Source organism: Neopsephotus bourkii, unplaced genomic scaffold (assembly GCF_033783945.1).
Source record: "Neopsephotus bourkii isolate Nb327-2 ecotype Australia unplaced genomic scaffold, CSIRO-AGI_Nbou_v1 NB_1053, whole genome shotgun sequence".
Lineage (NCBI taxonomy): Eukaryota > Metazoa > Chordata > Aves > Psittaciformes > Psittacidae > Neopsephotus > Neopsephotus bourkii.
In genome coordinates, this window is record NW_026901542.1 from 1,984,311 (window position 1) to 2,128,489 (window position 144,179).

The 144,179-nt window shown below is 40.5% G+C and overlaps 3 protein-coding genes across 7 annotated transcripts in view; 1 reads left to right on the top strand and 2 right to left on the bottom strand.

Annotated features, from left to right (window-relative positions):
- Nucleotides 1–422: 422 nt before the first annotated feature.
- Nucleotides 423–15,215, bottom strand: ZCRB1 (zinc finger CCHC-type and RNA binding motif containing 1). Of its 2 annotated transcripts, XM_061361183.1 has the most exons (8): nucleotides 15,079–15,189; nucleotides 10,377–10,464; nucleotides 10,175–10,203; nucleotides 4,243–4,354; nucleotides 4,048–4,155; nucleotides 2,501–2,610; nucleotides 2,329–2,404; nucleotides 423–1,066 (listed from the first exon to the last, which is right to left on the bottom strand). In XM_061361183.1, the coding sequence occupies exons 2-8, from the start codon at nucleotides 10,458–10,460 to the stop codon at nucleotides 935–937; spliced, it is 651 nt and encodes a 216-aa protein (XP_061217167.1). In that variant the 5' UTR covers nucleotides 10,461–10,464; nucleotides 15,079–15,189; the 3' UTR covers nucleotides 423–934. The 2 variants fall into 2 exon arrangements, with proteins under 2 accessions (XP_061217167.1, XP_061217168.1); XM_061361184.1 differs by lacking the exons at nucleotides 10,175–10,203; nucleotides 10,377–10,464 and having other exon boundaries at nucleotides 15,079–15,215.
- Nucleotides 15,216–15,353: 138 nt separating this feature from the next.
- On the top strand, nucleotides 15,354–86,130 carry PPHLN1 (periphilin 1). Of its 2 annotated transcripts, none has more exons than XM_061361181.1 (10): nucleotides 15,354–16,353; nucleotides 20,597–20,644; nucleotides 21,907–21,998; nucleotides 25,421–25,600; nucleotides 26,546–26,607; nucleotides 44,376–44,632; nucleotides 47,018–47,100; nucleotides 51,300–51,416; nucleotides 53,963–54,103; nucleotides 85,306–86,130. In XM_061361181.1, coding segments are annotated over exons 2-10 (1,143 nt in total). In that variant the 5' UTR covers nucleotides 15,354–16,353; nucleotides 20,597–20,643; the 3' UTR covers nucleotides 85,516–86,130. The 2 variants fall into 2 exon arrangements, with proteins under 2 accessions (XP_061217165.1, XP_061217166.1); XM_061361182.1 differs by having other exon boundaries at nucleotides 25,421–25,591.
- Nucleotides 86,131–95,035: 8,905 nt separating this feature from the next.
- PRICKLE1 (prickle planar cell polarity protein 1) overlaps nucleotides 95,036–144,179 on the bottom strand; it is a 63,045-nt gene continuing 13,901 nt past the window's right edge. Inside the window, exons 1-8 of one of the 3 annotated variants that reach the window (XM_061361180.1) lie at nucleotides 108,917–109,028; nucleotides 103,114–103,293; nucleotides 100,748–100,861; nucleotides 99,776–99,913; nucleotides 99,210–99,413; nucleotides 98,471–98,657; nucleotides 97,475–98,338; nucleotides 95,036–96,273 (exon numbers count right to left, since the gene is read on the bottom strand). In XM_061361180.1, the coding sequence (XP_061217164.1) occupies nucleotides 95,417–96,273; nucleotides 97,475–98,338; nucleotides 98,471–98,657; nucleotides 99,210–99,413; nucleotides 99,776–99,913; nucleotides 100,748–100,861; nucleotides 103,114–103,245 (2,496 nt within the window). In that variant the 5' untranslated portion in view covers nucleotides 103,246–103,293; nucleotides 108,917–109,028 and the 3' untranslated portion in view covers nucleotides 95,036–95,416. Of the gene's footprint in view, nucleotides 96,274–97,474; nucleotides 98,339–98,470; nucleotides 98,658–99,209; nucleotides 99,414–99,775; nucleotides 99,914–100,747; nucleotides 100,862–103,113; nucleotides 103,294–108,504; nucleotides 108,660–108,916; nucleotides 109,029–144,179 lie in introns of those variants that run through there. The other 2 variants (XM_061361179.1, XM_061361178.1) reach the window with 2 other exon arrangements.

A 144,179-nucleotide genomic window follows, 5' to 3' on the forward strand; every position in this document is an offset into this window, starting at 1 on the left:
ATATTTAAAACCATGTGCATAACCATAATTATCATGTTAAGCACCCAAACTGCAGTCAGGAGAAAGAATGCAGTGTAAGCCCTTATCACAGCAAGAGACTTTCAAGATCATATTTGAGCACATTAGCATATATGCACATTCCTATCTTTAAAACATATGGCTATTCTCATTTTTAATGAAAAACCAACAGAACTATCACTCTTAAAAAAATATTAGGTATGTTTCAAGACTGAACTAATTGCCATATCACTTTCAACTTGCATCTCCGCCTATGAAGCCTATATTGTATACAGTCCATATAATACTATGAAGTGTGAAGCAAGTTCCTAAAACTGTGTTTAAGGCAGAAGTTTAACATCTTAGTATCTTTTTGTAAGCAGACAGATGTATTGTTTAGTCTAAAATGAGTTCACAGGCTGAACTGATGTGACATTAATTTATTATATTACTGCATAAAGAGTTAAAAGACCAGTACAATGCTTAAGGCTGAAAATCAACCCTGTGCCCAGGAACTAGTGCAAGATTCATATGCTACTAAAGCACTACTTCCAAACATACAATAAACAGACCAGTACCTAAAGATTCTGTGGTGGTGATAACAGTGATGCTAAGAGGAACTCCTCTTAGGAAAAAAATCTCAGGAAATTCTCTTATGAAAGATTTCAGTTGCAGGTTGGGTCTAGATACTAACTGCAAAAAGCATTCTCCCAGATATTTTTCTGGTTTTAACTGTAGAAACACATAATTATCTTAAGAGGCTGCCTTGAAAGGTGAAGTTTTGAAAAAGAGAGAGACTAAAAGACGGGAAATTTGGGGGATAGGGTTCAGTAAGTTCCTTCAACATCAAGACAAACCTGTATTACAGAAAACTCTGTAGAACTTTACAAAATGTACACTATATATATATTACATATGCATATAAACCAGCATTATTTCAATCACTAAGTTCTTCCTCATCACTGAAATAAGCACTTTTCTTAATCCGTGGACGTTTTGATTCATCTGAAATTGAAGATTCCCCTGCAGTCTGTGTCCATCTTTGTTGTTCTTCCTCAATTTTGGCTTGCTACAATGAAAGAAGGAAAATATTAGGTAGGATTAAGAAAAAGTACAATGCATTATATAAATAATGATGCTAATTATAATTTAATTTATTGAATTAAAGCATTCAAAGAGTTTATCTCCATTTCCAGGTAAACTGCGTAATGAATGCACTAGAAAACATTCATGGAAGTAGTTCTCATCTGCAAACAGTAGGTACTTTGCACCAGTGCAGGTCACATGGAGCACCCTCCATTTTTAAAGAGAGGAACTTCCCCCATGGCAAACATACAGAACTATAGAGCAGCTGAGATCTGAAGCAAAGAATCCATCACATTTTAAACAGGCATGATTGAATCAGCTTTGTTCCACTAGCAAGTCTTCTGTTAACTTTTGCAACCATTCATGCAGGAAATGAACGTCTTCAGGGATGTAAAGGTTTATTCAACTAGATGCTTCCTATTTTTACTGGGAAATATGCTATTCTAGTTAAAATCTTTGGGTGCCAAGAGAAATGAGAAAGTTTCTTGGCTTGTTTATATTTATAGGTTTTACTTCCATCATGGAGTCTTCCTATTGTGGGAGGGTAACTATGCACATCTGCATTGGGGATTTTTTTGGACTATGTCATCTAAATGCGCTGCACTTATTACAGTCATATTCAGGACAAAGCTATCTTAAAAACTCTTGAAGGTTTTTTTGGAGGGACAAGGGCACACAAGGGGGCAGCTCAGAACCAGGGAGCCAAGAAATTTTAAGATCAGGTCAGGCTTGCTCTGTGTAGAGAAGCAAAAGCTTGTAAAGACTCTCTATCTACATAACAAAAAAATGCATTATGTTTTAAGAAAAGAAGTCCATTAGAGACCACAATGGACTGCACAAGGCAAAGGAAATGCTCCAGAAATAGATGTTGTTGAAGGACAAGGCAGTGAGTGAAGACAGAGAATATACTTAGTCATTTATACATGACTGTTTTTCTGGATGCTCAGTTAAACAGAGTGAAGTGGGATTTGTGGACCAAAAACCTAATAGAACATCACAGCGGAGATGCAGAAGGAAACTAAGCAGCAAAAGAGCTTGAAGGACAAAAAAGAAAAGAAACCTGCAACCCACAAACACATCAATAGTGAAAACAGTAAAGGGAAAAGAAAAAAACAAACCACCGAGTGCCCTGGGTTACAGAGCAGGCAGTCCTAGGGCTGTATCTCAGAGCTTTGCAAAGCAACTCAAAAAACAAGTAGATTTGCATCTAAATAATAATAAATATCCACTGCTTCAATTTTGTACCTGAAAAGCTATGGCTTGGCTGAGACTATCTAGAGCAGGGTCTTCTCCTTCCTCTTCACTTTCTTCTTCCTCCTCACTTTGTTGTGCAAAGAGAAAAATATATAGATCTTTAAATGTTCAGTATGAAAAAGCTTCCTAAAAAAAGTAGTAACGTGTCAATAAATATACATACACTTCTTCTGGCTCAACTATCTTCTTTCTTTTCTTCTTTTCTTTTTTTTTTGGTGGCTCCCGCTCTCCTAGCATATTTTTAGGACATGCGTAACTCAAGTGTCCTGCTTCCTTGGAGAAAAAGAAATATTGCTTAACAGAAACCATTACAAACAACTATCTGTTAAAACATATCATGAGGAAAGTTAATGTAAGGCAGTTCACAGGGGAAAAAAAATGGAAGCAATTAGTAAGATAAATGGAATGCTGAACTAGCACACAGAAGACAAACTCTTCTCTATAAACTTGCCATGGAAACGAAGAGATTAGTGGCGATATGCATGTTTAACTGCAAATTGGGAACAAGCTATAAGCAAAGTAGATTTTTTTTTTTGCTATTGCAATAGCCAAATACACTACAGCACCACTTATGTTCAAGTCAAGATATAAACCTCAGCATTAACAGTTTAAGAAACAGGAGCAAGTCAACATTTCTGCTCTAAAAGATGTTATGAATATAAATCAAGGTTGTATTTGACATGAAATATTACCCAAATCTGAATCTCCTATGCTATTAAGTTTAGGGAAAGTGAGAACTTGCCTAAAACTTAAAATATGCTACTTCTGTAGAAAACCAGTTGTTTTCAGTATTTATTTTACTGCCAGTGATACCACGAATTTCCAAAAGTATAACAAAAGCAGGTATTTTGAAGGAGGTTTTCCTTCTCAAACAGCATCATACTGATACTCAGATCAGGATGCTGACCAACTTGTTAAGCAGCAATAACATATACAATCTTCCCCCCCCCAAATCTCAAATAAAAGACAAAAGGGGTACTATCATTCTCAAAAATGGTAAAATTGCTCCCTTAGTTGGTAATATGTACAGCAAAAAAAAATTTAATTTAACAGCATGGGCAGGATTTAACAGCAATGGTCAAACTGAAGAAACAAACCAAGAGCCTGCGCTGGTTTTGGTACAGTTCATTTTCTTCACAGTACTTACTATAGGGTTATGTTTTGCATTTGTGCTGGAAATGGTGTTCATAACACAGGGATGGTTTAGTTATTGCTGAGCAGTGCTTACGTAGTCAAGGCCTTTTCTGCTTCTCAGCCCACCCCACCAGCAAGTAGGCTGGGGATGCACAAGAAGGTGGGAGGGGATGCAGCCAGGAAAGCTGACCCCAACTGACCAAAGGGAGATTCCATACTATATGATGTCATGCTCAGCAATAAAATTAGGGGGAGGTTTGGTGGAGGGGATCTGACTGGGCATTGATTGGCTGGCAATGAGCAACATACCATTTGCATTACTTACTTTTCTTGGGGTTAATTTTTCTCTGTTATTTTATTTTCATTGCGATTTATTATTACTACTATTTTATTTCAATTATTAATCTGTTCTTCTCTTAACCCACAAGTCTTCTCACTTTTACCCTTCCAATTCTCTTCCCCCCCATCCTGCTGGGGGGTAGAAATGAACAAGTGTAGTGTTTATTTGCTGGCTGGGGTTAAACCACAACAGGGTCAAAGGACGGAATATATTACTTAATTTTTGGTTTTACTCACCCCACACTCGTAACATTTAGACTTATCAAAGTAGTTACGCCTGCGAATGAATTCTGCTGCTCTTCCATTATCAATGGCAATACTTGCTTTTATTACTCTTCCAAACAACTATAGCAAATTAGGAAAAAAAATACCAGTAAATGTTTTGGAGCTGTAAACCCAACCCTCCTGCCAGAACAACTGTCCACAATTTACCTGTTTGTTATTAAGTGCCCGAGAACAGTTCTGTGCAGATTCTTTATCCAAAAACAAAATAAAGGCAACTCCTTTACTCTTCCTGGTGTCTTTCTCTTTCATAATAGTAACTCTGAAAACATATAATCACATTATTGATACACTGAAATTACTTCAGAGACATTTGTTCCTTGAAGATACAGGTGGGATCTTAGCTTCGTTATATAGCAAAAAGCATATTTAACAATAGAAAGGCTCACTTAAATAGACATTCAAAGGAACAGCTAAACTAGCCATGTGGCCAGCAGGGCCAACAGTGTCCTGGGGTGCATCCAGAAGAGTGTGGCCAGCAAGCTGAGAGAAGTGATCCTTCCCCTCTACTCAACCCTGATGAGGCCACATCTGGAGTAGTGCCCAGTTCTGGGCTCCTCAGCACAAGAAAAACAAGAAGCCACTAGAAAGGGTCTAGCAGAGGGCCACAGGATGATCAGGAATTTGGAGCTTTGATTATGAGGAGAGACTGCAGGAGCTGAAAAGGCTTAGTCCAGAAAAGAGAAGACAGAGGGGATCTCATTAACACATATAAGTATCTTGAAGGTGAGTGCCAGGAGGATGGTGCCAGACTCTTTTCAGTGGTGCCCACTGACAGGACAAGGAGCAGTAGCCATAAACTAAAACACAAGAAGTTTCACCTCATCATGAGGAGGAACTTCTTTACATTGAGGGTGGCAGAGCACTGGAACAGGCTGCCCAGGGAGGTGAGGAGTTTCCCTCTCTGGAGACATATAAAACCTGCCTGAACACATTCCTGTGTAACCTGCTCTAGGTGGCCCTGCCTTGCCAGGGGGGTTGGACTGGATGATCCCCAGAGGTCTCTTCCAACCCTAATGATTCTGTGATTCTATACAGATAGAGTGCAGATGATTTTCAAAAATTTATTCCCTTGGATGACTTTAAAAACAGAGAACATACTCTATAGACTTGCAGATGACCTAACTGTAGGGAACTACACATACTGAAGGTGAAATTGAGGGGTAACGTTACCACTCTTACCACTGCTGAAAAACAGTGTCTGGAACTGCATCCAAACTGAGGAATTTATGTACAGGTTAGTCTAATCAGTTAAACAGGCTCACGATAGGAAATGATAAATACATACAGTATTGTTCTATGAATACCTCTAAGTGGAATCCAAGCAGATTGTAGATGCGTGTGTTATTTTATGTAACATACAAAGTCAAATCTTCACCCTAACATTGGAATCAACAGCTTCAGTAGCAGACCAAGAAACTCAAGAAAGCTCTTAACCCAGTAAAAACAGCAGCCAAAGAATGACAAGAGGTGAAGGAGTAAAAGGGTAGGAATTCTTTCAGTCTTAATAGCAACTGTATTTAGCCCTAGGAAACACATAACAAACAAAAAAAAGTACAGGTTAAAAAAGCAGGGAATAAGCCCACCATGGATAGAATAAGGTTCATCCATAAGGCAACCCAAAATTGTAAGTAGTAATGGAGCAATTTAAAAAAACCCAAACAAACGAACTCTACTCCAATGCAGAAGGCCTACCAGGGAACCTGCATACATAACAGATGACCTACATAGTAAAAAGTGTATTAAATAAAAGCTCAATACAGAAAGCCCAAATTTCCCCCAAACACATACACAGAAAGGCAGAGCTTAGTACAGGCTTTTCACCAAACCTTCTTGGACAAGGATGTATTTAATTGAACGTACTGAGTTGAAGAGTCAGTAAAACTGACTTTACAACAATACTATTAATCCTTTCTTCAAGTTACTCCACCAAGATTTCCGAATGAGTCCTAATATGGCCATCATATTTGAAAAATCATGGCAGTCAGGTGAAGTTCCCGATGACTGGAAAAAGGGAAATATAACCCCCATTTTCAAGAAGGGGAAAACAAGATGACCCGAGGAATTACAGACCAGTCAGTCTCACCTCTGTGCCTGGCAAAATCTTGGAGCAGATTCTCCTGGAAGGCATGCTAAGGCACATGAAAAACAACAAGGTGCTTGGTGACAGCCAGCATGGCTTCACTAAGGGGAAATCCTGCCTGACCAATTTGGTGGCCTTCTATGATGGGGCTACAGAACTGATGGACACGGGTTGATGTCATCTACCTGGACTTGTGTAAAGCGTTCGACACTGTCCCACACGACATCCTTGTCTCTAAATTGGAGAGACATCAATTTGATGGATGGACCACTCGGTGGATAAAGAACTGGCTGGATGGCCGCACACAAAGAGTTGTGGTCAATGGCTCAATGTCCAGCTGGAGACCAGTAACGAGTGGTGTCCCTCAGGGATCGGTGTTGGGACCGGTCTTGTTTAACATCTTCGTCGCTGACATGGACAGTGGGATTGAGTGCGCCCTCAGCAAGTCTGCCGATGACACCAAGCTGTGTGGTTCGGTTGATACGCTGGAGGGAAGGAATGGCATCCAGAGGGACCTTGACACGCTTGTGAGGTGGGCTGATGCCAACCTCATGAAGTTTAACCATGCCAAGTGCAAGGATCTACACCTGAAATCCCAGGCACAGCTACAGGTTGGGCAGAGAGGAGATTCAGAGCAGCCCTGGGAAGAAGGACTTGGGGGTGCTGGTCAATGAGAAAATGAAAATGAGCCAGCTTCAGTGTGCACTTGCAGCCCAGAAAGCCAACCATATCCTGGGCTGCATCAAAAGGAGCGTGACCAGCAGGTCAAAGGGGGTAACCCTGCCACTCAGCTCTGCTCTCATGAGACCTCACTTGGAGTATTGTGTGCGGTTCTGGTGTCCTCAACATAAAAAGGACATGGAGCTGTTGGAACAAGCCCAGAGGAGGGCCACGAGGATGATCAGGGGGCTGGAGCACCTCCTGTATGAAGACAGGCTGAGAAAGTTGGGGCTGTTCAGCCTGGAGAAGAGAAGGCTGCGTGGAGACCTCATAGCAGCCTTTCAGAATCTGAAGGGGGCCTACAGGGATGCTGGGGATGGACTCTTCATTAGGGACTGTAGTGACAGGACATGGGGTAACGGGTTAAAACTTAAACAGTTTTAGAGACTGGATATAAGGAATAAGCTCTTTACTGTTAGGGTGGTGAGGCACTGGAATGGGTTGCCCAAGGAAGTTGTGAATTCTCCATTCCTGGCGGTGTTTAAGGCCGGGTTGAACAGAGCCCTGGGTGACATGGTTTAGTGTGAAGTGTCTCTGCCCATGGTAGGGGGGTTGAAACTGGATGATCTTAAGGTCCTTTCCAATCCTAACTTCTCTAATATTCTGTTTGCCCTATACTATTTAAGTGACTATGTAAAGAAAAAACAGATTGTGCTCTCATAGCTTATTACATGCCCCTTGTGTAGGACAGAGTTGTAGCAAGTGGTTAATACCCTTCTCTGGGACCAAAGAGAACATCAGTTTCAACTCCTCGTTTACCACAGATTTTTGGGATAAGTTTGAGCCAAGTTCCCACCACGACTAGTGGTTGTTGATGTGGGTCTAAACTCTGTTGATACTCTTATATTGGGGAAAAGAAACATGTTTTGATTTTAAGGATCAAAACAGAACTCAGATTAGTCAGCCTGAGAGAGCATGATGATTTGTGAGTCACTTTAACTGACTAAATCACAAATATGACCTTGCTGCTGTGCACTTAAAAACACACACAAGCAGAGAAGTTCATGCTTAGGTTGAAGTGTTGACGAAAGCATCAGTAAATTCACTTGATTCTTCAGAGGCATCTGAACTATTTTGTTGGTATCCTTCTGTGTTCTGGGATAGAGTAGAAAAGCCATTTACTGAAAGTAGTCATTGTCTTCTCTTGTGATGCTTTCAACATGAGTGACAGACACTGCATTAAGCATACTGGATTCAAGCAAAACATACTCATGACATGGGTTAGTGCAAGGTGTCCCTACCCATGGCAGGGGGGTTGGAACTAGAAGATCTTAAGGTCTTTTCCAACCCTAACTATTCTATGATTCTAAGCATGACAAATCTTTAAGAAGTAATTTTTTGGAGCCCTAGAAAATCTGATTTCTCAGTGAACAAAGCAAGCTAAAATCATCATAGCCAGGGTATACTGGGGTGAGAAATGGGGAGTACAGAGAAAAAGTCCAGAGTGATTTTCCTGAGCCAACAAAAAAAACCAAAAGACATCTATTAAAGTTTATTTAATTAAGTTAAAGCTGACCTTGATGGCACCACAAAGCTTTCTGTAAAGTGTTTTAAAGTCCCTGAACAGAGACTCTACAGAAATCAAGCTAATGTTTGAAAAGATTTTTCTTGGGAATTAACGACTAGTCACAAATAGGAAAAAATGATCTTTGTTAGCCTCAGTTTCATAGTGAAATGGGATACCAGTAGAATCCCACAGTACTGACACTGTTCATAGTCAGGTCAGATTGCAAACGGGTGAACAGGAAACAAATTTTGCTAGATAAGAAACCCCATGGCAGTATTTTACACATGATATTCTGCAGGTTTCTGCATTTGGCTTAACTTCTGGCAGTGACTAGACAAAATCAAGTAAGTATCAGTAAGTGATTTCTTTGCAAAACAATATATAGGTGTGGGAAACCAATTACTGGGCAGCAAGAATTGCAAGTTCTAAACGAGCTACTTTCACACAGGTCGCAGTGAAGGAAAACACCATTTCTATTATTTATGACAGTAAAAAAAAGGCAAATAAAATACTAGAAAGTATTAAAAAGAAAATGCTGCTATAACACTTTTGAAATAAGCAACGCATCATACAGCCAACACTTAATACAATTCTGATTCTCCTATCAAAGAAGCTCAAAAGCCAGGACAGTAGCAGACTCGTACCCCCAAACACACAGAGTATAGGTATATTACCAAATGGTAACAGGGAGATCAGCACTGTCACATTTATGTAGAACAAGCTCATCAGTGGACAAACACCAGTATTACTCATGCTTCTGTCACAATTTTTCTAGATTGGTAGTTCAGTGATCAACTAAAACAGGTCACACACGCCACCTTGGAAACAAGTGTCCAGTTGTACTGGTCACTGCCTGTGTGCCAGAGCCCTACATAAAGGTTTTCCTCTCAGTCAATTTTTCCAAAAACCCTACAACTTCAGAAAAAGTTGTTTTTTTCTTGCTGTTTGTCACCTGAAACACACCCCTGAGAGCTGAAAAACTTTGAATTTAGCTCTGCCTCTCACAAAGGCATATACTATTGTAGAGGCATCTACAGAGACATCATCAGCTACTAGAAGAGTAGATATTTGCTGGTGCAGGGTTAAAAACTGAAGCCTTGAGTCTGGTTATTATGAACAGTTAAAAAATAAAAAAAAATATCAAGAAACAGAGCAAACCAGCAAATTCTTTATTGTGACAATCATGTCTATCACTTGAATACAGAGACAGGTATTCCCAAGTACTGTTCATGAATACCTCACATATTAAAAACCGTTACTATGCAGCCTTACACCTAATCTTCAGTGTAATACTGAGCAGTCACAAGAACAAGTCCTTCTAGAACTGCAAACAGAGGAACTGTATATGGTAATTGTGGGAACTGTCTGTGGGGATCGTGATGTCTAGTTCACACAAGTAGAATCTCCCACTTTTACTCTAATCCACTTGTGTCCCAGGCAGTGTTTGGGGGAAAGGAAATAACACTTACAGGAAAAGTAGCGTTTTAACTATTTAGAAGAAAAGAGCATTGGTATAAAACAACATTCCTCTTGCTCGTAAGAGGTGGGTAGCAAACCTGTCCCAACACAAATATTCTTCCATCATACATGTAAGTGCAGGAACTTCCACTTGTTAAATTAAATCTATACTTCATTAAAAATTGATAGCACTTCAATACAGTTCCACATTTATTCCTACATTAAAAAAAAGCAAAAGGCTATCAGGTGAAGCAAAGACATTAAATACTTAAAATGAAAGCTACAAAAATAGCAGGCCATGTCAGGTCACTTACTTGACAACTTTCCCATACTTTGAAAATATCTGAAATGAAAAAAAAAATAAAAAGGTTTAGCAATAGATAATTGCTTTTCCTCAGTAATAAATTTATCAAGACAAACTTTTCTAAGTAAAAGCTATATATCAGTATTGTATTTACACTCAAAATTGTTGTCAACAACTTTAATCTGATCAATGCAGCTCTTAAAAAAACTTACCCTGTACAGATCATTGTTCGTCAAAGCAAAGGGTAAATTGGACACATACACGGTGCTTTTGCTTGGTGCCAACCCACCGCTCATTTTCCTGATGAAAAGAGAAAGAGAGGATTTAAACTATATTCAACAGAGAAAGCAACTAAAAAAAAAAAAAAAAAGAAGCAGTTGCAAAACTTCAAGTTGTTTTTCAAACCTAGTCCAGACAGTCATCCATTATAAAGTTGCAGGAAAGCATAGTTTTTATTCCCCTTTCATTGTTTTACATGAAATTAGTACATTCCTTCCTCCTCTCCTGGATCCAAAGTACATTTTTGCTGCATGTGAGTCAATTTGTAAGTAACGAAAAAACAGACACGTCTGCACTTAAAATAAATCTCTGCTGATTTGTGCAGTAAATAAAGGGTTAGATCCATTTACCAAACATTATGGCAAATATAGGAAATAATTGACCTTTGTTCAAGTACCTTCATGATCTGATTCTTTATACAAGTTTCGGTTCAGCTGCATTTAAGAAAGAATAAATCACAACTGGTTACGGGAGAGGGGGAAGCTTCCCTGAAGCAGAGACCTAATTATTGAGGGTGGGAGTGGGGAAGATGCTACATTGACTTTAAAATGTATCTAAGATGCTAAAGCAGCACACATTTCCTCTTGTATCTCTTGCTCAGGAACTGCAAGTGTCCAGAGCTGATCCCAGCATGTCCCCTAGAGACGTTCCCCCCACCACCTCCTCCTCCTGATCAAGCAGCTGCTCTGTATCAAGGAACGAGGGAAATCACAAAGCCATTTTAATTTCTTTCAATGTCTTTCAACCTCTTGAAAGGTTGTGTGTCTGGAAACAATGAATCAATTCAAAACACTCTTGTAACTGCATACACATCATCTAATGCTAGGTGAAGAGTAACTGAGGTAACTTGAAAAAGAACAGCCTATGTTTTTCCTTGTGTTTGGACATTTCCCAAAATTCTAAGTGGTGCTAAAGTCTGTGCAAAATATTTATTTTCCCTTTCATCCATTTTGTAGTCATGGCTCAATTCAAGAAGCAAAATTCAAGATCAGACTAAAGCACAGTCCTTGGGAGAAGAGCAGACCAAACACGTTCCCTATGCAGTCCAATTATCTCCTTATCCAGTTCCCTACAGCCTTATTCCTGCTTCTTGGCATCTCTAGCCAATTCCTGAGCATCAAGCCATTTCTTCAGCAAGACCACCTCATTTAAAAAAATAAGACAAAAGCTGATGAAGAGATAAAAGAAACTAATGTATTAAAAATCAACATCTGTCACAGTACAGTTTCTTACAGGGATGTTTCGATAGTGAGTCTGAACAGACTGCCTGGCCAAGTGCCAACAAAATAACTAGTATCACACTCTAATCTGGCTGCGGTCATTTTCTGGTATTTCATGATTCAGTCATCTGAAGACTTGATATTCCCAGTAGGCACTGATTATCCAAATGTTTTGCTTCTCTTTCCTGATATGCTTCTGTATTGCAATTCATTTGAGTGGCAGTTTCCAAGTGACTCAATTCTGAGGTTTTCCATGTGCAGAGATTGTTTTTTTTTGCATGAGCAGAAATGGCAACATAAAGGTTAAGCAAATGAAAATAGAATAAATTTGCAGTAAAAGGCCACGCATTGCATCTGGTGTTAACGCAGAGTGGATTCATTATTCCAGATTCCGTGCTGCTTGGCATTAGTATCCTTGACAAGCCTAACCAGACTGACTTGGCAGCGTGCCATGCGAATAGATGGCCTGAAGTGCAGTTATCCAGATGTACAGTGGATACAAAAGATTCAGTAAGAGCTACCTTAGCTCTGCATTGTGGTATATTGCAAATGCTAATATATTGCAACAGCAGAGGAGAAAATAGCAGAGGTCAACCTCATGTGTCAGTAGACAGCAATTTTAACTCTGCCTAAAAGACAAGAGAAGCTAGAGCACCTTGTAACAGGAGATGAAGCAAGAACCTTACTAATGAACAGATGCCAGTGAGAATGGCATGATTGGAGAGCAGTCAGCTTACATATTCCACATCATCACAGTGCAACCCTCTGAAGAGACTATATGTCACATGAAGATTACTACAGGTCTAACAGCTTAGTTGATAGGAAATTAAAGCTACAGAACTGCCATTTTCAGCTGCACATTACTTTCTTCAGAAGCAAGCTGAGAGCGTGGCACCCTGGAGTGCTGGCTGCCAGACAGCTGAGGCAGAGCTTTGTTTCTAGTACCCTGGACAAATGTAAGTGAAACAGTCCTGCCGTCTTCAACTGCCCAAATATTCTTAGCAATTCTTATTGTTTAGGACTACTGTGCCAGGATTTCTTACTTGTAATGTCCAACTTGCCAAGCAGACACAATTTTAATAAAAAAGGAAGTACAATAACTGTAAGACTATCACCATGGTCATGTTTGAGATGGCAAAGGATTACATTTAGCACTCCAGGAAAGAATATTTCCACAGACCTGCAGGAGGACTTTCTCTTCCAAATGCTAAGGGGTCATTGGGATAGTTCATAAAGACCTTATTTAACCCAGCAGATACTGACAGTTTTGCCCAATGGTAACATTTGGGTCATTCACCTGTCTACTTAAAAGCCTGATCTTCCTTACTAGCTCTTCTGCAGAACATTCAAAAATAATATTCTACCAAAAGCAATCTCTCAAACAGCTTGAGCATGTAGACATGCAGATTTCCGGTTAACTGTTGTGAATACAGTAGTATAAATGTAATTTTAGATTCAACCACTGGAACAATGCTTCCCACCACCAGAAAACTTAAAACATCACACGCTAATTTTTACTCTGCTATAACCAACCCATCAGTCTTTTAAACCACCATGAAGCCCATCTGGGGATACCAAGTGCCAACACCATATGAACAATAGCTCCTCCTTCCCTTTATGATGGGGATGCCAGCCTTGCTAGGCCAGCTTCATATTGACTGGTCTGTTTTCCAGCTGGGAGGCAGGCAAAGGGGGGAATAAAACCTGCTAGTTTCAGCTTTAAGCTAACTGTCCAGATGGGACACATCTCTTTTGCAGCCTCATCATTACAAGGCTCAGAGACCTCATACTTGAGGGACTTTCTAACTTCATAGAACTGCCCAATACAATTTTAACATTTTCATCACATTCTTTCTGCTTGATCACCAGTCTCTCTGCTCTTAGGTTTTCACCTCCCAGGCTGAAAAAAAAACAACCCTTCCCTCCACCCAAAAAAACCCCATCTGAGCTTTCTACTTGCTGCAGGGGCCTCCCCTGAGAGTCATGCACAACCTGGCTTCTACACCTTGCTAAAACTCTCCAACAAATCAAAACATTTCTGTTTTGTAGTGAATGCTATTATGGGGCCTCTCTGATCTTCAGGGTATACCTGGTTGCTTAACTTTAAAGCATGAGCTGGAAGCTTATATATTAGCTTCATGGGATTGAGCACAACTCCCATCGATGTAATAGCCTCTCTATAGTATTAATGTTTTCTTCATTTATCATTTTCACATATTAATTTCAGGATAGAGTTGTCTCTCATTACAAAGACTTCTTGAAGTCATCTTTTTCTGTCTTTTCCAACAACTCAAAGAACCCATTTTTTAACAAGAGCCATCTGTCAGTAATGATTTAGACTCCTGGAAAATATTTTGGGTACATGAGTATGTTTTGCTTGAATCCAATATGCTTAATGCAGTGTCTGTCACTCATGTTGAAAGCATCACAAGAGAAGACAATGACTACTTTCAGTAAATGGCTTTTCTACTCTGTCCCACAACACAGAAGGATACCAACAAAATAGTTCAGATGCCTCTGAAGCATCAAGTGAATTTACTGATGCTTTCGTCAACACTCCAACCTAAGCATGAACTTCTGTTTGTGTGTGTTTTTAAGTGCACAGCAGCAAGGTCATATTTGTGATTTAGTCAGTTAAAGTGACTCACAAATCATCATGCTTTCTCAGGCTGACTAATCTGAGTTCTGTTTTGATCCTTAAAATCAAAACATGTTTCTTTTCCCCAATATAAGAATATCAACAGAGTTTAGACCCACATCAACAACCATTAGTTGTGGTGGGAACTTGGCTCAAACTTATACCAAAAATCTGTGGTAAACGAGGAGTTGAAACTGATGGTCTCTTTGGTCCCAGAGAAGGGTATTAACCACTTGCTACAACTCTGTCCTACACAAGGGGCATGTAGTAAGCTATGAGAGCACAATCTGTTTTTTCTTTACATAGTGACTTAAATAGTACAGGGCAAATAGAATCAATAGAACAGTTAGGATTGGAAAGGACCTTAAGATCATCCAGTTTCAACCCCCCTGCCATGGGGAGAGACACTTCACACTAAACCATGTCACCCAGGGCTCTGTTCAGCCTGGCCTTGAACACCACCAGGAATGGAGAATTCACAACTTCCTTGGGCAACCCGTTCCAGTGCCTCACCACCCGAACAGTAAAGAACTTCTTCCTTATATCTAACCGGAACTTCCCCTCTTAAATTTGAAGCCATTACCCCTTGTCCTATTGCTGCAGTCCCTGATGAAGAGCCCCTCTCCAGTATCCTCATAGGCCCGCGCAGAACGCCACAACCGCACAACCTCCCCGGCTGCAAACAACCGCTCCAGCCACCCACCAGGCCTCTCTCCGGCCATCACCGAACCACGGCGAGAGCTTCCCCCCCGTTCCCCTCAAGGGGCCGCGGCCTACCCGTCACGGCGGGGCTCACCCCGCACGGGCACCCATGGTGCGACGCGATACCGGCCGAAACGACAGCAGCACACGACGCACCCTCCCACACCACGGCCGCTCCGACCGCCCCCTCAGCACGACGGCACTCTTCCGCTGACGGGTCACGCCGAGCGCAACACCCACCCAATAGATGATAGCGATGGGGGAAGGAATGAGGACGCTTCCGATGACGTCAGGGGAGCGCCGGAAGCGGCGGTAGAGGTGCGGCGGTAGCGAAGGGAGCTGCGTGCCGCGCCGCGCCGCGCCAGGGAGAGGCGGGTGAGCGGGGTGCCGGGGTCGCGGTCCGTGCTCGGTGCTTCGGAGCTGCTGCCTGACCTCCCTCTTTCGTGGAGTGAACGTGACGCTTTGCTGTGCTCAACGTGGGCCCCCGGTCCGTGGCAGCGGTTTGCCGCCCGGCTGCCCTGTGAGGCGTTGCGGGGCGCCCGGGGGCCTGTTCCTCCCCGTTCCCCGCTGTCGCGCTGCGGACACGTGCTCGGGTGGTCGCGGAAGCGTCGGTAAGGCCGCTCCTGGGGCTGGGGGGACGGCCCCGAGGGGACTTCGGGAGCTGCGTCCGGCTGCCCACCCTGGTTCCTTATTCCTCTGTGTCTCTGGGGAGGCTGGGTACGTGGAAGTGGCGGGATGGGGTGGGGGGAGGAACCGGGAAGGAAAAGCGCCCATGGGTGGGGTTGCTGAGTGCCAACGGGAATGGCTTTTGTAAACGTTATCTTTTCACCCCTTTTTAAACCCACAAGTGATCTCAGTTTGCAGTTTAATTTGTGGTTTTGTTTTGAAGGGAAGGATGATCCCACTTGTGTGTACGCCTGAGAGTTAATTTAAACTTTAACAACGGGTAACGAATGTTTGGAGGCTGCATAAACCACGTTGTAAATGCTTCCAGTGAGGTGTCTTGTGGGTATGAGGGTGCAGCATCAGTGTCTTTATGCTTCTAGAAGGATAAACAAGACATAAGTGTGTCACTCAGCTGATTTCCTTAGAACTACTGGAATAAGTCTTTACACTTAGCTTAACAACAGGGTGTCTGTAGTAGATTTAAAGCCTGTATTAGTATTTAAACACTATCCGTGTGCTTTCCATGGTTCTTCATTCTCATCCACGTTTCTCTTTGCCCTGCATTAGTGTTTTCATGGGTAGTCTTAATAATTCTTTATCTGAGGTGTCTGGGACTTCAAGGAAACAAAGTCTCTGTCAGAAGGACACAAAAGGACGTGGAAACTGACCGAATCTGTGCAAGCAGTGAGTAGAGTTCAATACTATTATTTGGGTGAAATATTCAGGGTTGGTTGGTACTTCCAAGAGTAAATGTAGAAAACATTGCAGTTTTGACCTGTTGTGGCAGCAGTATGGTGAACTGACACATTTTGTTGCAAAAATGTTTGTGCTGCAAGATGGAAAGTCACGTTGGAGGCAGTGATCCATGCAGTTGTTTTCATTGATGTTGCTAGTGTAGCAGTCCTGTTGCAGCCTGGTAGAATATTCTTTTGGTAGCACTGACACTTAGGAAGGATGGGACGTTGGGAATTGCAGGTGTTCAGGTAAAGATAAGCAGTAATACATCAGTCATTGTATTAATATAACCCTCAACTCATTGCCTCCATTTCTTTTGCTCCCAGTGATATATTAGAAGGATGTGGTAAGAACACTGAACCAGAGGGATTGTAAATCCTCATCAGAGTGCTGCTGCTGATTTCACTCAGTTTACACATTTCTGGCTTTTTTCCCCTTTTGAGGTGGGAGCTGACTTTTGTGGTCAGTGCTTCTTTAAATATTCTTTTCCTTTTTTCCTTTTTTTTTCGTTTGTCTTATTTTAAGTCAAATTATTGTGAACGGGTCAGGAAAGATTGGGAAAAAGCCTCTTCCTTCAAGCTATTTCATATCTAGGCTGAATACACTAGATTTGTTGCAGTCATGCTTCTAATTGCTTTTGAAAATCTTACAGCCTAACGTTTGTTATTAGAAAGAGATGGATTCTCTTTGTATTCCTGTTTTTTTTTCAGTGCCACCCTCAGAGTGTTTTATATACTGTTATGGTGGATTTCTCCCTCTGCTCTTACACTTCTGCTTTTTCATCTTATCAGTAGAGAAGTATGTCTGTTCAGTGTTTTCTGCATGTCCCAAGTATGGGGGAAGGAAAGTTACCTTTTTGTTCCTCCAGACTCAGTTGTGTGTCTTGCTTCCTGTCTGGGTAAGAGATACTGGGATATCTTTGAAGCATTATTATCTTTGAAGCATTATTAAACAGAGATTCTAATTGTTGGACGAAAAGGTGGTATTTTCTGCCTTTGTCCTCAAAGCAGTACCTGTTGCAAAATTGTCCATGATATGTCTAAGAAGTTGCAATTCTCTGAGCATTTCTCCTAACCCTTACTCATACAAAAGAATCTGAGCTTTTCAAAGCGGAGGAGAGGCAGAGCTGGCCCGCATTTGTCAAAGTAACAGTATAAAGCCAGATATGTCCCAGTAGCATCAGAGGTATGGCAGCTGCCTGCCACTGCATTTAGAGCACAGCATCGGTTTTGTGCTTTGCTCACACGTGGCAAGATGTGAACATCTGGATTAGAAAGCTGAATGTTTTTGAAACAAAAATGTGGATCTGCAGAAGGCTGATAGCACACACTGGAAAATTGTGAATCCTGGAGAAGTAGCTATTTCTAGCCAGGATGAAAACTGATGTCTTGAGTGAGTGTAAACAGGCAAGAATTGTGAACAAATATTGAAGAGTACTGTAGGGCTTTTGCAAATGTGTCAGATTTTTCTTTAGCATATATTATTTAGGAAACAAAAATAAAAAACGATTGATAGATAGAGAAGATCCAGTTGTGCAAAAAAATCTGAAGTTTGAGTGACCCATGTAATCTCCTTGATGGAGAAACCAGTTTTGTATTACATCGGTTACAGAGCACAGAACAGGATATATTGCTGAGATAATCAGAGCAAAGCCATTCTTGGCAGCTGGCCACAGCAGAGTAGTTTGTGCTATGTTAATAGATTGGCTTCTGCATACACTGGGGTGTCTTTATTTGAGGAAAATAAAGACCTTGCTTTAGGGAAAACCATCTGATCAAAAATAGGAAGAGGTTGTTTAAATTAATGTAGCAAGTGATTATATGTCACTATATTAAAGAAATATCAACTATCTTTGCTGTTTATACTAATAGAAAATAGTCAATATGAGTGACGGTGGTGTTAGGTGTGAAACAAAAATGTAGCGTTTTTTAATCTTTATTGTAGAACAACTTTTTACTGTGGGAACAGATGGATGTGAATGCAGCATAGTAAACGTGAGCCTTGATCTCTTGAAACCTTGTTAGTGGAATCTTCTCATATTAATCCCAGGAGTTCAGGTTTTTTGTTGTTGTTATTAAGGCTGGGTTAGGTCACGTCATTTAAGAAATTGTTTGTTTGTTTGTTTTTTTCATTAGAAACAGATTAAATATGCTCAAGATCCTGGGAAATTAATTTTCATCTGTTTTTTTTCTTTTTGGTATTTTCAAATGCATCCTTACTTTATGTCATTGATCCCTGTCTGTTTAGTTTCCTCCTACTTTTTTTCCTTACCAGCATTTTGAGCAATGTACTCTGGTTAATCTTCATTTCGCTTCTCTCAGTGCAAAGTATTCTCACTTGGATTTTTTTTTTTTCCACCTCTATGCTTACTACTTATCTATGCAATTGTGATTCTTTTTCCTCAGTCTGTTGACTTTTCCTGATAGTGTATCTCTACTTTGTGTCCAGCTTATGCTTTTGTTTTGTCAAAATACTGGTGATAATTCGTGCTAGTTTCAGTGAGGTGAGTCAACAGTGATAAAACTGGGAGTATTTGCAATGCTTTTTTCCAGCCTTGCTGCCTGATAACATAACAGAGAGTGTACGTGAATGTCAGTGCCTGGTGCCTGCTGCTGGTGGTGTGCGTTGGGATGCTGGGAGGTGGCTTGCCTGACAGAGCAGCAGGATGTGGAAGCTTGCATTCACTTCAGCAGCACTTACCTGAAGCATGTTGCCTTTTGACTGTTGTGTTCAATTAACTATTTCAAGTAGCTGCTGCAGTCAGCAGGCCATGGACACTACTGTATATATCAAAAATGACAAAAAAAACCTCCACTTGAAAACCTTATCTAAATTCAGCTTTCGATACTTGCTGTTGGTCTAAGAACTGAGTGAGGCTGGCCCTCAGGTACCAGTGTCTGGGGGCATATGAGAGACAGGTGGGCTCCAGGGGAGGCTGGTGCTCTCCAGCCCTGAGCTGGAATGGACAGAAGGAATGGTCCACCTTGGGGCAAGGCTTGGGCATGAGGGACCAGTGGCAAAGGTTTTGAGAAGGAGCACATGATGCTGTTGCCAGCATAATGATTTGTCTTGCTTCAGCTAATTCTGTCCCCTGCCCCTGGTACATGTAACACACAGGAGTTTCCAGGTGCTGTTCTAGGTACAAAGAAAAGAGGACTGTGGGGACAGTGGGAGCGGATAGAGTGATATGGGTGATATCACCCCATGTCCCACATCGCTTCTGGTGATAAGAGAAGGAGGGCATAAAGTTGGCCTAAGAACAGTTAATGCACGTGTGGCCCTTGATGTGAATTTTTAAGGCTTCACAAAAGCTAAACAAAAAAAAGTTGAGTTTACTGTGAAAGTGGCAGGAAGGTGCTTCTGATGGATATGCCTGACCAACAAATACAGCAATATGACCAGTGGTTTCAGAATTACTGGAGAGGGCAGGGACAGCAGACCCTCTAGCTCTTATCCTACCAAAACCAGGATCAACCAAACTCAACTGGTTTAGTCAGTTTTTGATTTATAGACCTGAGGCTACATCATACTAGTGTGGTGTCTTGGTTATGGAACATACTTAGGTCAAGACTGTTATAAAATGGAACAATGTTTTAAGAGGGTTCTCTGGCTCATTTGTACCTCTGGTAGGGTCAAAATCTCTGATCATGAAGGCTTAGAACAGTTGAGAAAAGAGCTACTTCATCAGGCTTTACTGTTACCAAAGGAAAAGCTTCTCTTAAGACTTTTCATTAGCCTCTCATCACATGCAGCTGAGTCTTATTTTTTTTGTCCTTAATGATATTCAAAGATAGCTAAATTAATATCAAGTGAATATATTAAGTATTTTTCTGAGTGTTTTTAAGAAAGCAGTTATAGTAGTTTCTGAAAGCTTTTGCTAACAAATGGAAGGAAAACTGAGACTTGAGGTAGTGACTAAAAGATGATAAAAGGGAGAGAAAACTGGAATTTATTAGGAAAGTATTGTATCTATAACAGTTTATCATGGCGAGATTTTTGGCATTGTGAGTTCAGCTGAGTAGTTCATATTCTTTGTTAGTTGAGTGTAGCGAGTTACTGTGTACTAATTCAGACAGATCGTGGGGGGCAGTTGAAAGATTTCGATTTCAAATGCCTGGTTTACTTACAAGAAAAAATGCAGTTATGAATATATATGCATATTTTGCTAACTCCCGTTTCTTATTGTTTGTAGGTAATTGAATGGATATTCAGAAGTAGAGTTGCTAAAACTGAGAGAAAAGTAAGTATGTGAGGGTTTTGGTTTGGTTTGATTTTTGGGTTTTTTTGCCCCCTAACAAAAATATGTATCTGAGGCAGTGCAACTTCTGTTGACAGTGAATAAACCCTTGTGTCATGTTGATTCTTCACATCTGTAATAATATTTTTATATAACCTCATAAGTCAATATTCAGTGGGGGTTTTTCTGTGAAAGTAGATAATGTTATTTCTCTTTCTGAATGTGCACTGCTGTTTCTTTTTCTTACTGATCATTTTTAATGTCTAGAACTACCTTTGTGAAGGGAAACTTCAAAAAATATAGTTCTAGCAATTTCTTTCCTATTTTCAGTGATGTATGGTATATAATTTGTCACCTTTTTAATAATCAGAAAGATTTCAGGTTTCCCAGGGAGGTTGTGAATGCTCCATCCCTGGTGGTGTTCAAGACCAGGTTGGACAAAACCTTGGGTGACATGGTCTAGTGTTAGGTAGGGGGTTGGAACCACGGCAGGGGGGTTGGAACTAGATGATCTTAAGGTCCTTTCCAAGCCTAACTATTCTATGATTCAAGTTTGTGTTGTCTAACAGAGCATGAATAGAATCTCTTATGGCAATGGTTCTTTTCCACCTGTATTTAGTTACTTATCTAAGTAACCTTTTTCTGGAAAGAGGAATTTTTGTGTTCTGCTGGCTCGCAATTTAAAACAGGAAAAATCTCCATGTGAAGGATGCATTTCATTTATGTATTTAAAACATGGAGCTCTGTACTAACTGGATGGTGTGTTGTCTTTTAACCTCTGTCCAGATGGTTGAGAATGATGAAATAATTTGAAGTTATTATATTATATAAAAATGTAGATATTCTTCAATCTAATAAATAGGAGTTGAACTCTTTCTAAAAAGAAGTCCTCTATTTTTAGCAGAGCAATATCAAAATTGCTATAAGGTATGTGTGTATGAATTTATATGTACACCTGGTATTTGCAATGTGCATATATTTCAATAGAGCTGTTTATAGTACCTAAGTCCTGTAATTATCCTGATTATACCACACTAATTTCCAGTTTTTTGGTTGTTCTTGAACGTACTGTGAGTTCATTAGTTTCTGTAAATAGATAGACTCACTTTTAAAAGTGTTAATTAGAAAAATAAGTTTATGTACAGGGCTTGTGAATAATACATTATACTGGGAGAAGTCCAGGAACCTTTATTTCTATGCTTACTATCCTCTCTTCTGCTCATTATGAGTCTGGTTTTGGCTAGTTGGATTTTTATTGTCTTTAGTGTCATATCGAAGAGATGAAATGTGGTCTGAAGGGCGATATGACTATGAAAGAGTTCCAAGAGAACGTCCACCTCCAAGGATGCATCCTAATGTAAGTCTGTAGCATTTTTCTTCAGCATTATACTATATCTTTATGCCATGGCTTGTACCATAAGGGCTTGATTTATGTATGTATTTAAGTTCCTAGTATACCCCAAGATCCGTCCTTTTTTCATTCATTTAAGCCAACAATCTAGCAAATGCATTTACACAGAGGTAATAGGTTGCCTACAAAATTAAACTTGTCTGTTTGGTTTTGGGGATTATTTTTTTTTCCAAATCTGTTGAAAATGTTTTAGAATATATGTATTGATTTTTTTGTATGTGTAATTATTTCTGTTATTAAACACAGGATTTTTAATAACTTCTGGAGGACCAAAGGCCATATGATGTTGTATTTTTCCCTAGACTTTTTGTTTATGTTAATACATCTTTGAAGTGCTGTGAGATGGTAGAATGCCTACGTTCAGTATTGTTGTCACTGATGCAGTTTTTATTATGATGCTTAAAGTATAAAAGAAAATGTTTATAATAAATGTTACAAATATACCCTTGCTAAAGAAACTGTGTTTTAGAGCATCGTAAGGGAAGTGCTTATCAAGAACAGAGTTGATGGAAATGTACTTTATAGGCATGGAGACTTTTACTGTATGTTATGCTTGTGAAGGCAACTACAGAAGCTGTGCTTGCTGTGCTATAGAATAACTTTAGAATGCTTTTAGAAAATCCCAGGGTTTAGTGTGCCAGGGTTGAATGATGTATTTTTTTGAGCTATTACACCTTAAATAGATCATTAAGAATACTTTTTGGCATTTCCGTTTGCATGCTGTGCAATGTACATTTGGCAAAGTAAAATTTCAGATACCTCTGCCTGTTTTCTGGCTTTTCTTTTAAATTTGAATGTTGGAATAATAGCACAGCTGATTTAGCATACTTTCTGGGTTCCCTCTACCATGCATTCAGCTTGCTGTTTTGGAAGCATGCCAGTGTTGGTAACTTGGTAACTAATTATGTAGTGTTCTCTATTGAGTAGTGTATTAGTGTTTAGCTGCTCCGTGATGTATTTAACTCTCTTTAGAGGCAGCAACAACATTTCTGCATTTTCAGCAAACTGGAAATCAGATAAGTTTGCATAGGGGATTTAGCTGCTTTTCCAAAATATTTCTCATTGGCAATAGGACATAAAGAAAGGCAGAATATATTTTTACAGATTTTTTTTTTTAACCAATGTTTGACTTGACTAACACATTGATAATTTGATTTAACCACTGCAACAGTGACATTCCTAAGTTCTTGCAGTCTTTCAAGCTGTCCAGAGAATAATGATGGCATATATGTTATGAAAATTCACAATTTAAAAGATGTTATAAGCTCATTTTGATGGGAGAATTGACTCTCTAGTTCAGTGCTAACTTTATAGTACATGCGTTTGGAACTGGGGATGGAGGGACTATTTGAATACACTCATTTATCACAATCAATGCCATCCATCTGCACCAGAACTATACCCTCAGTAGATGGGCAAACAAGGATGTGGTGTCACTCTGCTTTATTGAAAGGTGGACATGAAATTCCTTCTCATACAGCTCTGCTGATTCAAAATATTTGGCAGGCAATTTCTGTCCTTGTAAGCCTGTACCATTTTATCTGTGTCCATGTATAGATCTCTGACTTAATTTTGACTAGACAAGTAAAGTGGAATTAATTTATTCAGTGTGTGAATGCGCTCAGCATTTGCTGATAGGTTAATATGTTGGACCTGGGGCATTACAATGGTACAGAATGGTATCTCTTACTTGAGAGAGCAAGAGAGTTGTCCTAATCTAATCTGGGTGCTAATTATATATCGAGTACAGATTATACTTGAAACACATGCTTTCAGATCCTGCTAAATAGCATGAAATTGCAAGCACTTAGCACAAGTGGGTACACCTTGAGGTTTCATGTAAGTAGCCTTCTGTATGTCAGTATAGTTATGTGATGGGGACTTCTGGGTAACGTTTAAGCGTGGAGCATCTTAATTTTAGCTTCAGAGAACGTCTTTTTTGTAAGACACCAAACTAAGAAAAAATATTCACATGGAGGATGCTCAGTGAGGCAAGGGTAGATGAAGCAGTGTGGCTGCATATGAATGTGTCTGTAATCTCTACTTTGCATCAGAACGTCTGTAGACTGGCTTTGGATTGCCCTCTAGTGAATTTGTTGGGATGGTCTCTGAACTCAGAGCTAGCTAATTTTTGCATGATGCTATTTAGTAGTTTGTGAATTTCATGTATTTTTCTACAAAAACCTTTGGTGCATTAGAGTTTGAATTTCACTGTTAAAAAAAGAAAAAACAGTTTAAGTATCTTTCCCCCATCCAAATTGCACATGTTAATTCATGTATCTGCATTTATAGCTTGAGTTTTTAAGGCCCATAGAAAAATTATCTTGCTAGAGGAAAAAGACGTTAAACATAAGGTCTTACATTCATGGTTTTGTTTACGTTTTATTTGCAGTTGGCTTGTATAATATTTGGTTCTAGAAAATTGAATTTGTTTCTTTTGCAGCTGTGCAATTTGTGTTTAATTAAATTTACAGAAGCGAAGTTCAGGTTAGGTATAAGGAAGAAGTACTTTAAGGGTGGTGAGGCACTGGAAGAGGTTGCCCAAAGAAGTGGTAAATACTCCATCCCCGGCAGTGTTCAAGGCCAGGTTGGAGAGAGCCTTGCACAACATGGTCTAGTGTGAGGCATCCCTGTCCATGGCAGAGGAGTTGGAACTAGATGATCGTTCCAACACTAAGCATTGTATGATTTCTGTAATTGGTAAATGGTGTATGACATCTTATTTGAAGGAAATGCAATAAATTAATTTAGCATTCTAGCAAAAAGCTATACAAGACTTGCATTAAAAGAAAAACTGAGTGTTAAAACATTGTCACTTGAACCAGATTGCCTACTGCATTGCATTGAGAAAGTGCTTATCTGCTCAGATTAGCACGTAGATGTGAAGCAAGGACTGTCTTCTCTATAATCTCCATAGCATGGAGGATGTTACTGACATTAAGAAAATTGTTAGTACTTTTAACGGGTGTTTTGTTTGGCAGGCATTACAGTTGTACTTTCTGTTGAATTCCTAAGTTAATGTAAAAGGCTCTGAGGAACATATGTAGCTAATGATTAGACAAATAAATTAGCTGATGCTACTGCTTTAAATTTTGAAAAGAGACTTAAACCATGTTAAAAATTTTCCCTCTGTAATGAAACTTCTAATGCTTTGGGATTACATCTGAATGCTCTCCAATTAGATCTAATAAATTATTCCACCACCAGACTGGCATGATTTTTAACGTTGCTTGCTCCCCTGTGCTATTTCAGCTTCAAGATTATTAGAGTGCCATATTTGGAAATAATATTTTGGTTTTACTTTTGCATATTTACTACAGATTTCCAGCCGTTAAAAGCAGTATGATTTTGTTTGGTTTGTGATTTAGGATAATTACCATAGAGTAGTAAACGTTGGGCCCAAGAAACCACCACTGCTTGAAAGACCTGGAGAAGGGAATTACAGTCGGTATAATGATTACGGTCACGCTGAGTACAGAGACTATGAAGAGGATCGCAGTTTTGGCCATGACCGAAGAAGTGGCCCTCCACATCGAGGTGTACGTAAGGTGATTCTTCTTGCATGTTTATGATATTTGTCTTCTTGTTAATGCTTGAATATTGAACAGTTAAAATACTGTTTCAGACAGAGCATTGATGTTACTGCTGTTCCCATAAACTGTAATAGAATTAATAGGAAAAACATCCGGGTTTTGATACTTGGTGCTTTTTTGCAGTTACCATGCTTTAAAATTCTTGTGATTGTATGGTAATACCTGTTTGTTGCTTCTTGTGATTCCTAGCTGCTTTATTGACTTAAAAAAGAGCCCTTGTGTCACTCTATGGGAAGCTCAGAGCCTGAACTGGAAAAACAAAAGCGTCCAGAAGTCCTCTCAGTAATGCAGTGCAAAGTTACCTGGACGAATAAAAGAATGACTGGAAAGTCTTTCTATTTAACAAGTCCTAGCACATGCAGCTTGCTGAATATTGTGTACCTGTCCTTCTAATTCACACAGTTGTTCACTTGTAATAATTCTGGCATGATGCTGAACGCATTTTTTTATCCCCATTAGCTACAGTTAAGTACAAAATTTATGATCCCTTTGACAGGTCATTTCTGTTGCTTTGTCCAATCCAGCTCTTTGAAATTCTGTAATTTCAAACTGTTAGTGATAATTTATATTTCAGTAAGGAAATTTTTATTTAAAAATATGTTTATGTTTCTACGTATTCCTATGTCTATATATTTATTATATTCCTACGTATGCAGTTGGAAATTTTTGTAGTTTTTGTTTTGTACAGCATTGCAAAGTTGTTCTCTTCAAGTATCGATAAAGAAAGAAAATAGGAGGAATGGGGTAGAGAGGAATTTTATTGTGAATGACTAATACTTTCTTTTAGCTCATGAAATGCTTTGGTTTTGCAGTAAATAAGTACCATTTGGCAACCAGTTGTACCTGACATCTGATATTAAGATCCATGTCACACAGTTGTTTTGCATGTATATTTTCCAGGATGAATCAGGATACAGGTGGCCAAGAGATGATCATCCTGAATACAGGCACCCTGAATACAGGTATTTTACAAGACTTTACAGTACTGTTGTGCATAGAGCGGGACTATTTAGGTAATTTTTCTTTGTTATCAAAACAGCTTGTAGAGCAGAAGAGTAAAATGGCAGGGATGTGGGAAAGGTCATCTGTTGAAGTAAAAGCTGATAGTGGAAAAGTGGTTTCTAGTTGTATTGTTTGAACTGCAGATTAAATAAATGGTATGACACAAAAGTCTGTATTTTAGTATTTGTTTAGTAAGGATAGGGTAGGAGGATAGGATAAGGAGGCATAATGATAGCAACTTTGGTTTGTTATTCTGGGTGTTTAAATAATGTGGTGCATCTCCCTGATCAGGCACACTTTTTACATGACTTCAGAGAATTTTTTGGTCTAATATTTGCTTCTGTGACTGCAGCACCTTTGGGCTCCAGTACAGTGGAAGGATACCTGCACCTTCTTAAATGGTGGTGGAGTGGATAATGGGATTGTGAAGTTTGTCATAGCTTTGTTCTGACCTCATTTTCTCAGCTGGACTGATGAGCAGATATTTCCATCCTACATTTTATTAATTCCTGTGAGCACTTCTTAGTCTGTACCTCATGTTTTCATCTATGAAATGTAAGGAATGGTATTAAACAGTAGGGCTCTAACGTAAGCATGCCTGCAATGATTATTTGATGTGATAGATGAAGTGCACAGAAGTGTTACGCTCAAAATTTATGGATAAGGATGAAACTTAAATATTCAAACAAGAGTTTGTTGTTAATATAACTAAAATATTAACAGCTTAATCTACAAGTGGCTGTACTTTTGTATGCTGTATCCTGTGTTTCCACTTCTCAAGGTGTCTGCTATTATACCAGGTCTGTGCGATGTGTCCCTGCCCATGGCAGGGGTGTTGGAACTTGATGATCTTAAGGTCCTTTCCAACCCTAACTATTTTATGATTCTGTGATTCTATTTCTATACGCTGCCTCATGGTGTTAGTCATAAATATCTCATTCTACATAGAATAACTCCTTGTTTATGTAAAACTGGTTGTACCATACAGAGATCAACAAAAGTAAACCAGGTTAGTTACAGACACCTTGTCAGTTAGAAAAATTACTGTTAAGCCTGCACCAAGTTAAAAAATAAAAGATTTCACGCAGGTCAGGAAAAGCTTGGACAGCAAACATAACTTATGCTTGCTTAGATCCTCAGTCTTGAGGCCTTGCAGACTCAATATGAAGCTGGTAGTAGCAATGACAATACAGCACTAAGCAATTGCAGCAGATCCCTATTCCTTTGGATGTGATGATTTAGACATAACAAGGTTATTACATAACCTCACCATAAAAAAAAATCCTTCATACACCATAAGGGTCTCTGTGCACTAGGCTTCTCTCAAAATTGCATTCTTGGGGCTGGAAACACTAGTAAAGGTTTTTGAAAAGTAGTGTCAAAATTCTTTCATCTTTCCTTCCAGTTCAGAAGAATCAGAATTAGTTAAAACTATGGGGGGGGGGGGAGATGGCGAAGACAGTTAATGCCAGGCCGTTTCTTTTACACAGAACAAGAGTGGCACCCAGTGGTCAGAAAGATTGCCTTAAATGCATTCTGATTTTTTCCATTTAAAATGTGAGGATAAAATGTCAGCTTGTTTTCCTGAAGGCTTTAAAAATGTATTGTGTGACCAGTGATAGTCCTGTCTGAGTCTTTATATTTCAGAATATGTAAATATTCTGAAACTGCAATAACCGCAGTAACACTGTGAAAGAACCTGTAAAGGTACTTGGTTCAGTTAAGAGTATGGGAATGTATTTGCAATTGAATGAAGACCTCCTGATTTCTTATACAAATATTCGTTAGTAGGTCAGAAGTCTGATTGTACCGAAGAGTACAGGAATAGTGAATAGCCTTGGATGTAAAATCCAGCAATCAAACTGCTAAGCACTTGTAGCATTACATGCTTTGTAATAAGCTTAATTATGATTTTGTGCATATTGCTCACTGTTGAGCTGTGTAAGGGATCTCAACAGAGGAAACTGAAGTATAGTACTTGGTACATGTTGTCTCTGGTGGTGAAAATACTGATTACTTTCTATTTCAAAGACATTTGCAGTATAAAACATGAGATTAAAAATGATTACATGTACAAATGCTTTCTCTTTGGATATGATGAAAGTTATTTGGGTTAATTTTTTTGGAGTATATATAAAATTATTTTTTTTAAGTGGTAAAAGGAGATATAAGATTATTTTAACCAGAAGAACATTTTAAAAAATTGCATGGAACATGGCTACAACATAGTGCAAAGTTAGATTTGTGAAGCTAAAGACACTCAGGAGATTTGTAAAGTTAATTGAGTTTTCATAGCCAGTACCATGACTATAAATTCTAAAAAGAATAGCTCTTTTATTGACATAAATAATCAGTTTTCTTGAGTATTTTCAAAAACCCATTCAGCAGCTAAATGTGCTGTAAGAAGTTGTTCTCAATATGATGTTCAGCAGCTCCTCTTTAGCATTAATCCTTCACACTCTCCTGCTTCGATTTTTGGCAACTTAACTGTCAAAAAGTAGTTTCTCATATCTTACTCTTTCCATTTTTGTTTCCCCTGTCATTCTTTGGAGTGCTGAATAAGCATCACTTGAGATTCTCCCAGAGCTGCTTATCTGAAATATCAAAACCCCTTAAATGATACAGAATTGGGGATGTGTGAACGTTTCCTATGTTGAATAAAGCAGCTGTTAGGGATTTTTAAACATTGTGCATTTTTGTTAGTTTGGTCTTGTTTTATGTTGCTGTTGTTTCTTTTGTGGATTTTTTTTTTTTAAGCTGCTAGTCTTTTCCTTAAAAATACTTACTTAGCAGTTCTGTAGCTGTGGCTTGAGTTGCGATGTGTCCACTGACCAGCAGCAGTTCTCTGAGAGTGACAGGAGGATTATTGAAGATCTACCACTTAGCTTAGTTGTCTTTTTTTTCTTGCCTTCTTTCGGCTAAACAAATGCTGTTTAACATCTTAAAGCCAGGTTGGAGAGGGCCTTGAACAGCCTGCTCTAGTGGGAGGTATCCCTGCACATGGCAGGGGAATTGGAACTAGGTGATCTTAAGGTCCTTTCCAACCCAAACTGTTCTGTGATTCTTAGGGAGCTGTGCTCTAGTTTCCAAGCTGCTATTCTTTGCCAGTAGTCTGTCACTGAGCCGAGTATTACTGACCCTTCTGCTCTTTTCTGGACCATTCAGTTCTTGTGAATTGTTAGCCCTATTTGATGCTATGCTCAGGGAACAGCTCTCATCGTGACCATGACTTCTGGATGGTAATATACTTTATTTGTAAAAAAAGGAAATAATTCAGAGGATGTGCTGGGCATAGATCTCAAAATGAGTTGCCAGCCCTTTTTCTCTCATTCTGATGTAAGGGATTCTGATGTTAATTGTGTAGCCTGTGTAACAGTTAATAGCGTGGCTTGAAGTGCTTCTTGCTTTGAGCGTATTTGGCATACATAAGGAATTGTACATCAAAGCAGAACCTCGTAGTTTAGAGAACAGAGGATTTCCTGCACACATTATGACAGTTTTGATGCTTTGGTTACTGATGCCATGAGAATTGTGAAACTTGGAAATTATGAGAGGAGTAGAGATCAAATAACACATTCTTTGTACGTTTATCTTTTACTAATGCTGATCACTTCCAGGGATGTGTTACTCTTTGTCTTTAGTGATATATCAAGCTTACTTATTCAAAGCACTCAAATTATGTTATGCATATCAGATTTTTTGAAGAGTTGTGAAGACCTAGGCTGTTATATGTTGAAGAGCTCCAATGTTGTGGTACTTCTCTATGGGCCTCATAGCAGTGGATTTTTCATACAAGTTCATTTTCATAAAGTAGGATGAACTTCTCAGTGTGAAATGCTTTAGAAGATTGTTAGCTGCTGTTCACTTTGGTCATGCCAAATTTTAATCCTTTTGCGTGCACAGAGCATTACTTCATTCTATTTTTTTTTTCAGCCAGACTGAGTTCGTAAGATGTGAAATATGTGAAACTTGGCAACTTGAGATGAGCAAGACTCATCTTCAAAGAGAAGTTACAAAATAACACACTTGTAAATCCCAGCTATACAGACATTAAATTTGATCCTTACATTTATCCGAGGTCCAGATTGCTGTAAAATAAAGCTTGCCGTGTTTGTAGACCAAGTTCTCTGCATCAGTAGTAATGTTTGTTCATATAGCATAGACTCCTAAGAAGTGGCTCATGTAGGACGTTTCTTATTTCTTCTCTCAAGTTGTTGTTAAAAATGAGTTTTTTAATGAAGGAAACTTACTGCTACTATGTGTGGTGTTTTTATTGGTGGTGGTTGGTTTTTTCCCCATGCCCTTTGTGAAATTAAGAAGTAGTCTTAGCCAAGTCTTTAATACCGCATTTGTGTATATAAACAGATCTGCTCGTCTGTGGAGTGCACAGGAAATATTTTGTAAGAAGTAGAAATAAAAAGTAATTTTGATTCTAGAAATAAAAATGGAAATTTAGTTTTAAGCAATTGGTGATCTGTGAACAACTAAGGTTGGTCAGTAAGTTATATTTTGTTTTGGAAATCTTTTAAAGCACATTTTATATGGCATTCTGAACATAATCTCGCAGTTACATCTTTAGGGTCATAAAGCTAAATATACCCCAGTTTTTGTAGATGCATAAACTTTCACAGTGAGATTGTGTTTACCAAAGGCCATGGAGAAAACTGGTAGCAAGGTGAGGGATTAAAGCCCAGCATTTGTGGCTTTCTGATCCCTGCTTGAAGTACCCTTCCATTTGGTGATTAACCCTTGCAGGTGCAATATGTGATGACAGGATGTTTCTAGATGAGTGGTCTGAAGATTGTAAATTTAGAAGAAAATTGCTATTTGGAGAGAATGGTTATTTTGAACCAAAACCATTGATGAAAGAGTCTCCAGATAGTCAGTGACCCTTAACTTCTTCTTTCAGTAAAGCAGGATTTAATATTGAGTGTTCAGATGTGTCATAGGCCAAGGCAGTTATCTTTACACTGCAGTCACCTTTGAATTACAGGGGGTAGCTTGTTTCTTGGGTTTTTTTCCTCCCTGTATGCATTCTTTAATGAATGAAACAGTGAACCTGTTTAAATATTTTATGCTCATATAAGGCAGCATATTATATTGTGGGAGGTCTTCAGGCTTTGGATTTAAACGCTCTTACAATGTAAACTGGTCTTTGTCTTGCTTACAGAAGAGAAACATAGCCAAAGGGATTTATGAGATGGTGCTAAAAATGTACACAAGTCTGCTGTTCTGTTGCAATATTTCACAGGTCTTAAGGGACACCATACAAGAACCTCATTCTTTATTAAAAAACCTATGTGGAGGGAAATAAATATGGCAGTGACCCAAAGTAAATGGTCTTGCTTTTGACAGAGATTGATAAGCAGAGTTCTAATCATATTCATTAGCGCATGCCTTTTCCTTTTAATAAATAAATAAAATCACTGGGAGAACATTGAACCTCTCAGGTATTCACACGAACTGCTAAAGTAACTTGTTTATTCATATACGAAATTACTGATTCCTTATAGTAGGTCATTGTGGTAGATTCATTATACCTGTCTACAACTCCAGGCAAGGACTTGTCTACTGAAATCTTTAGTTCAGAAGACCCATTGTATTAGTCTGCTAGGTAAATTAGTTTACCTTGGCTTATGATAATTTGGGGGGGGGTAAAGGGAAGACTTAAAACTTTTTGGAACAAGATAATAGGTAATAGATAACTTAAAAGTTGAGTATAGCTTACACTAGTATTTAATGACTTCTTAATACGCTTCATGTCTTATGCAGCGGTCTTACTGGTTCAGTAGTTGTGACTTTTTTTTGAGAGCTGTTTTTCTGCTCCCCACCTCTAGCTTTTTTGTGCTTGGGACACCCAATTTGCTTGTAAACTGAGATTTATGGTTTATAATTTGAGTTTTGTTACTTGGACAAAATTGCATATGTCTAATAGTATTATGAATGCTTTGGGTTCCTTTAGACCATGGCTTTTTATTTTCAATGGAGTCTTAAGAGCTCAAATCTCATGCAGATACCACTTAGCATTTTAAAACTACCTTGTGCTGAAGACTGTATAGTTACAAACAGGTCAGAAGTGTCCAGTGTTGCAGGTCAGTGCAGTTGACAGTAAAAAGGTTTCAATTCAGGTAAATCTGAGTTTGTTGCCATGATGAATCTCTTTCCTCTGTTTAACTTAGAACCCAGAGGCTTAAAATGTGTGAGCACTGGCGGTTTTCTTACCAAGAATATTATGTCAGACTGAATTTCTGCTGTTACTAATGTTGGTGGGACCTGCTTTTTGTGCATCTAGAATTATACAAAAGCTTCATTCAAAGCAAGACTCCTGTCATTACACTTCTGAAATGTTTGTCACTGGAGAGAATGGGGAGAAAAAGAGACATTGGTGCCTAAGCTTTCAATTGCAGATTTTTTTTAAACTGTTTTTGGCCCCCACACTATAATGTAAAAATATGGGGAGGAGGTAAAAATTCTTATTTTCAACTGTATTTTTTTTGCATATTTTAGCTAACTGTGGGTTTATTCTGTAAGATGAATGTTGCTTTCACTGGCAGGTAGTTGTAGTTGTTAAATGATTGCTTTTAATTTTAAAATATTTTAATTTGCATAGCGATTGATTGTGACCTTTATTGAAGGCCTGTTTTCTTGTTTCTTTGCAGAATTTCTCATTGCAATTCTAAACCATGTTTGCTTTCAAAAATTACTTGCTGTTAATTTTGTTCATTCTGCAGGGTCTTGCAGAACTCTGATTTGATTGCAGTTTCCATCTCTGGTTGAGGGGAAGGAGTTTAAGGTCATAAATTTATGTACTGTGTATGGATGTATTGATCATTTGATTTCTTTTTCTCTTGTTCGTTTCTCCTGATGAGCTTCTGAGGTCAGTGCCAGTATTTCTGCCATTCAGCCAGGACCCTGGAACCTCCTGCAGGAGTCTGACCTGGTGGGAAGCTCCTTTGGCTGTTGTTGGTTACAGAGGGTTCTGGCTGTCCTGTTTCATTTTGAAATGATGTCGTGAAGGTTTTGTTATTCTAATCAAAACATGTTAAAGTTTCTTATATATGGAAATTGTCGAATTACCAGAACTTCCCACTACCTGATTTTTTTTTTTTCCTGCTGAGCCTGTAAATATACAGCATCATGCAGTAGAGCTTACCCTGTGTATGAAATATAGAATGGTTCTAAACCTTGATTTTAACTCCTGGTGAGAGCCATAAGAAAAGACTGGGTGTGCTTGTTTTTGAAAAGTATGACTGCAAATAGGTAATTTCAGTCTGATTCTGTGTGTATGATACTGTGCTTATACTTAAGTCTTCTGAAATATTTCAGTGATGTTTATGTTCTCTATGTTGTGACTCTAAAGGATTGACTAAAGACAGGTAGTTAGAATCTTCTTAAAGAATGTTTTGATCATCTTAAAAACGGAGTTTGAATTACTGTTGAATAAGAAACAGCTAGGTAGTAAATTGTTTTTTAAGTATTTATTTGACTAGAATTACAGTGAAGACAGCAGATTTGGTAACTAAAAACCTAGAAGTTCTCATCATCGCAGTTCTCAACTGTTCTCATGTCTTTATTCAAGTTGCTTTTGATCCAAAGCTATGTTGTTTTAAGGTCTTGTGGCTGTTAGTGTATATAACTGTTTCCCACTTGAGTTTTTGTGAGGTTGTAAATTGTTAAATGAGATTGATGTAATCATTATATTTTCTACAGTGGTTATTGTGCAAGACATGTTTAGTACAGCTGTTAGTAAGTTAAGGTATACGTGTAAGGAAAAATTCAGTAGTGTGTGCAAACTCAAAGTTTGTAGTAACACCGGTTTGTTGCTTAAAACTGAATCACATTTTGAGGAAAGATGTTTACATAATGCTAATAAACTGTAAGGAAATTCTCTGTTTACAATGTATGATAGGGCAGCATGCCTGAAGATAAGATTACGTACCTTTACACTGTCAGATCTTGGCTAACACCTCTCTTTAAAGAAGACTTTAAAAAGCAAGCTTATCTGGTCCCATCTTATAGCTAACATTATCATCAGGATATAGATGGTATCCAACTAGCAAGCTAATGCTGTATTGGGAAATAATGAGGCAAACTCCCATGGGTATCACTTGGTTAATCTGGAAAAGTTTCCTAACAAATATGTTGAAAACCAGCTAGCTACTGAGAGACAGTGGGGAGGGAAAGAGAGGGGAGTCTCCCTTCGATCCAGACAACTACTGTTAAGATGGCATCTAACTAAGTCATCTCAACCACCAGCCAATGAATTGGCTTAATGAATGTAGTCATGGCTTTCTCAGGCTGGGGAATATTGTCACAGAGGAGTTGTACATAATTTCCCTTAGGAAAATAAATTCTTCATGGAACCTAATTCTTCTTGAAACCTAAGTTCCAAGGACTTGTTTGTTGTATTTTGAATACACTAAATATTTCAGGGAATTTAATTCCCGTTGCGGGAGGCTGGGAATACTAGGATACAGTAGAGAGGGACAAATTTGGTGTTATTTTCAGTATAGGCATCCTTTTGTTAAGCATTTTGCCACAAAGGGAAGATTTTTGATATGCCATTTCTACCTCCTGCTGCATTTGAGTGTACTGTGATCTACATCTGAGGAAAAGTTAATCAATACAGCAATTGCATAATTCATGCCATTGGTGTTATTTTTGAAAGGTGATGCTATTTTTGCATGCTAACAAATGATTATTAATGTTAGTCTTGACATTTATTCCTGATACATATTTGCATACCCTTACAAAGGTTCTGTCCCTTGTATACAAATCTTTATAGTATTAGTTTGTGACTTGGTAACAAATGCGTTTGTCTAAGCGGAACTGAATATTGATGCCATGACATGTAACAGTGTTGTCAGTATACTATGGAAATGCCTTTCTCTTCTGAAATCTGACTTACAACAGTTCCGTGTGTTAAATGAAGTCTTGCCTTACCTAGTCTAGTATGCCTAATTATTTTTTGGAAATAATGTTTAAGAGTGTGTTTGTGCAATTTGGAAGCAGAATGGAAAACATTCTGGTGTGTTGACTTACAGAATAGTTTGGGTTGGAAGGGACCTTTTAAAAGTCATCTAGTCCAACCCCTGTGCAATGAGCAGGGACGTCTTCAACTAGATCAGGTTGCCCAGAAATACATCCAGCATGGCTTTGAATGTTTGCGGGAATGGGGAATCTGCCACCTCTCTGGGCAGCCTGCTCCAGTGTTTCACCACCATCATCATAAAAAAACCTTATTCCTTATATTGAGCCTGAATCTCTCCTTAGTTTAAAAACGCTACCCTAGTCCTATTGCACCAGGCCCTACTAAATGTCTTGTCCATATTTTTCTTATAAGCCTCATTTAAGTATCAGAAGTTGCAATAAGTTCTCCCTAGAGTCTTCCCTTCTCCAGGGTAAACAACCCTGACTCTCTCAGTCTGTCCTCATAGAAGAGGTGCTCCAGTCCTCTGAGCGTTTTCCTGCCCCTCTGCTGGACGTGCTTCAACAGGTCCATGTTTTTCTTGTACTGAGGGCTCCAGCACTGAAAGCAGTACTCCAGGTAGGGTCTCACCAGGGGGAGTAGAGGGGCAAACCAACTCAGGTTTGATGAGGTAGTAAGCTTAGTATGTATTCTACAACTTTCTCTTGCTAGTTGCATTTTTTTGGAAGAATTTTGTACAAGGATTATCTAAGATTATGTTAACGGAGGAGATTGAAGTGACAAGGAATGCATCATCTTCTTCAAAAAATCTTCAGTTACTGTTTTATTCCTTACTAAAATTTCTCTGTTAAATAGTGTTCTGTTTAAAAATGTATCTTTGAATCTGCCTTTATTGCTTACAGCCAGAATATTGTGCTTTCAATGTTGCTTAGATACGTATGTATATTATTTTTAGGGAAAAAATATTACTTCTTCGAGTCTTAATGATGGTGACTTTACTGTAAAATTCTGTCAAGGGACCTATTTTTTTAATAATAAATAAATGTTATTAATACAGTAAGGGGATAGATATTACTACAGTAAAAATTTCCACAGCAGTTTAAACCTAGCTAAGCTAGTTTCAAGTCTTTCCCTCTCCCTGTTACTGTTTCAGGTGTTTGTACTCTTCAGTGAGCTGCTCCTGCTGGCTGACCCACCACAATCAGTTAAACCTACCAGTTTGGTTGCCTTGAGAGAAAATATCAATGCCAGATAAATGCCATTGCCATGGAGAAGGAATATGGATTCAAGGAAGGTTGAGAGGGTTAGGTTTGTAGAAGCATCAGTTAAAATCAGTTGATTTCTGGTGGAGCTATGCCTTGAAGTTACCTGTTATTAAATCACTGAAATATCTGAAGGCATATATTACTTGCAAAAGGATTTTTAATAAAAAAATTACGTTAGTAGCACGGCTTATCTCTGTGTTAAATAGATTCAGGAAAGTGCTATTTGTAATATCTAGGAAATGGCATTAAAAAAAAAGGCAAGCAATATTAGTGTATATTATAGTGATTGTAAACTGTAATTGAAGTGAAGGGAAAAAGCAAACTGGAAAAAAAAAGATAAAGCTACATGGCTGAATAATTTATAAGAGGAAATGGGAAATGTCTGTCTTGGCTTTCTGATTTTGAGCAAACTACATACTTGACAGGAAGGAATGAGCTCAAATAAAGGAAAAAAAAAACCATGGGGTTTTTTTCTTTCTTCATATATATATAATGTCCTGAGAAATCCAGAAGGAGAGGTAATTTGCTAACTTTTATTTAAATGTGGAAGTTTGTGTAACTATTACAGAACATTGGGGCATAAGCAAATGAAACCTATTGACCTAATTGCTTCATACCTCACTTTAAGAATCAAAATATAGCTATTTGTGGAGAGTTTTTCTGATACAGAGAAAGATGGAGTGTTTTTCTGATTGATAGATCTCATTAAGGGATTTGGAAAAAGAAGAAAACTAAACACGATAAGGGTATTGTGTGCCAATATAAGATACTAGTGCTTACAAACCTGTTCCACAACTCACTCTTTCATTTTGCAGACTTTTATTGATAGTGTTAAAAAGTCAGTGACAAGGGTTGATCGAATCAGTGTATGCTACTACTACAGTACACTACTTGTTGCTTTCTCTTAGTGTAAGTGAACTAACAGCATTTTGCGGCACACAGATGAGAAGCCTGAAGAGCACATTTAGCAGATATTTCATGGTTTCTGGGATCTTCTATTTAAAAATTTGAAGGATAGCCTTTGAGAAAAAGCGTTTTAGCTTGCTGAGCATAAGAGTGAACCTAAAAATACAGTGCAAAAATACTCCTTTTTTCATTAGACAAATACTTGCCTACATTGAATTGCTTGGCAAGCACTGACTGTGAAGTAAAAATCAAACCCAAAAGCCCCAAATAAAATGTACAAACAGCCCCCCAAACCCAACAAAATAACCCCACCAAATCCCCCACCTTTCGTCCTCCACCTTCTTTTGTTTAGCCATTTGGCAATATAAAGTTGTGTGACTCTATAAACAGCACGTATTTTTCTCTGCAATCTCATTTAATTTTCCAGACTGATTTAGAGAGTCTTTTAGTAAATAAAATTCTTTACAAATTTTTGCTGAACTGTTCACTTGTGTTTCATAGTATGTTACTGTCCACAAATGCTTGTTCTCGGTAACCTTTACGTCTGCTTTGGGTGGTACGTGGGAATTCTTTTCATCTCCTACCCCATCAACCCCACATTCTGTGGTACCAACAGGGAAACTTAAAAAAGTTCTTTCCCATGTGCTGGTCTCAGTGTCTGAGGCAGGATGACAGTAGATGTGCAAGCACCTATTTAGGAAGGTCTGTCCTGTTAGAACTTTCTCTAGGACAGTAGGGATGATGAGTTATCTCTGGTCCGTTATGGTATCGGGGCAGAGGGGTATGGGTATTTGAAGGGTATGCAAAGATGCAGTGTTTTGCTTCCTGTCTTCCTTCTAATTTTAAGCTTGTATATTGAGATACAAGATTTGAACGGTTTCCATCTTGAATTAGGTCTGGTTAGGAACTGATTCAGTTGCTACTACGTTGAGAATCCTATTCTTCCAGCTAGTTATCTGAACTGCTTGACTTCTGAGATGATATGCTGCTCAGCAAGTTGAGCGTTTCAAGTCTGTCCTAACAGCAGTGTGTGTCAGTAAATACTTTATCAGTGAAATTCTCTGCTGTTGTAATTGTTGTAGCTCTTAACAGAAATTGTAACTTAGTCCATCACTTTAAGCAAATATGTATTCTGGAGCTTGAGACCTATGATTTATTTTCTGTTGTAGAGAAATTGGAGGGGCTTGTTTTCAAAAAGAATCCAAGATCACATGCATTTGAATGTAATTATTTTGTCTAATTTGCTCTTCATATTTCTAATTAACATATTTTGTGTTTATTCTTCATACCGTTGTAGCAAGCTGGTTTTGCTTAATTCTTTGGAACTTAATTCTGTGTTTCCCTGGACTCTAACTCTTTATTTGTTTCTTGTTCTTTTGTCCTTACCTGTATGCTTGACCTTAGTTTCTCTGTGTCAGATAATAAAGAGTTTGAGTTTAAATATACTTTTATTTTGCAGGTTTATATTCCTGCAAGTCCAATAAAGTATATTACTGATGACAGTAGGAAAGAAGGTACTCTTTACTAAGGATAAAGAGCAGTGTAATCTGATTTCTACTTTCAGTTGAATTGCATAGCTTCCATTAAAGGACATAGAGGCATTCCTTTCTAATGTATGATATGCAAGTTGTCTTAGATTTTATTCCCTGATCTCTCATAACATCCCGAGGTGGATGGGGAGGTGAATTTAGTAGCTTTTATACTGAGTGAGCTGGACAAATGGCATCAGTGGGGAGTTTTGGTGTTTGCGGCTGTTGACTTAAGCAGTACTACGTGCAGCATAAATATCATGAGGCATTTATATATTTTTAATTTTTATTGTATATTTGGTATGTCTTGTTACCCTTCTCTACATGAGTTACCACTATTTTGCAATGCCTATTTCCTTTTGCCTTCATGCAGAAAGCTCTTAATAAGATTGCATTGTCTAGCCCTAATTGCATTAATTTCATTTAAAACAAGTGCAGATACCATTTACCAGTACTGCAGTTACTTGCTTAGTCATAAAATGTTGAAAACCAGTTGTAAGAAATCTGTCATCATTTCAAACGTTCAAATGAATGCCAGTGGAACTAGATGCAATTAGTTTTATCTGCAGTGGTGTAACTCACTCTATTGTTTTAGCTTATGATAAATCATCATAAAGATCTTTGAACAATAGCGAGATTATAGTAAGTCTGTGAAGCAGAACTAAAGCGTAAATTGTTGGTTTGTTGCACAGATGTACTGGGTACTTTTGGAAAGAAAGGGAATGAGTTCTGGGAGAGAGGATGGTGGCTGTAATCTTCCACCGCCTACATTTACTTTGAAGATATTAAAAGTAGAGGTGTTTCTTGACTCTTTGTATTTGCTTTTCAGATGTTTTAAGGCAGCAAATCACTTGAGAAACTTGGAGGTCGGGGTGTAGTATACTTTATTAAAGTTTTCCCCATCATCTGAGTCATGTTGGTAGCTCTGCCAGCCCCTGCAGTGTCCTGACAGGGCAGGCAAGAGGCTTTTTTGTTTTTCTTTCACTCATCCTCCTCCTTCGCTTTGCCTGTGTATTATGAGACAGGGAAAGTGTATTGAGTTAAGAAGCATGGTTCAAATCTTCTCCTTTTCCTCTCTTTGCACTGAAATCTGGTATCTCAGGAGGTACTTATAATTTCCTCAAATTATTTATAAAATTGTGTGAGTTACTTTTAGGCAAGGCTAGTAATCAAGCCCAAGCCTATAAATGGAATGTCTAACCCCTTTGACAACAGTAATTTCAGATGGAAGGGGTCACAAACTTATTTCTCTGTTGACTGTTTATCTAGGTGATAAACTGTGCTCACTTGTGAGTTACTGAAAGAGCCTACAGTTTCTGCTCCACAGCGATATGCTGTAGAGTTGCTAATCTGTTCAGTGCAGTATCAGAAGTGTGAGTTATGTCCTCTGTGGCTGGACCACATCGTAGATTAATGTTTTAACTGAAAAGATGGGTGTCTGTATTAGGATGTAGAAGTCCAAGAGAATAGTAAGCATATAGTATTGTACCCAGTTGCCCAGTTGCATGAATTCACTGAGAATAAACTGAGATTTCTCTTGCACACAGAATTTCTTCCCAAATTGCATGTGATGTGCTTTCATGTTCCCAAGTACATCTCCATTCTCAGACATTTCACATCTGCCAAGTAATTTAATTTTGCCTTTATGTACTCTTAAAATGCAAACTGGTACACCAGTTTGTGTTAGTCTTTGTTTCACGTAGCTTAAGCTGTACCCCTCCCTTTTGTAAATGAGAAGGCTTCCATTAACTCTCAGTTTCCCCCCAACATTGCTACTGAATGGTTTGCAGGCCTTAAAATGGCAGGGAGGGGTAAGAGCAGTACTTGATGAGGTAATGGTAGCTTAAGAAAGATGGTGTCTCTGATCCTTTGGCAACTGTAAATCTGCTCTGTGTTGTATTCCCTTGATCTCCTGCTATGCAGAAGGCTGTACCTTTGTTCTGTATTTGTGTTTTTCCCTCCAAGAACTTGGAACTTGGTTAACGGTGGTAACTGTTGGGCTTGTGTTTTTCCCTCAGCTGCCCTTTGTGGATGGTCTGTCAGGGTATGGCTGGTTAGTTATAAAATTTCAGGAGCTCATCCAAGATTATCAGCTTCAGTGAGAATTTAATGGTCAAGATTCATGGAGGTTAAACATTCTAATGCTTCCTGTTGCAATACTGCTGAGAGAACTACACTGCGCTTTCAGGACTATGTGAAAAATATGAATACAAAATACAAAGAGAAGTATGAAAGCAATTAATCCTGTATTTTTTATTAAGGGCAGTAGTTTTATTTTAAAGTTAGAGCTGAGCACAAAATTTTGCATCTCTCTTAAATATTGTCCCTGCTCAATAAACCTTTTGAGTATGTGTTGGAATCTGAAGCATGTGCTTAACTGCTTTGCTGAATTGGGGCCTTCATTACCAAATTGCAGGTGTATGTTAGCTTAAGTATTTAAGGGAAAAAAAAAAGTAAAACAATGCTTATTTTGTTCTGTTCAGTGTCGTTTGTTATATTAATGGAAAGCATCAGAAATGCTGTGCTGTTGCTATGCTGTCTGAGAAAGATTTAATATAGTTAATGGCGTGAGTGTTTAGTAAGAGATACGGCCCAGTTAGGAACTAACATGGAGCGATGAAATGAAAATTTGAAAAATGAAAGTTAGAATCTACTGTTTTGTGCATAATGTTATTGTAGAATGAGGCTTTAAAATGTTTTCCTGTTTTAAAGTGTGTTTCAATGGTATTTTGTAAATTCTTATGTGGATATTAGAGCATTTATTATGTGTGCAGTGGCTGGGGCTCTGTAACCGTTTCCATAATGAACTTCTCTGTGTACTAGGGCTTCATAACTCGGTCATGAAAACGTGTTTTGGGTGTAAAAGTGGTGTACTGGTCTGCCAGAAAGCTTGTGCTTTAAAAATAAATAGGATTATTTAAAAAGAGATGTTTAGAAGGAAATTGAAGAAAAAATGGGCTGTACATAACTCATTCTGGGTAAATATTTGATCAATATGTTCTTTAATAAATAAGAAAAACCCTACTTAGCTAGACAAACTAGTTCAGTGGTGAGCTAATCTTCTGATTATTTTTAAAGTCTGAACTTTTCCTCTGTTGCTACATAAAATGTTTATACATGTAATGCAGATAAAGCGGTAGTTCCCTATTTTCAGCTGTGTCTCATAGGTTAGCGAGCTCGCCTGGCTTCTTTAGATTTCTTTCTGCTCAATTTAAGGGGACAAAGAGGTTTGAGTATTTTGTCATTAAATGTGTTTTCTCAGACTCTGATAATTTCAGTTGTTCTTTCTGGAAAGTGTCATGTTAATCTACACGTTTCCTAAAAAGTAGTGTCCAAAGGTGAGCACATTGCTCTTAGGCCTTTGAAGAAAGCAGGAGGATTATCCTTCTGTGTATTCTGGGGTGATTCATTATTTGATGTAAGCATACAATGGCTACCGTATAAAGGCTATTAAATAGAGTATTATTTAGCAAGTCCTTAATTGTTTCTTTTGCTGGCTTGTTTGGGAAGAATAATGTGTCACAATAAATAGAAGAAGGAAAGATGTTTAGAAAGGAAATGAATATTGATTTTTAGCACCCCTGTTAAGTATAAATCCGTGTAACATTGTCTTGTATCAGTTTTGGTATGTAGTTCTGTAAAATATGCTTTTCTGTAAGATAACATACTTGTAAAAAGCCTAGGGTCTGTTAACAGTGAAATAACTGTTTAGCTGTAAAACCTGGCTTTGTTTCAGGCAGTTGTGCTTTCCATGCAAACAGTAAATCAGCACTGTGTAAAACACATCAGTGTAATAGTGTCTGTATTACTGTGGTGCTACCTGTATAGTTTCAGCAGTACAAAACACTTTTGACATGCTAGAGTCCGTTGTTACCCGTCATAAATGTGGGCCTGCAACATGTTATGGGAATTGTACACTAGAGGGCTTTTTTCCTTTTCTCCACCAACATGAAATTAGCTATAGCAACATTGTGCTAAATGAGACCACCAGATCTTTGCTCATCGTCGAGACATTCCCTTATATAAAATATTGGACTATGGTGAGAAATAGGAGAGAAAGGCAGTGAAGTAAGGTACATTCTGGCTTACTGTAAATGCCATATAGCAGTGCTGTGGAAGAGCTGAGAATTACTTGCTTCTCTTGGCAATGTGTCTTCTGACCAAGGCACATGTCACAAGTCTAGACTCAGTAGGTGTTTGCTTGCATGTTAGTTTTGAGATTCTTTAGGAAAAGTTCAATTTTATGCTGTTTTTCTGACCTTCGCATACATATGTAAATTAATATAATTTGCAGGTAACCAGGACATTTGGGGTATAGTCTGGAGTAACAATATATACATGTAGTAAAAAGTGTTGGTGTTGACTAGATTATGATTTCAAATCAGTTGCGTTTCATATAATAACTGAGTCTGTGACGTTTTAAAGTAAAGTTCAATATGAGTATTGTGTGTTGTGAAAGACATAGGCTCTTTAGTAGGTGTAAATTTTCATGTTTTCATTCATGGTTTGACCTTGGGTGGATACATAGGCATGAGGATAGATATTCTGCAGTTTTCTTTTTGTCCTTGCTGGATATAAATTGTAATCCCTCAATGGTATTTCCCATAGCAAGGTGTGTTAAACCATACTCCCTTGAAAATAAGGGTAAGGGAAAAACAGAGTTGAAAAACAGCCAAAGAGTGTAAGCAATTATTTGTGTATGCATTTTTAGTTATTGTAAATGAAGGTTTAATTTCCAGGTGAAATTGAGTGAATCTGAAGAAATAAAATGTGATAGTCCCAATTTCTTGAATGTCTTTTTCTCACGTTTTAGCTGTATTATTGAGAAACGGAAAGGAATTAGCTTATAGCAATGAAGCAGGTGAATGAAGTCTGAAAATAATTACATACATATACAAGTTTTTCCTATTTTCCTACTTGTTTTTCATTCATTGCCTGTTATTCTAACAACACTGAAGATTTCAGACATGTTCTGCAGATGACAGCTAATCTATTAGTATTTAACCAAATAGAAAATGTTGGCATTGTATTATCCAGTGCTGTTCCACAAACATTGGAAGGATAACCAAGTGACTTTTATTTTTCTGTTGTCTTTGAAGGGATGTCAGATATGGCTTCAGAAGAAAAAGCATCTATCCTTCTCATTACATGAGAGAACGATCCCCTCATAGGAGGGACTCTCCTCTCTTCAGGGAATCACCAGGGAGCCGAAGGGATTCTCCACACAGCAGATCTGGCTCCAGTGTCAGCAGCAGGAGCTACTCTCCTGAAAGAAGCAAATCCTATTCTTTCCACCAGTCCCAGCATAGCAGAAATATGTCATCTTTACATAAAAGAAACACTACTTCTCAGCAAGGTAATGCTGGATTAATGATGAGAACTGGTTAGTGAGGTGCAACTGCAACTCACTGCATAAGCCCTTTTTCTCATACAGAATTAGAGATGTGTGCACATCTGTGATACTTTACATGCTGTATTTCTAATGAGAAAACTAGACAGTTTGTACCAATTGTGGTGTCTGCTTTTTGGTTGTTTCACTGCAGTCTCTGTTCCCTTATCTATTTTATGTGGGGGTTGTAAGTGTTGTTTCAGTAGCAGCTCTAGACTGACTGTAGGAGTTTGAGCAGTATGGCTTTTTCTGGTATCTTATGTCATTTTCTGTTTAGCCTCAACTGCTTCTCTTCCTTATGTGCTTTATTGAATTCCCTTACAAGAAATTGCTGTCATCTATAGCAAACGAAGACTTCCTGCAGCCAGGGGAAAAGAAGGATTACAAAATTGGAGAAATTAAAATACATATACTGCTGCTTGTTGCATTTTCTGAAAGTGTTCTCAGACCTGTAATATTAGGGGCTTGAGGGGGTTTTAACAATTTCATCTCCTGTCAGATTCTCTCAAATCTTGCTTTCCTCAAAAAAATGTGAAACACAGTGAAGTCTGTACTGTGTATGTTCTGTCTTTTAAAAGCTTGGCTGTTAATCTTTCCCTGAAGCCTAATGAATCATCTGTTTTGAAAATATTTAAGGTTTTCCTGTTTAAATAATTAGGGGGGAAAAAAAAAGTCAAAATTGCCCTTTTTTAGTATACTACAATCTTAGCCACTGCTGTTTGTACAGTGTATGTAAATTAATCTGATTTGATTTCCCTCTCTGCAAATGCTTTCTAGTGAACTATCCAAACCCACTGTTCATTTTGGCAGCTTTTGAAAAGTTTAATTAGATATTTTTTCTGTTCACTGATAGGCATACTGTGAGTGTCCAGAGCAGCATACCGGACCATTATGTAGCACTTACTGCCAGAAGAGATCTTGTGGAGTTTAGTTAACATTGTGTAAATACTGAGGAATCATTTCACTCCTTGTAGAATATAAATTATCCTTCTAGCTCATCACTGCAACTCTTTTAACATTTTGGAGCAATACTCAGTGAATGCCAATTCCTTAAAGTGTAGGAGAGGAAGAGAAAAATAAGATATTCAACTAAATTTGTAGAAGTGTTACAGATACACAGATCATAATTATCAGGAACAGGAAAAAAGTGTTTCAGGAAACCATATAAAATTTCAGGGTTTTCCTAAAATTTTGTATTAAGTCTATGCTATACATGTAGTATGAAAATGCAGGGAAAGAGTAGAAAACCAATTTTCAAATACTCTTTAAACATTTCCTATTGTTAACAGGTATGAACTTTGCATGGACCTTCCGTGTTTTGTGTACGTAGTGGTATTTTTAAATACATAGCACAATGCAGTCATATTTTATGGCACTGAGTAAAAAAAGGAAAGTATTGCAGCATTTTGAGGTGCCATATTTGCTCTTTATTTATTTGACTCATTAAATTAAAGCCACATTCGTTCATAGTTCTATTAAAATTATTTATATTTATATAATATTTAATATTAATATAAGATACATTATAATTTATATCTTTTTCTTAAAGTATTTGATAAACTTTTTATCCCATTCTTAATTGTATTGATACTAATTTGATAGAAGTCAACGGAAGTCTGCATTGTTTTCCATTTGGGAGCCATTAACCATTTTCCCCAGTAAGTGTGAATAGTCTAGTTAAGTTAGGCCTACTGACAGCATATGTGCTTTTTGTGTTTACCTTTTGCACATCCCTTCAATGTAATCCATGGACCACAGGTTGAAAACTAGTAGTTCACACTGCAACCAGTTCTGCTGCTGCAGGCTGTGGCCAGTCTGTGCAAGGGTATGCACAGACTGATTAACACAGTGAATTTGAATTGTCATTTTTTCAATTTTGACTCTTATAAGAAAAACACTGATAATACAAAGAGCATCTAGTCTGTGGCTGATACAATATAGGACTGTTTGCCATGGCAGGACTTGTCACCACACTGTGGCCTGCTAAACCAGTTCCTACCAACCTGGTTTCCTGGAGTGATTGACTGGTATCTAATATTTCACCTGTTTATATCATTGCAGGAATATTAAAAAGTAAAACCACATCATCTTGCCAAGTCATGTTGATACAGCCTTTCAGTTAATGTTGGAAAAAGTTCACCGGGTTCTTCTAAATACATTAAATAGTATAGTTATATCTCTTCTCTCTTTGTAAGGAGAATAAAGTGTTATCAGTATTTGTCATACGGTGAAGCTTGTCGATTTCATGTCTGATCTGAGCAAATTTCACTGCAGTTTTTCTAAGCCAGTAATTATATTTGCAACATACGTTTTAATATGATTTCACAGTTGTTATTTTTTTCTTAATTGTAGGTAAAGAGAAGGCATCAGGTCAATCACTGAAAACATCAAGGGATGCATCACCTTCAGGCTCCGTAGCAGTATCCTCATCAAAGGTGAATTTTCTTTTCAAGTATTTCTCACCATGGTTTCAGATTATACCCTGGTTTGGGATTTTTTTTCCTCAGTTGGAAGGAGATAATGTGTGTAGCTGTTAAGGAAAGGAGCATCCTGAATTGCTCTGCAGAGGGTAGGTTTCCCTTATCTGACAGGAAGGTGTTGATAGTGCTGTCTGTCTAATGATGCCACTGACGGACCTTTTTGTACTGTATTCACTGTCTCATTTTAAGAGAAAGGGAGTTTTGTAGGTGTTTAAAATTGTCTTTTTCCAAAGTCTGGAGTGTGCTAGAAAAGGAATGTCAAGGACAAAAATGGGGAAGCAGTCTTAGGAGCAACAAATGAATTGGACAAACCTATACTTTCACTGAACTCCATCATTCAGTGATTCTTAAGCTGTTACTGGAATTGGAAACAGTGTGGGAAGCTAATGTGAATAGCAGAATTGACTTAGAAGCAGGGTTGTTTGAGGATGTGGCAGGAATGATAGCATTTACTTGGGAAGGGAGCTACATTGCAAGGTAGTTTGATAAATGTAATTTTATGTTCTAAATGATGCTGTTTAATTTCCCATCAAATCTGTGGGCTGAGCACCAACTATGTGATCTTGCTAATTAGTTAAACGGACAGGCTTATAAACACTGATGAACAAGTAGCATTCAAGACTGTTGTGGCAGCAAAAACATTTTCACATCATAGACTGCTTGCCTGTAAATTATATCTGAGGTTAAAATGAACACTTCCATTGGAGTATTTTCTCTACATAGTTGAGTAATACTTTACTGAGAAAGAAACAGTGCATTATATTGGTTTAAGTAAATAAGGCCCTATTAGAGTCACAGAATCATAGATGGGACTTTTGGAGACCATCTAGTCCAATGCCCAAAAGAAAGTAGTATTCGCTCTAAGTATCATGATGTACCAGCCTGGTTCTTGACGTCTTTTTAATAAAAGCAGTGGATTGCTTAAACAAAAAAGAAATCAGAAGAAAGAAAGGTACTTTTTGTTGTGAGAAGGTGAGACTGAAGGAAATAATTAGGTGGGGAAAAGAACAGGCTTTGGTTGTGCTGTCATTCCAAATACTTATCCCTTATGCAGCTCTTTTAGAACTGCTGTGCTAGGCATTAGCTAATTGCCAATGTCCTTAAGGGGGGAGGCAAGCGATATATTTTCAGTGATGTAAATAGGGAAAGCAAGATAAAAGCTGTTACTCAGAAGTTGCGATGGTTTGGATTATAAAATAAACTTTATAATTAGTTCACCTATTTTGTTTACAGACTCAGCATGCTACAGCTTAATACCAAATCCTTGCTTAATACAAACCTTTGAGAACAAGGAGGTATTGCAAAATCTCTTGCACTTGTATTAATGTGCAGTGTGTGCTTAAACTGTGAAGTATTCTTTAAATGTTTTGCTTTCTGCTTCAGTCAAGTCTGATCTATTCTATATTGTGGGATTTTGCCAGCACTTTGCATGTATCTGCTGGCAGTGGCTGTCCACTTGATGTAAGCTACACAAAATGAAACTCTCTGTTTGATGGAAATCATTTCCTCATACAACATAAATATTTATTGGGTATGCATCAGCTGCAGAAATGGAAGCACTTCAGTGACCTTTTATTGCTTTTCTCTTGAAGTCTCCAAATCTGCCTGTAATGTACTGGCCTGTGTCAGGGGAGACTTTTGGGGTGATGGCTGAATTACACTAACCAGTTCAGTTACATTAGTGGTTCAGTTATACCAACAGAAGTAGTCTTGGCAAAACATGAGCATCTCTAGTGCCAGAATCTTATAATCTTCTTAGACTTGAGAAATGAGTTATATATATTATAGATTAAAGGAGATAACTTCCAATGCTCCAAGTTATAATTTAGCTTTGAAATACTTACAAAGCTATATGCCTCTGTAGCAATATCTCTTTTGACTGTAGTAGCTATATGCAAATCTGAAAAGATATTCTTATCTGTCTTATAATTAATTTTTTTACATATTCATGCATGTCAATTAACACATGTGGGTGCTATCTGATCTGAACCACCTGTTTAATTGACTATGGTATGAAATCTTTTGTGTTTTTCTTTAATAGCTGTCTGGACTGCAAGCCTTGAAGGCTGTATCCAACATAATTAGAGCAAAAGGCAGATGTGTGAGACAGGGAAAGCTTTGCAGCAAAGATAGCAGAATACTGTCAGGTTTTTGCTGTTCTTATGCATAAGGTAACAGAAAAAGGAAAAAAAGATACCCCTGTTTTGAGGTAGGGGGAAGTTTGGTTGGGTTTCAGAAGATATAGGATAGGTTGTTCATTTCTTGCAAGTTTGCAACTTAAGTAGCTGCAGATATTGTTCTCTGAGAAATATGTTCCAGTTGTTTACTTGTAGTGTACCTGTGGAAATACTGTTACTTTATTACATAAAACATACTCAGGATTTTTTAATAGATATTTATTGACATGCAACTTACAGAGTTAAATTTATTGAGATTAAATTAAACAGATATTTTGCTGCATTCCAGCAGGTACTAGAGTGGTTAGTTTCTGTTTATGGCTGTGGAAATCCTGTAGGTCATGTGAGATTTTATTTGTCTTTATTCTGTGCAAAACTGACTGTCGGTGACAAAGATAGCGGTCTTTTTTGTATTTTTGTTAGTGTTGGCCAGAGCCACATTTGAGGAAAGGGAGAGATTCATAATAGAACCACAGTACAAGAGTTTTTTGGCAGCTACAGATAGCTAAGGTTAAAGGTAAAAGGCATACTATGGGAAATGAGAACGTTGAGGGGAGAAAAAAAACCTTGGCAGCAGATAGTTTCTAGTGAGACTAGTGAAAGAATAATAGTGTAGTTTGGAAAGGTGAGCTGGGCAAGTTATTCTATGAATTATACTACTGTTTTCTTTTAAGAACCCTTTTTGTTCCCCTGCACATTGAACTTCATTGCCTCCTGAATTTGCTAGTTATAATTTTGTAGTTCACAATAGTAGAAAAGAGGGATTCCTGTTTGAATATTGTGTTGCACTTCTCTTCTGGAACTGGATAAATGCGGTGTCCTTATGACACTAAATCCTGGAAGGATTCTGTGAATCATATACTAATGCCATACTACAGCACAAAGAGAATTTTGGGTAATATTTTACTTGAGATAAGTACAAAAGGTTTGAAGATGAAGCAGTCTTGTAACAGTTCACAAGATTTTCTTCTGCTGGCCCTTTATGTAATTTAGAATGAGCTAGTGATGAGAGGGGAGAGTGCTGGGGGTTTTTGCTTGTTTTTTTTCCACCTGTTTGCTATGATGGAACTGACATTGGGTAGAAATTGGGACATTTTTCAGGCAGGAGGATTCTTGTATCTTTTTTAGGTATCCATCTTACTGTTGTAGGTTTTAATACTAGAATTGTATAGAGTCTTGGATGGATGTTTGTTGATTCAGAAGAAATACTGACGTAGTGGTAACAAGATTTATAAAGCTGGCTGTTCCTGAACTGGTTTTGGTACATGGGTATTTGTCATCTGTTTGTCTGTTAGTAAAAGCCAAATGGAGAGAAATTAATTTTTAGATATTATTTATAGCAGTATTTTAGTCTGAAAAGGTGGATTAAAAGGCTATAAAGCCATGACTGACTCTGTTATAAATCATCAATGTTCCCCCCCAATAAAAAATAATGAATTTTAATGGAAGGAGCTCTGATCATTTAAAGTATGTGTAAAATATTTTGTCCCTAATTAGCTCAGGTTTTACACCCTACACAGCATTTAATAGTTTAAATTAGTTGCAACCTTTCATGCCTGAAAACCATGTTGAAATGTGAGATCCCTCCACACTTGTATCTGACTTCATAGTGTCCATTTCCTCCATGTCTCTTTAAACTCAATTGATCTCAAATAATTTTTCTGCTGTCTCTGTCCCACGAATTTAATAAAACTGATTCTGAAAGTACGGTGCTTTTTTTAACATTTTACTGAACTTCATTGATTTATCTTTGTGGTTTTTCTCTCTCTTTTTTCTTTTTTTTTTTTCCCTTTGTTCTCTCTCCAGCCACTTTTCTTTTTAAAGAAATAAGTCAGCAAATGAAATAGCTTCAGCTTCCTTATTTCCTATTTTAAAATTTTGGGGGGATCTGAAAAACTGTTTACATTAGTTTGGAAGATGTTTTGCCATGTGTAAATATATTTCATGTGAAACCTTGACTGTAATGTTCTTGTACAGGCCTCAGATAAGACCAACAGACTGACAGAAAAGGAGCTTGCAGAAGCTGCAAGGAAGTGGGCAGCTGAAAAGTCAGAGAAGGCCGATGAAAGCAGTGTACCTGAAGCAGAGTATGAAGTAAGACAGGATTATTAATCAATTTCTTTTAAATAGTTACAATAGCCTCTTGTTTTTCTGTACTCTCCTGAAAGGCACATTTTGTAATTTACCCCTGGATTTGTCTGCGTATGCTCTTAAATGTTTGTTGAAAGTGAGTGAGAGGGAGACTCAAGCCTTGTGATTTATTTATTTAAGAGTACACAAAAACAAAGTAGGTTTTGTTAGTATAATTTAAATTCATGTTGAGTTACAACTGCCAGAATAAGGCTCCAGCTCTCCCAGGGATTCTCCAAGGAACTCTTGCACTAGTGTAAATCTGTATGCTTACTGAACTCCTTAAAGTTAGCAAGGGACTTCTGAGTCAAAATACAAGTGTACCTATGAAACACAAGACAGTAGAGAACCTTTGGTATACTGAGTTCAGTTCCATGTCACGTCAGTCTACTGTGTCATTTATTCTTTTCCAGAAAGCAGTTCTCCTCTATACTAAAAATTAACCTTTCGTTTTGGTGCTGCAGTGGATAGATATTTTTTCCCCAGAACTTTTATCTGTAATCAGCATTAATGAATTGCTGGTTAATACCCATTTATTCTTGCCTCTCTTCTACCCCTTGCTATATTGAACTGTGATTGTAGCCCTTTTCAGTCTTTGTTTTGTTATGCTGTTCTTGGATAGGATGTCGTGGACTCTGCTATGTTAGTGGATGATGTATTTGTCATTTAAAACAAACCAAATGTTGTGTAATGTCTTTTTGTAAACCAGTCTGTTTTAATTCTGTGATCATTTTAACTTCAACTTTAACTTTGCTTCAGGCACTCTTACAAAAACAAAATAGTACCTACTCTATGAAATTTCATGTCTTAAACATCATAATTAATGTGTATTTTGTATTTGTTGGCGGATAATTTGAGGGAAGACGAAAGCACCTTGGGAAGCATCAGATTTCCTCTTTGTGTTTCACACTCGTAAAACTTTAGGGCTAGATTAGAGAAATCAACTCACTGGATCCATGTTCATATGAACTTTTAAGTCCTGACAATTGATGTTATATCTGAGTGCACCAGCAGCTTCTTGATACTGTACAGGAAGATCCAGTTGGATAAATAAACTGTTCATTTCCCTCCAGGAAAAATAAATCTGAAAAAAAAGGAGGTGTGAATATCATATGGAGGAGAACATATGCGTGGACATTTCTGAGGGGTTAAGGAAAGTAAGAGTGATGAGAAATGTCACTCCTGTTCTTGGTGAGGGGAAGGTAATGTAAAGGAGGAAAGAACAGAGTGGGCCACATGGAAAAGAGTCGTTTAAACCTTCCACTGTGCCTCAGAGAAAATTGCAGTGGCAAAAAGGTTCAAACTAAAGTAATTTTCAAAATGAAGCAATTGCAGTTGGTTATGGCAGAGTCTGAGATGATTTATTGGCTCAGAAAGTGCACTGTAGGAATGCTAACGAAGGAGTGAAGTATATCATTCTGAGTCCTAGAAGAAAGGATACTTCTCACCTTGATTAGTAGTAGGCTGTCGTGTATGAATTGCAATGCTTTTCATCTTTTTCCAGTTTATCTATATAGTTCTTAGTAGCTAAAGTTTGCATTGCCCTGAACTTTTTAGCAGCCTTTAATCAATCTCAGGCATTTCATGGTTTGTTGCAATTTGATTTGGGATTCAGTCTTAATGGTTTACATTGCTGCTAAGCTCTGAGCAGATGCTCTTAGGACCACTCTTAAGCTTTTTTTTCTTTAGATCTAATGCTTTTCTCTTTCATGTTAGTTTATGTCTTGGGACTCTTCACCTCTTTATTTTGGAATAGTGGAAAATATTTTTCTGCATCCTCAATTCTCAAATCTGATTTAAAAAAAAAACCCACAAAACAAATTACTACTCTAGAATTCTCTTGCATAATACTGGATTTCAGTAGGCTATGGTAATTTCTTCTCCTTTCTATCTTCTTTATAGACTCCTTGGAGTGGGAGTTTTTTTGCTTTTGGGCAGGGATACTATCTTAATTTCTGTTTTAGAGGGAAGCTTATACAGTTCTGGTACTTCAGTAAGATTTCCCATCTTATCAGGAATCCTCTATGCACTCGTTGACTTTTCCTTTATAATAGGTATCTATGTCCATTTGATAGTATAAACCTGTGGTCCTGAGTGCTGCAAGAGTTATTTCTGGCAGCGTTTTGATTTCATTGATGCCTATTTACCTTTGATTTTGTTATTTTATCCTTTCCCAGAGAGCTAATCCCACTTTGATTGTGGATTTTTCTTGCTAGCTGGTGTTCTAAATATCACATGTACAAGTTAGGGTGGCCTTCCTTCTCAATGGAAGGGCGGGTAAAGGTTACCTCACATCATTGTCTTTATACAGTTAACACTGAGTCACAGGTTTTCTATGATGCCATGTTTTCTGCATGTTTAAAATCCATATTTCTGTATATGTTAGACTGTAGCAATAATGCTTCACTGGTAGCCTTGGTAAGCAAACTGAATAGCTGAATGACTGTATTTGGGTGTTTAGTTTTGCTCTTGCACTTTGAGGTTTTTATTTTGCTTGTATTTTTTTTAAGGCTGGATCTTCAGCTCTGTTATACAGTGAACAAACAGAGGAAGCAGAAACAAATATAACAGACAGTACAGAATTATACGAGGACGGTCAGCTTCTTGGTCGCTCAAAAGCAATTGCAACTAAGACAAAGGAGATTGAACAGGTGAGTCCTCTTGGCATTTTGTCACTGATACAATACCTGTGGAATGGTTTGATCAGCTAGAAATATGTTGATTTATTTTTTTTTCCTCCTTGGAGCATAATATGAATGTAATCTGATTTCTTGAGATGATGTGATGGTAACATCTCCGTCTATTTAATTCTGAAGCACCATGGCATTTATCTGCCTGTGGGTATTAATGGTAGTTTTCTGTAACTTACATGCAGCACCTGCTGTTTTACAGGCCAAGCAAATTGCTTCTTTTTTGAATAATTGTTTTAAAATCACATATAATACACATAATTTCAAATGTAATTAAAAAGTAAGGCTCTATGTGAGACCAAATTGTCACAAATTGCTTTTAAACTGTAGTTTCCTTAAATATACGCAGTTTGGGATTGAACACTAGAAGCTGCCTGTTGGGTTTGGGGTTTTTTTGGTTGGTCTTTTTTGTTGTGTTTTCTTTCGGGGGGGGGGGGGGAAGGCTTGTTTTGTTGGATTTTTGTATTTGTTTTTTAAAAAGTAACTTTGAATCTCAGTGTCTTCATCATTCTCTGAAGAATAAGAGCCCTTAAATCCTCCTTTGACTCCAGTGCTTTACATTTCAGTGAGGGAGAGATATTGTCCTGAAAATTTGTGTTCTTTTTTTCTGTTGTGTTGAGTACTTAGGAATTGATTTAATACAAAAATAAGATTTCTGTTCCTCTTGTTATGTTGAATTTTTGAGGAGGTTCAAAGGAAATTTGCTCGTGCATTAGTCTTTAATATGTCACTGCACAGTAAGGAATTTAACTACAGTTATCTTCAATTTCATTTGTCATAAACAATCAGAGTGGGTTTTTTCCATATTTCAGTTATTTTAAATGGAGATTTTTCTGATGTGATCTGTCTGACATAAATGTAGTTATACCCAACTCTGGAGACTGTGATTAAAGTTTATAATTTGGGTGGGAGAAAGCAATGACTTTCTTCAAACTTGCTCTGATTTACAGTGTTTTGAGTGTATGCCTGGAGTGCGTGGAAGGGAATTATGGATCAGTTTTCCCACTCATGATAATCTCATAATAACATCTTCAAGAAAACAGGTCTCTAGTCTTGATTGAGATAAGCCTATTCTAGGTCTTCGTTTTCCATCTTATGCCTGGTGGCCTTTGTTCTGTTGCCTGTGAGCCCATTTCCTGTGCTGTAACACTGTTTTTCCTTTTTTCTTGACACTTGAAAAACAACTTTATACTCAATTTGGTTTTCTATTTTCTTTATTATTTTTTTTTTTAATGTTGGCTTTGCATAACTGTGTTCTGGTGAGCATGGCTTTGCCTGTGTGCCGGGTCTTGCTGTCTTGGAGTTAACCAGAGCGTGCTGTAACTATGAGGGTCATGATACAGTTCGTTTATCCTGAAGTGTCTGATCACTGGGGGTTGTGCATGGCCTAAATCAGCTCTGCCAGATGCATGAATTTCAGACTATTTAAAAATGATGAACTGAAAAAACTAAAGATTAGGGCCATACTTAAAATATATAACAATTGTGATTATTTACCTAATTCACCTGATGCTGGTGCATCTGTGATTGGTTTGTTTCCCCTAGGTCCTAAAGACAGGCTTGCAGTGAAAACAGATGAAAACTTGGGCATAATCCCAAATGTTTTTTTCAATATGATCTAGAGTTTGCAGTTTGGTAGAGTTTGCACTTATCACTAAAAAAATCTAGACTATGTTCTGTAAAACAGAATAGTTTTAGGAACTTAGCTCGGAGAGGTTTAGAATCATAGAATAGTTAGGGTTGGAAAGGACCTTAAGATCATCAAGTTCCAAGCCCCCTGCCATGGGCAGGGACACCTCACACTAAACCATATCACCCAAGGCCTCGTCCACCCTGGCCTTGAACATTGCCAGGGATGGAGCATTCACAACCTCCCTGGACAACCTATTCCAGTTCCTCACCACCCTAACAGGAAAGAATTTCCTCCTTATATCCAATCTAAACTTCCCCTGTTTAAGTTTGAACCCATTACCCCTTGTCTTACCACTACAGTCCCTAATGAAGAGTCCCTCCCCAGCATCCCTATAGGCCCCCTTCAGATACTGGAAGGCTGCTATGAGGTCTCCACGCAGCCTTCTCTTCTCCAGGCTGAACAGCCCCAGCTTTCTCAGCCTATCTTCATACAGGAGGTGTTCCAGTCCCCTGATCATCCTCGTGGCCTCCTCTGGACTTGTTCCAACAGATCCATGTCCTTTTTATGTTGAGGACACCAGAACTGCACACAGTGCTCCAAGTGAGGTCTCACAAGAGCAGAGTAAAGGGGCAGGAACACCTCCTTTGACCTGCTGGTCACACTCCTTTTGATGCAGCCAAGGATACGGTTGGCTTTCTGGGCTGCAAGCACACACTGCTGGCTTGAGGAGTAACTTTAAAAGATTTGTTTTTAATTTCATAGAAGCAGTTTCTCCTGTTGTTGATTTGAATATTGAAGCCGTCAGCTTCTAAAGAATCAAAGTAAGGTTTTAGAATGGTACTGGAAGCATCTTCAATACATTTTATTCAACTCAACAAGATTTGTGGTTTTTTATGAAATCAGGTACTGTGAATTTGTTGAGAGCTAGAGAAGATACATATTTAACCATTTAAATTTTGCTGTAAAATGACTTGTGTTTTTCAGATAAATGCTTAAAATTAACTCATGCTTCAGCAATTAAAAAAAAATCCAGAAAATTTTTGACAGTTGTGAAAATTATGATGGTTTTCATAATTGGAAATGCTGTGAATCTTCCTCCTCTATATGGAAGCAGTCTCTCTGGAGAAATTTATACACTGTTCCCTTGACTTTGAGTTGTCAGCATCTAAAAGTAAATCTGGTTTAATTCTGCGTGGCTTGAGTTCTCTACCTTTGACAAGGAATGAGAGAGGGAGCAAAGAGCAGAATGGAAACTAAATCTGAAGTCCTGTGGTCCTAAGTCGTGGTCCTATGGCTTATAGAAGGCTCTTTGGGTTAATGTCTCAATATAATTTATACTGAGTTTGCTGCTGTTTAACTGAGAGTATGTTTCTGATTTTTGCACAGTGAAAATTAGTCTTGAACATGCAAATTTGGTATGGGTAGTCATGCTGAATTGTTTATGTAGATGTAACATTTGAATCTTAGAAATGAACTGTAGGCTGTAATATGTTTTAGGAATAGGAAGACTGACTTGAAATATAGAATACATTTTATGAAAGTTTTTTCATAATACATTTCTGTTTATTTGTCTTGAGAACTCAAATAACAGCAGAAAAATCTTTTGTTCTATGGCCTTTTTTTCATTCCGGTGTTTAAAATAGCTTCTGATAACGTAGTTTTAATGTATTCTTTCTGGTATGTAATTCTTTTGATTAATAAAATACTGCAAAGAGTTGAGCTGCAAAAATGATGAAGCTGCAATCCATGTGCAGAGCAAGATTCCCAGAAGATTGGTTTTCAGTCTTCACTGGACAGCTATTGAAGTGTTTAAAATAACTAAGTAAATCAGGGTAGAAATAACTGGGTATGTGCCGAAGCATTGATGAGCTCAGTTTGAGAAAGTGAGACTTGATTAGGAGAATTGACCCGTCAGACCTCTTGTGGTTTTGTCTCTGAAGTTTTTCAGCTTTCTCTTGGAGCACCAGATTTTCTTGACGTTTGCTTCTCAGTTCATGCTTATTCTCATCCTGATTCCCAGGTATTCTTGCTGTTCCCAGTTCTTGATAATGCCCTCTTTTCTTTGTCTTCTGCATATCCATATCCTAAGCTCAACCAGGAAAAAGAACAGAATTATCCAAATATGTACTTCATAGTATGGTACTATTTCAGGTAAAACCCCATACTGCTAGAACATGTAGTGATGCTATGAGCAAATTCACTGCTGTACAGCAAATAGGCATCCTGATGCCCTGGGCAGGAGAAACGGCAGCTTGTGATGTATTTCTGTTATTTCTGTTTAAGAAAAAACGGCAAAAAAAAGATATCCCTTAAGCAATTGAATGAAACATTCACCGAGGTTGTTCTGTTTAAGTAAGTCCATCTCTGTATCTTACTTAATGGTTCATATCACTGTTTGTGAAGTTCCCTCTGCCTATCCCCCTAATACCATAACCACTGGCCAAATTCAAAATTTTAAGTGGAATGTGATTGCAAACAATCACTCTGGCTCATCAACAAAATATTTGTATGTTATTTGTTTGATGAGGGACCTACTGCAAGCATTCACTTAAAATCATGTAATTTGAAAAGAAATAAAGTTCTTTGTGTGCTGTGACGGGACAAATGTTATCAAACAGTTGCTGGTTACTATTTGCTATTAGTGACTATCTTTTAAGAGTCTGCAGTTGCTTTGCAAGTATTAAGTGAAGCTCACAAAAAGAGAGGAGAATAGAAGTGCTCATGGATAAAGGCTTGGGAAAATCCAGACACTGTTTGAACAGAAACAAAATTATGTGTGACTCCCAAACTAGAAAAACTCAGAAGCATATGCTTAATTTGAAGTCTGACAATATTACTGGGGAAGGAAGAAGATGGTTGAAGGTGCGTGGGAGCTTGAGACCATTGCTGAACTGGGACTGGAAGTCTCTGATCTCATCTTTGAAATGACAGGCATAGTGACAGACAGTGTCATGGAAATGTCTAGGTTTGATGGGACCTCACCTGGGCCAGTCTTCTCTTGAAACAGGGCCTTAGATCAGGTCATTCAGGGCTCTATCAGGTTGTGTCCTGAATATTTCCAGTGAGAGAGACTCCAGTGTTTCTCTGGACAGCCTGTTTCGATGTTTCACTGCTCTGTTTCTGAGCTCAGCTGCCATCACAGTCCTGCATGCTGTTCTCCAGAACATGCTTGCTTTCCACCAGTGACAAGGTTTCTACTCCCTGCTGTTCTTGGCCATTTCCTGTCTCCAGTCTTGAACTGTGGACTCCCAGCTCCTTGCTGTGGTCCCCAACTTCTGAGTGGCCTCAACGGGCCTATTGAGACCAGTTCCACCTGCTCATAGCTGCCCTCAGAGAACGGTTGAGTTCCTGGCACCCTCTGGCTGTGCCACTTTGTGGTTTGTAGGACAGGGTCTTTCCTGACACTTCCACAAGGCAGGTACTGGGAAAAGTGATCCCTGCCATCCCGGTGCATCTTCTTTTCTATCTTTGTGCCTCTTTGCATTGAATGAAAATTCTGCAGCATTAATGTGTGTCTCATGCTTTAATATATCCCCTGAAGTAGGGTCTAGATCCTGTTGTGGTCTTTGATGCCCTGTGTGTAAGCAATCAGAAACTTGGAAGAGTTTTTAGAAACAAAAATAGTGAAGTAATTAGCTTTCTGTTTGTTTGGGTTTCCTTATGCCTTTGAACATGCCTTTCCCTCTTTCTGTATGTTGCCTGAGCATGGTGGGGTTGAAGCCCATTAAAAAGGTGTTTAAAAGATTGATTGGCCTGGGTACTTGAAAATAGTGTAGCAAGAACTTTGCATTGGCGTATCAAAGTCAATGAATGTCCATAGGTTGATGTTGTAACAATTTCATGCACTTTTTTTTATTATTATTTTTGTGTTTAATGACATTTAGTATACATTAACATACTGCTTTGGAGTTGTTTAGTTTCTGGTTCCATATAGTTAAGGATCAGCTTATGCTTTGAGCATGTAATGTGCTGAAGTGTGTTTTCTTTCGGAAGTGATGACAAATATGTCCCTGGTGTTAAATTCACAATTGGAGCAATTCAGCACTGGTGTTACACAAAAGGCTATCTCTTTGTTGTTCCTTTATGAGAGTGAGTAGCAGGGATTCTTGAAATGTCTTATCTTGTCTAGACATCAAGTCTGCAACACTGTGTTAATTAGTCCATTATTATGTGTCCAGTTTCTTAAACACTGCATATGCAAGTTGAAGTGACATGGGTTACCTCTGAAAATCTATTCTTTTCTGTAGACAAACTTTACCAAATGAGCCAAGTACCTTCCCTGATTTGGGGAAAAATAAACTTCTCAGTTTCTGAATGAGATTTGACACTCAGGCCTCAAGTTATCTGTTACCACAGAGCTCTGGCATCCAAGAAGAAAGTGTAGGAATTACTACGTTCATGAAGGCTTTTTTTCTCAATGGAATTATTGGCTGACTGGTTGCTTTCAATTCAACAATATTTTTAACTATCCAGCAGAATAGTACTTTAAATACTTAAACTTTCTCATTAATTGCTTGTTTGCTTGACTTTGTAAATAGTACCTGTTAACAGGCCTCGGCAGTATTAATGAACTGTTACCCTAATCAGACAGCTGCCTTGTGGAAGATGATGAAAATCATAGGTTTTTCTAAAGCTTGCATTTGAAACTTCATAGATATGGTACGACAAAGAAGGAAAAATGGGTGTGTGGCTGGGTGAAAGGTGTGTCCAGATTCTGTTTCCAGATCTGCTAATTCCTTTTCTTTTTTAAGTAAATTACTTAAATCTTTGGCCCAGCAGTTAAGAAAAACAGTTAGGTTTTAGCAGTTTCAGTGTGTGTAGGTTCAGAAGAACTGTTGTTTGTTCTCATGGTCTGTAGAGCTCTGTACTCAGATCTCTTGTTCTGGTAATATCTATATAGCAATAACTGTCTTTGTGTGTATTTAACACTTTTTAATAAGACTGTTCTCTGGAGGTGCTTCTCGGAGAGAAGACTGACAACTCACAGTGTGAAACTTTACCTAGCTAAAAATTTGGGGGTTTGATATCAGATCATACAAAGATAAGGCATTTCTGTCATGATGGTTATGATTTCTGTAATGTACAGAAGTATACTGCATGCTTTCCTCCCTGCTCCCAACCACCTCTGTGCCCATTGCTAGCTTTATAAATTCTGGATATTAATGTTAGATTAAACATTTGAGTTTTAGCAGCTGTAAGAAAATATGTAAGTGAATAAACTGCACTAATGGGAATCCAGGTAGGAATGAAGGAGGCTGTCTGAGCTGGCCTTGCATGATGTACCTTTCCTTTTGACTTCAGCTGAGCCAGGGAAACAGGTTACTGTTCCTTAGGTTAGCTTGTTGTTGGTTGCTCATTTCAGGCAAAATTGTCTAGGTTAGAAAAAATCCCCTAATTAAAATATGAGTTAAGAGGTAAGGAAGTTAAATGATGCTGAAGGAACTGGAACAGGAGCTAGAAAACACATTAAAGGATTATTTCTGATTATGGATGAGGTCAGACATGCTTTGTTTCTGACAGGAGGAGACCAGACAAGAGTAACTGGCCAGATGAGAGTAAAGATGGGGAAGCTGTAGATTCTGCTTGCCTCCTAGCTTTTCTGTTCTCCTTCAAACCTTGTGTACTTAATACACAGTAGCAAGGGCTTAATGATGGACTCATCATCATCATCAGACTAATTTGGTTGGTAGCATAGTATGTATCATGCCTCCTCTGAGCTGAGGCTTATTTTATTTAAAAGTAAGATGTAATTAAGTGTGTTAATTTATTTTTTCCTAATCGAGAAAACATTTGTCTCAGGTTTTGGTGTTTTGCCTTAGGCTTCTAAGAAAAAATTGGTGGTGATTCCTTAGTGGTATCATCTGCCTATGATGTTGTTTGATTCTTTTGTGGTTTATTAGTTTCCTTATATCAATACCCGTCTCCATATATACAAATCATTTATTACTCTTTACACATTCTTAACCACTTTTTCTTCCATATTAATTCTGACTTGATTTTTGTATAATCTGTTTGTTCTAGACCTTATTTTTACCGTTGCAAAATCAAATCCATTAAGTTGTTATGCTTATTTGCATTGTTCTAGTTTACACTGCAGTACTTTTTGTGCTAGGATCTTTCATTTTTCTAAAGCTGAGCTGTTTGTTAGAAATCTGCATTTTCACATTTATGAAACTGCGACGTGGAAAACATAGAAGCTTTTGGTTGGTGTCTTCACAGCATCGTTGATTCTCCTTACAGATACATTAATTTAAAGCGGTATATTTGTAAAAGAATGTAAAAACTTCAGCTACTTTTCCTTTTCATGTGTTTTAGTCCCCATGCTTTAGAAGTTGCAGTCCTTCACTTTCCATTTGTTTAGCTATGTTCTCTTCCCTTTCCATGGACATTAATGGATTATTCGGTCTGCACTGCAACGTTCATAATTACAAACTACATATGCAAAATCAGTGCAACTTCTTTTACTTCAGCACCTGAAGGTATGGTTTAATAAGGAAGTGTATTACCACATTTCAGCTTTTTGCCAGCAGCTTTTTTCATTGGGAAGCTGATAAAAAGCGTTATTTAATATGCAACGCTTACAGGGCTCATAGGGCAATATTTTTAAGGGAACTTAACACCAGAAATGTATGCATGTATCCAGTAACAGTTGGGTATTGGAGAGATTTGAATGCTTTATGTACAATTCACCTTCAGATTTCTATCACTGCCTTTCTGTGGAAGATTTTGTGTCTGACAGTTTATAGAATCATAGAATCATAGAATAGTTAGGGTTAGAAAGGACCTTAAGATCATCTGGTTCCAACCCCCCTGCCATGGGCAGGGACACCTCGCTCTAAACCATATCACCCAAGGCCTCGTCCAGCCTGGCCTTGAACACTGCCAGGGATGGAGCATTCACAACCTCCCTGGGCAACCTATTCCAGTGCCTCACTACCCTGACAGGAAAGAATTTCCTCCTTATATCCAGTCTAAACTTCCCCTGTTTAAGTTTTAACCCATTACCCCTTGTCCTGTCACTACAGTCCCTAGTGAAGAATCCATCCCCAGCATCCCTATATGCCCCCTTCAGACACTGGAAGGCTGCTATGAGGTCTCCACGCAGCCTTCTCTTCTCCAGGCTGAACAGCCCCAAGTTTCTCAGCCGATCTTCATACAGGAGGTGCTCCAGTCCCCTGATCATCCTCGTGGCCCTCCTCTGGACTTGTTCCAACAGTTCCATGTCCTTTTTTATTTATTTTTATATTTATTTATTTATGTATTTATTTATTTATTTTGCCTTATGTTTTTTAATGTAAACAGTTTTAGGCCTGTGCTGAGCGCATTCTGTTGAAGTTTGTGAATGCTGGGGACTCAGTCTTTTGATGAAGGTAGCCATTGGTCTAGTTTTTGATGTAATGGTGTTACATTTATGTTATCAAGCAGTGCTGCAGCTTGCAAGATCTCAGAGGGCTGTTTGCTTAGAGGCAGTCTTCAAGGAGATTGTTTATAGATATTATAATTTTATGGCAGATCTCTGGAAGACTTAAATGGGAGAGGGTTAGTAGTTAGGTACTTGGTCAAACTGGTGGACTTCGTTGAAACCAGAGAAAATGTGAAAGAAGGTTTTACCTGTTTCTGTGCCCACCTGTTAAAATCTGAGAGGCAAAAATCCACTTCTTGATCAGATAAAGTGAAGATTTAAGGAGCTGTCTGTTAAGTAGTATTTTTTCAGTCAGCAGCTAGCAGTGATTGTTTGATTTATCATTTCTTGGTCTGTTGTGAGAAACCAAGAGAACTTAACAATGGGATGAAAGAAGACTTGGAAACTGTAACACTGAGTAGGCTGGGAAGAAGGAAGATCAGTTTCAAGAGATGATGAATGTCAACAGGATTGGAAGAGGTGTTACAGAGAGAAGAAACTCTAAAAATGTGTGGGCCTTGGTATAATTAGGAACTAATTATGAGAATTTACCTACTGAAAGAACTGTCAGAAGTTGAGATGCTTGGAAGGATAAGCAGAACTGACAATGGCAAACCTCCCGAGAAAGCTGAAGGACAAACCCAGAAATGATGAATTGTCTGTGTCTTGATAAAGGCAGTAGTTTCTGTGGGAGTCAGGCTTATTGTGTGTGTGGTTTTGTTGTTTGTGGTTGGGTTTTGGTGGTGGTGGTTTTAATAACTTGAATTTGATTTGGCGGATAAAGAGAGCCACCTCTCCATCTCTGTCTCCAGCTAATTCTTGCTTTAACAGAATGGCATTGGTAGACTTGAGAGGTGGTTTTAGCAGTGTTGTTTGATTTTATTTTTTGACTGGTTTAAGGTTGGAAAACAAAATTCTATTAGCTGGCACAATGCATTGAGGCTTAAAGTTTTAACCTTTTAGTATTTTTCTTTCTTATAACTTGTTTCTTGAACAAAGTATTTTTTGAATTTCTGAGTACTGTTTCAGCATTGCTACTGGGGAAACCTGTTTCTTCCTGGATTGAAGCAGAATGAGAATAGGATCAGTCCCATATACCTAATAATTAGGTCTAGAAATTTAAATTGCCTCAGAAGTAGCCCTAGCTCAAAGGACTACTGTCTGTTCCCCATAGCACTGATTTCACACCAGTTCTATCAGCATTCCCAATACTATCTGAGCATTGATTTTCTGAAAGTCTTGAAACAGGAATCCAAGTGGTGCTTAAAGCAGGATTTGTGTAGGGCAAACAGAGAACAGTGTCGTAAAGATTTCTTAAAACCATATGTGATGATGGGAAGGTGGTAACTGAGCGAACATGAGAAAACCCCTGGTGAGTGGGAAATGAAATGTAGTGGCAGGAAGGTAGGTGACAGGAGGGACTTGATGTTTGTCGTGGGAGCTCCTGCACAGATAAGAGCTTTCAGGAGGTTGGAATAGACAGTGACAGAAGGGTCTCACACTGACAACCTGTAGGTAGGGAAAATCTGCTGAAGTGTGAACCTATGATTTTATGGATTTTATGTTTTTTCATGTATCTTTTTCAGGCTGTTGAGGGTTGATCTTAATATAACAGAAACTCGTTTTGTAGATGGTCGTTTTGCTGGTGCGTGTAGTTTAATCCTCTAATCCATTTGTAATCCGATTTGTATGCAACACTGGTTCTTATATAAGTATGGGATCATCTGTGACCAAAGATGCTTTGGTGAGAGGTTGCATTTGTCATCTGGTTCTTACATTTGTGTTCTGTATCTCAGTACCTAGCCTTATGTCTGCTTTCTTCTGACAGTTGTTTCACTGAGCAAGTTAAACTTGGTATGCTTTTAAAATGGGTAGGCTACAGTTGTTTTTAATAGCTTGTTCTTTTCTGTGAACCATAGTGCTTTGACAGCCAGCAATTGGGTAGCATTTGGAAAGCAAGGAAATAATTTGAAATCAAAAAGCTACAGTTTACAGAAGACTGTTACATGGGGTTTGCTCCAATTATTTTGAGTGCATATAGTATTTATATAGGTTTGTTTCTTAAAAGCTTGCCATAGAGGGTATTCATTTGCTCCGACATTTAAAATACAGGGCATTCTAGTTCCAAAAGGCATCAGAATTGGGAACTTGCTATGGGAAAAAATCTTTCGTTGCATAAGTTGCTTATGCATGTGCTTCCTCTGTAAGTTAAGATTATAAAAACATTAGATTTTTATCTTGGTGTGTAAATGACTGATGCACATGATCATTTATCACCAACCCACAAGGATCACTTTCCCATTTTGTGTGACTCTTATTTGCATGGATGTTGTGACTTTCAGTCCTCAGTGGTTGTCTAGACATACACTAGTGTGGGTATCACATTGGCATGCTTCACAAAATATGGCAGAAAAGCAAGGGCCAAGGTTCCCCACAGGATAAAGGTTATAGTGTGCCTCTCTTACCTTGGCGGTTTCACTTTGAGAGACTAATACAGGCTTATATCCAGACTTATATAATTGCAGAAGTTGAATACTGACAAAAACAAGTGGGTCGTGTTGTTCCTGGTTCTTTAGCTTCCTAAGCTTCTTGAGAAGGACTGTGTGTATGTTAATTTTCTGAACTATTGAACTTTGAGTATTGCTGTGAATGACACAAAGAACCCTTAATAGATGGGTCTGATACTCTTTCACCATGGTTTAATTGGCTTGCTAGTGATCTTTCCCCCTCTCCTGCTCCCCAGATAGCTTAAATACTTGGTTTCATTACAGTATGAAATGCTGTACCTATGTCAGGGCTGTGTGTACTTACGTGACCATAATTACATCCCACAAGCACAACCTTAGTATAGAAGATAATTTATGTATTAAATTCTTTGGTCATGTGCTACCTAAATAAAAAAATCTCCGCATAAGCATTTTTAAACACAAAATCAGAAATAGATTAGGGTATGCTGACACAAGCCTTGCAGTGATCATCTTCAACTGGAAATTTGCCCATTTTATTACTTCTTTTTTGACTTGGCTTCCTGGAGAAACTAGCTTATGCAATCAGACAGTATCTGTGCTGTGCATCTTTTGACTCTATTGTCAGGTTTCAGCTAAATTCAGTTTGGGCTTAAACCAAGATGATTGTTAACAAGCATCATGAAAACGGGCAGTAGCAGAAACTGTGTGAGTTGCAGTGGAGAAATACCATAATATGATTGCATCTCATTGGACATCATGGAGGAATGATCAGGGAATGGAACTATGTCTAGCTGAGGAATGAGGTGACCTCTGAATTGGAGGGTGGAGGGAATCTGGAAGAGATGAAAGCGTTTGTGGTGACAGGAGAGGTAAGGTTGGGAATTGGGAGTGTGGGAAGCAACAAACAAGGGTGGGACTGGATTTGCAGTTGAAAAAAAAAAAATAAAAGGATGATTTGTGCCAAGATCAGGAACTGCAGCCAAGAGGGTGGGGAAAAGAATGAGATGGGGATCAAGAGGAACATGGGTGGAGATGGGAATTAATTCCACAGAAGCTCTAAAGCCCATGGGCAAATGCAATGGAGTTTCTCCCTGGCTGGAGGGTGGAGACGCTACATCATGCAAGAAAACTGGTTGCTATTTCTGGTGCCAGAAACAAGTGGGGGAGCAGTCAGGTGCTTCCAGCTTGGTGTGTTCCCCTCTGGATGCCCTCGAGGCGTCTGCAGAAGTTACGATGGTAAGGCAGGAAATGCAGCGTTCCTGCATCGAGTACCTGAATTCACTTACTGAAGAATTTGATACACATGTCAGTCACTGCTGATCGTTCTGTTGTCCATTTGGTTGTTTACTGTGTTTCTCATCAACTACAAATAAAACCAATGTGAATAATTTCTTAAAGTGAAAATGAGTTTTTAATGAAATTATAAGTCTTCTTACCCAAATAGGTCTAGCCATAACTCAAAAATACCCTGATTAATTTTTAAATACTTCTCATAGTTTTGTAGCTTTTTTTCTTAAATCTACTCTTGGGCATAACTTCAGCTCACTGTATACTTTTCCTTACGTTACTATTGAAGGATGTTTACTTGCAACTATGTTTTTGCTAAAATCAGAAGAAAGATAAACTCTCAGATTCTGTTTCCTGTTTCACTAAGGTCAGTTAATGCTTTTTTTTTTCCCCATTGATTTTCTAGTAATAGGATACCTGAATGTTTAACTCTGAGCTTTCGAGAGCTCTCTGACTCACCCTCGATTTGATTCAGGCTGTTGGTTTCTTAAGCCTATATATAAGTGATTTGTACTTTTAATAACAGAGCAAAATGTTTCATAATACATACAGCAAAATTATTGGCCTTATTATTCTTGCAGTCTCCTTTTGGATGGGGAGTTGCATCTGCATTCCAAATGTGACAATTATCATCTGTACACTAGTAAATTACAGTAAAATGGTTGTAGTATTGGGTCGTTAACATACCTAATCCAGATGTGATTAATCTAAAATTGCAAATTTATATGTAATTTGATAAGGCAGACTTTTACAAAGTCAGTTAAATACAATTTGCATTCTTGGAGTGTGAATTTTCTGCGTCATTTGTCAGCCAGTGTTTGGGGAACACGGGTGGGCAAAAAAGCCTTGAGTTTAAAGTAATTATATGGTCTCCTATGGTCCAGATAAGCTATCAAAGAAACTGGTTTAGGAGTGTTCCTTTCAATTTTAAGCAGGATGGGCTTTTTGCTACTAAGAAAAGCATTTATCATTATAATGAGTTGGCTCTGGAGCCTTTTAATTTGTGTAGGTGTTAACTCATGTCAGAATAAGCAACCAGAGCAGTGATTCCGAATAGAAGTATCTCATCTACTGTAGAAATTATTCCCTCCTTATTCATTTATATTGACCCAGATACATTTTTTTATTAATGAGAGGAACATAATTTTTGCATGTATGTATTTCTGACAGTGCAGTGAAAATGTAATTCCTTGCTTGTCTTAGACCTGCGCTGTACATTGGGGACCTTCAAGAATGCAACCTCTGCTTTGCAGCACAATCCTCTCTTTATGCTGTGTATGGACCGAGCCGGTCACTTCTTTGAATCATTATGTTTATCACAAAAATGATACTTTAGGAAAAGCAGAATTCAGTCACTTTTAAAGCTTATGTTAAAAAATATGCTGGATATAATTTGAAAGCTTTATAGTAATATGGCTCATGTCTTCTTTATCTCCGGCTTCAGTTTCTCTTCAGTCTGTTGCTGTTTGACTGTTTCTGTCCCGTAAGACTTAAGTATTCTTAAATGTATATGCATATTACTGAAGAGTTATATTAAGATTGAAGAGTTATATTAGGATATACAGAAAACTCTTAGGAATAAAGTGCTGAGCTTGTTCTTGTCTGTTGTGGATCAACTAAGATTTTAAAAGAGGCAAGGTCATTTAGCATGTTAACTGAATATGCAATGTCTAAGCTCAGGTAAGGTTTTATACATACAAGGATACAAGCTTTCATAGATATCCTTGCATTTATTTCAGGACAAATTGCTTAGTGTGTATGTGTCACTGGTAAGTAAGCAGCTTTTTATTGTATTCCTTAAAGCTGCTGTATTATGCATGTATTCAAGCTCTGAAGTGTGTGCATGTGCACGTGTACATAAGGTATACAGTGGGCAGTGTTTGGTTTTGGTCTTTAAATGATGTTTCCACCTAGTTATGAAACAGGCCTTTTGCCTTTGTTTTCATGTTCGGTAGAAATGCATGAAATGTCACTGCGTTTATGTCATGAGGTGCACACATAATTCAATTGATACGTTTTTAATGAATTACTGACTTTTCAGAGGGCGAGGCTGTATGAGAGCTTGAGCGAAGACTTGCCGAGGGAGTGGGGAGGACTTGGATAAAATTTGGTGGCAGAAGTGAAGGTAGTCAGAGGTGGTAGGGGTTCCTTTGTTATGTACATACTGCCCAACTCCAGGGTCTTCGGAGCAGAAAGAGTAATTTGGCTTTGCCCACAGTGTAGTTTGCTGAGCAATGGAAAGCTAAGGAGAATAAAGAGGAAATATGGACAGGTGAAAGATAAGTTAATACTAACTTGGTGTAAGATGAAGTGAGTCAATAGTCAATTCTATATTAAAACTAAGCAATAGTTCTAAGATCTGGCTTCAGTGGATTGCAGCCAAAATGAAAAGTGTCAGTCATATTTTCTTCATTAAGAGTGTAAGTGTAAGCTACTAACTTACTTTGCAGAAGGCAACTTTTTCTCTTTTTCTTTCTTTTTTTTTTTGTTTTAATGAAACAGTCACTGTTCTCATTCTACCCAGTCCATGGTTCTCTGAAATAAAGAAATGAAATAAACCTTTGTTTAGAGTGTAAACCCATTCTTTGTGGATATTAATCCGGGAAATAGCAAGATGTCCTACCTACTGATTCGAAAAATAGAAATTTTGTAATGTTTATACCCTTACGTGATTTAAAACAAAACAGAACAAACACAAACCCTCTCCCCCTTCCCCCCCTCCCCCCCCCCCAAAAAAAAAGCCTGCTGGAATTTCTAAATGAAATGAGAAAATGTCATTCATTTTCATTGTGGTTTTGTCTGGGGTTTTTCTATCTTACTTAATTTGGCTTGCTCTATTCTAAGTAATTAAATCTTTTTTGCCTCATTTAATACTCTTTCCAGAGAGTGTAGTCCAGCCAAATCTTTGTTAGCATGAACTGTTTTGTTAAAGTTCTGGAAGGCTGCATGAAGGGAGGAATGTCTTATTTTTCAGGATATGTTTGTATGAATAACCCTTGTCTATTCTGTATCTTTGAAAGCACGTGGGTAATCTTCTGTGAAGTAAGGTTAAAAGGTAAACGGCATGGTACTGTTTCTTTTGGCTATTGCATCAGTGTTTGACCTTTAGCAACCTATTTTTATCTTAGGCAGTAAACTGTTTAGTTCTGCTTATCAAAAGAAACTTCACTACTCTCTTTCCATGCTGTTCTTATCCAGAACACACCGTATCAATCCAGCATCAGTAGACTTTATCAGCAACAGCTATTATTCTGCTCAAAGGTGCAGCATAAAAATGTTTATTTATATTGCAACAGTACATTTTATTCAATAAATACATTTATATATAGCTCTGTGGTTTCCAGTTTCATTATCTACTTTAGATCTTTTGTATTACCTCCTTATTAGCATATTCTTTTCCTCAATTTTAGCTGTCTGACTTGAAATTATTGTTTTGGTGTCTGCCCTAAAGTGAATTATTTTAGCCATTTAAACAATAGCCTATGTATGTGTAAAGATAGGATTAATATGGCAAGGTATGTTTGCAGATATTAACAGATACCCTAATTATACATTTGAGGATATCTTCAAGTTACCAAGATGTTGGTGGTAAATTGAAATCTTATGAACAGTAGTTTAGTAGAAGGGTCAACTCCTCCATACCTTTAGTTGTCTGTGTGATTTGCCAGAGTGAAGTTCTACTCACTGGAGTGTTGGCCAGAGGCAGAACTTGCTGTATCTCTGAAGTGACCACAGTTCATTATGCTGCTGCTGATACTCAATCTTTAAGTGCAGGACATTGGCAGAATTGCTGAGCAGCCACTAATATGTTCTAGCTATATTGTTTTTCACAGACTTATTAATTTACATGATGCTTTACTGTTGTTACTAGTAAATAAATACTGGTACCATAATCATCCTCTCTGGTTTACATTTAGAGTAAATAAGATATTTCATGAAATCCAAGAGGACTGGGTCTAGATCTCTAGTATCCTTGCATCCGAAATAGCATAGGAAGCAGGACTAGGGAAGTGATCATCTGCATGTACTTGGCACTGGTGAGGCAGCACCTCAAATACCATGTTCAGTTTGGGGCCTCAATACAAGAAGACATTCAGATACTGAAGCAGGTCCAGAGAAGGGCAACGAAGCTGGTGAAGGGTCTAGAGCACAGGTCTGATGAGGGACATCTGAGGGAACTGGGGTTGTGCAGTCAAGAGTAAAGGAGGCTCTGGGCAGACCTTGTTGCTCATTTACAGCTACGTGAAAGGAGGCTGTACTAAGGTGGGTGTCAGTCTCTTCTCCTAAGTAACAAATGACAGGACAAGAGGAAATGGCCTTAAGTTGCACCAGGGGAGGTTTAGATTAGATAGCAGGTATAACTTTTTCAATAAAGGGTTGTCAGTGATTGGAACAGGCTGCCCAGAGAAGTGGTTGAGTCAGAATCCTTGGAGGTACTTAAGACATGCAAATGCGGCAGTTAGAAACATGGTCTATAGTGGTAATGCTAGGGTAACAGCTGGACTCGGGGATCTTGAAGGTCTTTTTCAACCTAAATGATCTATGATTCTAAGTTTTGTCTCCTCAGTACTAGAAATATCTCTTGGTATACTGGGCTGCATCAAAAGCATGACCAGCAGGTTGAAGGAGGTGGTGAGGCACTGGAATGGGTGGCTCAAGGAAACTGTGAATGCTCCATCTTTGGCAGTGTTTAAGACCAGGTTGGATGGAGTCTTGGGTGACATGGTTTAGTGCAAGATGTCCCTGCCCATGCAGGGGGGTTGGAACTGGATGATCTTAATGTCCCTTCCAACCCAAACCATTCTGTGATTCTATCCTGCGCCTCTACTCTGCTCTCTTGAGGCCCCACTTGGAGCACTGTGAACAGTTCTGGTGTTCTCAACATAAAAAGGACATGGAGCTGTTAGAGCAAGTCCAGAGGAGGACCATGAGGATGATCAGGGGACTGGAGCACCTCCCATATGAAGATAGGCTGAGAAAGTTGGGGCTGTTCAGCCTGGAGGAGAGAAGGCTGCATAGAGACCTCATAGCAGCCTTCTAGCATCTGAAGGGGGCCTACAAGAATGCTCGAAAGGGACACTTAGTCAGGAACTGTAGCAATAGGACAAGGAGTGATGGGTTTAAACTAAAACAGGGGAAGTTCAGGTTAGATGTAAGGAAGAAATTCCTTACTGTGAGGGCGGTGAGGCACTGGAATGGGCTTCCCAAAGAAGTGATAAATGCTCTATCCCTGGCAATGCTCAAGGCCAGGTTGGACAGAGCCTTGAGTGGCATGTTTTAATGTGAGATGTCCCTGCCCATAGCAGGGGAGTTGGAACTTGATGATCTTAAGGTCCTTTCCAACCCAACTATTGTGTGATTCTGTGATTTGTTGCATCATGCTGGTAGCACAATCTGTAGAAGTCAAGGATTGCGTAAAGCTGCTCTAAGGTATCTGAAGAATACAGAGCTAAAGCTTTCAAAAAAACCCACACAAAACAGTATTTGATGATCCCAGTTTTCTTATAACAATCATAATATCTTTTATAAGGGCTGACTGAAGCCAGACTCAAAAAGAATCAAAGCTTTTCAGTGGATGCCAGAAAGCGAAGACAAGCAAACACTTCAAAAAGTCATGAGTGTGTTCACATATCTTGCCAAGTTTGTTCCAAATCTGTCCTCTGTCAGTTCACCCCATCAGACAACTTCTGGAAAATGTTCAGTGACACTGGAGTGAACAGGGCAGACATTCCTTTAATGAGTCTTAATAGGTAACAGTTCTTGTGCTGAAATGCTGCAGCGCTGATTAACTGTCTCATTAATAAAGGCTTGTAACGAAGAAGTAGAAAGCCAGTGTCCTTAGTCTGAGAAGATCTTTTAAAATGCAAAATAGGCGTGTTTATCACAGGGAAAATTAGTTCACCATGAAGACAACAGTGACTCCCAAGGTTTTTTTGAACCAGCTAAACGCTGTGATTCTTCATTAGCTGTAACCCAAACTTACCAAATAATTAATTCCAAGTACTGTGCAGTACAGTTAGTGGTCTATCCACTGAGTAAACGCAGAACTCCTGCTACGTTCTCTTGGAACCACAGTTGGTAATCGCTGCCCTAAGACATATGATTTACTAACCATGAAAGACAGTCTCTGCTCCGTGTGGCTTTCTGTTTGGGGACAGACATGCTTTCTATTTTTACCAATTTTGGATCAGATTTCTGCTCCCAAATTGAAATGGAATTAGCTGGAATTGTGGGAACAGATTCAGAGGGAGAGATAGTTTGGGTGTTAAATGCTAAAAATACAGAAGGAATGAATATATTTGCAGTAAGAAATGAAGCATCATCATATGGCTTTTCTGACCTATTCCACCTCCGTTGTGTTAGCTTTATGTTCTGTTTCTTTATATGTTTTGTATTTGACTGAAGATACAGAAACATTAAAACACAGACCCTGTGTGTTTTGCCTGCCTGGGTTAGGTATCAGTTCTGAGAGTGGTCCCAGATGAGTTCAAAGAGACTGGACACATTAGTAAGGCTGTAGATAAATGTCCTCTTTGGAGGTTATCCACAGTTTCTTGTCACCTTCTCACCCAGAATAGGAGATTCCTCCCCGCAGCCCAAGGGATGTGCTAGTGTGTGACCTAATTATGATGATTGTGCCTAAAAATGCATTTTAGGAGTAGTCCTGTGTATTGCTGGCTCACACAAACAAGTGGGTGAGGGTTTCTGGCATGGGGATGGTGACAGCTGGGAAGGGGGAATAGCATTTTCAGCCGTCACAGCTGCATGTGGAAAAAGATACCCATCCACAAGCTAGGGAGGGCTTATAGAATTCTTCAAAAACATGGCCTTAATTTTCTTTTTCTTTTATTTGATTTTATATTTGAAATTAGTACTTAAAGTAAATGATGCAAGTGACTGTTTATACAGGGTAGAGACAGGACCATGACTTGGACATGAAAACAATTTGATCCATTATTGATGCACTAATAAAACTGATTGGTGGGGCTAGTATAACGTGTGAAGTAATTCTAAACTTTCAGAAACCTTAAGTTTTAGCATAACCTAAGTAGTAAAACCTTGGTAATCGAAGTCATTGTTTTTTCTTCTTGCAGCTGTTGCTTTCTGAGAAGTTGTCCATTACAGTAGTTTACTTATTTTGTGTTGTATGTTTCTTATGCTGCACATGTGATTAAAAAAACCCTTTGCCTTCAGCTTTTTTTTGAACCATTAAAGAAGAAAAACGAAATGAAGTTGCTCTTTAAGCAGTGGTGGTGAGAATCTTCTCATTTAAGAACTGGTTCTTAAATTCATTAATCCACTAGCTTTGAGTTTATAATAACAATTCTGCCGCCAGTTAATCGTGCAGCTGATCCGCTGGGAGTTGCTCTCAATTGGAAAAGGAAGATTTGTTCTGTTTTGTTTTCTCTTGCTGCTTGTTTACACTGTGCCATTGAAGAAAATGAGGTGATCCACACCTCAGGGTAAAATTCTGTCTTGCCCATTAACAAAACTGAGCCCTCAGTGCAGAATGTTGAATCTGAGGGTGTTTGTAGCTGAAGATATTTGTTGACATTGAAAGTGTGAAGGCTTTTGGTCAGGGAAAGCTAAATCGCCACAAGTCACTTTCTGGTGAAAGCAAATGAATCATTGCTGATCTTGACCGTGTATGTGGCTTTTAAACTACTGTACTTTCTGTACAAGGAAGGTTAGTTTATCATGTAATTGTTGCCGTTAATACACAGCTCATTCTGATGAGGCTTACATGAATATCGCTTTCCTTTGTGGTCAGTGCACATAGCTGAAAGCTATTAAAGCATTTTTAACAAGAGAATTACCACAGACAGAGTCTTTTGTAGATAAACTTCACCCTTCCTGTTTTGGATGGAGCAATAAGTTTACCATGGAGCAGATTTAGGAAATAGCTTTCCATCAATTCTGTGTTTTATAAATAAAAAGTTGCAGGGCGAGGTCCTTCCTTTGGCATAAAGCTGATTATTTCCTGCTTCATCCTGAACTGGTGCATTTCAAGTTGTGGTATTTTTTTAGCATCCAACAGAGAGGAGAGCTTTTAGGATTCTGTTTTCATTTATGGTCCTGTTAAACGCAGCTTCTATACTGGAGGGTCATTATAGAACAAAGAAAAACTAATAGATATGTAACTGTTGCTCTTTCAGAGAATTTTTGGACTTGGCTGTACAGCTGTTTGTAGCCAGGCATTTTAAACATACAGCTGGGTATTCTTATATGTGAGCTGAAAATGTCATTGATGTGTCTCTGAGAGATCATCAGTACTCCTAGTGAGGTTTAGAAACTGATGACTTGTAACTGCAATGGGTTATTTGAATTCAGATTTATCATCTGCTTGCAGAAAGCACATGCTTTCTGTAAGGAAAATACGTAAGAGGGAGAACTTAAACTAATACTGCTGTTTTACCTAAGGAACACAGAAGTTAATATATGAAGTAACACTACCCTCATCCAACACATCTGTTGTAAAGAAGCCTATGAAATCTAGGCCACACACAAACTGGTCTCCAAGGGCCTGTAGTTGGTGTTAGAATGCTGTTATTATGTGGTCTGATTGGTTTAGTAAAGAATTATCTCCAGTAAAACCATGTAACATAATAGTCTTTGCTTTCCCACATGGGAGCTACTTCTGCTTGACTGAGCAAGACATTTCTTGAAGAAGTAATAATGCGCTTGCTCTTGCCAAAACATAACATTAAATGAAGTGTATCGTCATGTACATTTTTGTTGCGTATCAATTCTTGTTCATTTAAACATTCACTTAAAGTCCTCCACTGTAGTATTAAAAGCAGTTCAAGTAAATACATGGATTTCTTAGCAATATATTTAAAATAAACTTCTTGTGTTGTATTGAAAACTTGTTTGTTATCATTTTAAAGCAGTAGGGAACTATTTGGGAAATTTTTTCATAAATGTAAAGCGCTGCTGAACTTTCCAGATGCCAGTTGAATTGCCAGACAGTACAAGTTGTAGCAGTTTAAGGTTTATCTTGCACTGTCCTGAATGCTTTGTATGTGATGCTTTCCCTGCTCACTTTGACTTTAAAAGAGTGCTGAGATAGTTCAGTAGTTCACATGAGCAGTTTCCTAAATAGTACTAACTTGGGTGGCTTTTGCTATGATTGTTCAGAACTTTGTAGCCTTGCTCTCCAGATTTGTGCTTGCTGTGTAACTGGAGCTGTAAACACTTGCTACAATTGTTGAGGACTTCTCTTTAGCTGCTTTTTGATTTTGTTATTTTTACTCTGCTCAACAGAGTCCTACAAAAGCTCGACTGTTCCATCTTTAGATTGCTTTATAAGCATAGTGTAAATGAGCCAAAATGTGTTAATTTTTTGTTTGGATGGTGAAAGGAGGAAGAAAGGAGTTGAGAAGGGCTGGTGCTTCTCACCAGAGGTGGTGATTAGAGATATGATTGCTATGGGGCAGAGCCCCACACAATAGAAGTCATAGGAGGATGAGGCTGACATGGGGAAGATGAGGCAGCCTGGCTTTGTTCCGACACTCCTGTAGTCACAGCGTGCCTGAGTCAGCCATAGGCTTCTCCTGAGCTGCCATGGACTCCACCCTGTGCAGCCCCCATGGTTTCACTGTAACTGCAGAGGTGTCACCAGGGCCATGATGTGCAGCAAATGAGGATGCTGATGATGTCTTGAGCTTAAACTGGAGATAATGGTTTCATGGAAGTAAATAATTTGGTCTGCATGTTTGCTTCACAGTGTATTACACAGAAGGGATGTGATGCTAGATGATGTACACTAGATGATTTTTAGGTCCCTTCCAACCCAAACCAGACGATGATTGTATGGAAAAGGCCAGAGTTGCGTCTCAGGACCGAAGCCAACTCTTCAGGGTTTTCAGCCTTAAATTGCACATTTAAATTCGGCAGAGAGTTTGTTACTGTAGACATAGACACACACCCCCAATTTTACAGGTGACCTCCCATTTCTTTTCATACTAGAATCCTACTTTAAAATTAATCAGGAAGCCTTGCAGTGGCATTGTTTTAGACTGCATCTTCCTCTTTAAAATCAGTTTAATCAAAGCAATAAATAAAAAGCAGGCAGAAGATGTCATGTCCTAGAAACAAGTGCTGTAGACCAGCTGAACAGAAACACTATGGCCCCATGTGGGAAGCAGTGGCTGGCCCTGAGGAGCTCAGGGCTGGGTGGCCCTAGCTGCATCTCCCAGGGGCTGCCTCCCAGGCACTGCAGCTCCTAGCACTATTCCCTGCAGCACTGCGCTCGGGCACCAGCATCCACATTGCTAGTCTTGGTCCTCGAGGGCAAAGCAGAGCTCAGCTCTGAATTCACACTGCTTTGAAAATGATGGTTGTATCAGCATCTATTCCATATGAGGGACTTCGAGCAGACCTTTCAGTCAGGTATTTAGCTGCCAGAAATGGTGAGCTTAGATCAGGCTTACCTGGCGCTTGAAACTTTCATTGGGAAGGGACACTGAGCGCATGTAACTACTAGTTTGCCTATCTTCAGTGTCAAATTAACATGAAGTTGTTCATTATTACATAGTACATTAAATAACTTGTTTCTCCTGATTTGCAATTCAATGAATATCTAATTGGTCTATAAACAGATTGATTAATGGGTACAGAAATTATTACATAGATCCAAGGCAAAATTGTTAGCGTGTTTTTAAGAAAGGAATAGAATAGGCTTGTTGATGGTTTCTAATTAAAAATTATATACCGCTATTGCAACCAAGCATTAAATTCATTGTACGTTCATTTAGCTTTTTGTAGCTGTAAAAAATAGTCCGTCCTGGCTGAAAACCAATCTTAAATATCTTGATCATGAGAATTGTCTGCAAGTGGTTTAATGACAGTTCTGAGTATACTTCACACTGTGGAGCTATAAATTTATACATTGTGCTCATAAACATAACAATACCATTACGTTGCCACTGCAGTAATGAAAATTTCTCTGTACTCTTTCAGTAGAGGATTAGCTTATTGTACATGAGGAGACTAAATTTCGGGTAAGTTAATAAAGCCTAATTTGCATGGTTGAGAGCAATCCAAGATGGTATGTAAATAAATTAAAAAGAAGTGATTTGGGGAGAGGTAATATTCCTTCTAAAAGATGTCTTTGGCAAATAAAACACTGTGATACCAGCCATATTGAAGCAATTGGTTTGTAGTTTCCCAATTTGCCTAAGTTTACATGCACAATTATAATGCAAATCTTATTGCATAGGCAGTGAGCTTTGTGCTAGGTCTGCATTACGAAATCTTTCAGTATTGCTATTAGTTAGGAGTACAGGAAAAATTAGACCTCATAGTCTGTCTACCCATGTCGGGAAAACCTGGCATAGATGTGGCTGTGTTAACAGAAGAGTGCTTTGTCAAACTTACTTTAGGTCTGCTGAGGAGGGGAAATGAGAAAGTGGCTTATACCACCAGAGGGCTATACCAGCCTTGCTGTCCTGGCTTAGCTAGGGGAGCAAAAGCTGTTACTTGTGTCTGGTGTAGAGGAGCCTTCGGGCATCACTGAAGCAAGAGAGATTTCAGGCAGTTTGCTCTTTCATTAATGGGATGTCTGGAGGGGATGTGGTACAGCTTGCAAGCTTGTGCTATACTTATGCTCTGCAAGTTCAATCAGACAGCTACCTGCGAGCATGTGGTTTCTTTCCTCCTTGCATGGGGTATTTGATACTTGTGGGAAATGTGCCCTTAGTAACTCAAAAGTTTCTGTTTTCTGAAAGATAATATACTAAATGAGTACTTGCGTGAATCACAGATACAAGATTGTGATTGCTGGGCGTGTTGGGTCTTCTCAAGGGTGAGTTAGTATCTAAGGGTTGGAGGCTGTTTAATGTTGTTTCTGAGCCACAACCCTACCTCCTCTCCCCATGTGAACTGAGCCTTGAGGGTCTTTGGCCTTCTGGATGAGGAGCTGAGAACAGGCATCTCTTGAGGATGAGCACTGACTCACAAGCACTGATGGTGGGCTGTATACATATGGTGCAGAGCTGCTCAGAGACTCTGGAGTTGCATCGTGTTGCTATGAAGGAGGGATCCTCGTGGAGGTGAGAGAGTGTTAGATGAATCTGTAAATGTATGGAATAATAAAAATACTCAGAAATGCAGGAAAGGTGAGGAAGAAGTGCAGGAGGTTGGAAATTACAGATTAAATCACAGACATCAATTTCATTTGTTAAATCATCACATCCACTTAATGGATGTGGTCCTCATCGTGCCTGGCAGTCCTTCCTGCTTGTGTTTGTGGACACTCAAATGAATTTGTCCATCTTGCATAAAGCTGCTTGAGTGTTGCATGTGCAAGTCTCTGGATGTTTCCTATTCAACCCGAGAGGATTAAAAATAAGTACCATAGTCATACTCATCCAAAACCATAGTGGAGAAGATAGTTAATGTTGCCTACTTATATTTACAGAATCACAGAATCCCAAGGGTTGGAAGGGACCTCAAGAGATCATCTGGTCCAACCCCCCTGCAAGAGCAGGGTAACCTAGAGTACATCACACAGGAACTTGTCCAGGCGGGCCTTGAATATCTCCAATGTGGGAGACTCCACAACCCCCCTGGGCAACCTGTTCCAGTGCTCTGTCACTCTCACAGTAAAGAAGTTTTTCCTGATGTTCACGTGGAACCTCCTATGCTCCAGTTTACACCCATTGCCCCTTGTCCTATCACTGGATATCACTGAAAAAAGCCTAGCTCCATCATCATGACACCCACCCGTTACATATTTGTAAACACTGATGAGGTCACCCCTCAGTCTCCTCTTCTCCAAGCTGAAGAGACCCAGCTCCTTCAGCCTCTCCTCATAAGGGAGGTGTTCCACTCCCTTAATCATCTTTGTGGCTCTGCGCTGGACTCTTTCAAGCAGTTCCCTGTCCTTCTTGAACTGAGGGGCCCAGAACTGGATGCAATATTCCAGATGTGGCCTAAGCAAGGCAGAAGAGAGGGGGAGGAGAACCTCTCTTGACTTACTAACCACACCCTTTCTAATGCGCCCCAGGATGCCATTTGCCTTCTTGGCCACAAGGGCACATTGCTGGCTCATGTTCATCCTCCTATCCACCAGGACCCCCAGGTCCCTTTCCCCTTCACTGCTTTCCAGCAGGTCAGTCCCCAACCTGTACTGGTACATGGGGTTGTTCTTCCCCAGATGCAAGACTCTACACTTGCCCTTGTTGAATTTCATCAAATTTCTCCCCGCCCAACTCTCCAGCCTGTCCAGGTCTCGCTGAATGGCAGCACAGCCTTCTGGTGTGTCAGCCACTCCTCCCAGTTTAGTGTCATCAGTGAACTTGCTGAGAGCACACTCGGTTCCCTCATCCAGGTCGTTGATGAAAATATTAAACAGCACTGGTCCCAGCACCGACCCCTGAGGCACTCCACTAGTCACAGACATCTAGCTAGATTCTGCACCATTGACCACAACTCTCATCTTCCACTTGCTACTCATTTGTACTTTCTACCAGCTGTGGACATGGCAGGTAGAGGCTAACTCGTAGCCTGGTTGGACCAGGTTTTCTGGAGGTCTTTTCAGTTACCAGGGAGCTTCTTTCTGGTTTCCATCTTCTTCAAAGGCTGTTTAGAGTAGAAGCTGTAGTTCTAGCTGTCCTGATTCACCTTCAGAAGTTAAAAAGCCTTTCTTTGCACAGACTGTAGAGCTAAGCAGGGAAAGTTTGGTGCATGGGTTGAAATGAAGGTTGCAAATATCTCCATTTTATTATCTCTGGTTTTTTCTGGCCTCATCTCCTTTGAATGTTGTGTCTACTCTTGCGGTTGAAATGAAGCTGCTTTTTGGCCAGATATGCAAGACTTTGAGACCAAGATAACAAAGTTTCTGACTCTTCTGCAGACTGTAGTCACTTGCAGGGGAGGACATCTTAAGTTCCTTGGGGGTTTTCTCATAGCAATTTATGTTGTCCAGCAGCTCTGCTGGGCAAAATACACAGGCAGGTCCAGAAAAGTTTGGGAGAAGAAGATGGAGCTGTACTAAGCAGCGAAAGGAACTGATGCGGACTTTGTCAGTGAACAGTAGACATCTCATCAAATTAGGTATAATGTCATCCATGCCGAGTTAAGATTTACAACAAAGATTTGGTGATAGTGTTTTCCACCCATCATCTGAGACATTCAGTATGTTTTCCTTGATTTAAGTTAGGACCATTTTTGCATTATCATTGCAGAAGGTATATAGCAGTCTAAGACCTGAGCAGTCCGCATGAGCTTGCTTCTGCCCCTCTTCTCCATCAGAGGTTAATGCCCCAGAGCTGAGCTGGAAGAAGAGAATGTGTGGTATCCTTCATCTCCGTCACGTCGGTGTCATACACTATAATCAGTTTAAGTCACTGTTGATGGTACTTTGAGGTTAATTGTGAAACTTTGCACAGAATTAAGAATTAAGGAATTCTCCAAAGTTTCATTCTGCCTGGCAAGTTCTAGGGCTTAATCACCTCCGACCTTGGAGACCAACATCTCCATCGCTTTAGCTAGATCTGTATTTAAATAGATCTAAGTGCAAATTTTGGTGTAGTTTTCCCAAATATATAAGGAGTGTTCACTAACGTGTTGCAGGTGCACCACAACATTAGACTCGAATAGACAGGGCCTAAGTGCTATACAGAGACTGGCATGTGAAGGGTTGATCTAAGCTAGAGCCTCTATGCTATTATCATGTAAAAATAAAAGAGCTAAAATAACATGAGAATAATATAAAAGTAGGCATATTTGGGATCCTCTGACCTCACAGATGCCAGATGTGCTGACTTTGGAAAACTCTTCAAAGAGAACTTGAATTCTGCCTATATACTTCATTCTCAGGAAAATCAAGACTATATATAGTGTGTGTGTATATAAAATAAATATAAATGCATTTATATATTTGGGGATAGAACAGCTGTTTCTGTTTCTCCTTCATCTGCTTACGAAAGTGTTACACGTTCTTTCCATTATGCTGATGCTGTAGCTTAGGTCAGAGAATAAAAGTATGCCAGGGCCTTGGTAAATGCTCACCCCATGGCTTTAGCTGTTTTCAGGATTAACTGGCGTATATATCAGACAGAATAATCATGTCGTTGGTATCATTCCCTTTCTTGGTTTTCAATATAAAAATGTTTCTTCTTTCCCCACACATGGAACCGTTTTCAGCTTTTAGTTCCAGATGTTTACAGATAAGCTTTCCATAGTCTGAGCTCAAAATCAATATCAGCTGGAATTTTAAATGTAGGGTTAATTTCAAACTTTGTTGGGTCACAAGTTCTTTAAATATTCTTCTCCTGCAGAGAGCTGGTGTGCTTGGTTGGGGTCTTTTCTGCAGTTTTCTTTCTTCCTCAAATGTTACATTCTCGGCTTATTTTCCAGAAACATCTTTCTTCTCTCTTCCGTGAAGAGGGTGGATTTTAGTATGCCGTGCCACCATCCTCTTGTACAAGAACTTTGAGTGCTTACACCATCTTTAAACGTAGCTGATTGTACCATTGAGCTGCTAATATCTTCTGTAATTGATATTATTGTATTTATAATCCTTACTGCCTTATGCAAAGCATAGTAACTTCTCTCTGAGAGCTGGTAGTTGTGCACTGACTTCAGAGACAAACTGGTTTATGAAGTTATTACCACTTCGCAACTGTGGCTTGCAGTTCTTTCAGTTGTGCTGATGCATCTGGTTTTAGAATTGAATCACTGAATCACATTAATTGGGGGGGAAGTCATTTAAAAAGGGATCATCTCAATGATGCAATTTATGTCGCAGCTATACAAATAGGTTTATCAGCACAATTGAGAAGGAGGCAGATTGCACGGGGAGGATTAGAAATTGCAGCTGGGGTAGAAAGCTTGTAGAGGGAAAATTGCTCAATTATTGTTAGAGGAGCTGAGCCGTTTCCTTTGTTTTCTGTTGTTAGAGCTGCCTTCCTGCCCCACCTCCGCCCTCTTCCCCTGTTTTAGGTCAGTTCTGTTTTATTATTTTTAAAGTCTTTTGTCACAAAGAATTGAAAGCATTCGTCTTATACGTGAAGGCGGTTGGTTTCCAGATTGTTGTGACAGCAAAAAGTGACTTCTGACTCCAGACACAGTGACAGCGTATTTTCTTCTGACAGAGAATCAGCTCTCCTGATTCTCTTCCATGCCTTCTTTTGGGAAAGTTTTAAGGACAGATGTGCTTAGACTGAGCTAATATTTATATGCTAAGGGTCAGAGAATTTCATCTGGGTTAGTTCTTTGTGGTGTGCGAGAGAAATAGCAGATAGCACAGTTTGCTATTAATTTGAAGGCCAATTAAAAGTAGAGCATTTCCTTCAGCTGTAGCTATGGGTGCCTTCTGGTGCAGAAGACGGGCTGATGTGTCTGTGTTCTCTATTAGCGTCAGGGTTTCATTCATGCCAGTGTTGCACAGCATCCTCTGAAGACTGACAGTTACCAGGTTCGTTTACCTGTGGAAGATCATTCACACATCCTTGTTCTGACCACTTCAAAGGTGATAGACTAGGACAAATAGACTTGCAATAAGGAAAAAAATGAAGAGGAGAAAAAAGGTGGTTTTTAACTATTTCCCCCCAAACATAATGGCTCTGGGGAGAAAAAAACCTTTCAGCAATCATTCTGTGAAGGTGCTAGGAAGCGTGCTGCAAGTACATGAAAGGCATGAGTTATCCAGAGTGAAATACCATCTGTCTGTCATATGGCTAATCAGAGACAGCAATTCTTCCTGAGCTTTTTCCTTGGAAAGAGTCAGAGAAAAAGCAACCCAAATTTACTCCGTTTGAAGTTCTCTTAGCATGTATCTTGGTTTACTTGCTGTGGAACGTGAACTCTGAGAGTCTGGGGTTTGTGCTGATATTTTACTACCAAAGAACAAAGCATACAAAGGAGGAAACAAACCCCTCAGAAAGAATGCCATGTGCGCACCGTTTCCACACTTAAGATGTTTAGCTGTGGTTTGTTTTGGACTGCAGTCCTCTTTTTGGCTTCTTAATCTCCATTGAAAATTAGTTTCTTTCGAAAGGTTTTCTTTTATTTGCCAACCAGCGTTTGAAAAGTGGGTCTTACTGTTGGTACAGAAAATACCATTAAACACTTGAGAACTGTCATTGTTAAGGCTATCACGTCAAATCATCGTGTTTCTGAGAACAGTTTGTGGGCAGAATGTTTGTTCATTTGTTTGCTTTACTATTCCTCTGGAATGAATATGCTTGAGCTGCCCTTGGACGGGTCCTTATGAATAAAACTGTGTGGTGGTGTTTGGTTGGGGGAGAGCTCTTTTGTCTTTTTCCTTCTTTTTTACTAGTGGGAAATTGCGTATATACAATTGTATCATTTGTGGGTCTGCAATATGGATAAACGTGGAAGGAAAAGGTCACACATCTCTGTAAAAAACAAGTTCTAACACAAGAACCCAATGCTAAAAGATAATCACACTTTGAGGTATATCAACATTTTAGCCCCCCTCCCGCCCCCACACAGAAAGCACAGCGTTATAAAAGTTACTTATCTGCACTCAGAAAACCAGTGTATTTTCTAAATGGAAATTGGCCAAAGAGGTGTGAGAAAGAACTGCATATGGCAGCTGGAAGACTTTGACAAGTTCCTTTTTTGGTGGGTTTTTAGATTAATAACCTTAGCTGGAATCTGGGAGTAGTACAATAAAGTTGGGAGGACTCACTTTGAAAACCACCTAAAAGCATCTTGGATGTTTGTCTGAAAAACAATTGCAGTGATAATGAGAAGTTACTTCTCCTCAACTGCGGTACATAACTGACTCACAACTCTTGTTCCCTGCAGTGTAAGATCAGATGGGTTCACATAAACCACTGCCAGGATTGCTCTTATCCTTAGTGGTTGAATCACCAATGCAGTCAAAGTAATGAAAATCATATTTGTCAATAACTTCTACGAGAAACAAATATCCACCAAACAAACGTAATTTGGTGAAATTATTTAAACACAACTTGTGTTTAAAGTATAAGGAAAGATTACAATCTAAGTTACTGATGCTTTGTATGAAGACTGGGATTGCTAGACACGCCACGATTAATTTTATCCATATTTGCAGTGAAAATCTGGTTAAGCATTTGCACTTCATTCTGCCGTTATGTATTAAATATTGCTGCAAGAGGAACTTCATTTTTCTTTTTAAGGCATTTTTTCCAAGAAGAGTGATTTCTTGTATCCAAATAGTTCTGAACTACTTAAATTTGTATTAGTGCGCGTCATAAGAGAAAAAGCAAATACATCTTACAGTTGAGACTCCTGTTAACTCCAGTATTCTTTGTTTGGTTTGTGTCTGCAGTAGCACCTAACTCAGTGAGGGCTGTTGGTGTGCTAATGTAAAGAGTGTTCCATTTAATTCTTTTCTAAAATGTGTTCTTTCCAGATCTACCGACAAGACTGTGAAACCTTTGGCATGGTAGTGAAGATGCTAATTGATAAAGATCCGTCATTGGAGAATTCCATTCAGTTTGCCCTGAGGCAGAATTTGCATGAAATAGGTGAACGGTGTATAGAAGAACTCAAAAATTTCATTGCTCAGTACGATGCTGCCAATCAAGATCTATCAGAATCCTTCAAAGAAGGCTCATACTAACGACAGAAACATGCTTTTAGATCCTCTTCATTGTGTATGCCATAATACATAAACCTGCTTTTTTGCTGGGAAAGAGGAGATCTTGCTGGGGATTTGAACCCAAGGCCTGCGCTCCTTTGTAGTAGCTCAGGTGGCTATATCGTGTTCACTGTGGTCCCCACAATTGTATTCTTCCTACCTGTACTTGTTGACATATATTCCTTTGAAGGGATGTCCTTTTCAAAAATGCTGTAAAGTGACAAACTATTTTTAAAGCCTTTACACAGTTACCTAGGAACAACTGTTCAGTCTGATTTATGTACATTTACATTTTGATGTTTATAAGTGTAACTTCAAACACTGTGTTTTTTATTAAAGTAAAAAAAAAGCAGTTCTTCATTCTTCAACTTACACAGAAGGAAGTCTTGTTTTCATATATACCATAGGAAGGGAAGACTTGCAAAATTGGTAGCAGCTATGATTTAAATTATTTATTATAGTTTAATTTTAAACTTCAGATTCATTCTGTAAAATTGCACTAGGGGTTATATCTAGTCTCTGACTGCCAGAGCAATGCTACTTGGTGTAAGTGCTGTCCTTGTGTTCTAATTGCAGGTTCTGCAAGTGCTGTTTAAATGTTGGTGTTTTCCATGTCATGAGTCATTTCTAGTGAGCAGTATTCAAGGAGTCATGGGTGCTTGAGGTTGGAAGGGACCGCTGGGGGTCATCTAATGCACCATCAGGCAGGGTCACCTAGAGCACACTGCTTAGGATTGTGTCCATATGGATCTTGAATATCCCCAGGGACTGAGACTCCACAGCCTCTCTGGGCAACCTACTCCAATGCTCAGTAAAGAAGTTCTTCATGTTCATATGAAATGTCCTGGGGTCTGCTTTATGCCCATTGCCTCTCGTTCTGTCAGTTGGCATCACCACGAAGAGTCTGGCCCTATCCTCTTGACACCCTCCCTTCAGATGCTTACACACACTGATTTGATCCCTTGAGTCTTCTCTGGGATCAGTTCCCTCAGCCTTCCTTCATATGAGAGATGCTCCAGACCCTTCATCACTCCCCTAGTCCTTCACTGGACTTGCTTCAGGAGCTCCATGTCTCTTTTGTACTGAGGACTCCTGAACTGGGCACAATATTCTTCACTATGGATGAGTAGAGGGAGGATTACCCCCCTCGACCTGCTGGCATTGCTCTTCCTGATGAAGCCCAGCTGGTGTGGCCAACCCCTTCTTGGCCGCAGGGGCATATGGCTGGCTCATGAACAACTTGTGCATCAGGACCCCCAGGTCCTTCTCTGCAGAGCTGCTTTCCATCAGGTCAGCTCCCAGCCTGTACTGGTGCCTGGGGTTATTTCCAATTTCCCTTTGGTGAATCCATGCTGACTACTCCTGATAGCTGCCTCATCTTCCACATGCCTTCCATATGGCCTCCAGGATGAGCCCTTCCATCACCTTACCAGTGATTGAGGTGAAGTTGACCAATATGTAGCTCCCAAGCTTCTTCTTCTTGCCGTTATTGAAGACTGGGGTGACATTTGCCTTCTTCCAGTCCTCAGGCACCTCTCCTGATTGCCATGACCTTTCAAAGATGATCAAGAGTGCCCTAGCAATAAGGTTTGCCAGCTCCCTCGTCACTCATGGGTGCATCCTGTCAGAGCCCATGACTTGCCGATACCACGTTTGTCTAAGTGATCTCTAATCCAATCCTTTTCAATCAAGGGAAGGACTTACTTTCTCCAGACCTTCCCCCTCATCTTCTGGGTCAAGGACTCCTGGGGGCTGACCTTGGCATTGAAGACTGAAGCAAAGAAGGCGTTCAGTGTCTCTGCATCCTCTGTCACCAGGGGCATCCCTGCTCCATTCAGTAGCAGGCTTATGTTTTCCCTAGTTTTCCTTTTATTACTGATGTATTTGAAGAAGCATTTCTTCTTGTCCTTGACATCCTTAGCCAGATATTATTCCAAAAGAGCCTTGGCTCTCTTGTCACATTTCTGCATACTCTGAAAACATCCCTATATGCTTCCCAGGTGGCCTATCGCTGCTTCCACCTCCTGTGTATCTCCTGCTTGTGTTTGAGTTTTATGTAGGATGAATCCCATTTTTTGTTACTGTTTGCTACTAAATGTTTCCTTTGTTATGTTTTTGACTGCACCTTACAGAGTATAACTGCAGGTAACCACTAAGCAGGGAAAGCTCCCTTCTACTCTCTGTCGCCCCCCTTAAGACTTTTCACCACTTCTCATCCATCAGTTTTCACAGACAGGAGGCTGTGTGTAATCTTTATCTCTGGCATTAAGAAGGAGCAGGAATTCGGGGGGACAAGGAAAGTGAGCAGGATCGTCTCTTTAGGAACTTCAAGTTGCTTTGGATTAGGTCTAATGTCAAGTGAACTGTAAGGCCCCAAATTCGTCATCATTTCACACCTAGGTGGTTCTGGATAATGTCTGGCATCCCTGTTGACCTGATAGAGTGATTATAGTTGGTTGAGTGGTTGGGGAGGGTCAGGAGGCTGCCAGTGCTGCATGATTGCTTTTCAGAGGTGAAAAATGCTTGAGACTCATTGGTGATATCCTGACTGTTGAATTCTCTGCAGCTTTACATGTTAATAATGTTCTGTTTTTTATGAATGTTTTAGGAAGGGGATAATTTGAGTCATAAACACAAAGAGGTAAGTATAAGCATGATTGTTTTGCATACGTTTGCATTTAGAAACGTGAAACTCTGTAAAAAGACTTCCAAAGTGCACATTATTTTGAAAGGAAAAAGTCATTGAATTCAGCCCCTTTATCAAGAGAGCTTCCAAGGTTTCACCAGGATGGTGTGCAGAAAAGTAAGGGGAATAGCAACGATTTTGCATGTACAAGGTACTGTTTGTATCACAGCATCTTACACATGCAAATCTCGATAGGGTATATTAAAAGTGTATTGCATCAGATTCCTGAGGTGCCCGATTAGCTTTAATGTCGGCAGGGTGTGGTTTTCCAGTTGGCTTTTGTTGGTTTCTACAACAAGAGTTCACATTGCTCGAAGGAGATGACCTGCAGCTTACCTTGTTGGCACCCGGCATTGTGTGGGCTGCGCAGTGAGTGGGAATCAGCTCCCAGATCCTGCAGGATGCTAATCTGGGGAGGGAGAGAAGGGAAGAGAGGCAACCTGCTGTGGCACACTAGTCAGATCTGACCCGCCCCTTCTGGCAGCAACCTGGTTTGCCAAGATCTGTCATGAAACCACAGGCAAAGCCTTCTCTGAGGCAGAAGCACTTCACTGCTTGTTACAGGACTGAGAGCCTCCAGGGTGTTGCATCAAAAGTTTCTGCTTTGGGTTGGAAATGCTAGTGGGAAAATCCTGAAATGCTGTTTAATATATTTTTTATTAAAAGTGTTCATTATAACTGTACAGTTTGTTAGGAGTCTCTTTTGTTAGAAGCCTGATTAAATTTACTATGATAAAAGTGTTTGATTTTCAAGTGTCCTTCTGTAAAGACCTAAGTTTACAATCGCAGAATCGAATGATGTCTCGAGTCAGAAGGGTGCCATAAGGATCACCAAGTCCAACTCCCTGCTCCTCACAGGACTACCTAAAACTAAGTGCATCATCCAGACACCCGTTGAGCTCCGACAGGCTTGGGGCTGTGGCCACTTCCCTGGGGGGCCGGTTCCAGTGATCAACCACCCTTCCAGAGAAGAGCCTTTTCCTAATGTCCTACCTGAACTTCCCCTCATGCAGCTGCATTCCCTTTCCTTGTATCCTACAGCTGGCCTCCAGAGACGAGATCAGCACTTTCTCTCCACTGCCCCCCTTGAGGGAGCTGTAGACTGCAATGAGGGCACCCCTCAGCCTTCTCTTCTCCAGGCTGAACAAGTCAAGTAACCTCAGCCTCTTCTTGTAAGTCTTGTCCTTGAGGCTTCTTACCAACTCAGTCACCTTCCTCTGGACACACTATGAGAGTCTGATGTCCTTACACTGAGGCACCCAAAACTGCACACAATATGCAAGGTGGGGCTGCACCAGGGCAGTGTGAAGTGGCACCGTCACCTCCCTTGACTGTCCAGCCATGCCGTGCTTGGTACACCCCAGGTACACCTTTTGGTTGCCAGGGCACACCATTAACTCGTAGTCAACTTGCCCTCAACCCAAACCCCCAGGTCTTTTTCCATAGGGATGCTCTCCAGCCTCTCGACCCCAAACTTGTACGTACCACAGGATCATCCCATCCCAGGATGCTCTTGTTAAGTTTCGTATGGTTGGTGATTGCCCAGCTCTAATCCATATCTCTCTCTAAGGGAGTCCACAGCTCCTCCTTGTTGAGTGTTGTCAGCAAACATACTGTACATTCAACTCCTGTGTCTCATTTATATCACTTGTTAGAACATTAGAGAGAACGTGCCTTAGAACTGAGCCCTGAAACTCAGGTTTCTCCTGAACTCAACTGGTGACCCTGTTTACTGTCTGAGCCCAACCTGTCAGCCAATATTCTTGGGGTTTTAAAGCTAGCTAGCAGGTCAGTAAGGGCTTTCAAAGGTCTGTTAGGTTGTCCGTATCTAAAGCTGACTTTTAGGGGGGGTTTAATAGATTAAATTTTTCTCATGAACTAAGGAGTCCTTTGGATTTTCTATAAGCCCTGTTTCTGTGAAAGGTTTCATTCACATTCATGGGCGACAGGTGACTGCTTTTCCTTAACCTTTTATGATGCATGCTCTCTGTTGATGTATTATGCCAGTCCCTCAACTTGAGCGAGCAACGTGGCTTCTAGCCTTGCTTCCTGTAGAAACAAACACGTCCTTTGGATTAATTTCATATCAGTGTAAAAATCTGTCCTTGGTCTCGTGGGCAGCCTCGGTGGGAAAGGGGTGGGAAGAGCATCAGTGGAAGGAACCAGAGGCTGCGCAGGGGGAGTTTATTCACCACCTTAAGTGCTCCTGAAAACAGCTTATTCCCAGGGCTCGTTAATGTGCAGATACCCTTAAAATACAAAGGGAAAAGGGAAAGGAAGGAAAGGAGTGTGGAAATTCAGTGCTGCCTGCTGAGGCTGGAGCGGTTCTGAGCAGGTCTGCAACCTCACCGGGTAAGTTGGCAGCTTTGAGTGACAAGGTGAGCAGTTAGGGTGAAAAATCAGCCATAAACCACTATGATACAAAAGGAGCTAATGCCATGAATCAGAGAAGGAGCAGTTCCTTGTGACCCTGCTGTCTGTGTAAGGTTTCCTCTTTCGGTGAGGATGAGGATAATGCATTGCTCTAGTATTGCTCACTTCATGAAGGTTGTACTGGTGTTGGCTGGGGTAAAGTTGATTTTTGCCTTGGTAGCAAGTATGGAGCTGTGTTTTGGATTTGTGCTGAAAACTGAACTGGTAACACAGGGATGGTTCAGCTCTTGCTGAGCAGGGCTTACACAGTCAAGGCCTTTTCTGTTCCTCACCCCACCAGGAAGTAGGCTGAGGTGCACAAGGAGTTGGGAGGGGGCACAGCTGGGACAGCTGATCCTGACTGACCAAAGGGATGTTCCAGACCATATAGAACCATAGAATAGTTAGGGTTGGAAAGCACCTTAAGATCATCAAGTTCCAACCCCCCTGCCATGGGCAGGGACACCTCGCTCTAAACCATATCACCCAAGGCCTCGTCCAACCTGGCCTTGAACACTGCCAGGGATGGAGCATTCACAACCTCCTTGGGCAACCCATTCCAGTGCCTCTCCACCCTAACAGGAAAGAATTTCCTCCTTATATCCAATCTAAACTTCCCCTGTTTAAGTTTTAACCCATTACCCCTTGTCCTATCCCTAAGTCCCTAATGAAGAGTCCATCCCCAGCATCACTATAGGCCCCTAAATATGTATGACATCATCCTCAGCATAAAAAGGTGGGGAAGCGATGGGGGGAGTTTGCTGGGGCTGCTGCTCAGGGACTGGCTGGGTATCAGTTGGCTGAGGGTTTTTTTATCATTTTTGGGGTTTTTTTTTGTCTGTGTTTTGTTGTTTTGGGTTTTTTGCTTTCCCTATGAAACTGTGTTTACCTCAGTCCAAGAGTTTTCTCACTTTTACTCTTCCAGTTCTCTCCCACATCCGACTGCAGGGTACTGAGTGAGCAGCTGTGCGGCACTTAGGTGCCTGTAAGGGTGTTTAGCTCCACTTGGAATACAGATACTTCTAATAATACAAAACAGAACTTACAGCTTTGGTGACTCTATCTGAGTCTGTGCTGGTAGCAGACCCTATATCCCATACCACTGTGTATACTTGAAGTGGAAGAATCAATTAGAAACATTTCTGATGAGAAGTGGTCAAAAATAATGAAGTAGAAATCATTTATGGCAAGCTGAAAAAACGAAACCAAGTCATATAGACAGCTTTAAACTTAGTGTAACGTTTACAATGGATAAAATTACAAGCTTGCCCCTGGTTCATTACATGTGGTTACAACTACCTGTTACTCTTCCCCTGCACCTGAATGTGTCCAAGTCCATTCCTCAGCAAAACAAAGCTTTCTGAATGTTTTCCAATGCACTTAGTGGCCTGTGGTCCTGCAGCCCAGCCTACATAAGGGAGATGGATGTGCCACCCTGCAGAGGTGCCTGAACTGGCTCCGGACAAGCTGCTTAACCGCTAGAACCCAACACCACCAGCACGCTGCTCCCCAGGGCACTGTGCTGTGAGTGTGCTCACTTGGCTGGGTCTGGTCGGAGCTCATGCTTCAGGCTGGAGGCATTGCTGCTGTGTAAGGCAGAGCAGCACCAAGCACAGGGGATTTATCACCCCTTGCACAGACAAATGCGCCTCTCTCTTCTTTTGTGAGTAAAAGAGGATGGAGGAGAGGCCCTTACCCACGGAGAGCTAACAATGAACAGTGGTGGTGGGAGGCATCACTGTTTACATCACTCATTTTGAAGCACCCAGAGCACTTTCAGGGGCAGAGTTCACAGTGCCCCAGCCATAACACCTCTAGCTTTAAGTTTGGGTTTTGGGTAAGGTCATAGGCGAGAGATACATCTTTCAGCTCATCTATTTTGAGGTTTAGAGGAAGGGAACGCAGAAATTAACTCTGAAGCTAGTTCAGACACACTTAAGAGATCTGTGTTGGACAGTCTGATTTGTTTTAAGCAGAAAGTATTAAGAAGAAGCTAAACAGCTATGGAGAGCTTTTATCATTTAATAAAACAGTGCACTTTGGGAGGTTACTTGCACTGTATCTCAGGATTAGGTGTAATAACTACCGGTAGAGGTATTTCTCCATGAGACAACTATATGCTGTGAAGAGGACACAGCAGTAGGGGCACTGTATTTTGTTTCTGAGGATCCTGGTTCCCTGTATTTGGAAATGCAGGAAAGAATGGAAGGTCCCAGGCATTGTTTGCGCATCCTTACAATACCTAGAGGGGGACTACAAGAAAACTGGAGAGGGACGTTTGACAAGGGCTTGTAGTGACAGGAAAAACAGGGAATGGCTTTAAACTGACAGAAGGGAGATTTAGATTAGACATTGGTAAGAAATTCTTCATTATGAGGATCATGAGACACTGTCACAGGTTGCCCAGAGAAGCTGTGGCTGCCCCATCCCTGCAATGGTTGAACAGGGCTTTGAGCAACCTGGTCCAGTGGAAGGTGTTCCTGCCCATGGCACAGAGGTTGGAACTGGATGACCTTTAAGGTCCCTTCTAACACAAACCATTCTGTGATTCTATGGTCCTGTATTATGGACCATATGGTCCTGGTATGGCCTAAGTGTTAACAAGTCAGCATCTCTCCTTGAGTGCTCTAAGTCCTGGCAGGCTGGTGGCTGTAATATACTTAAGCACAACAGGCATTTGGCTGCAAGGAAAGCAAACACTGCCCAAGCCACCACAGCAGCCTGCAGGCTGGAAGCATCCCATGAGCCACGCACTGGCCCATGCGATGCAGTATGATACTACTTTGATCAGCCTTCATATACACAAGACTTGTTTGTGCTAGAAAAGTGACTTACATGGTGAATACCACCTCTGGGAGTAAAAGACCTTTGCTTATTTTATGCTGAGAAATACAAGCAAGCAACTGCTAGTTAACTTCATTTTCTCTGGTGTAAGCCAATGCTCATGGGGCCATTCCCTCCCTTACTTGTAGCTGCTTTTATTTCCAAACTCCTACATCCTCAAGAAGGGCAGGCTTAGTTAAATTTGCCAGGCTTTTTTGGTAAAAAACATCTATTATTTCATTAATTGCCTTTCTTCAGGTGGTCAGAAAGCCAATGGTCTTAGCATTTACTACCTCAACTGGTGGATGTCTCAATGAATTCAACTAACAAATCTCTGTCCTTCATTTAAAACACTGGAAGTGCATTAGAACTTTAAATAGCTCCTACTCCATACAGGAGTTCAAAGCAGCTTTTGAGGGTACCTACCACCTCACAGTTTTTTGCCAGCCTGCCTTCTAGAACCACCCAGTGTCTGTCCTTCTTTTTGTAGGGGAACTTCAGGAACTATTTGGGGGAAAGGAAGGGAACAATAACAATAAAAAAATCCACATCCACAGGAGTGCATATTTGTTGTACTGATATATTCCAGGCTTGTGTGGTTTTTACATTTATATAGTTTACATTTTGCTTGACCCATAAATAACACTTGCAAGATTAAGAGGGCCATAGAGAGTATTTACATAGCCCCACCATGCATACAGAGCTTTTAATACCTAGTAGACAAAATTAAGCTGTTTTGCACTAAACATTTTTCCATAATTTTCAACTTAAAACCCCTGACTAAAATACAAGCAATATTTCATCTGTAATGCTGCTGTCAAACCCCTAACAAATCTAGTTTGATATTGTTACAAACTTCTTCAAATTCAGGGATATAAAAATATTCAGCTTTTAAAATCTTAACTGTACAATATGTACATTAGTATTTGCACTGTTAAATTATGAATACATTTAAGCCTATGAAATACTACATTATAAATATCAATGTTTTTGATTTAGAATTGCAGCTAATACATTTTAAAACCTGGATGATGCATTTGAAAAGACACAATTCTGGAGCCTAATCCTTTAAGCCCTTATGAAAATATTTGTTACGTAAGTAGATTCATTGATTTAAATGGGGTTCCATGCCTGAGCAAAGGACTCTCTCCTTCACTACTGTGAGTTAGGGGGGGCATGACATGAAAGACATTACTACTCATTGGCATCTAAGTCCAACTCCAGCAGCTGAATTAACATCTTCCCTTCAACAGGCACAACCCCGCCACCAAACCCTTACAGAGGGATGGAATTCTTAAACAACCATGGAAGGAAAACATGGAAGTTAAACGTAGAAACCATTTTCTGCTGCTCTAGGATATGTCAAGGCCTCAAGCATTTCCGCTCCCAGATTCTTGTTTTGCCTCCTTCATAGTGGACTCTTTGGAAAAGGAGAATTTTCCCAAATGCAAATCAACCATAAAATCCAGTTTTTGTAACGGAACCCAAAGGAGGAACAGTGAGCTTTATCAGTGAAGAAAGGGCACAGTACAGAGCCTTCTTTTTCTTGGCAGTGAGAAGAAGAAGTCAAAGATCACCCTGTGTGGGTACAGCTACAGCACAGGACTGACAACTTTATTGACTGACCTTTGCTGAATTCCCCCTCTATGATAATCCAACATAAGTGAACAGCAAGCATAAAATAAAATGCCTACAAGAAGTCTGTATCGAGAACTGCAGTAACAGTATTCTGACATCTGAAACACAGTATGTAAACCTAGCAATATCTGAGCAGATCGTCATTTGGCGTGGTGACATTTCTGAACGTTACTTGTACAATGTAAACTCTGGCAGGGTTATCATTTACACTGGCAAAGCATTAATTACCTTAGCAACTTGCCTAAGTACAATTATGAATATAAAAAGATGTGGTTCAAACTGTAGTTAGAGAGCTGACTGGTCTTCCCAACTGTTAAAACAGATTTAAGAGATGATGCAATTTTTTCCTTTGTGTCCCCTCTTCTTCTTTGATTTGGTTGTCCTTTGTCCAAACTGGGAACTAGATAACGCAGTAGTTGGACCAGAAAGGTCATCTGTATAGTACGGATACCTCAATGATCGTGGCTGTGGAATTGGCTGTCCTAGAAAATATCCCTCCTCTTCAGAATCAGATGAGGATGATGAAGTTGAGCACCAGGAGTCATCTTCCTCACCGTACAATCCAAAGAATTTATCCACCATCTGATTCCGCAGTGCATAATCAGACCTACTATGTGCATACTGCCCATACAGCTCCGCATTCTGAATATAGGCCCGAAGCTCACGAGAGCTTCTATTCTGAATGAATTTTTCATGATCCTGAGGGGAGTAATAACGAAATCTCTCTCTCGGAGAGCATCTTCTTTCTGCAGCCAGGTTAAGTGCATTGTCTGAACGAGACTTCCTACTTCTTCTACGATGATGAGAAGGTCGATTTCCACGCTCTTCAAAGTGGTAAACGCGCCTACGAGTCCTTTCACTCATTGGAGGCTGACGTATTTCAAGGTTCTCGTAACTTCCATTATCAATAACATCATCTGAAAACTTGACTTGCTGAGGTCTGGACTGGGATTTAGATCTTCTCAGCACGGGCATATGCACTGGCTTTTCCTCTGGCAAGACCTTTTCCTGACCCAGCTCTGAGCTCAGGCTCTTCAAGGACTCCGTGCTCCGGTGCAGCATTGAAGAATTCAGAGTTCCCATGTTGCTCATCTTCTCACAGTCCTCTACCTCCAGTTCTTGGAAAGTTTGCAAAGAGTACAAAGATGGCCGTGGTTTGCCTTCTCCATCCATTGAAGCCCCTGCGGTGGGAATGGAGAAAAGAGGAAAAGGAAAATGAAAACACTATGGAAGAGATAAATATTATACCAAATATTATCACTAAGCAGATCTTATTAGTGGGTTTTGGAACTATAACCAAAAGGATTATTTTCATAAAGCAGTAAGCTTTGTTTTGCTTTAAAACATCTAAGTATCAGCTCTGATTACTAAAGTATTCACTAACATTAGGATATCAAGAGTGGAAGAAGTTTAATGAGTTTAAACAGCTGTAACACATACACAGCTAAGTCTCTGAGAAGAAAGAATTACTTAACTTTACAGTCCATGCTTGCTATTTTTAAGGCTAAAATATTTCATGTTTCTTGTACTGCTAAATTGCTTTGCAACACCTCTAGTTCCTCCTCCTCCTGTGCCCCCTGAACCAAACTCCCCATGTCAGTTCCTTTGTTACCACTTGGGCAATGAAGCATGCGGTCAGGCCTGAGCTACACAAGTAGCTACAATACTTCAGGTTGTAGGAGGATAGGAACGGAGAAGAGGACAGGACCACTTCTAAATGGGTCCCTCATACCTAACTCCCAGGGCTTTTTGTAGGGCAATAGGAAAGGGAAGTTAATACACACACTCATGCATACCTACACACACACAACTTTTATTCCTTTGGCTAATTTCAATCACATTTGACAGGGAGGTTCACAAAAGTCGATTAGCAGTTTCTGTTTAGTCAATGGAGAAAGATAATCTCATAAACCTCATTTCCTACAGCTAAGAAGTTTACCATCCTTTCTGATTTTCTCCATAATTTTACAAGCAAGGAAATTACCTGAAGTGTTTTGCAGATTAATATTATCCTAGTATTATAATGCAAATTCTTGCACTTAAGATATGGGAAAAAGAATTATTTCATTTGCTTAAAGTGTGATTTGTATGTAACAAATGCATAGTTCAAGACCATTCTTACCCATTTAACATTATGGATTTCTTTTAATAAACAAATAGAATTCAAGAGGAAAGGAGAAGAATTGAAATAGAATGTAAGTAGGAGAAATGTATCTTGTAGAAGGATATGTGTATGATAAAAGCAACTGCCTACTTTACATGCATCTCTCGCATGTCAAGTAAGGCATGTAAGGCTTTTTATAAATCACAGATCTGAAAAGTCTTAGCTCAAAATACTCTGCTTTGGCTGACCTCTCCCTCAAAACCATTTCCCCCCATTACCTGTTATATTGGACAAAGCCAAAGAATCCATTGAGTCTCGAACACTTTGTTCTTGCTGCTTCAGGTCAGACAAACATTCGAGTGAACCTTCATACCACGGCGTTTGGTCGTGTTTGTATCCCGACGCCCCGTGTTCCATGTCTAGCTCCTGGATTTTCCTGCTGCTGGCAGGGCCTGGGTGGCTGCCATATGCAGAGTCACCCAAGCCATCTTGTGACTGGGCCCAGTACATGTCTGACTGGTACTTCTTACTTGCCAGGCTTGGATTGGTTTTTTTCAAGTCCAGCTTGCTCTTGACCATGCTATCAGAAATCCAGTGTTCACTTGATCTAATGTCTACTTCAGCGGGCTGCTGGAAGAGGCCTTTATCACCAAACTTCAGGAGAAGTTGAGTCATGTAGTCTTCATGTTCAGCCCATTCTTCGGGGTCTTCAGGCATTTCCTGCTCTACTCTTCCTTTCCAGAAGTCTTCATTAACAAAGCTTGCCTCTTCCCTTGACAGACTTAAATCATCCAGCTTGCGAGAAAGCGTATCATCAGCATTGTCTGAAAGGCCAGGGAACTTGTAATTGAGGGCTGGTGACAGGAGAAGAGACTGGCGGCACTGGTCGGCTGAACGGCTGCTTTTCCCCATGCGGACACTCCTTCTGGAATCTCTGGATCGAGCAGACTGGAACGCAGAATCCGAAGAGTCGGAGGCATGAACATCCTCTCCCAAGCTGCAGGTTTTTGAACAGTAAATCTGCCCTTGCTTTGGAAGGAAGGGGCAGCCAAGCAAAGAGGTCTTGCACTGAGCACAAGAAAAGCAAGTCTCTGTGGCATGCCAGTGCTGTCCATCATAGGTCATCTGAGCATGATCCACACCTGGAAAAGGAATAAAAACAATCCTTTGGGTTTCTCTAAAAAACATGAACCCCACTTCTGGAATGTGAAATGATTTCATAAATTGGCTTTCCCTTAATTTGTGAGTCTAATGTTTAGAAAGGACATACTTACCAATGTGCTCCCCACATGTCTCACAGTATTCCGCGTAGAGAGATTCAAAACAGTTACAGCAGAATGGTCGCCCATCCTTCATGATGTATCTCTGTCCACCAAGGATTGTTTCACACTCGAGGCAACAGAAGTGCTTCATGTGCCAGTGACGACCTTCAGCCTCTGTGCACTCATCAGCAAATATGATCTTTTCAGAGATAAAAGGTAAACTTTTAGTTGAGTGGCCAAAACCTCACCTTGGGAGCTAGTGCATGAAAAACATCCTAATTGTGCAATTCATATGCTAAATTTAGTATTATTTAGCTGTCTTTTGAATACAAGGATAAGCAACAATCTCCCATAGCAACTATGGCATTCTGACCTTTTCTATAACAGAAACAAAAAAAAACACCCAACTTTATTTTTTAAAGCAAAACCAAACAAACAGAACATAAGACCTTCAAGAGAAGTTGCAATCAGGATGGTATTTGGGAGTATTTGTACAGATCCTTCTTCTAATTGTATCTACTGCATTGAGTTCTAAATACAAACAGATACATGCTTACTAAATACCATCACATCACTTGTAATATTGCCTACTTGACAAGAAATTAAACACCCCTCAGCCTTCAAGCACATCTATGCAACAGAGTCCTGACTTCTTGAACGAATGGATCTGAAGTCAGTAATTGCCCAAGTGACGCAGTCTATTGACTGAACAACAGGAGCATAGACTGGCTATAAAATGTGAATTCTTTACCTCGTCGCAGGCTGAACATCGAGGTTTGAGGAGTTCAGCGTGGTGTCTGCCGCAGTGAATTTTGCCATCTTGGTAGAAGTAGATGAGGTCAACGAGCAGCTCGTTACACGTGAAGCACACAAAACACGAGGGATGCCAGCACACACCAGGCCCAGCTCTCGAGGCAAACACTGCAACTTCACCGCCGTTTACTTTTGTACCACACTAGGAACAAAACCAGAAAGTGAACACACTTCCTTCCCATCCCACACTACCAGCTTTTAGCATTTAAACCTAAGTTAAAACACCAAACCCAATAATGCAGGTTTAATCTGAAAATTCTGACCAGACGGGTAAAAGGTATTTTCAATTTTGGTCTAGACAAACTGTGCATCAATAAACCTCTTGTGCACAGGAGTTTATTTTATATGTAATAACATTTTTAAGCATATGCCAGCTTTGCACGTGTCATTAGTATGAGGCAGTGTTCTGGTGCTGAGAGAGAGACAAGCTTACATTTAATATTGAGATACTGTATTTTGACATTATTCAGCCTGCTAGTTGGCTTGTGGCACCAGCAGTATTACCTGTTCACACACTGCATGCATCACTGCTCTTGAGAGTAGTTTAATAGTGCCTCGGCCGAGTGCCTCCTTTTTGCGCTGAGAACTGAACATCTGCAGTTCCTTCTTTTCTTCTTCACTTAAAGACTGGCAGTATCTCACCTTCCAGTGAAAACACAGGAGAACTTGTTTTAGACACTGAGCTTTTAAAGTAACACATCAATAAGTGCATATATGCAAGAAATTCATCAGGCATGCTGACAATCATCACTAAACTTCTGCAACTTGTCTTCTCTACCATCTTAGTGTTCAGCTAATACAGCACAACACAAAGTACGGAGAGATATTTTGTACTACAGGGAAAAAATCTCCCATATCGAGCTAAGAAGTTGTCCAGGCAGGAAGTTAAGATTTTCAAAAGCCAACCCAAAACCTGCTGCTACCCTAAAATCATGGAATGAACCTAAATCAGCCACAACATTGTCCTTTAGATTTATGGTTAAGTGCCCACAACTAAGTACTGCAGTATACACAAGATCTTAAGTATTGACACCCCCGCCCCTTTTCCTTACAAAGAGCTTGTTTGTTATTTCCACTTCTACTCCAAATTGCACTGCATATCTGAGATGCAAACCTTTTACTATCACAAAGCATCCTTTTTGTGTGCTACAATGCAATTCCAGGAATTTGTAGGTTCCTGGTAATTGGTGGGTGGCTGCAAACACTATAAAACCAACTTGTGTTAAGTTTATTGCAGTGACACCAGCCTCCCTAACAAGCAAAGGCAGCGTCCTTCCAGACAGCTCTTATCTGCACACAAGCCAACCGGACAGCTAAACAATGGGCTCAGTGTACACACCGTGCTGCTTTATAGGTCAGATGCCACTGCAGGCCACAGTTTAAGCTTGTAGTAAAATACACAGGTAGGTAATTCTCCACATAAAAGCCACCAGGGAGACCTGAGCCCTGACAGTGCATCCTAAATTCTGTATTTACCTCATTATCATGGGGTGGCAGCTGATACAGAAGTTGTTTAATTCGGTGTTTCTCTCCAGGGCTGTTAACGTAAGGGACCTTCTCCTCTGGTAAGCAGGCAAAATACAGCTGGACCTGACCAGGAGGAACACAGAGTTCAGACTGAGGGACTTACATCACCCAAGCACTGCAAGCTCCTTCAGCTACTGTTGTATCTCAGGTCTCATTTAAGAACGAAGAAGGTTACGCTACATTAGACGTCTGACAGGGTTTGTGCTGAAAATACAAGAGCCAGATGAACCAGCTCAGCAAACCTGAATTGTCTCTGATAAAACTAGCACCCAGCTGCTGAATTGCTTTTCTGGAATGCAATTTGCAGTGACAATTAGGGGGGGATCATAAATTATGCACATTTAATGTTCTCATTATTCCCACCCCCTTCAGGGCTGGTCAACAATCCCGTGGAAATTCCAAGTTTCCCTCTGCAATTTACCACACAAGGCATGAAGCTTTCCAGAAAATAGCCACTATATAAACAGATTTAATTTGCTCTCTGCATTTTACACATTGTTGAGACAAAAGCTGTTTTGTAGTCTCCTGCTGATCAGGTTCACCCCAAAGCATCAGCTTTCATTGCTTCCATGTGGGCTTTAGTAGGAAGGTGGAAACATCCTTCCCTGGGGAGGAGGCTGGATCCAGCCACATTTCAATCAGATGCAAATTAACCACCACATTTCCACCGGCTTTTGATGAAGAAATTAATATTAGGGGTACACATTTATCAATCTGCACTCTTTTTCTTTTTTCCCCAGAAGAAAATGATGACAGGAAAGCTGTAATGAACACCATGACAAAGCCCAATGGCAAAACATATTTTTGTGGAACAGCTACAGATTTATTGTTTTTCCTATGTGGTTTCCAGCTTGTCACGAGGCCTGGGGCTGTAAATAAGAGCCGACTATAGGCAAAAATATTACTTGCCATCGAGATTTAAATAATACTCAGGTCAACAGCTTATTACTGTTCAAGACAGATGAAAAAGAAGCAGTAATCAGTCACTTGACTCAGGAAGCAATCAAAATGACATGGGACAGGTTGTATGAAACATAACATGGTCTTCCTTTACCCGAAATTTAAACATCAGAAGTCTGCTGTAAGCCCACTTGCTACTGAGTTTATTTCAAGAAGCTGCAGGAAAAGATAACATGCAGTAAGAAGTGAAGCTTTGAAGATGCTTTATGCCCTTTTCTTAAGTTTGTTGCACTACTCTCAAAACAAGTCACTCTTGGGAAACTTCTTTAAGTGAGTTTGAGCTAGCTGGATTATGAGGCTATTTTAGGGCATTTTAATTCTTCTGGCAGAATGTTAGCTTGCTGTTTGCCTTCAGGTCTGATTCACTAAGATTCTTATAGATGCTCAAGTAAGCGATAAAAAGAATTTCCCTAAAAATAGCCCATAATTTGGAATTCCTGCTGACTCGTTACTTTATTCATGATAAGAAAATCACTGCACAGCAAAAAGGAGACATCTTCTGCACCTTTACAGCTATGCACTGTATTAGCTTGCCAGCTGAAGAAGGGTTGCTCTGACTCTGTCAGCAGATGGTACAGTCTGTTCATTTAACGCTGAAGTCTGAGATCTGGACACTACTGAGTGCACAGCTTCAGCACCGTTGGCAATATCATCAAGGAAATGAATACCATGAGTGGGCCATTTTAATCTCACATAGCAACTTTCCCATCAACAATTTCACTTTTACTTCCATTGCCACGATGTTTGTGATATTATAAAAGAAAAAGGGGAGAGGGGAAGGAACAGCCCAAGCACCCCGCAAGTGTCAGCTCCAGAGACTGTACAAGTGAAATCCTGTCATGAACAAATGGCAGGCATATAACTGTTTAAACAAGCGTAAAAGACATTACTACTTGTCACAATGACACTTTAGTTTATGTGCACTGTAGTAACATACCTGTTCTAGATGTCAAATGCCTAATTATCTGAAGACTTGTACAAGCGCAGTGAAGCACTAGCCAAGCAGCACAACGCCACAAGGTATGCCATGAGCTTTCATTTAACCTAGTAACTTATTTCAAAGAGAAATTTCTGTGCTGCTTTTAGACTTGACAATATGTACCTCTATGGTCTGTATTTATTGAAAGATCTTGACTGGGAACTGTATTTGGAACATAAAACTCCTCAGTGTTGAGGATTTTAGGCTCCCTAAACACAGCCTTATTGGAAGAGGAAACAAAACAAGGAGTGAAGAGTTCTAGACGTATTTAAGTTTCAACCTTTGTAAGAATTCAATTAGACATGTAGGAGCAGTGTACCCCTCCCTCAGACAGTCCTTACTAGGGTTACTTTAAAACTGCAGCAGCAAATGGTACCTGCTCTGGTCTGAGGCCTGGGGGGACCCAGGCATATTCTTCCAAAGCACAGCCAGAGTCATCGTCAGATGTTGAGCTTCGCTGACATCCAAAACCGAGATTATTGGCTTTGGGCTCCATCTCCAATGGCATAAGTGTGAAGTGTTAAATATTTCAGCTGCAGCTCATCAAGCAATTGATCTGGAGGAAGAGATTGACAGAGCTTTAATAAATTCAAACATGCAACAACTACTTATCAGTGTAAATGATCTTACAACAGTTTAGTATTCCTTGTGTCACCCAGACAAATAAATGACTGAAGCACCATTACAACTTGCTACAAGCAATTCAGAAGTGCTTAAAGTTATACAAGTACTCAAAAAGAAAACTCGACACTACTATGTTTGACAAACACAATGTGTTTCAAGATTAACACTTGTCATCTTTTACACTTTGGCTCATTTCACATCACAGGTTATACACGGGTATATTGAGGAAGACTCATTGAGCACATAATAACAAAAGGAATGACAGGAGCTCTTCCTGAAGTCATTACTACCACCAGCCTAGTAACACAAAAGACGCAACAAACACTTGTCAAAAGCTAAAGAAATTGCTGGGGAAAGACAGCTGTGCAAGTGGCATCCTGTTTGTCACAATCCAGCTGGATTCCTCTGAGAACTTCATTTTAGCTGTATCTGAGCGGAAGGGCAGTGGTCCAGTTAAGTATCTGAAATCCAAGTATGCCAGATTAGGCTCTGTAAAATACATCACAATTGTTCTGCTAATGTAAAACGCTACAGGAAGATGCTTCTCTTGATTCATGGAGCCTGCAAAGCTTTGCATCAGTGGGATCATTTTGAGTCACAACTGGCAAAGGCAGCTCTCAACAACATCTGTAGCATTCTGCATCTGAAAGCTCATTAAGATAAATATTTTACACTAATTTTAGCAGAAGTTCTTAGGAAACTCACACCAGGAATTTCAGTGAAATGCAGACAACCAGAAGCAAGGGGGATATATCCTGCCATGACAGGCACCCTGACCACTGAAACAAGTTGGCTTTGACAGTACAACATTCCATATGAGCTATGTCTTCCCCATTTCAGGCAATTCTTTCACCTAAACACAGATGCAATTTTGTCAGTAAAGAAAACTTTTATCTCTTTAACACTTGCTGGTGGGTCTAAAGGGGAGAGCAATCCAAAATCTTCCAGTGGGCCCCAAATTACATTTCCAGTCTCATCACCACCATTTTAGAGACAATAACTTGCTGATAGACCGCAGGTGAAAGAAAGATTTAAGACTGTACCCAAGTATTCTCCTGTTACTCAAAAGGAGTGTGAGGAACTGGTTAGTGCCAGGCTATGTTGATTCAGCACATAAACCCAAACCAGCTCCATGAAAAGTGGCCACTTGCATCCAAAGCTACAAACTCAGAGGAATGACGATATTCACTATTATGCACTCTTATCTACCCCTGTTCTCAGTACATCTACACATTCCCACACTCAATAAAAAGAGATGGGATTACTTCACTCTGCCACTGGGCTAGTGCTCAAAAAAAAACTAAGTGGTTTGTTAACTTTACTCCAGAAGCTTCTGGTTTGAAAACACTGGTTCACTGCTAAGATGCCAACACACTGTTACACTGCATTGCTGCACTGCAATGGGAGATTCATTTAATATTTGATGGGGCAAGCAAACCTGACAACAGGCTGTTTCTACAGTGTTTGTGAGCTGTCAGGCAAACTTCCGAAATCTCACTCTAGCTGAACAGGCTAGCAAAACAGCTTCTGAGCTGTTATTATTAACACCATATTACCATATTATTAACACCATATTGCGGTTTCTGTGAAGGAAGGTGAATAAACCCAAACTCAGTCCTAGAAGCTCAGTCCTGTATATTTAAAATAGAAAGACAGATATCCTGGTACATCTCTTCAGTTAATTCCCTTCAGAAACAAATGATAACACAAGTGGTACAAAACTGTTTCCTGTCTCCACATACTACTGGAAATGAAGTGTCAGGTATGGTTTTGTTACTGCTTGTATAAATTAGGGTGTGAAGAAGGAAGGACAGAGGAATACTGTGATGCAGTTAAGAAATGACTAGGAAAAAAGATAAAGGCAACAGTTCTCACTGTTGCAGATAGATGGAGATGCTCAGGTTGGCAGCTTGTGTTCTGCACCACCTATACCCATTCTTAAGTATAAAATCACTGTATCATTGAGAAGTCCAAGTCCTTCCAAGATGCTCTCAGTGGCAGATGAACTGTTTTACAATTTCCCATCAGAAGGAGGTAGACACCTGGTTTACAATCACTGACACCTAAACTAGTATTTCCAGTTCTTATAGCACTGCTATGAGATTTGTATTGACCAAACTGCCACTTTTCAAGGACTGACTTCTGCCCAATAACCCAGGAAGGAACGGAGGCACCTGGTGAAACACCCTTGACAACACTTTATCAGGCAGCCCGACCTCAACTGCAGCAGATCTGAAGTGTAAGTTAGGCAGAGACAGGTTCAGCTCTGCCAGTCTCCAGGTGCTCAAGTGGGCTGTACCCCAGCTCGCTCACATGGCACCCACCACTCAGAAGCACACAGGTAACTGAGTAATTGCTTCATGTTGATTGTTCAAAAGCCTTTCTGCATAGGATCAAAGGTTAACTTCTGACTCACTTTCCTGTCTCGAAAGACAAGGAAACCAAAATCTGAATGCATGAAGACTTGTCAACTTTTCTGAGGATTTTTGAACACTAAAGCTACACACTACTTCTGTGTGGCTGGGTAATGTTGGGATTTCATAGCATAGCAAAGGTATGTACATGAGTGCCGGAGCACTGGCCAATTCCAAAGGAAGGCAAGGCATTGGTACAAAAGAGACCACACTGCTTTTCCTCAAAGACTGATCCTGCCTGGGCCACCTTTAAGCCATCCATTTCAGACAGCACATGATCCATCTCCAACAAGAGAAAAACACAAGCCCATTTCCCAGTGATACAAAGCAGGTTGAAAGCACGGATGGTAGAGAATAAAGGAAAAATATACCTTACCTCCAACTGTAACTTTACAGTCAGGGTGCTCATCCCCAGATAAGGTGATTGGAAATGTTTAAAGTGAGGTTCATAAATCTCAGTTAACTAAGATTACTCAAAGGCCAGCATTCACTTTAAAAGAAAAACATTACCATATAGTTAATCATAGAATCAAAGCATAGTCTGGGTTGGAGGGGACCTTCAAAGGTCATCTAGTTCAATCTCCTTAATGTTAAGCCAGCTATAAAGCGACTGACAGTGTACCATATATTATCAGCATGGCCACGTCACAAATACTGCAGTGTTACTGAGCATGAGGTTTCTGCACTGGCCCAGCTTAACAGCAGGCTGTCTGCACAACTATTTTAGCAATTGCTTGTTTAGGAGTTCTCCTTCCTCTCCTGCTCCAGTGTAATTTGGTTTGCATTTTAAAACGACAGGGCTCTTCCTCCCTGCCCCCCAGCCGCACTCATCCTTCAAAGCGATCTGTTTAAAATGATTACATCCTAAGGAGGATTCAAATGAACATAAACAACAGCTGAAAAAATAAATGCTTTCTGAGGGATGAGTAGAAAGGTGGTCTTTCTACTCCTGCCATGACTTCTACCAAACACAGCAAGGAAGTTTTGTTTTGCTTTCTTAAAGTCTGTGGAACAGTTTGAGGTTTCGGCTCTGTTCAAACACTACCTCTCAAAAAAAGCTTCACAGCCTACAAGGAGGTATTTCACTGGCATCTTGACAACCATGAATAACATTATTGAATTAAGCAGCTAAATTCGATTTAAAAAAGAAAAGCAATTAATACATTTTTCCACTGATGTATTTAAACGACCATATTACAATTGAGCTCTTAGAAGCAAAGGCTAACTACACTCCTACTTAGTTACAAACCTCTTAGTACACAAAATAGTAGGATATCAAACTTCGAGCAAAGCTGAAGACCATAGGAAGGTTATTCCCTGCGCTCGGATTTCCAGCTCACTGGTGATGTTCCCCCCCGACCAGATAGAAGAGGTCAGGATTTGTGAGCACAGTCAGACAAACATCTCCTCGCCCATTCCCTGCTGTTTTACTCTGTCCTGCAGGGCAAATTGTTTTAACAACTTTTTTGTTAGAAGCCTTGTTAACAAGGCTATAGGGGATACAAGATGCATATCACATGCATCCATTCACAATGAAGGCTCAACGAGTTAAGATTAGCATGACCAGCCCATTCACCTGCTTATTTAATCCCCGGTGCACGATAACTACATTAGAAGAGGAAGGGTGTAATACAGCAACAATGAACCACCATAAAATAACTATTAATAATTTAAAGACCATTTCCAGTACATATCACCTGAACGATTAGAAAGTCCCATTCCCTAGCTACAGTACAAGTAATAGCTTGAGTAATGAACTACCCAGAGCAGTGGGGAAAGAAACTAAGCCCGTTCATTCAAACAGACCTTTAGATTGACCCTAGAAGTAAAAACTTCTTTCCCTTTCCTTAGCCGCCCTATAAGGACCAACAGAAGAGTTAACTGCCTTCCTCCTCTCGCATCCCAGCACAAAGATCACTTTTCCAACTGGAGGTTGGAGGATCGTTCTCAGGGTATTTTCTGGTGAGGAGCCGCACTGCGCAGACAGGCTACCTGCATCAACAAAAGGAGGAAGCACCGTGACAAAGCATCGCCCCACGCCAACACATCTGATTTGGGTGTATTATGCTTGGCACGATGTAGCAGTGATGGAAATACAAGCACATGCTGCAATTGGGCAAGAACCAAGCCTCTAGCCCAGGAAGCGGTATTCTCACGGATGCTTCCCCCCTCTCTCCTTACGAGAGGGGTGTACAGATTTAGAAAGACAGAAACCTTGCCTTTTACAGTCTCCCATTGATTTTTTTAATTCTATTTTAAACAGCAGCCAGACTTTACTCCAATGTACACACAGACTCAGGTTTCACCCCGTCACCTGTTGGCTCCCGAACAACACCCTTCTTTGTTAAGGCTCACAGCCCTCATTTGAGACAAGTTTCCAGAGAAAACACTTCAAGAAAGTGTTCAATAAGTCACAAGACTGAAGTTGTAAAAATCCCCCCCCAGAAAATTCCGTGCATAGCCCAGGTCGCTCTGACATTCACCCTGCGCCGGCCGCGCTCATCCCAGCGCACCCGGGGCGATGCCGTCCTGGGCAGGCAGCGCTCGCCGGGATAAGTGGGCTCTTTCCGTCCTGCTCAAGCTCCCAAGGACGCTGCGGTGGGACAGAGGTGCCCCAGACCCCCCGGACACCCCGCCCCGGAGCCGGCTCCGCGAAGGCACCGGCGCCCACCGCGCCTCTCGGGCGGGGGAGCCGCACAGGAGAGCGGATGCAAGGAACCGCAGATTACCTCCGTACAGCACCGAAGGAGCGGCGAGGCTGCTGCCGGCGGGGCCGCGAGAAGCGCGGAGAGGCGCTCCCCGCTGCTTCGGACCGAGCCCCGGGGCTCTGCAACCCCACAGACCCGGCAGCAGCGGCCGGCTCCGGGACGGGCGCGCTGCTCACGTCGGGCCGGAGCGCGGCTCCGGGGAGCGGCCAGAGCCAGTAAAAGAGGGGCAGGGGGAGAGGGGGGGACCCCTCCTCCTCTTGCTGGGTCCCTCCTGCTGGGAGTGCGGCGGGGAGTACCTGCACCGCCCCTCTCAGGGGAGTCAGGCCGGGGCGGGAGGGAACTGTCTCCCGAGCGCTCCTCCCCAACCGCACCCCGAACCCGCACCCACACCGCCCGCCGCCCCCCGGCATCCCCAGCGCCGTGCGCCCCTCACCGCTCCTCCGTCAGGCGGCGGGAGGAATTCCTCCTAGCGGCGATCTTCCCTTCCAAGCGCTGCCCAGGGGCGGGGGGAGGAGGCAGGGAGGGAGCGCAGGGGGAGCCGAGCCGGCGGTTGCAGAAGCAATAAATTTCTGCGCTCGGGACACGGCGGACGTGGGGTGAGCGACAGCGCTTTTGTGCGTGTTCACGCCCGAAACAGACTTCCCACCGCACCCGCCGCCGTGCTCCGGGCTGACCCGAGAAATTAAGGACTCGGATACGGGCGGGAAAACACTCGCTCCAGATCGCTGTGGATGAATAAAGATAATAAACATCAGCGCGAAGCTGGGACCAGTGCGAGCGGATGTCCATCACCACCTCCCCTGGCATATCCCAAGTGAGAAGGAGGTGCCCGAGCCCCCGCTCATATACAGACAAATAACTTCCGCGCTACTGGGGCATCTTCCGTATGCCCGCTGACAAACAACGGCCAGCCCTCACCTTTACACCCCCCACTGCCCCCCGTGGGCCTAAAAAGCCCCGGGGGGCGGTTGTTTGGCTTCAAAGCCTGGCGGGCAGCTCACCCTTTCCCTCCTCCCCCCCCCAGCACCATGAATGTAACCGTGAACACCGCGGTCAAATTTCCTCTTTCCTCTTCCCCCCCACCCCGCTCTTTGTCTCCCTTGGGAAGTCATTATCAAAGGGAATTGCATCTCGGGGTCAAAGCGGCAAATCCGCCCCTCCCCACTCTCACCCCATCTCCCTGCGAGGGGCAGTGAGCAGCAGCGGGCAGCAGCGACCGGACCCCAGCACGCCCCCTCCCCGTTACACCCCCGAGGTGCTGCGGCCGGGAGCCCCTTATCTGCCAGGCCCCGCTGTGCGGGACAGCACCGGGGCACTTCGCAGACGGTTATCGCTTCCCCCGGGAACGGAATTTACATACATCTAAATTCACTCTTCTAAATTGAATGGCTTTGCCCGCAGGGTACTAAGGGGAGCACAGGCGCGGCGGCTGCATCCTTGTCCCCATCTCTTGCTCCCATGGGCCCACCCAGCTCCAAGGTGTGCCGGGGAGAGGCCTTAGCCGTGCTCCCGCCTGCTGATTAACCATCGCCAGACACAGCCAGGCAGGCTGATGGACCACATCAGTACTGGGCTATCTGATCCCAAGTCACAAAGCCTTTCCTGGGTTAATGATGTCAAAACCAGCCGATCCCCAACACAAACCGACTGTGCCACAAGGTGTGTGTGCCCAGAGTCCTGGCAATTACACTTGGAACAGTAGGTGAACGAAGGAGGTCCCAGGCAGATCCAACCCCACAAAATCAAAACCACAGTCAGTGCCTCCTGCAGCAGAAAAAAATCTGCTGGAACTCCAGCAAATTACCCGGCTCTGATCCTTACACACCCCATTTCACTTCCACAAGCAGTTGCTCTGGTTGTACCACCTCCATTCTTAAGCAGCTACGTTGTTTTGAGGTCAAAGCCGTCGTATCACTCGGATGAACCAGAGATTTTGTCAGAGCTTTTGTCAGGCTGGCTTTACAAGACCCCGACTGTTTCTATTCTATTTGTTGGACTGAGCAGACCCCATCTGGTGGCCAGCTGAACATCTGCCAGCTCCATTCATCATTAATCAAAAATGGAAATGTCAGGAATAATGTTTATTCTTCCCCACTACACAACTGAATTAAATACCAACAATTTGCATATATTGTCTACTCTTTTTCCAGGGGTGCCTGACCTTTCTTGGTAGATCCCCACAGCGCGGGCTCATCGCGTCTGCACAGCACATTGCAGAAAGGAGAATATCTCATGTGGGGACTTTCTGCAGCACAAGCACCTCAGTGGCTGCAGGTAAGTTTGCAATGTTTCCTGACCAAGAGCCTATCGAAGCCAGAGACAAGCCATCCCCTTACTTTACTGCGCAGTCAAACTGTCCCTGATCTTGTGAACACTTTCCCTGACGCTGAAGTGCTGGAGGGTGCACCCAGACAGTTGGCTGCACTGCTTTTTTTCCCTGGACTTTTCTGGCTTTAGCACAGAAACTACTACATTGCTCTGGGCAATGCACTTAGAGATTACCAGGCCAAAAACAACCATTGTGATCTTCTATCCCAAAATAATGTGGTCATAAGGTTTTCCTAAAATGACTGTCTGCGTGAACAACACATTTGATTTTGATTTAAAAGTACCAGCAATGAACCCTGCTACAACTCCTGCTAAATCCACTACAGCCCTTGTTAAAGTGTTTCAAGTAGTCAGTTGTTTTAAACTTCTTTCTTTCTGGATTGCCGTGTTTCAGCGCTCAAATGCTGGATCCTAGGTACCCTTGAATGTTAGGGTAAAGAACCAGCTGTCATAACGCCCCTAGGCATTTGCAAATTGTGAAAGTCATTCCTGAACTATCTCTTTTGATTCGGGCTGCTTCCACAGGAACAAATGTGTTGCTATGAGATGTTTCTTATTCTCACACAACAAATACACAACATACATACTTGTTATGTGAAGCATAAACTACGCTACAGAAGTTGCCTTGAAAGAAAAAAAGCAAGCTAAAAAAAGACAGGCACAAACCAACTTGCCCTCTAAGGCACGTTCCACATTCTTGACTGCGGCTGGGTAGAGCTGATCCTTCAAACAACCGGATGCTTCCAGGGACCTGTAATCGATATGGAACCTTTTGCCCTAAGGTATTAGCACAAATTTAGCCTGGGTAACAACTTTCTTATACCACTGACCAGGCCAGGGGTGTTCTGGGGCCTGTAAGGAATTCGCTAAGCGTATCAGTGTGGCTTCCCACTTTGCAATTATCCACATCAGGAAACATCCCCCGAGATAACACTGTTAATTGCTACCTTGTTGGCAGTCGCAGAAGAGAGACCAAGGAGCAGAAAACGAATTAACCTCTTGTGCTTCAGAGGCAGCTTCTCTGGCAGGACAGTGGCATTATACCCACCTCTCAAGCCTGATTAGTTCCATGGATAAACGGAGGAGTTCACCCTCTACATCATCACCCTTTAATGATCACCACCTCCACTCCAAAAGTTTTAATTAAGCATCACCTCACTTGTTCATTTAAAGTAAAAAGTTGCGAGTCAGCTAGGAAAGGTGAAAGCATGCAGTAAGGTGAATGGAAGCTGGAACAACAGAAAAAAACCCAACCTGTGAGTAATGGTTCTTTCAGAGAAGTCAATGAGAAAACTACTCAAAACAAAGCAGGTTTCGTGTTTTGAAACAAAACAAACCAAGAGAGGTTTTGCATGTTTCTGACAGCACAGAAGTCATCCATGGAGTAGGAATTACAACTGCTCCCTCCCCAAGGCGTTATGCACAAATCAAAGCCTATGCCTGACTAGTTGGGTAGGCCCTTCAGGAATTTTAGGGACGGCGACTTGACCATGTATGGTCCTGCCTGCAGGCTGCAGCACAGGGAGCCCTAGGATGTGTTTATAGCACCAAGGTCCTTTCTACCTTCAGTGGCCCCAAGACTATGCCCTGAGGGAGTGAAGAGGCCAGAGTATGTTGGGTTGCATCAAAAGAATCATGACCAGCAGGTCGAGGGAGGTGATTCTCCCCCTCTGATCTGGTGAGACCTCACCTGCAGTACTGTGTCCAGCTCTGTGGCCCCGACAAGGACATCAACCTGCTTGAGAAGGCCCAGGAAGATGCTCATAGGGCTGGAGCATCTATCCTATGAAGACAGGCTGAGAGTTGGGCTTGTTCAGCTTGTTCAGAAGGTTCAGGAAAGACCTTAAAGCAGCTTCCAGTACTTAAAGGGGCTTATAAGAAATCTGGAGAGGGACTTTTCACAAGGGCTTGTAGTGCCAAGACACGGGAGAACGGCTTTAGGCTGGAATAAGGTAAATTCAGATTAGGTATTAGGAAGAAGCTGTGGCTGCCCCATCCCCACCAATGTTCAAGGCCAGGTTGGATGGGGCTCTGAGCAACCTTCTCTAGTGGAAGGTGTCCCTGCCCATGGCAGGGGGTTGGAACTTGATGATCTTTAAGGCCCCTTTCAACTCTAACCATTCTATGAGCAAGGGAAGCAGTTCCACCATGGTCTAAAGCTGATCTATTGGAAAACCTTACCCAGCAAAAAAGGCTGTTTTAGTTCCCTGAACCTGCCAGTGTTGGCACAAGGGAAAACCAGGATCAACTCCTGTGAGGCTGGACTCTTGTGGAGCTACAAGCTCAGTTGTCAATCTTGCTCCCTCTCTCCTCTGTGAAAACTGGGAGTCATGGGCCTTGCAAACACAAGGGCAAGAGGGTCTTGCTCAGATGGTGCTTAAACAGCCTGACCTCCACAATACTCAAACGAAATTCAGCTATGTGAAATTCATACAAGTGAAATTCAACTATGTTCACCTTGGCATGTCCAGAAACCTCCTAGTGCTCTCCCTGCTGAACACAGCTTTCTACCCATCCAAACGGGCAGTCTGGCACCACCAGCACATCACCACATGCTGTGGGAGCAGAGGCAGAGCAGTGCTGCTACTGACATATCGGGGCCTCTCAACTGTGTCACTGACTTGTGTCTCCTTGTGTGTTCGTTTTCGAGGCTGCAAAGGGCATAGAGGCAGCACCCTGTGAGTTCTGATGGCTCTTTGCCAGTTTTAAAGTAACGTTTTAAAATATAGAGAAAACCAGCTCTGTAGGAGACATGTAAAACACAGGAGATGATATGCAACAGAGAAGAAGAGTTACAGGGATTAAAAGGAAGTGTGCATATGAAATGCAGCAGGTTAAAAAAATATAGATGACTTTTGCTCACCACAGGTGACCAAGTCAGGGTGCTCAGTTTCCAGCTCTTTGCTGTATTCCCTGTGATCCTAACAGTCTGCCCTCTGCCTGCCTCAGAGCCTTTAGACCAGGGACAGTGCCACAGACAACTGTAGAAAGTAAGTGGTAACATCCAATGGACACAGTACCATCAGACAAAGTAGGAGACAACCAAGTAGCACTAGGAAATAGATAATACTTTAAAATAAAATGCTAATTTTTACCTGCCAAACCACAGCAGGGTTTGGCTTCAGAGCTTCAGAGGCATTCAGGGAGCTTCAGAGGCGTCCAGCAACCAGGCATCAAGGAGGGAACCAGTGCCTGAACAGGTTCCAGCAGAGAGCTATGCCAGCTGCCCTGAGGACTGGCCAGCATCAGCTACCGCATGATGGGAATGCATGTCTAAGGTTTACTTTATTTCCTTTTCTTAATGCTCTCAGAGCTGAAGACCAACAACACCTTTTAAAGCCGGGATCCTCCTCTGCTTCAGCAGCAAAGAATTAAAGTTTCATTAAAATACCCTTCCTCGCTGGATCGGGCCAGGACTTGCTCCTGATCCGACAGGTCTGCTGCTGTCTCTGGAAACTCTTAACCCCACAGGCCTTTCTGAAGGAGTAACCTTGATTTTATCATAATTGGCTCCGTGCAGCCCACAGTCACACAGGGCAGAGGCAACCACCCGGGTGCCCACAACCTGCCGCAACCACCGGCTGATGGGTGCCAGCGGTGCTCTCCTACCCACACCGGCACCCTCGCTTCATTAGCACCCGTTTCCCAGGCTGCAGGAGGCACAACAGAGCGCGTTGCAACAGCATGCGTCTGCAACGCTGCGCTGGTAGCAGGGGCTGACGCAGGGTGGAATCTCTGCCTGGGTTTTTAATAACACCCCAGCGCAAACACCATTATGCAATGGGGATGGTGCTAATGCGCTGTTTGCTTATGGAGGGACTTTGCAGCCAAGCACTGTGCCAAAGCCTGTGCGGGTGATGAATGATGTCACTCTTATCTGTGTCAAGCCCCATTCTCAGGCCTTGCCTCCGAAGGACTCCTTGCAATTTATCTAAATTGGTCTGGAAACTGATTTAGATTAAAAAAAGGAAACCATGCAAACTGTGTGGCTCTGCTACTATGGTCAACACACATACACAGACAAAGGGAGACTTACCCCAGGAGCAGGGCATCCATGTAATGAAACTAACATTTAAACTAGTATTCCGAGCGCTTTGTGAGGACAGGTTAGTTGTGTGAGTAATGCTCTGGTTACACTCAGTCTGCTCTATCAGTGGTGATGCTTTTCAACAGCCCAAATTTAGGAGGAAAACCCAGGTGTCTGTTTTCAAGTGAAGGCAGTGTTTGACATGGAGGATTACTGCTGCTGCAGCATCATATCCTGAGAAAACAAAACTCAGTTTTAAACCAAAGATGAGATTTTCAAAGGTTTGAGATAACCTCTTCTTGCTTAAAATCTGCAGGGTGAAGGAAATCTAGCAGTCACTGAAATAGGTACCCAGCAGTGCTACACTGCCACTGTGCAGAAGCCATACCCACAGCACACTACAAACACAAGGCAGAGAACAATGCTTAGATTAACTAGTAGTATATTCTACCAAATTAATCTCACAGGCCATCCTCAAGGCAGACAGTGATGCAAGGAGGATGTAATAAATGTCAGGTGGATAACGAGATGCATTACAACCTTATTAGCTTTCTTTAGCACAGCAGTTGTGAGACTAACAGACTGATGAACTGTCAAGACTGAAGTCAATGAAACCCTACCAAACGGCATCACCAGAAAAAGGTAAGTGTTTCAGTCTTTTGTATAGAAAGATCAACAGCTAAATAATTATCCAGGTAAGCACGGGAACAGTCCTCTCACTTCTTGTTCAGTAAACAAAAAACCCTGTCTTAAAGCTGGACAGGTTTCTACCTCAACAGTTTCATTGCTCTTCTATCTGGACAGCTGATCTTGTTACTGAGTTCTTGACTTCTAGTGTTTCTTTCTCACGTTTAAGAAGGCTTCTCATGGGCTAGGCAGCATCCAGGTGACACCCTGACTCCATACACAAATGCAGTTTTATGATGAGTTCCTGTGTTTTGTTGGCACCTTAAAACATGAATGATACCCAAATCTCCTTCCCCTTGTTATTCTCTCCTACCCTGTGGGGTGGGGAGCGGAGAAGAGGAATAAGAGAGTCTTCTACCTCTCACAGAACAACTTGAGTTCAAAGTGACCTTGGAGATCACCTAGATCCCACCCCCATGCCAAGGGCAGGGACACCCTCCACTACACCACCTTGCTCAAAGCCCTGTCCAGCCTGGTCTTGAACACTTACCTGGCCTTGAACATCTAACTGAAGCTCCTGCTGTAAGAGCCACAAAGGTTCCCTCCTCGCTCACATGTTCTTCTTGAATGAGTTAGAAATCTCTGTAAGCTGGCATCCTGCTAAAAATATTCCCACTGCTGTGTTTCCCCATGGAAGTGCTGTAATGTAACCCATTACCCCAAAATGGGCACCAAACCAACACCCATTTACATGCCTGGGAAAAAAATCAATGTTAAAGGGGCTTCATCCTTGGTACAGATTTCACCTTACTAACATTAATCTATCTATGACCAAATAAAATGTGGGGTAAACATACAAGTTTTAAGCTTGCTGCCTCTTCTCCTAGAGGATCATGATTCAGCTCATTTTCTAAGAAACCCAAGCAGGCTTTCTGCTCAACAGTCAGAAATGCCTATCTGAGTGGTTACATCCTTCCTCTCTTCTTCTTTTGCTCTCCCTAAGCATGATTAGTTTTTCTCTGCTGGTTTAGCTCCCAGAACTGGTTTGTTGCAGGATGAGTTGAGTGCAATTGTCAGTGTTAGGGAGGGGATGGGAGGAAAGCCCAGAGGGACAGTCCCACTCCTGGTCAGTAGCTAGCGATTATAACTACACTGATACATCAACACCACATCAAAAGGCAGCCAGGGAAGATGGCTTCACAAGCGCTTCTCTCTGTTGCCTGCCGAGTGTCCTTGGGATTATGGGCACACAGGCATGAACCAAGGAGAAAGATTGGGCAATAACTGCTGTATCAGTAAAAACCCCAGGCCTAGTAAAGTCACAGTCCAAAGGGTCCAATTTCTCCTCCAAGTATTTCCTTCACCACAGAGCTAGATGCTTAGGATCGAATGGTTAGAGGTACAATAGTTGCTCCTTTCCTTCTCTACATCTCCACTGCATTTAAAGTTCAGGTGAGCCAGGCAGGGTCTGTTCAAGATGCAAGTTATGCCTGGTCTTCAGCAGGATAACAGCAAAGACCTCAGTTAAATATTCAAATAGAAATCCAGTTAATTACATTTCTTGGCAGTCATTACCCTTTTCACACCAACTGTCAAGATACTTAATTGTAACTACAACAGGGAAAATCAGTTTAAGTCCCCTAAATAAGCAAGCTTCATCTCATCACCTATGTGACACTGCTATAGACAAGTCTGGAGCCTCTAATACACATGTATTTCCTTAACTGTAGACACAGAAATGTCTGCAAAGTGAAAGCTTTTTATAGTAATGAAAAACTTTATGTATTAAGCACAGTACAAATGAAGATTGTTTTTAGAATACTCAAATAGTACCCTTGACACAAGTGACCTTTGTACAAGCATCCATTTATCCTTAAGTCGTTACGGTACCGTCAGCTGCTGAAACAGCAACTGCTTGACAATACCTGACACACGATTCTCAGCTGGAAGACACCAAGCTTTAATCTACACCCACATGGGCTTGCCAGCATGTCCCAGCTTTTCTTACCAGCTTGCTCAGGAGGATGGATTCCTTTGGATGTGACCCTTGAAGTAATAATGCCTAGCTTTGAAAGGGTAACAGAGTTTAGTAGAAGTGAACAAGTGCTAATGCAATCTATGGCCACAAACAACACATGCTTCCGGAATAAACAACCTCCAACCCCATTTTTAAGAATGTATTTACATCCAGCCACTTTGAGGTGAATCATTTCACCATTGCTGTTAGCTCCAACATCAGAGGTTGAGGGAATCTGCTCAGGGGGCAGGGCACTTTCACAAAGGTAGTTCAAGATTAATTTCCGCAATTCTGCAGTTTTTACAGAAAAAGTTCATTCATTTTCAGGAAGAGGCAGCAGAAAAATCTCCAACCTTTCCACTACATAATGCTTTGGTATTTTTTAAACAGGTTTTGAAAGCAAATATTTGAGATAACAATGTGAACTCAAGGCAAAACCCTACATTTCAACAAATCAGGTTTTGTTAAGTAAAACCTGTTAATATCAGAGCTGCTTGGTATGACTTCAGATATGTCTGACAGGTGATTTGTCAAGACACGGTATTTTCACAGGTCTGAGAAATGGCAACTGTCACATACGAAGTCTATAAAAAGTCCTGGGAATATTCATGTATGTTTGTGTTAGTTTAAGTTTTCAACGATTCAGTACCTTTACACTTGCGTATTTTCCTGACTTGCTATCTTGTCTACAATAATCACTGCTGAGACAAGATTAACTCTCAGACAATTAGTAAGCAGAGGAAAGATGAGAATAAATGTTTCACAACAGCCATGTACCCATGACTCTCCAGCTTGATGTAATCTTCGGCTTTCTATGTTACATGCATATCCCTCCCTCCTCAGTCATCATCTACTTTCTCTTCAGTGGTACTCCTTCATAATTCTCTGAGAAGCAGAAGTGATGAGTCAACGATAATTCAGTGACAATTACATTGTTTTGTAAATGCAGTCGATTGACAGCTGGCCTGGACTTTATTTACACATAATATACTCTGAACCTTGTACTGGCCAAGTTTTAAAGCAAGAAACACTTTTCCCAACAAAAATCAGGGTGGGGATTTGGTAAAGAATCACTTTTTAGGTTTGGATGGCTGGCTTTCATCAACAGATATCCCACACATGCTTCTAGACTGGTGCAAGTTCCATTCACAGAAAGAGCACCGGAACAGATTACTAATGGGCTTATTAAAGAGGAAAAAATAAAAGGTTTAAAAAGACAACCTAGTTAAATTAGCTACAGTTTTGTTAAGGTTTCAGTTACAGAATGGAGAACTTGACCTTTTTGAGCACTGCCACTGCTTTCTCATCCAACTTGGTGCCATTATGCAGTTGGATTAGAAAGTCCTTCCTCAATCAATTCTTGGTGTGTTGATCACACAGTACCTAAAATGTGCCAGGACTTAGTTAAGATGCAAAGGTCCAGAGGGGTGCCTCCTCAGCACAAGTAAAACCAGCTCTCACAGTATTTTATGTAGCAAGTTTGCACCACATTACACTACAGAAAATAAGCAATGCCCATACCAACCCAGACTGGCTCTGTGCCAGGACCATAGGGCCTTAAGTGTTTCTCAGCTTCCTCCTGTAAATGAGATTAAGGCTGAATTTACTTCTTCACTACTTGCCATATGAGGAAGACCACTCTTGGAGAAATCTGCATAGCCAAAATCAGCTAGTGCAGCATCAGAAACATGCACTTGGCACAGCCTAAAGTACCCAAGGAGATGATGACTTATTAAAATTGCAGCTAGATCAACTCCTGCTTGATACTATTAGACTACGTCACCATAAAATGATTGATTCTTTAAGACATAAATGATCAAGTGGCATCAGCTGTGCCACTGGGATGACACACCTGTGAGAGGAACAGATGAATGAGGAAGAATGATGGGTAACATGGAAGAGTCCCCCAGCTTAGATGCAATAGTAAGACCTTCATACCTAATTATGATCTTATTACTCATCTGCCACAACTGCAATGGACAGGTTGCCTCCTCTTGATTTCTCTAGTCTACAGTGGAGCTAATGTAAAAAAGTCAAACTGAATCAATATGCTGATCCTCCCAGCAGTGGATTTTGAATACAGCCCCATTACCATACAGTGGAAATGACTGAGGTAAGTTTAGAAGTTGTAATTACCTGTAACTTTTCCCCATTAAACCCTGTATCTCTCAATGAGGATTTAAGATCATACATACTTCAACTTCTGTGTGGAGTTAATAACTTCACAAGAGACAAATAGTAGAACAGGCCATTCACATTTTGTGCTATCAACAAATAAATGCCGGAGAGCAAGTTTTTGGATCCAGATATTACCTCTAATTATACCTACCTCTATGAATAAATGAAAACTAGTTTGCATTTTTTTCCCTGATCATTAGTCTCATTTACAGAAGTGTTACGAGGCCACTTCTTTATCCATTAGCGTGAATTAAGCGATACCCTGCTGGGCACAGCACTGTTCAGACATGCTGACTGCGGAGCAGCTGCTCTCCTCCTTCGGTATTGAATGTTGATTAAGCATCATAGCACATGACACACACTGCAGGGCATATTGTGTGTCACACTACGACATACAACATTTAATGAGAACCCAGAGCAAATCCCACCATTTAGAAAGCCAATTTCTGCTCTGGACAGCAAGGCAATAATTAAGCACATGGTCTGTCTTGGGGAAGACTAAATCCCTTAGACAGGGGGCATTCTGGTTTTGGCACAACACTGACTACCTGAGGCAGACCTGTACATTTTCTTAGTTATTCTAAGCAGTAGCAAGTGCACCCATTGCCAAACAATCAAATCTAGTCACATTTTTTCAACAAGACACTTGTACTTTACCCTTGCAATTCTAATCAATGAAACAGAATGAAGCTCCTGTGTCAGTAGATGTATACAGAACATTAAGGAAAGACACAGCAGCTATGAAAACAGAGTGCACAATACAAACTCAGGTCCTTGAATACGGATGAAGGTTTTGTATCACCTTCCTGCAACTACCGACAGATCCCCAGCAGAACCTTTACATACTTTGTCAGCTGTCTGCATCTGAAAGAGCATGTAAAGATGCACCTTGTCTTGCAAAGATGCATTACTTACCTGAACTCTACTTTGACAATACTGTGAAATAGTGCACCATTGTATTATAAACATTCCATTACTTTGTGGAGGCAAAACTTCACAACAGTGGAGAAATTAATGTCACACCATTCAAATTTATGGAGAAATTCTAGTTATTTTACAAGAAAACATGTTTCATGATAACAATGACACAAGAATGCTGAAAACACTGCTGCCTCAAGTTATCTGCAAAGCAGCTCCACAAAATACTGACAACGATCAGCTTAGTTTATTCTGAATGACTCGAACTTGATTAGTAAAGGTTTTGGTTTCTCCAGGAGAGCAATGCAGCAACGGTATCCACTTTTCCAGCCAAATAACATGTTTTGCCCTGCACCGGGCTCTCTTGCTTCTAGGCACCAATGTAAGCAAAACAGGGGAATGCCTCTGGGGAGAGCAGGCCAAGTTTAGTCACTGGAGTTGATCTAATTACTGTCATAGTTATACATCTGTTTTAAAGAGCAGAGCTAGCACCCTCCTATGAGAGGGGTCAGAAGAAATTAGACTTCATTAATCAGAAGAATGATGAAGCAGCATAAAACATAACCCGCTCGTTTTTCTCTACTGGTCACAATACAGTCATGTTTGCAGGAGAACATCATATGATTAATAACAAGGGGACAAAAAGTTTTACATCTACAACTCTGTCCATGGAAACAGCTAAAAAGAGATATGAAGAAAATAAAGGGAAAAAAAATATCACAGAAGGTCTCCAAATTGCATGCTCTCTTTTTTCTCCTCCTACAACCCCAGGGCACAAAGACAGATTGGGTGGACAGAAACCACTTCAGAGAGTAGGCTTTATATTAAAAGGGGTCCTATCTTTTAAACTGAGAACAGACCTAAACCTGAGAAACAGGCTGAGGTTACAGCAAAGATCTTTGTGAACTATGTTGCTGGTTTCGATGATGGCTTCAGCCTTCCTCCCATGCCCTCAGTGAGAATGCTTCAGTAAAGGGTTAGAGATGATGCTACCTTTCAACACTACTGTAAGGCAGCGGTGCCTAACTTTATTTCTGGGTAGACCACTGGTCACAGTTGGGTCTCAGAAAGGGCTACCCACTATAGCACTGCCTCATCCCAGCTCTTGGTTTTAAATCCTAGATTAACTTCTCATGTCCTATGTATGCATGATAACCTGTGTATTTACCTTGTAGGTGTGGAACGGTGTTCTGGGGACTCCTACCCCACTGTTCCCTTTGGAGACACCAGGAAGAAAGCCCCTAGGCACAGACTGGGTGGACATCTGTAGTGTGCAGGTCACACTGAGCACTTTGACTAGAGGACAGTTCTAAGAGCCTTCAGTCCCACCCCAGGAGAGCATTCACGCTGGAGAACAGGCTGGGAGAACCAGCAAGACATGAGCCATGAGCTTTTGGTGCAGTTGCAGCTTGCGCAGTGCCAAATACAGCCAGCCAAGAGGCACTTCATGTACCTTGACCCTCCTTGGGTGGGAAGGACACTGCAGCCATGTCTGCACTAGTAAATTAAACTGGGCCAGGGCACAAGCTCAAGACACCATTTCACTAGTGGTATGCTCTATGATTTGATTCTGAGTAACTAGCACTACTGGACAGTGTGTGGGATATTGGAAAGGCCATGGACCATTCCTACCAGGTGGGCCAGAAAAGAGTTGGGTTTGGATTTCATCACAGTGCTCCAGTGCTGTTTCAAAGAGGCTTTGAACTATTCTGCCCATGCTTTCATGTAGTACCTCAACACATACAACGCGCATTGTCAGCTCCCTGATGAGTATTTCAGTCACACTGAAAGGGAAAAAAAGGCACTCCACCAAACAGCAATGTCTCTGCAAAGGGCATGTGTGTGGTAGGGCACACAGCACAGTGCCAACTATGGGAAAGGGGTATGCAGCATGGATTTGGGCAGCCTGGCACCTGGTCTTGGGGCAGGGGACCAGTTACTGCTAAATAAAACACTGCCCAGGCAGATGCAGTCTTGGGCTTCTGAGGAGTCTTCCACTGACTTTAATAAACACATTTAAAATGTGGAATGGCAGAATAACTGCTGCCTTCCCCACATTTTTAGGCTCACATAAGTTTCCTTATAAAACAGAATTTTGGAACCATGATTTACTCCAACCCAAGTGCTGGGAGTAGTTGCAAACTTCAATGCAAAACATTTATGTTTTAAGATACTTTCAGAAACTCATCCATCATTTGGAAACTTTTTGATAGAACGCAATTTTTAATAAAAAAAGCTTTTAACTATACACATTTGAGAAGCAAATGCAGAAAGACCATTGTTACAAGACTGAAAAGGAAACTAAATTAGATTTGAAAATAGTTTTTGGAGTTACAATGCATTTTTTCTTAATGTATTTTAGACTTACTCTAGTTTACAGTAAATGCAAAGAAGTAAAAAGACTTTCAATGTCATTCACACAGATATTAATTTCAGAGGATACTGCTGTTTTCAATCATGTTTAACAGTGCTAATTTTTCCTCATTATCAGCAAAACAAAGTAAGTACATGCTGAGGATAAGGAAACATCTTTGTTTATCTTCAGAATCATGTGCTTACCAGAACTAAAGCATATATTTGCCACATGTCAGCCCCTGCCCCCCTCCTTTAAATTACAAATTCATTAATATAACACAGCGGTGCTATATTGTTAGCAAGAATAAAGCACGTTTTAAAGAGCAATTAAGTGGGATAAAAATACTTGGAGGGAAAGGTTTTCCACTGCAGCAGTGTCTCAGGGAGACCAAAGGGGAAACCTGACACGGAAGAATGTCAGCCTGAACTTGATTAATTTGTACCCAGAGCAATGTGTCCCGTCCCCCACTGCAATGGCAGCAGCTTCCCACATCACTTTGCAATACCCCTCCTTACAGTTTCCTTTTGTTCCACAGGTTGTCCATGAGATGGATCTGTTCAGATTGATGTATTTAATAGAGCCATGTTTTCCCTGTTATTGTCCCAAACTTCCCAACTCAAACCATCTGCACTTATGTGTAGCTTGCCAGAGACGGCTTCTTTGCCAAACAGATTGTGCAGGATGAATATGCAATGTCGCAGTCCAGAACACGCAAAGCCAACTCAGCTCCCACAAACAGCAGCTTTGCCACAGGACCCACGCTGTGGTTTCCTGGGATGGTCACACTGACAATATCAATAGTCCAGGACAGGGACATAGCACGGCTCAAAACCAGGTCAAATCTGAATTTTAGTTTCCTTCTCTTTGCTTTTTTGGCACTGATACTCGAGACAAGAAGTCTAATGGTTCAGTTTTACGGCTTAGAAAGAAAAGCCTTGAAAAGCTTGATCTCTGCTTTAAATGAAAGCAGATTCTCACTTGCACAGAAGAAGCCTAGTGCTTAACAGTGCTTTGCTTGCAAACATTGTTATGCTGTTAAGACAAATGTTGCATTTTTAGAGACAAACATATCTATGAGGTTTAATGTAGAAGAGAATATGTATTTCTATAGTGAAATGAAAACAAAGGTTTGTGAAATACTTTAAAAAAAAGTAAGGAAATGTAACAGTGAAAAAATGTTACATATATTCTATGAAGATGCTAAGTATATCCTCACAACTCCTTTCCCTTGGGAGTTAGGATGCTCAGCAAGTTCGGCTCTTAAATCAACATACATTTATTATTTAAGTTATATTGTCACTGCTTCCTTTCTGTTCTGTGAGAGCACGGCACAGCTATTCCAGGCTTCCAAGCTTGGAAGCAGCATCTTTAAAGCGTGAATATTACATTACCCACACGCCTACTAGACTAGAGAGAAAACACTTCTGCTGCATAGAAAGACTGACAACTCTAAACATGCTACAATAAAAAGCAAGACCTGATAAAAATTCCATTACTTGCTTATCTGGAGGGATTCTTCCCAGTTCAAAGGGTCAATTTCCCAGCAGGGCACCAGTGCTTATCAGCTAGCTCTGCTGAGCCTTTCAGTTGCAAAGAGAAGTGTTGCTTCCAACTGGCATGACAATGGCACTATTAAACAGGCACTTCAAAGATATAGATGCTGTAAATGCTTTGATTTTGCCAAGTTCTCTATGCCATCAGTATCCAACAGACTTTTTCATGCAGAGGTCAGTCTTCACTAGGCAAATGAAAAGCAGGTAATAAAGTAAGTCCTGTGAAATGCAGCAAATCTATCACATGCCTCTATTCCTGAAACAGGTCCTCACGTTTTCCTAGGTACACAAAAGACCATACTTAATCAAGAGAGAAATTGGACTACTACAGCATGAACTTCAACTAACTTGCTGCAGGGAGCCAGGGCCTGGAACTTGCTTATATCCCACAGTCCTGCAACCCTCCTTCCAGTGGAAGAAAACACGCTGACAGCAGAATGGCTGAGGAGAAGCTGCATGAATGGGCATTCAGAAGAGAAGATTTATTGATTAGCTGCATGGATGACACCAGCCTGGATTCATTTTAAGCTGGCCGCACAGACAGATGATTAAAGGGACACAGGGCTTGTTTGTTATCTTACTATATGGAATGAAGATGAGGAGACTGGGCGCAGTCAGTGTGGACAAAACGGTCATTCTCCAGTTATCACAGGATCATGTGGTATCGATCACACATGTTAAGGTGCATACGCAACCACCCAACAACTGCCAGTTTGCATCAGCGCTGGATGCATGTACCTTTATCTACATCTTAGATGACTAGCCTCAGACCTCTCCCAGCATTTGATCTGTGACCTTTCCTTGCACGTAAACCACATGTTTTAAGGAAAACTCCCCTGCCCCAAGAGCAAGAAATTTGCACATCATTAAACTTTTGAAATTCTTTTTCTCTTAGCTTTCATCCCACTTTCTCTGGAGCAATGTCCCAGAGTCCCAGCCCTGCTTTTTTCAGGCCAGCCATCTGCTTGGATGGAGCAGCATCCTTTGGAAAGAGCTCTGCAATCTTTTTTGAACGTCTGCAGTGCAGTTCCTTCGACCTCTTAGCTTGTAACCTCTGGGACACCAGTAATAAGATGTGCCAGAAAAGACTGCAACAGTAAGAAGCTTCATTTTCACGTGAAAGAGGATGTGTCAGGAAGCTTTTCAATCCCAAACATTTCCTGTCTGATCAACAGGCCACAGTTTACAAACGTGATCCACAGCAAAGAAAGTCCATCTACTCTAAAGCATGTCTGCTGAAAGCACAGACACGCTGATTAAATTAAGCTTTAATTGTAGAAAGCAGTTTAAACTCAGATAGGGGCTAGATTCAATCTTCACTGAAGGAATTATCCTTTTTCTAGTTACTCTAGTTCCCTTCAGATGGGAAAAGGAAACTTTCACTCGGACTTCCCATGCCTGGTTTATGCAAGCATGATTAAGAAGGGCACAAGATAGAAATGAAAGCTATTGTGTTATCGCACCCCAGTAAGTTACACCATACCAGCAGAGCCCCACATACTTGGGACCTATCCCAGCAGCAAAGCTGTAAGAGCACTTTTTGCCAACACATGACACCTTGCAGAGACTGCAGTTCCCTCACCTTAGCCAGCAGGGAACACAAGTATTCCCCAGTGCATGCCAGTAACACAAGGCATGCTGTAGTTTTCATAAAATTGACCAGGGCAAAATAAACCCTGAATCTACACTGTTGACAGGCTGATGTGGACATAACATGCAAGTTAGAAACAGTTTTGTCTTAGGGCTTTATTCCATCTCATCTAACATTTATATATCCCCTCCTTCCATGCCCCAGGCAGCAAAGAAGTGTATCTGAAGAAGTATATGTGGGTGTGACTTGCACACAGGTAGTCTCTCTTCCTCTCTTTTGTCCTCTCCCTCCCGCCTCCCTTCTTTTCCATTATCTTTCAATTAGTCACAGGAGTACAGCAAAACACACAGTTCTCTGATCCCTTAGATGATCTTTTACCTATAAACATTATTAGTACCTGCCTTTTCTCCAGGAGGAGCAATCTTTTCAGAAAGAACCTGCTTTTCAAAGAAGAATGAAGGCAACAAAACTGGAGGAGCAGGCAACAAAATTAGGTAGGAGGTGTTATAAATACTCATGCTAACAACTCCTAATAAAAACACCACTCTTTTTTCCATCAAAAATATGCAGAAAGGACTCTCTCAAAGCTTAAAGGCAAGAAACTGTGTGGAAGTCTACCAAGTGAGTACTGCTATGCTGTAATGCAACCGTGTACACCAGCAGTCCCTCCTCTGCAGATGCCCAGTTTCTTTAGCCCTCAACACTTGAGTGCCAGAGGCACCCTGCACAGAGACGTTTTTGTGCCTCTGTAAACATGTTGTTTACACTTAGAAACAGAAAGCATTTCAATACAAAACCATGTACTTCGGCCCCATCATCTGTACCTCCCCAGCCACCCACTACCATGCTTTGCTAGAGGATTCTTTAAGCCTGTGACAAAGGAAGGGCTTTTTACTCCAGTAGTTGCCAGGGATCATGCAGCCATTTCCCTCCATTAGCAGTTAGATGAAACATATTAATTTCTCCCTTTAGAAGAAATTCTAAGCTAGTATTACTGAAAAGTGATCCATAATCCCCAGGGATCTAACAAAGTTTAGCAGGCTTTACAGGAAGAAAAAAATCCAGTGTTAAGACTCCAAGTTTAGGAAGTACTACATGCTCTCCAGAGCCGTGAGTTTTCCACCTATATTGCATACGTCTGTTTAAAACAAGTCATTTTTAGGGCATTTAATCACCTTGCCATTGTGCATTGGTTTTGGCAAGTTTTATAGTAGAAAGCTATGGGCCAGAAGGCTAAGATGCAGTGATTTCTAACTTAGGGAGTACAGTTAATTTATGCCACTCTTCCAGTACATACATAAGCGGGGACCTGACTGACAAAACAACTCTATCACGAAAAGCTTACTTAAGATTTCATCAGCTAATATCTAGATGATAACACTGCTTTATCTTCAGTACAACCTGTCACTTGCAACTTTACTTGAGGAAAAAGCAACAAAACATAGAAATAAGATTTCGCAATGTTCAATTTATCTTGAAACATCTCTTTACTGGACTAAGATACAGCAAGTGTTTATTAAAAATACCACATGCCTAACTTTATAGTATAACACATAAGCAAGCCAGGATAATGCTGGAAACAGGACAAAGCAAGATTTGGTATGTAAAGTTTTATAAGAAATGGATGGATTAGGTTTTCTAAAACAGTTTCTACTGATGTAGAAGAGCTGATCTCATTAATGTCATTATCTTAAGTTACTCCATCATTACCCATTTGGGTTTTCTCACATTGCTCATCACCTTCTAAGCATGTCTCCCTAAGAAAAGTCTTGCTGGAGAGTTCATTCCATGGTGTTATTAAGAAGAAAGCTTTATGTCCTTTTCTGCAGTTTAAGGTTCACAGCTGCCCACTTGTTTCCTGTTTCAAAGTGGAACACCAGGCCAGTCCATGCAAAAGTTTGAAGGGTTCACAACTTACATATGACTCTAAACGGAGTCAGGAGAAGGGAATAAGGCGTCAAGCAACATGCCTTTTGCCATATGGCAGCTAGGCTCCTCACCCAGCTCAAGAACCAGTACTTGAAATGATAATGTACAAAGAGTTATAACTGTCTCAGACTGGATCCCTGAGCTCATGCATCTGCAAAAGACATGCGTGCCTACACTAAGCAACGTATCAGAAAGAAAGATTCATAAGCTAGTGGAGACTCAAGCTCATAAAACCACATGAAGCAGTGCAGCTGGATGTTCAGTCTGGGCCAGCAATGATATTTCTGCATTTACATAGCTCTTGTGCTGCTAAACTTGGATGTCTCTACTGCATTCCCCAACAGCTTCTGCTTCCAAGTGCAGCCAATCTGGGAACACTGGGAACACACATCTGGGGTCTAGAAATGCTCAGTCAAAAAGTTGACAGGATGAATCACCGTCTTCCTGCCAGCTAAAGTATGGAAGAGATTTTATCAACCTCTTTTCCCATCCCCCATCCTAACAAGCAGCCCTGATACCCAGGAGCAGAAGGGAGGATTCAGGTGCACAGAAGACCCAGTGCAGACAGCGTGGACCTGGAAATATGTGCTCACCAAAGAAAAAAAGATACCAAATTAAAAATAAAATGTGGGAAGTGCAAAGCTGCCCAAAGGTCAACTTAAGTAGGACTTCAGTTCTTGACAAAATGCAGGAAGAATTGTTGCTTCCAGTTAAACCTTTGAATACGGGGGAGGCTATGGCGGCTTTAGATGCAAACAGCACTGATCTAACAAACAGCTTAAAACTTATACTGAAGCTATATTTTAATTATTTCCAATGGGATAAATAATCAGCAAAGTCAGCACTGGCAGTGTTGGGGAAAAGCCAACACTAATGCAGCAGATTGAGCCAGGACTTCAGAAATTGGGAGTAAAGCTTCTTAGGGAGGACTGTAGCCCTAGGCCAAAACATAAGGCACTGCTGCACAGAGCAGCGAAGGGAAGGGCAACAGAAGACAACTTCCATTAAGTCACGTAAGTTACTGGAACTATGTACAGGGAGTGAAAACTACTGGGTAGAGAGGTCTGACCACACACCGGAGGCTCTTTGAGACTGCTTTCCATTTGCTTCCTCTTTTTTCCATATTAGAAAGTTAATATTGAGGCAATTCAACCACATTTTGTTTGTTTTGCCTACTTGAAGTGCTTTCTTTTCAAGCACAGAAGGCAGGAGACAGAGGAACACCGAGTGTTCTCCCACTTCTGCTCCCTGCACTCTGTTCTGGAAGACCCTCATCCCCAGGCTACAGCAGTGCTGGGAGATTCCAGGGCCTGGGACAGCAGAAGAGGGCTTTGAAACAGCATCTGCACTTCCAGAGGCTGCCCTTGCAGTGGACACAATCCTGGGCAGAGCCACCTTCCCTCAAATGCCAGAGCTTTCAGAACAGCAAGCCAGAAATCTGTGATACACTGTGGTAAGAGAGGATGGGCTGCTCAGTGGAGAACATACTCTGCTTTACACAGAGCCAGCACCTTCTGCTTGCTCCTCTGCCCAAGGCTTAGGGATGCACAGCATCACCACCAGGTTTTGCATCAGATTTCTTTCTGCTTAAGATCTAATGGGGGGTCAGCTCTTGACTATTCTGTGATGTCAACAATACCCCTGGCAGCCTGCGGGGCAAAAGGAGGACCTGCCCCATCATCAGTTGTACTATTCAAAGTGACACCACAGGCCTTATGATTTCACTCTCCAAGGCCATCTCAAGTTTTTACAACTTCACTGCAACACTGATCCAGATATATTCCCTCTCCTTCATTTGAAAAGATGTAAAATGAAGTAATCTCAACAGTTTGGTTACTATGCTCAGGACAGGACTCAGATGCACAGGGAAAGATCTTGCGCTAGGACAACAGGGAAGCAGAGCACACAGGCAGATTTACAAAGACACGCTCAGCTTCATGCTCTTGCTATGTATACAAGATATACACTAGATGCAGGTATATGTAGCTATACACTTACAGAGGCAAGACTACACACTGGCAAGATGATTCCAGAGCACTTAAGGACACCACAATAGACAGGCTGAGACAAGTTAAGTAATAACACAATTTAAAAGAGCATGCTGACAGCTAAAAGATGCAAAGTAGTTCATTCTGAGAAGTACCTCCATCTACTCTATGGTGGAATAATTCATTTTATATGCAGTAAAATTTGTTTTAGGCTTCTGATAACTTTCTTAATTATTTGTGTGGGTACAAGATGAGTTCAACCTGAACTAAGTTAACTTGAAAACCCTGCCAAGCTTAACAAGCCTTAAATTGCTGGTTTTGGGGTTATTTATTTTATGGCTAGAACATAGCTAGCTATAGTTTGTGTAAAACCATGGCTGCTTTTCTTAAAGCACTAACCTGCCAGCCAGGTGACACAGGTCTTCCACCAGCCACCTGGTTCACGGTACTCTGGACCTGTGAGCCAGACATGGACTAGTTAAGGAAAAGCAAATCCTCTTCCACTTGGACCAAAAACCATCTACAGAACTTACATTTCATAATGCTCCACCAACAAAGAAGAAAAAGGTTAACCTCTCTCATTGCCAGCCACAAAACAGGCTTACTGAGTGAGGAGACTCACACTCACTCTGGCGAGTGGCACAAAGATCTGTTTTGTTTCCACCGCAACTCTTCCAGTCACTGGAAAGACTGAATGCAAGCACGTATCTGTGACCACATTTTACTTCACCAGAGCAAACAAAACATGGATAATCCTCTCCCCAGCAAGAGAAGAGATTTCTGGAGCTCATCTTTCGAGCTTTGTTTGCGCTGCATTTCCAGCGCACAGCATTAAGCACATATGAAATAAATTGTCAAGCAAGACTACTTCCCCTACCTCTCCAAAAACCCCCTCAAGAAATCCTGCATCTCAAACCACATCCTTATTAAAAAAATTAATAAGTACATAGTCAGAAGGGTGTGTGCAAGCCACTAAACCAAAATTCCTAAACTTTAATCCTTTCCAACAATTAAACCTTCTGCTTCTGCCAAACCACTTGGTCCATGTGTTTCACTTTCTTTACTGCACAAAGAAGAACGTGGCTTCCTCCACGTCACAAAAGCAGTCTGCAGACTTGGCATTTAGAGTGTCCTTTTCTGAGTAACCTTTTATTATTTTCTAATCATTTTCATACTAAAGCTTCGGCTCTTGTCTAATAGAAAGCTCAGGTGATTGCATAAGCATTAGCTCATGTATCATTGTCATAAACAAGGATTATCTGCTTTTTGTTGTTGCTGTTGACAAAACAGCTGGGAAAAGAAAGAGGTTTTTGACTTTGATTTTCTTCAGATTTGAAGGATGGAGAAGAGAGCATCTTCCCACATAAATGGGAAGATTCTGATCTCTTGAAAAGTCTAAATTCTGAAGAATCAGAAAAGCAATTCAGCTAAAGTGCTTCCAGATTTCAGCACTTCATTTGAAAGATCAACCTCTTTTCTGGGAATCTAGGATTTGCAGAAGTATATATTTAATGTCTTCTCACCATGAAGAAAAACAATGTATTAAAGGGAGAACATAATTTTAGTTAATCATTAAAGAACTAATTGATAACTTTTAATACTTCAGTGATGTAAATTTTGAAGGAATTCCTTTTCTTGTCCCATACCTTGGTAAACCTTCAAACACACATGCTTTGGAGAACCTGACCACCAGTCCATCAAGATCGAGGTTTCTAACCCAACACCTTTTGTACTTAAGGCAAGAAACCATTATTTAAAAAATATATACCACTTAAGTGCAACTGTTTTTAGGCCTCCTGCTGTGAGGTATGAAGCAAAGGTGGCTTGACAGCAACTTCAAAAATGTCTTCTGCAGGCTACCTTTAGAAGAATTGTTCCCGTGGGTGGATATACGTAAATAAGAGTTCCTGCTCCTCAGGGTTTCATATGGAAACATTTATGAAGTTACACCAGCATAAATAGCTGCAAAATCTCAGAACAAACCTTCTACTTCAACATTAGATACTTCACCTCAGATTTTATTTGTAATTACAACGTTCCACAGGAAATAATAACCACAGCCTTAATTAGGTAATTAAACCTGTTCTTGAAGACTTAGGTAATGCAAAAGAACAATCATGCAGATGGAAAAGTTTAAACCTACTAATTATATGCATGCACAAGTTACGAGAAAAGGCTTCTTTCTTAAATGTCTTATTTTAACCTTGGCAAAATCACATGTTCAGCACCCAGCTGTTGTGCATCTTAACTGAAGAGCTTACTAATGCAAACCTTTCATATCACTGTGCTGCACTATAAGCCATGCTTATTGATTCTCAGAATTAGATGACTCAGAACAAATAAACCAAAGATTCACAACCCCTCCCCCATCTTAATTCTGCTTTCTAGACCTTCTTGTGCTTAGATGTGCCATGAGTTTAGAATAACTTATCTTTATATAACTGTAGATGTTCTTTCCCCACCTGCCCATACCACCCTTCTCTAAAATGAATGTAATAAGGATGTTGGCTGCTCATGAGGCAGCTGCTAAACCATCCTATTTCAGAGCTATAAAAAGTACAAGGATTAAAGAGGGTGGGGGGAAATCAAGTACAATTACTTTTCTTAGTGGGTAAGTGTTCAGCTGTAAATCAGCTCTGAAAATTTAAGTCAAGGATTTGCCTCTTATTCAGGAATCTTACAGATATCAAAGGGATTTTAAAATGGGTACTTTTCACTTTCATTTGCAACTTGTTGCTCAAAAAAGCAGACAGTCCAAGTTTGGATCTACATCTCAAAATTAACTTTTCTATGATCAGCCTATGATTTCATGAACATGTAAAAAAGAATAACTACAGTTACACCTACTTGTATAGGAATGCACTTCCCTAAAGCATTTAGCTTAGTTTACACCAGTGGTATTTTACATTAAGTCAGCCAGTTCTCAAAAGCTTTTCAAGTAGCCTTGTCCTGCCTCACAGAACTTCGACCACCAAAGGAAGAAAACACCGGTCTTCTACACAGCTCCCTCTACTGATTAGATCTTCAAACTTGTCACATTGGAAAACACAGAAAACTGTTCAGCCGGACAGATTTTATAGGAGGCCAGAAGTACCTGAGTGTTATTATATAAATAGTTAAATAACAAGTCTCAGGGGCAGGCAGAAAAAAAAAAGGCACCCAAACAAGTCAGCCTTGTGTGCCCAAAAGCTACCCAGTTCCATGAAATGCCTGGGGGGGAAAAAAAGCAACTAAATTTACATGTCTCCCAATAGAAAAAAAACCAACCAAAACCCTAACCATAATGAAACCTCATGGTGAAGTCCAGCTTCTTAGAATTGGCACAGTAATAATTCCAAACTTACTCATATTTACTAGCCAGGGTTTCCCACAAGTATCAAATAATTTGAGGTTCTTATCTCAAGAATACATAGGCATCTGTGTCAAGCAAAATGCAAATCATCTTGTCTATAAAGGAAGCAACAAATAAAGAGAAACCAAGCAATTTCCAGAAATCCTAAATTGAGTCCCATCCTGGAGAACAGATGCTACCCATCACATTGCCATATTTGTCGCAACTTCAACTGATTATACTTTCCTTTTCTCTTTTCAGTAGAAACTGCCTGAGTATAGATGTACAGGCTTTATTTTACAAATTGAAGGCTGATCTCTCAGCATCAAATACTGACAAAAATTCACCATATAAAGAACTATAGTGTCTAGAACTTAAGAATTCTGACAAAGACTTCAGTTGCAATTTCCTCCTTTTTCAGTCCCATGCAAAATCTTAGCAACATTTGTTACCTATAAAGAGTACAACTAGACAGAAATCTTCTACCGAAAGAGACCCATATTTGGGAAAAACTCTACAGACCTATCAGTGTGGTTCTCAATTTTAAGCAAGTCATCTGCAATGCAACAGAGAAGACAACACAAGAACAGTCAGAAGTTTTACACTAGTCAATTACCTGGGTTTGACTTTTGAAAAAAGTACCAGTTAACAACCTACTGCTTATCAGAAAAACAGTAGCTTTCTTTGACCTAAGAAGCTACAACTGTAGACAAGACCTTCTACCTGACCTAATCAGCAAGGAGTCACTTGCACACATTTAGATGACACATGAGTACTGGTGGAGTAAGAACTGTGATCGTCAGCATCTGTATTAATACTTCAAAATTACTAGTATTGCATGGTCAGATTGTATCTGTTCTTTCAGCTGAGTCCTTCAACTATAAAATCTATGTACACCTAACACTTCCTTCAACATCACAGTTCACTCTGCAGCACGTAAGACTCAACATACGTTCTCTTCATTTTCTGCAGCATATCAAACAAACAGTGGTCAACAACTCTTTGATGATGGGTCTTCCCAAGTACTCTTCTTGCTGCTTGAATTTGGTAAATCAGTTTGTGTTTACTCCTGCCTCTTGGGTCCCCCAGTCCTGTACTGGACCAGTAAGTACCAAAGAGTGGTGGAGTAGACCTCCTTTCTCCATGTGAGTGACATGGACTGAAGTATCAGTGGTTTAACAACATGAGACCACTCAGCATGCACCACTTAGTATTTTATTTTATGATTGGTGGAAGTAGCTACTAGGTGTAACAAGACTTGTAGAGATATAAGAAACCACTGCAGCTCGAAATCTGTGTTTCTAGCAGCAAGACTACCCTGCACGTGCTTACCCTGCTTCTGTAGCCAGGTTCTGGTTACTGTAAGGCCTTTATCTTGGCCTTCCACAAACAGATCTTCAATTACAGCAAGCATGTCCATATGCATCCACTTTTCTTACTGTAATTCTGTTCAGAATTCCTTTCTGTTCAAGCTTTTTCCTACAGGTAGCCTGAAACTCATGGAACACATGCACTGAAAATACCAGTTTTAAACACACTTAACCTGAGGAATACCAATTATGTCCAGCTTCAGGTATGTGATTGTCCTTTGGGAATGGCTAGACAGAGCCATCTCCTGGCTAGACAGTAAACAGAACTTCTGTAAATATACACCTGAATGTCTAAACAAGCTATCCACCAATTGCAAGAGAAATCCTTTGTGCACATGCAAGGACCAGTTTCAAAGGATAGTCTTAATATCTGCATACTATAGCTCCTCAAATCAACTAGTTAGTAACTACATGGATGATGGAGAACAACCCAACCTGCTTGCTACTAGGTTTTGGGGAGGTATTGACATGATGATAACAGCAACTCTGGAGTAAAAACCCCAAGCTATAAACCTACCCTGCTGGCTTGAGAAGCACTGACACAGCAGTAAAACTTTATCAATTTGTCTTTAACAGGAGTCCCAGAAAAACATCCATAGCCCAGGAAACAAATCGCATGCAAACCTAGTCAGTACTATGAGTCATTCCACCCCAGAACCTGCTTGATTTCCTTAGGCATAACACAGGGATAATTAAACTCAGTTACCTTGACTTTCCATCAACAATTGGTAAAACCAAGTAATAGCTCTGTTTCAGGGATCTTGTTCAGACTATATGATTAAGTTAACACAATGAGTTTAACCCCATTTAAGTTTCTGAATACCTCATGCTGTGGATTTGCTTTTTAAAAAAAGCTCAGAAATAAAATCCTTAGACAGTATTCAGCCTTCTGCTCCAGTGGGTTTTCAGAGCTGTAATTATTGCTTCTTAGACAGAATTCACTATTAAAACACTTTCTAAAACTACTTCTCTACACAACCCATACACAAAGGTCATTTTCATATTTCTACCGACCTGGAAGAAAGATGGGAGCATGGCCAACAAGCTGCCTTCTGTACTTGACCATATCTCTAAGATTCCTTGTTAGACCAACACTCAGGACAGCTAAACAGATGGGAGAGGTTACAGATAAATGGATTTTGTTCGTTTAACAGTCTTTGTTAGTTTTTCTCCCTCCTAAAAAAAGGAGTATTTCCATCTCTTCTGAATGGCTGCAAACATGAACCCACCTGTAAACATAAACAGTGCAAACATTACACTCACAGTAGTGCAGGCAGGGCAAGATACCACAACCACTAGTTTGAAGCCCAGCAGCATAATGAAATATAGGGGAATAAAGACTTCCTATGGCAGTAAGTGCAATCTGTCATCAGTATCTTCTCCAGATTGTGAGTGCAAGCACTAAACAACTGCAGCTCTTTGAATCAGGCTTTATTTTATATTGCACTACATAAGCCCTTACCTCAGAAAGACTAGAAGCCTTTAGATCCTTTAATTACAGTTGAGCAAATAACTTTCTGTTCCCTTCTTAGGGGCAGATGAGGCTCAGAAGTCTCTTAAAATAGACTCTTCAGCCACCACTGGGGTGATCTACTCTCCATATTATCACTTTAAAAAAAAAATGATAGTTTTGACCCTTGAAGCAAAAAAATCCAAACTTTCTCTGTGAAATCCTCATGAGTTGACCTTGATACATAAGGTCTTTCAGCAAAGGAAATGTTCTGAAGAAGTGTCAGAACACAGGCTTTCCAAAGCCTTGGTTTTCCTGCATACCACCATTCATATGATGGCAAGAGCAGGCACAGCCATTAGCAACAGGAGCTGCTTGTGGCCCTGCGCCAGCCTGGATGCTGCTTCAAAGAGGATCACATATACCAGGATTTAGGGATCTCAGACGAGAGCAGTGCTCGACCAAGGTCAGCAAAGTGAAGCCAAGCACTCTGGTCCTACACTGAGGCTGCCATCCCATCCTACACGGGTGCATGAGCAACAACTCTATCATTGGAAGCATTTCACGTAGGCAGTCTGGCAAGTCACAGATGTCACTTTTAAGTAACACAGACATTATTCATAGCCAGTCACTGCTTGCTATCTACAGATAACTGATTGCATTCAGACCAGATTGGAAACAAGGTTGGCTTAAAAAAAAAAAAAAAAAAAAAGGAAAAAAAGAGCCAGACAATCTGTTCTCTCAGAGCTCCAGCCATTCCTACACACAAAAAGTGGGAAAGACTTGGACAGCCGGGACCCACACTTTAGCACAATAGCTGCTCAAAGTCAAGAATACAGCAAGATAATGCATTACTAGCCAAGCGCTGTAGAAACCTCAGCAACTAGTGTTTGACTTTGCTTTTAGTGCAGCTGGAGAATCCGACAACTTTATTTTCCAATCCTTGCCTATTCTATTTGTGTAATTAATTATTGTTGTTTTAACATCAGACTTTCTGCACAGTGTAACACTAGAAGAGATCATGCAACAGTTCAACTGGACATGTGAAGATACATGGCCTGCTTTGCATTTTTTAATTGCATGAATAAATCTGGTGCCTGTTTTTTCTTCTTAAGATTTATATTTAAACACAGCAAGAACTGCACAGATCTCTGGCAATACAGGGTTCCCATATCAGCTCATCATCACTTAACTATAGGTATCACCTCAAATGAACTGATTTCTACACCTATTATATTCTTGGCTTCTTTGCTAAAGCATGGTGTGGCCTACTTATTACACAGCTGCATTCGGGATCTCCCTTCCCTAGGATATAATGAAGTAACAATTTCTGGCAAGTACTACATAGCCACAACTTGCCTAGATCAGGTTTAATCTCTGTTTAGTTCAAAAATTCATGAAGTTTGCTATCAGCAGTTTTTGGGACTCATAATACACACTGCAGTCAACAGGTCTGCCCTCTGAAACAATACACCAGTATTTTAGAAATGTAGTCGTGTTCACAGTATTTAAATACATGCTGAACTTACTGCTTGATTTGTTTTGTTTCTAACCACTAGATCACAAAGTTGAACAAAATGTTTTATGCAGGTATCTATACAAATACAAATTCATGTCAGAGCATCATCCTTTAAATAACAGTCATCTAACTTTAATACTCTGTAACACTCCTCTTCCTCAAAGAACTTATCTCTGTCAGTACAAACCCTCAGTATTTGGTAAAGCTGAACAAGGAAGCAACACACAATTTGGCAACACACTTCCCTACAAGCTCTCAGATGCGGGACCCTGGAAATCCTCATTAAAAGCATAGCAGTGAACACATGGTGCAAATACATTAAGCTTTCTTTAAGCCTTCTTGTTTTTCTGCTTTTGCACACCTGATGTATATAAGAAGCTGTTTATAAACACCAGACCTGAGTTTGCATCTGCAGGCCCAACACTGATCAAGCAATCAAACTAAGGACAGAACACATAGGAGATGTTTACAAAAGCATAAAGCACAATCACACTGAAGAGAAACTGATTTTAACATTCAAGATATAGCAAGTGCAGGCAATTTTTAGAGGTTGGTGACTACTGTGAAGCATTCCTAAATACCCTGCCACTGTCCCAACCCCAAAAAACCAAAACACACCCAATCCACCCCTGCCCCCCTCCCCCCAAAAAAAAAAAAAAAGTAAAACCAAAAATTTCAGATTGGAATTAACTTCATCTCAGTGCCCATCACACATTAAACAAAGGCACTAGGGACAAAAGTTCTCTGATTTTATCTACAGGAAAAATGTAAAAAAAAAAGTCTGTCATGCAGGAGACTTCAGCTTTAGTAATTACTTCCCTCATCCAAAATCTAAAAGATCTCAGTATTCGCCTTTTTTTCCCAGGGTATGTACTCTTTACATGCCATTTGGGTTTAGACCCATCTTTACCCATGGTGTAGACTGAAACCTCCCCTGAGGTGGCCGAGACCTACCCAACCCACCCCACACTTCATCCCCTCCACTGGGGAGAGGCAGCAGTTTTTGGCATGAAGCCGGGATGACAGCCGTGCTGATGCAGACAAGGCAGGCAAAGGGCTCCAATCCCTAGTAATCTTTGCACCACCAAGAGCACTAACCACATGTAGTAGCATCCCAGACTATCTTATCTCTGAGGACCATTTCACCATTAGGAGAGTCACAGAAGTGAGCCAAGTAAAAAGAGCAGAAAGAAAGAGAAATAAAGCGCACCTGCAGAACAAGACAAAGCAAGAGGAACAATAACTGGAAAACAAGGACACTCAAGACGCAACTCAAATCCATCTATGTCAGGGACATTGCAAGGACTCTGCTAATGATCACAGAGCTGGAGCAGCTCTCTGTACAATGATAGGCTGAGAGAGTTCGGCTTGTTCAGCCTGGAGAAGAGAAGGCTCTGGGGAGACCTTAACAGTCTTCCAATACTAAGGGGGCCTACAAGAAAGCTGGAGAAGGACTTCTTACAAGGGCCTGTAGCACCAGGACAAAGGAGAATGGCTTTAAACTGTAAGAGAGTAGATTTAGATTAGACATTAGGAAGAAATTCTTTACTATCAGGGGTGGTGAAGCACTGTCACAGGCTGCCCAGAGAAGCTGTGGTTGCCCCATCCCTGTAATGGTTGTACAGGGCTCTGATCAGCCTCGTCTAGAGGAAGGTGTCCCTGTCCGTGGCGGGGAAGTTGGAGCTAGATGATCTTTAAAGTCACTTCCAACTCTAACCAGATCAACTGTAACTTATGATTCTTCCTCTGTGCTGACCACATGCAGCCTCCTTGTGCCAGCACTGTCACTCAGATAATCACATGGTGGAACTCTGTGGGAATTTAAATAAGTAGAAAGTTAACTTTGCCAATGAAAGATTAAAAAAAAAAAAAAAAAGAAATTTCCTGTTGATTTGATTCTTTGAACAAGTTCACTATGAGGTCAGACAAGCAGTAATACCACTGCAAGGGAAAGACAGACCGCAGCAGCACTTACCTAAATAGCACTCTAAGCCAGTGGAACCAGGCCCTCAGTGAGCACGCTTTTCCCTTGGCGGTTCTCAAAATCATTATTGTTGTATCTACACCAAATGATTCTGCTTTCACATTCAGAATGACATCCTGAATCTTTCTCTTCTTTTGCATTTGCACATGGGATAGGGGAGGAAGAAGGCACAAAAATAAATTTACTGTAGATAGGAATAGGAATTAGCTGTTTGTATTAGTTGTTTCCAACTGTCCTACAGTTGGAAACTTAGGTTGTTTCCAACAGTTCTACAAAAGCACTTGTACTTTCACCTGTGGGGAACACAGCCAGTAACCATGCCAGGTCTCATACAGGTATCAGGCAAGTGCGAACATAAAATAAGTCTAAGGGTCCAAACCTCAGTATTCTAATGATCCATAGGTGTGAAGACTGAGAATCTGGAAAGACAGAGTTGGTCAGTCTTTACCTCCCACATCTCTACTGTGTTCCCATGAGCACCATTTTCCTTCTGTCATTACTACTGTCATCATCAGGGACTCAAGTCCTTGAGTGGGAGAAGAGCAGACCCGAGTCTGGATGAAATTAGCCAGCAGCAGGAAAAAATATATGCAGTATTTTAGAAGGAAATAAAACTAATTACTTACATTTAATTTTCTGAATGTCAACCTGACAGACTGATAAGAAAAAAGGATGAGGGAGTGGGGGGAAAGGGGGAAGATCCACACCTGGAATTCCTCAATTCTTTAATGGATGCTTTCTTAAAAAAAAGTACAGATGGCAACATGTGTTTTTGGTGGAATAAACACAATCTTGTGTAAATCTGCCAAAGTAACCAATACTTGCCAGATGTCACTCTATAACAGTAATTTAAAGTATTCCATAGCAGTAAGTGCAGTAACATTTTACAGAACAAGCCAAAAGCAAGTTAGATGAACAGATGCAGCTTAAAAACAGACTATAAATTGAGCACGAACACTTCAAGAAAAACAACTTATTTTTGTAAAGTGACTTTTTTTTGCCTTTGTTGGGGTACAGATGTTTGATTAAAGATGGATTTGCTCTTAAGGGAGAAGTTTCCAAAGACTTTGCCAGGCAATAGTCCAAAGTTAAGTCTGATTATTTTTATGCAAGATGGATTTGCCCAAGAGTTGCCTTCATGAAACATCAGCTTAGAGGAGTTAAGAACTTCTTCAGAGTCGGACATGATACAGAAGATGGCCTTTCTCAGAGGTTTAGATCTTCGTTGTGTTTTATGAGGCGCAGCAGTACTCCATACTACTTGAAGCATTTTGTCCAGATGCTGCCCCAATGCACCACATGGTGGCTTTACAGAAGCAGCTCACAAACTAGATCCATCATGAACTCTGTCCTATTAAAAAAGGCAGCCAGTGGCACCAGAGCTAGACATTCTACACAAAAAAAAACAGGGAATATTTTACGTTTTCATTAAAAAATGGTTTTATGAAGCAAAGAGGTTGTGTGAAGACAGCAATCACCAGCAGTCATCCATGTAACATCAGCACTCCAGTGACTTTGAGTTTCCAGAAGAAACAAAACTACCCTGTCCTTGTTTTTCAATGCATTTTGTCTTATTTCAAGAAACACCCTTGACATTTAGTACAAGCTTCACTGAAGGTGAAGAGCTGTCTACCCTTTAAGGAGACTTTTAAAGACTGAAGCAACATTGAGATGAGAATGATTTCATTTACATCACTAGGCTTTCCTTGAGCTAACAATCTTGCCAAAGCTTACTCTTGTCATGGTACAAACACTGAACTACAGCATGTCTTCTGTGCACTGCTGTCTGTACTGTCTACTTTTGGTATTCTTGTATCACTCTTTACACATCAGGGTACAGACAGCACACTACCCACTCAGAGGTGAAAGAATCATTATCTAATCAATATAAACTTCCTAGAATTTACATTAAAAGACTTAAAACCAAAAATCCAACATGACCACAGTCTGTCATCCCCTGAAGGTATATGTCACACTGCCAGACATGATTAGAATGTGATAAGAAAAGAATTTAAAAACCACTAAACATCATGTACACGAAGCAGCTTCGGGTTTATGCCTTATCAATCCAATCTACTTCTAGCTTTGTAATTACAAGAAATGGTCAGTCAGACAAAACATTACAGTAAGACATTATGCATTTTAAGTTCCAAATAAATATATCTTTACTTTTAATTGCAAAGTGTCTTTGTTAAGAAACTTTAGTTATTGCAAGAAAAAAACCAACTGTTTAAGAAGTAAGGGCCAGTTCCATTCCTCCCTTGTTCTGAAGGTCTCTTGTCTATTTGTCAGACATACTCATTACTGGGCAGAATTATTTCTATTTGTTATCCACACTCTTCTGGTGTAAAATATAGGCAACTTTGATCCCTGAAGTCAGTTACCTGACCAGGTCGCTCAAGACCAAGATAATCACAGGCATTACACACTTTTTCATTATACACTGAATCCTGAAGTGCTGCAACTGCTGCTGAAGTTCGAAGCACCGGCATCTCTGATGCAACTGTGTTTTTATTACTTCCTCACATCTAAAAGATTTAAAATAAAACCCCAAAACCTTGTAATTCAGGTGAATGAAGCTATGCATCATCTGATGGAAACCAAATGTTGATGGAATAATATTCAGAAATTTGGGGCTTTGTTCCCTCAGTACTGCAGCACTGAGCTCTTCTATATGGTAATTTTGATGCCTCATGATTGCATGATAAAACTAGCATTTGAGCTTTCATGCAGAGAAAGCTCAAGAGACCTCCTGTTTTCTAGAAGTGCATAGGAGTTAACCATTTTTACTTTTCAGCTGAGGGTAGTGGTGGTTTACTTTTTACTTACTTACCCTTTGCCACTGGCTAATAAGTAGTTCCCACACTGTGCTCATCTCCACATATTCCACACCAGTAAGGCCTGAGATTCAGAAACACGCTTTTCAGAGTCTCTCATTTCTTGTTAAATTTCAATCTATTTTAACACCTTTAAGATGCTCAGCACCACAGGTCCAACTCTATTACCCAATGGTCAAGCTACATACCAGGTAGTTTACATTTCATGGTAGCTCTTGCTTCCACATCCCTGTATTATGTTTTTGCCCAGTCAACAGTCAACTAGCAGTGTATTCTGTTCAAACGCAGAACAGGATGACAGCAAGAAAATAAACCTTACAGGAGGCCCACAGATTGCTTCATTTTTACCAATATGAAAGAGTGGAACTGCATGTTCCCATCAGCAGCTTATTCCTATAACAAACTGAAAAGCAGGTGTGAACGACAGGGACTACTAGAGACAATCAGAACCTGATAGTTTTGTGCAATTACAGCTACTTACAACACCACTTCGAAATAGCTGTACTTAGAGTCTGAATATAAATTTAATACATCAGCAACAAATAGCTGCAAGGAAAGGATGTGGAAGAGAAAGGCAAAAGGAGGATAGGATTCCTCAAGGACATTAAACTGTTGCCACACACAAATACCCTGTTAAACACTGACCAAGGGTTTGTGGGCCATGTGGGAGAACGTTAATTGTTTACAGGTACTCGGGCCTGGAGAACTTGGATGAATACCAGGAAACAGCATTGAGAAAGTCCATTGTACCATTAAGAAGGGAGAGGAATCGCTGAAGGAGGCACTTTCATTTAAGCCCATCCTGCTAGTTCCTAACCTAATTATTTACCACTGAGGGTTTCCTTTCCCAAGATTGAATTCAAAGAACAGGGCCCCCCCCCCCCCCCGAAAGAATGTTTTCTTTCTCTTGTGGGAAGACGGGTACAAGAGGAGACAGGTCTCGTTTAGTGTAGCACTATCCAGTATTTGTAGAAGATAAAAAAAGCCTTCTGGGCTATTTGAGAACAGCTTCAATGCCTGCCATTCAGGTGATTCACTTTAGCACTGCTGTCTCACAGCCCCATCAGAAAGTCTACAAAGCTAGTAACACTTTTCACATTAACAAGATAATGCTCACAAGGATTTAGCTAAAAGCTCTCAAACCATATGCCTAAAATTCTGAGAAAACCACAGTTTTATTTTTAAACATTATTTTGGTCAAGTTGGCTGGATGCCCGAGCTCTGCAATGCCAGCAATTTCTCCCCATTTCTTGTATGCAGGAGATTTTCTGAGTACTTAATATTTCACCCGAGTGCAATTCTTCTGCAGTTAGATTAGTTCAGTCCAGGTGGAGGAGCTCACCATGCACACAGCTCAGGGTTCAGCGCTCGATGGCTCTGATCCACAAATCTTCTGACCGCAGGCTGCACAGGCTATCACCCTTTCCTTGTTTGTCCCTTATTTGATGATCACCTGCATCCGCAGAAAGAGACAGACACTGTATGGGAAGGTACAAACCACCCAAAGTCTCGGTAGCCTCTCGAGATGCCCCTACTGCTTTCAAGGCCATTTGAGGGAACCTGTGGCAGCCGTTACCTGCATGCCAAGCAGGATTACACTGCAGGCCTGAATTTAGCACCTGCCCATCCTTCCTTCAAAAGGAAGGCCAACAGTTACTGACCCCAAATGGCTACTTCTGCCCCATGATTATTA

Excerpts from the sequence above, each read along its gene's own strand:
- ZCRB1 (XM_061361183.1), bottom strand. The coding sequence starts at position 10,460 with ATGAGCGGTGGGTTGGCACCAAGCAAAAGCACCGTGTATGTGTCCAAT. Across the intron at positions 4,156-4,242 it reads GGGCACTTAATAACAAACAG|TTGTTTGGAAGAGTAATAAA; the intron begins GTAAATTGTGGA and ends AATTTGCTATAG. Across the intron at positions 1,067-2,328 it reads GCCAAGCCATAGCTTTTCAG|CAAGCCAAAATTGAGGAAGA; the intron begins GTACAAAATTGA and ends CTTTCATTGTAG.
- PPHLN1 (XM_061361181.1), top strand. Across the intron at positions 44,633-47,017 it reads AAACACTACTTCTCAGCAAG|GTAAAGAGAAGGCATCAGGT; the intron begins GTAATGCTGGAT and ends TCTTAATTGTAG. Across the intron at positions 54,104-85,305 it reads AGACAAAGGAGATTGAACAG|ATCTACCGACAAGACTGTGA; the intron begins GTGAGTCCTCTT and ends TGTTCTTTCCAG.